The sequence below is a fragment of the Aquarana catesbeiana genome, linkage group LG08, assembly GCF_042186555.1.
Source record: "Aquarana catesbeiana isolate 2022-GZ linkage group LG08, ASM4218655v1, whole genome shotgun sequence".
In the NCBI taxonomy this organism is placed as follows: domain Eukaryota; kingdom Metazoa; phylum Chordata; class Amphibia; order Anura; family Ranidae; genus Aquarana; species Aquarana catesbeiana.
In genome coordinates, this window is record NC_133331.1 from 532,249 (window position 1) to 668,347 (window position 136,099).

General features: G+C 48.4%; 2 protein-coding genes and 1 pseudogene across 2 annotated transcripts in view; 2 read left to right on the forward strand and 1 right to left on the reverse strand.

The window, feature by feature from the left end:
• The window catches only part of SCNN1A (sodium channel epithelial 1 subunit alpha), a gene marked incomplete in the record, with an annotated part of 208,237 nt that extends 191,613 nt beyond the window's left edge, over positions 1 to 16,624 (forward strand). The window contains 1 exon segment of the mRNA XM_073595368.1: positions 8,801 to 16,624. Within this exon segment, the coding sequence (XP_073451469.1) occupies positions 8,801 to 9,193 (393 nt within the window).
• A 24,163-nt stretch (positions 16,625 to 40,787) lies between these two features.
• On the reverse strand, positions 40,788 to 40,918 carry LOC141107017 (5S ribosomal RNA; annotated as a pseudogene).
• Positions 40,919 to 58,731: 17,813 nt separating this feature from the next.
• Positions 58,732 to 107,342, forward strand: TNFRSF1A (TNF receptor superfamily member 1A). The gene is given in 11 exon segments (XM_073595369.1): positions 58,732 to 59,045; positions 79,360 to 79,527; positions 79,529 to 79,562; positions 81,790 to 81,918; positions 82,354 to 82,500; positions 83,557 to 83,641; positions 84,818 to 84,879; positions 94,807 to 94,932; positions 97,187 to 97,212; positions 98,399 to 98,534; positions 102,588 to 107,342. Coding segments are annotated over 11 exon segments (1,194 nt in total). The 5' UTR covers positions 58,732 to 59,024; the 3' UTR covers positions 102,848 to 107,342.
• The last annotated feature ends 28,757 nt before the right edge of the window (positions 107,343 to 136,099 follow it).

Genomic DNA, 136,099 nt, shown 5'->3' on the forward strand with positions numbered 1-136,099 from the left:
GGGGGGTGCACCTAAGGTGGGTACAGTGGGTCGGGGGGGTAGACCTAAGGTGGGTACAATGGGTCAGGGGGGTGCACATAAGGTGGGTACAGTGGGTCGGGGGGTAGACCTAAGGTGGGTACAATGGGTCAGGGGGGTGCACCTAAGGTGGGTACAGTGGTTCGGGGGGGGTAGACCTGAGGTGGGTACAATGGGTGGGGGGGTGCACCTAAGGTGGGTACAATGGGTCAGGGGGGTGCACCTAAGGTGGGTACAGTGGGTCGGGGGGTAGACCTAAGGTGGGTACAATGGGTCAGGGGGGTGCACCTAAGGTGGGTACAATGGGTGGGGTGCACCTAAGGTGGGTACAATGGGTCAGGGGGGTGCACCTAAGGTGGGTACAATGGGTGGGGTGCACCTAAGGTGGGTACAATGGGTCAGGGGGGTGCACCTAAGGTGGGTACAATGGGTGGGGTGCACCTAAGGTGGGTACAATGGGTGGGGGGGTGCACCTAAGGTGGGTACAATGGGTCAGGGGGGTGCACCTAAGGTGGGTACAATGGGTGGGGTGCACCTAAGGTGGGTACAATGGGTCAGGGGGTGCACCTAAGGTGGGTACAATGGGTCAGGGGGGTGCACCTAAGGTGGGTACAATGGGTGGGGTGCACCTAAGGTGGGTACAATGGGTGGGGTGCACCTAAGGTGGGTACAGTGGGTCGGGGGGTGCACCTAAGGTGGGTACAATGGGTGGGGTGCACCTAAGATGGGTACAATGGGTCAGGGGGGTGCACCTAAGGTGGGTACAATGGGTCAGGGGGGTGCACCTAAGGTGGGTACAATGGGTGGGGTGCACCTAAGGTGGGTACAATGGGTGGGGGGGTGCACCTAAGGTGGGTACAATGGGTCAGGGGGGTGCACCTAAGGTGGGTACAATGGGTGGGGTGCACCTAAGGTGGGTACAATGGGTCAGGGGGTGCACCTAAGGTGGGTACAATGGGTCAGGGGGGTGCACCTAAGGTGGGTACAATGGGTGGGGTGCACCTAAGGTGGGTACAATGGGTGGGGTGCACCTAAGGTGGGTACAGTGGGTCGGGGGGGTGCACCTAAGGTGGGTACAATGGGTGGGGGGGTGCACCTAAGGTGGGTACAATGGGTCAGGGGGGTGCACGTAAGGTGGGTACAATGGGTCGGGGGGGGTGCCCTTTGCAGAGAAGGGTGAGGTGGCAGTTTCTCATTGGAGGAGGTGTACAATCATATCAGCCCCGGTGAGGTGGAAGGTGTAGAGAGATCTTTATAATCAGTTTGTGGTCTCCTCTCTCTGAAGAACCTTCATGTGACCACAGGACACATCGCAGGCGCATCGAATATCTGATAATCTCTGCAGCTGGCGGCTGATTTGCACACTTTTCCCCCCACGGCGGTTTTCTGAAGCTCTGTGGGCGCGAGTGATAAGAGTTTCCGTTCGTCATTTATAGAACGATGAGCAGCTTCATAATAACATTGTGTGTGCTGAAAACTCCATGGAACCCTCAGCAACAGAATCGCTTAAAGGGGGTTTCCAACTGCAGGTGGCATTGATGTCACAACCGAGCGATCGATAGGATTGTATCCACAATTGTAATCCTCTGATTGGTCAGTCTCAGGTCAGGTTTACACGAGTGCCAAAATCGGGCAATTTATCTGCGTTGATAAAGTCTCACGAATGCATGTCAGCGATCCGTGTCAGTTATGTGCGTTGCAGTGAGCGGTGTTTGCTGCGCTTCGCTTTGCCTCATGTAAAAATGCATCTCCCATGTAGCTGCTTACTTTACCGCTCCCCAAACGCCGTCATTTATGTCACCGTAATCGTACTGGAAACGCACCATAAAGGCCTCACAAGCGCCCCCCCTATGGCGTTTCCGGTGCGTTTGAGATTTACTAGCCGAGGTGATAGAAGAATCCATACAATAAAAGACATGGAAGAGATACGATGGGGGGAGGTGACAAGACATGGAAGAGATATGATGGGGGGAGGTGACAAGACATGGAAGACATACGATGGGGGGAGGTGACAAGACATGGAAGAGATACGATGGGGGGAGGTGACAAGACATGGAAGAGATACGATGGGGGAGGTGACAAGACATGGAAGAGATATGATGGGGGGAGGTGACAAGACATGGAAGAGATACAATGGGGGGAGGTGACAAGACATGGAAGAGATACGATGGGGGGAGGTGACAAGACATGGAAGAGATATGATGGGGGAGGTGACAAGACATGGAAGAGATACGATGGGGGGAGGTGACAAGACATGGAAGAGATACGATGGGGGGAGGTGACAAGACATGGAAGAGATACGATGGGGGAGGTGACAAGACATGGAAGAGATATGATGGGGGGAGGTGACAAGACATGGAAGAGATACGATGGGGGGAGGTGACAAGACATGGAAGAGATACAATGGGGGGAGGTGACAAGACATGGAAGAGATACGATGGGGGGAGGTGACAAGACATGGAAGAGATACGATGGGGGAGGTGACAAGACATGGAAGAGATATGATGGGGGGAGGTGACAAGACATGGAAGAGACACGATGGGGGGAGGTGACAAGACATGGAAGAGATACAATGGGGGGAGGTGACAAGACATGGAAGAGATACGATGGGGGGAGGTGACAAGACATGGAAGAGATATGATGGGGGGAGGTGACAAGACATGGAAGAGATACGATGGGGGGAGGTGACAAGACATGGAAGAGATACGATGGGGGAGGTGACAAGACATGGAAGAGATATGATGGGGGGAGGTGACAAGACATGGAAGAGATACGATGGGGGAGGTGACAAGACATGGAAGAGATATGATGGGGGAGGTGACAAGACATGGAAGAGATATGATGGGGGGAGGTGACAAGACATGGAAGAGATACGATGGGGGAGGTGACAAGACATGGAAGAGATACGATGGGGGAGGTGACAAGACATGGAAGAGATACGATGGGGGAGGTGACAAGACATGGAAGAGATATCATGGGGGGAGGTGACAAGACATGGAAGAGATATCATGGGGGGAGGTGACAAGACATGGAAGAGATACGATGGGGGAGGTGATAAGACATGGAAGAGATACGATGGAGGGAGGTGACAAGACATGGAAGAGATGCGATGGGGGAGGTGACAAGACATGGAAGAGATACGATGGAGGGAGGTGACAAGACATGGAAGAGATATGATGGGGGGAGGTGACAAGACATGGAAGAGATATGATGGGGGGAGGTGACAAGACATGGAAGAGATATGATGGGGGGAGGTGACAAGACATGGAAGAGATATGATGGGGGAGGTGACAAGACATGGAAGAGATATCATGGGGGAGGTGACAAGACATGGAAGACATACGATGGGGGGAGGTGACAAGACATGGAAGAGATGCGATGGGGGAGGTGACAAGACATGGAAGAGATACGATGGAGGGAGGTGACAAGACATGGAAGAGATATGATGGGGGGAGGTGACAAGACATGGAAGAGATATGATGGGGGGAGGTGACAAGACATGGAAGAGATATGATGGGGGGAGGTGACAAGACATGGAAGAGATATGATGGGGGAGGTGACAAGACATGGAAGAGATATCATGGGGGAGGTGACAAGACATGGAAGACATACGATGGGGGGAGGTGACAAGACATGGAAGAGATATCATGGGGGGAGGTGACAAGACATGGAAGAGATATCATGGGGGGAGGTGACAAGACATGGAAGAGATACGATGGAGGGAGGTGACAAGACATGGAAGAGATATGATGGGGGGAGGTGACAAGACATGGAAGAGATGCGATGGGGGAGGTGACAAGACATGGAAGAGATACGATGGGGGGAGGTGACAAGACATGGAAGAGATACGATGGGGGGAGGTGACAAGACATGGAAGAGATGCGATGGGGGGAGGTGACAAGACATGGAAGAGATATGATGGGGGGAGGTGACAAGACATGGAAGAGATACGATGGGGGGAGGTGACAAGACATGGAAGAGATACGATGGGGGGAGGTGACAAGACATGGAAGAGATATGATGGGGGAGGTGACAAGACATGGAAGAGATACGATGGGGGAGGTGACAAGACATGGAAGAGATACGATGGGGGGAGGTGACAAGACATGGAAGAGATACGATGGGGGGAGGTGACAAGACATGGAAGAGATACAATGGGGGGGAGGTGACAAGACATGGAAGAGATACGATGGGGGGAGGTGACAAGACATGGAAGAGATACAATGGGGGGGAGGTGACAAGACATGGAAGAGATATGATGGGGGGGAGGTGACAAGACATGGAAGAGATATGATGGGAGGAGGTGACAAGACATGGAAGAGATACGATGGGGGGAGGTGACAAGACATGGAAGAGATATGATGGGAGGAGGTGACAAGACATGGAAGAGATACGATGGGGGGAGGTGACAAGACATGGAAGAGATATGATGGGAGGAGGTGACAAGACATGGAAGAGATATGATGGGGGGAGGTGACAAGACATGGAAGAGATACAATGGGGGGAGGTGACAAGACATTGAAGAGATACGATGGGGGGAGGTGACAAGACATGGAAGAGATACGATGGGGGGAGGTGACAAGACATGGAAGAGATACAATGGGGGGGGGTGACAAGACATGGAAGAGATACAATGGGGGGAGGTGACAAGACATGGAAGAGATATGATGGGGGAGGTGACAAGACATGGAAGAGATACAATGGGGGGAGGTGACAAGACATGGAAGAGATATGATGGGGGAGGTGACAAGACATGGAAGAGATATGATGGGGGAGGTGACAAGACATGGAAGAGATACAATGGGGGGAGGTGACAAGACATGGAAGAGATACGATGGGGGAGGTGACAAGACATGGAAGAGATACGATGGGGGGAGGTGACAAGACATGGAAGAGATACGATGGGGGGAGGTGACAACACATGGAAGAGATATCATGGGGGGAGGTGACAAGACATGGAAGAGATATGATGGGGGAGGTGACAAGACATGGAAGAGATACGATGGGGGAGGTGACAAGACATGGAAGAGATACGATGGGGGAGGTGACAAGACATGGAAGAGATATCATGGGGGGAGGTGACAAGACATGGAAGAGATACGATGGGGGAGGTGACAAGACATGGAAGAGATATGATGGGGGAGGTGACAAGACATGGAAGAGATATCATGGGGGGAGGTGACAAGACATGGAAGAGATACGATGGGGGGAGGTGACAAGACATGGAAGAGATACGATGGGGGGAGGTGACAAGACATGGAAGAGATACGATGGGGGGAGGTGACAAGACATGGAAGAGATACGATGGGGGGAGGTGACAAGACATGGAAGAGATACGATGGGGGGAGGTGACAAGACATGGAAGAGATATGATGGGGGGAGGTGACAAGACATGGAAGAGATATGATGGGGGGAGGTGACAAGACATGGAAGAGATATGATGGGGGGAGGTGACAAGACATGGAAGAGATATGATGGGGGAGGTGACAAGACATGGAAGAGATACGATGGGGGGAGGTGACAAGACATGGAAGAGATCGGCCTTCATATGATATATGGCTGTTTAATGTGTGTGTTCTACAACCTCACCTGTGTGCCTCGGGGGCCTCTCTCTTCTAACATAAGCCCCCCTCCCCCACCCATTGCTTCTGAACCTCCAACTTCCCCCCATACATCATAGAACACGCCGAGCTCAGATAACGCGAACATTCCATTTATATTTCCATGGAAGAAACTGAAAACGTTTATTAACTCCAAATTGGATTGCAGCTTATCAATACTTAGATGTTATATAGTTACATTGTTATGTTATATAGTTATATAGTCGGTAAGGTTGAATAAAGACACCAGGTCCATCCTGTGGGGTGTTCATGTGACGGCTGCATTAGTTTCCCTTCCTTAGTTTATCTTTCCTTTATTTTCACCTGATGATCCTGCCAGTAAGTCTGTTTTTCAGCAGAACAAGCTCTTTTCCAAATGCATCAGTTTACAGGGATTGGACAAACCCCTTACCGCTGACAGGGGTGCTTTTATTTATTCATATAAAACCTGTTTGCTGTGACATCTTATAGAGTGTTGGGTGGAGTTTGGCTTTAATTTGTTAGTGTATTTAAATCTGCTAGTCCATCTAACACTCCTCCCCCAGACTGACAATGCTGTTCTCCAAAGGTGCTCCCTGTGCTCCTTCCTCCAGAGTGGGGGGCGCTCTAATAAAGGAGGGGTGTTATTGGCCAGATCACCAGGTGAGAACAAGGGGGAAAAAGCCTAAAAAAAAGAGAAAACGAATGCAGCCGCCACATCTAATGATTGTTAAGTTGCAATATGGGCCATTTCTGGGTTTGGTGGAAGATTTTACAGCATTGGGTTCACCTCCCGGTGGAGTCTTCTCAGCGTTTGAAGGATAATACTGCAGTTATTTCCATGCCACCTCCTGAATGGCTGATTTTTTTTTTTTCTTATTTTTTTGGCAAATGATGGCTTGGGACTAATGTGCCAAAACCAAGAGCCAATCATTCGCCTTGTAATTGCGACGTGGTCTTGTTCCTCCAATGGGCGAGCGTGATAGGTCAACTGTCAAACATGACTAGCCAAGTTAAATTTCCTGCAAAGCATCGCAGCCGCGTGTGTACAATGCCCCCAGGCTTTCAGTGGGCGGTCTGGGGGCAGAAAAAATGTGTCCAAACCACCTATTTTTATTGCCTCAATAAACGAGGTCATGTGCTTATTTCTTTAAAAGGGATTGATAAATGGCGATGAGAAAGTGAAAAGATTGGCCATTGAGAAGGAAGCTTCCACCAAAGATTCCACCGTGCTGTGAGCAGTTCTACCTTCCCGTAGTAGAAAGGCAAAGGGAAGAGCGATCGAATGTGAAGTGGGGGGGATGATTGAGCACCAAAGAGTGTGAGCGCTGCATAGTTATTAAACTCTGTCTATATAACCGGCCGTTCCTACAGATCCCGAGCTTCTCCACCCACAATTTGTCTTTGGTCCCGTATACATTCCAGAAGCCAAAACGAGGTCGCTCCGTCTCTCCATCTTACCAAGGATGAGGTCATTGTGTGGACCGGCAACCACCCAGAGAGTCATCAAATAATGACCAGGCAGGGAAATCACTTCCTCTCCATAACTCATGAACCAGGTCTACTGAATGTGCTCAATATTTGTATATAGGGATTTTATCCATTTAGAAGATCCTCTGCCAATTTCAGATTATACTGCATATATGGGAATTTGTCTCAAAGTGTAAAACAGTTCCTAGTCAACAACAAAGACACTTGAGGTATGACCCTTGGGGTATCTTGGGTATATCTGTTATGGCCCCCCTTCCTCCTGGATGATGGGGGTTCACTGCTGAATCTAAGAGGCAGTTGGTCTTCACCATAGCTTCTGATGGTAGAGTTGGGCCAGGAAACTTAGTAGTCCAGGTTTACTTGGCTGCAAAATGATACCAGGTTGTGGCCCTCAGAATCACCCCACCAAGGGGCTGGCTTTATTCAGGAGGCTTTGATGCAGTGACTGTACAGAGGGCTGCAGACAAAAGAGTAGTCAGGTCCAGGCAGGGGTCAAGGTAGGTGGCAGGCAAGAGCGTCCAAGGTCCAAGCAGAGGTCTAAGAAGGCAGCATGGAGTACAGGTCAATCCATGTTGGCAACAAACAAGCAACTGGCCGGAACGTATTATAGCTCTTTAGCTCTCAGTGAGGCTCCTTTCACACGACCGTTCTGATCAGGTCCACCTGTCAGATTTTCAGGCAGACCTGATCAGACGGGCCATTCCACCATATGGACTTATCTTTATTTACATCCGCCTACCTCCAATCCGACTCGGTCCATTAAAAACAAACGGAAGGGAATTTATTCTCCTCCGTGTTGGCAGATCAGACTGGAGGGTAGTCAGATGTAAACGGACAGCCAATAGGGCAGAGCAGGCTCAGTCTGTGTCTACTTTACATAAACTCAGCGGACATGGACCTGTCATCCGCCCCGCTCTGATCAGCAGGGGATTAGTGGACAGATCCCTTGTTGATTCAAAACAGAAGGCGCCCGTGTGAAAGGGGCCTTAGGTGGTTATAAGGAGCAGCCTCAGCTCTTCTTGTCAGGGAACACACCCAGCATCATTACTTGGAACTCAAGAAGTTCTGGCAGGGATTAAATAAGTACCATTGAAAGTCCTGGCAGGAATTCTGAGAGTAGTAGTTCTGCAAGTTCTGGCAGGGATACTGAGCGTACCATTGGAAGTCCTGCCAGGAATTCTGAGTCTACCATCGGAAGTCCTGGGAGGGAATCTTAGAGTGGTAGTCCTGGAAGTCCTGCAGCGATTCTGGGAATACCATCGGAAGTCCTGGGAGGGATTCTATGAGTACCATTGGAAGTCCTGGGAGGGATTCTACGAGTACCATTGGAAGTCCTGGGAGGGATTCTTAGAGTAGTAGTTCTGGAAGTCCTGCAGGGACACTGAGAGTACCATTGGAAGTCCTGGCAGGGATTCTGGGCGGCATGCCATTGGAAGACCTGGGAGGGAATCTCAGAGTAGTAGTCCTGGAAGTCCTGCAGGGATACTGAGAGTAGTAGTCCTGCAGGGATTCTGGGCATACCATTGGAGGTTCTTACAGGGATTCCATGAGTACCATTGGAAGTCCTGGGAGGGATTCTGAGAGTAGTAGTCATGGAAGTCCTGCAGGGATACTGAAAGGACCATTGGAAGTCCTGTAAATGATTCTGAGAGTACCAAAACAATATTCTCCAGTTGTCTTTAATAGTAATAAAGTGTTTTTTGTCTTTTCAGATGGTGACGCTGTTGTCATTGTTGGGCAGCCAATGGAGCCTTTGGTTTGGTTCTTCTGTCCTTTCAGTGGTGGAAATGGGTGAGTTGGTTTTTGATGTGGCTGCCATCTCATTGATTGTTCTTCTTCATCGATACCGCAACCGTAAGACACCATCTGTAGAAGAAACCGGGAGAGATCCGACCCCTGTCTCCTTTGCAGCAACTGAACGAAGAAGCAGCCACAATCCACACAACATCCCAGCCCAGAACCAAGTGAGTGTGGTGGCCGATATCACCCCCCCGCCGGCCTACGAGACCCTCGATCTCCGCTCTCTGGGAGGTGAGTCCTCTCGCTCATCCAGCATTCGCAGCCACATCTCTCAACGTAGAAATTCCAACTGGAGAGGCGAATGAGGAGAGGGGTGAACACCAAGGAGGAGTATGAAATGAGCTCACAATGGGTGGTGTAAACTGAGAGAATCTGAAGGGAAAATATAACGAACGCACACAAGAAAGGAAAATACATTGACCTAGTTTCTGTGTTTTTAACCTAATGACCAAGTTATTGTTTTCCACTACAAAGTACATTGTTCTACTTATTAATCAACACTGTCCTGTCTTCATATTTTCTATAACACTTCCATTGGGTCATCATGTAGAGCTTGGGTTCATACATTACAGCAATAATTACTGCACAATGCAACAGACGACTCCAAACCAAAAATGCCAATTTAGATCCATTCTTTGAATTGTACATATTCAATGATATGCAGCAAATTGGGAATGTTGGTCAACAATTCATAGAACCAACCATAATGCTCCGTACACACAAGCGGATTTTCCGTCAGAAAAAACTTGGATGTTTTTTCCGACGGAATTCCACTCAAGCTTGGCTTGCATACACACGGTCACACAAAAGTTCTCTGAACTTTCTACCGTCAAGAACGCGGTGACGTACAACACTACGACGAGCCGAGAAAATGACGTTCAATTCCAAGCATGCGTCAAATTGTTTCCGAGCATGCAAAGGAATTTTGTGCGTCGGAATTGCTACAGACGATCGGAACTTTTTCCGACTGAAAAATAGAGATCCTGCTTTCAATCTTTTGCTGGCGGAAATTCCGCCAGCAAAAGTCTGATGGAGCATACACACGGTCGGAATTTCCGACCAAAAGCTCTCATCGGACTTTTGCTGGGGGAATTTCCGATCGTGTGTATGCAGCATAACAATCTCTAATTCTGATAAAATGAGATTAGCACGATCATTAAAAATCCATCGGGAGAGGAGGAACCAATATCCAGAACGATACGGAGCAACCACCAAATTTAGATGAGTTTCAATGGGTGGCATTGGGTTACCAGCATAGACCCCCAACTGCCCCTCATTTGGGGACCTAGAACCCGGGACAGTCTTGTCAGTTGTGGAAGGAACTAACATGGCGGGTGGGGTCAGAGTTTTACTATAATCTGTAGAGAATTACATTACAATGAAATAAAGATACAGAAACCAAATATCACATAATAGAAAGCAACAGAAAATAATAAACAACAAAATACTAAATAGAGAATAATGGGTCAAATATCGGACTTTCTTCCATGTCTTTCTATAGTTTATGATTGAGAAGACATCAAACATTGATTTCTATCATACATTCTGTAGAATTATTGATTACTCAACTTCTTTTTATATTTAGCTTAAAGAGTAGATGATTTTTATCTGTATAATGTTACAATGGTGCTTCTGATTTTCTTGCACAGCTGCAACCAAAAACAGGGGCCCCAGGGGCTCCTTTACACTAGTAGTGTAGGCGGCATTGGGGATTATACCCCCTGTCACATCCAGCAGGTGCTACCCCCCCACCGAACATTACCCATTCAATCCTGTTCTGGTGGCAACTCAAACGTTTGCATTTATCCCTGGTTCACATTGGTGCAATTTGGCATGTCATTTTACATGTCAAATCTGCGGCAATTGCTGGCAATGGCTCCGTCCTAATCGGTTCAACGCCACACCTATTTCCAAAAGTCGTTTCTGTACTGCTTTTGGCGATTTTCGGGGTGCGATTTCCATTGACATCCATGCAGAAACACACAGAGGTCTCTGAAATGGTCCTGGAAATCGGGAGTGAGATCGTGTGAGTTCAGCTGAACCCCCCACCATTTCATTTCCGCACTCAGTGTGAACCTGGGCTTACCCTCATTTACATTCCCCGGGGTGAGGGCAATCACAGCGAACGAATCCCCCTAACGGGAACACAGAGAGCAGAAATCACCGGACATCGCTTCTAATTCTTCACCATTATATTCAAAAAGTTTTGCCTTCATTTATACTTTAAAGCCAAATTCAACTCCCTAATAAAAAGAAGAAAAGAATCTCTCTCCTGTTGGCTTCTCAGCTGAAGAGAAATCTGCAGATGAAGTTTTTTCAGAAACCGACATTTCTGGGAATTTTAATTTCCTGATCCCCCCGCTATGTTCAATGGTTCCTCCCGCCAACCCCCATATCATTACAACGGCCTGAAGAGACATGGGGGTGAGTGGGAGGAACCACCTGAGCCAGGGATTTCTCCCTTGGAGTTCAACAAGACGGCCAACAGGGGAGGAAAGTATTTCATCTTTCCTGCAACAGTTTTTTGGCAGTTACTCCCACCGCCACTGAGCCCCATCGGGGTAATGGTTGGTGGAAGTCTAAAGCCACCACCTCATCCTTAAAGCTGAGCTCCACCCACTTTTGAAAGGTGGTCTTAAACTAAAGATCACCCCTCCACCCCTCGTTTTTTGATATTAAATTTTTTTTGTGTCCTCTTGTCCTCTTCTGTGGCGAGCCCCCCCCCGCAGTCTTCTGAGACAAGCTGGCCATTCACAAAGCGACGTGCGACTCGGGCATACCCAGTAGGAAACCGGCTATGAAGCCACAAGGCTCCACTGCCAGTTTCCTTTAGTTAGAATGGCGGCGCCTGCCCCCGATCCGATGGATCCGTCGTCGCGGGCTCCCTGGACAGGTAAATGTCCTTATTAAAAGTCAGCAGCTACGGTGTTTGTACAGTCTTTGTACGTTGTTTGTACGGTGTGTTTGTACAGTTTGTACGGTATGTTTGTATGGTTTTTGTACGGTGTTTTTGTACAGTGTGTTTGTACGGTGTGTGTGTACAGTGTTTTTGTCTGTGTGTTTGTACGGTGTTTGTATGGTGTGTTTGTATGGTGTGTTTGTACGGTGTTTGTATGGTGTTTGTACAGTGTGTTTGTACGGTATCTTTGTACATTGTATGGTGTACGGTGTGTTTGTACGGTATTTGTACGGTGTGTGTATGGTGTTTGTACTGTTTTACGGTGTTTGTACGGTGTGTTTATACAGTGTATGGTGTGTTTGTACGGTGTGTTTGTACGGTGTTTTTGTACGGTGTTTGTAGTGTTTGTACATTGTACAGTGTGTTTGTATGGTGTTTGTACGGTGTTTGTATGGTGTTTGTACGGTGTTTGTACGGTGTTTGTACAGTGTGTTTGTACAGTGTATGGTGTTTGTACGGTGTGTTTGTATGGTGTACGGTGTTTGTAGTGTTTGTACAGTGTGTTTGTACGGTGTGTTTGTAGTGTTTGTACGGTGTGTTTGTAGTGTTTGTACGGTGTTTGTACGGTGTTTGTACAGTGTGTTTGTACGGTGTTTGTATGGTGTTTGTACAGTGTTTGTATGGTGTGTTTGTACGGTGTTTTTGTATGGCGTTTGTAGTGTTTGTACGGTGTTTGTACGGTGTTTGTATGGTGTTTGTACGGTGTTTGTACAGTGTTTGTACGGTGTTTGTACAGTGTGTTTGTACGGTGTATGGTGTTTGTACAGTGTTTGTACAGTGTTTTTGTATGGCGTTTGTACGGTGTTTGTACAGTGTTTGTACGGTGTATGGTGTTTGTACAGTGTTTGTACAGTGTTTGTACGGTGTTTTTGTATGGTGTTTGTACAGTGTTTGTACGGTGTTTTTGTATGGTGTTTGTACAGTGTTTGTACGGTGTTTTTGTATGGTGTTTGTACGGTGTGTTTGTACGGTGTTTTTGTATGGTGTTTGTACGGTGTTTGTACGGTGTGTTTGTAGCTGCTGACTTAAAAAAAAATGTGTGGTTGGAACTCGGCTTTATTCAATCACAGCCAGCACAGGGACCCCCCCGGGGGCTTCAGGCAAATCAAAAGCTTTTCCCATGCAGTGGGGCTGGGCATGCGCTGAACGGGTCATCTGCTTGTTTTTTGTTTAGTCCGGGGTCTCTCAAAGTGGGTTCAATGGGGCCCTAGGATTTCTCCAGAGGTTGTAGGGGTTCCTTGAACAATTTGTGCCTCTGAGATAAGTTCCCACTGACACCGTTTATCTGTTTAGCTATCTGTAATTCTTCTCACTGACCATCTCACTAATGTATCATGAGATGTAGATAGAGGAATTATTAGCAGAGGGTTCCCTGAGACTGGAAAGTTATTTCAGGGTTTCCTCGGTATTGAGAGAGGCTGATCTAGGGGATTGGAGAACGGAGATTTACTTACCGAATTCTCACATCCACCCTGCACAAGACCAGTCCCCACTGGGACCAGTCCACCAGTCTAGTGGTCTTGTGTGGTGGACTGTTCCTGATGTCATCACACCTATAGACTTGCTCTGGACATGAAGACGTCAGGAACAGTCCACCACTGGATCGCGGGGGAGTGCCGTTTGCAGGTGGAGTGGAGGATCGGGTGAGTATAAGCTTTCCCCAATCCCCTAAACAAAAACAAGCAGTTCCTCCATGCAGTTCAGGAACAGCAGCACCGCATGGGCAAACCTTCTTTTTGCCCAGAGTTAGGCTTCAAGAGAACGACTGTCAGAGATCCGTATTGTAGATAAAGTTGGATAACATAAAAAGGTAACTGCTGTGCTGTCTAGGTCCTAAAAGACGCTCTCTTAAGCGCTGATGAAGGGGCCAAAGTTGGCCCAAAAATGCGTTGGCTATTAAGTTTAGACATTTTGGTGAGGTACTCCAATCTTCTGGTGCAACTATTGTCAGCTCCTCTGTGTACGGAAGCAGTCGGCATATCACCCAGATGCCCCATTATTACAGTATTAGTATATAACCAATCCTATGTATGAAGTAACCTCCACCTAAGGTTTCAGTGCCACCATATTGACTATCTCTGGAGAAATGGGTAGACGTAGATCAGGGTCCTTTGTCCTGAATGAGGAAAGTGAGAGTACCCCTTTAAATAAAACCCGCAAACATCCAATGGCAGAGGAAGCCATTTTGTTTCATGTACAAAGTATGCACAAAAGCTGAACTCCAATCAAACATCTACATGCACAGGTGAAATGCAAATATGAGAAATGATTTACCTGCCAAAGGATTTTAATTTCTGTCCATCCAATCCAGAGATTTAAAAAGCTCTGCCACACAGCACAGCCAGGGTTACAATTGAGCAGTTCCATGAGAAGTTCCCATCTTAGCCCCCCCCCCAGAAGTGTAGACAGGGTCTGCAGAGACGAAGGACTGGCACAAGGTGCCAACAATGTGGGCTTGGAAACACTGGTATCAGGTGAGCAGAAGTCCAGCTGGCAGTGCACCATGGATGTGCCAAGTTCAGCTAATGGCAGAGTCACATCCCAAGCCTGGCCTAGTGGAAAGACCAAGTCATTGGCAGCATCAGAGTCAGGGACAGGCAGAGGTTGGCAACAAGTGGGCAGCAACAAACCAATTCACTGGGCAGAAGCGAGGTCCAGGCCGAGGTCAGCAGCCCAGGCTGAGGTCATTAGCTCAAGCCGAGGTCATTAGGTCAGGCTGAGGTCAGCAGCCCAGGCTGAGGTCATTCGCTCAGGCCGAGGTCAGTAGATCAGGCTGAGGTCATTAGATAAGGGTGAGGTCAGCAGCCCAGCCTGAGGTCATTAACTCAAGCCGAGGTCATTAGATCAGGCCGAGGTCATTAGATAAGGGTGAGGTCAGCAGCCCAGCCTGAGGTCATTAGCTCAAGCTGAGGTCATTAGATCAGGCCAAGGTCATTAGATAAGGGTGAGGTCAGCAGCCCAGCCTGAGGTCATTAGCTCAAGCCGAGGTCAGTAGATCAGGCCGAGGTCAGTAGATCAGGCCGAGGTCAGCAGCCCAGGCTGAGGTCATTAGCTCAAGCCGAGGTCAGTAGATCAGGCCGAGGTCATTAGATAAGGGTGAGGTCAGTAGCTCAGGCCGAGGTCAGTAGTTCAGGCCGAGGTCAGTAGATCAGGCCGAGGTCAGTAGATCAGGCCGAGGTCAGTAGATCAGGCCGAGGTCAGTAGATCAGGCCGAGGTCATTAGCTCAGGCCGAGGTCAGCAGCCCAGGCTGAGGTAATTAGCTCAAGCCGAGGTCAGTAGATCAGGCCGAGGTCAGTAGATAAGGGTGAGGTCAGTAGATAAGGGTGAGGTCAGTAGATAAAGGTGAGGTCAGTAGCTCAGGCCGAGGTCAGTAGATCAGGCCGAGGTCAGTAGATCAGGCCGAGGTCATTAGCTCAGGCCGAGGTCAGCAGCCCAGGCTGAGGTAATTAGCTCAAGCCGAGGTCAGTAGATCAGGCCGAGGTCAGTAGATAAGGGTGAGGTCAGTAGATAAGGGTGAGGTCAGTAGCTCAGGCCGAGGTCAGTAGATAAGGGTGAGGTCAGTAGATAAGGGTGAGGTCAGTAGCTCAGGCCGAGGTCAGTAGCTCAGGCCGAGGTCAGTAGCTCAGGCCGAGGTCAGTAGCTCAGGGTTTGGTCAGTAGATAAGGGTGAGGTCAGTAGATAAGGGTGACCTCATAACAGGATCACAGGAGCAAGACTAAAGACCATTCAACAACAAGCGTGTGCAGAGTTCAGGTTTTATCAGCCTGCTTGGTGGCAGCAGACATGCGTGTGTATGTTCATATGTGTAAATAATGAAGCATGTTAGACTTCAATGGCTGCAAAATATGTCCAGGCTTATACACACACCTAACAGTGGGGATACCTATGTACACGCACATTGGCATGATGTTCCTTACACCTGCTGAATGGAAAGTGAAGGAGCAGCAGAAGAGTGATAACCCCTACTCTCTGCTCATTTTGCTCTCTCCTCCTATCAGCATGTCCCTTGGCCTGCAGCACACTAGGTTGGCTTCTGCCCCCCCCCTCCCCCTCTCCCTAAATAAACATATTAATGAATGTATAAATCTGCCCTTGGTTGTGTCTTCTTTATCTGCCGCTGTCACTGTGCACATTGGTTGTAGCCTGACACTCCTGTATGAATACTATACGTGTACCATGCGTGTAACATGTTCCTGTATGAATTCTATACGTGTACCATGCGTGTAACATGTTCCTGTATGAATACTATACGTGTACCATGCGTGTAACATGTTCCTGTATGAATACTATACGTGTACCATGCGTGTAACATGTTCCTGTATGAATACTATACGTGTACCATGCGTGTAACATGTTCCTGTATGAATTCTATACGTGTACCATGCGTGTAACATGTTCCTGTATGAATTCTATACGTGTACCATGCGTGTAACATGTTCCTGTATGAATTCTATACGTGTACCATGCGTGTAACATGTTCCTGTATGAATACTATACGTGTACCATGCATGTAACATGTTCCTGTATGAATACTATACGTGTACCATGCGTGTAACATGTTCCTGTATGAATACTATACGTGTACCATGCGTGTAACATGTTCCTGTATAAATTCTATACGTGTACCATGCGTGTAACATGTTCCTGTATGAATACTATACGTGTACCATGCGTGTAACATGTTCCTGTATGCTTTATGTTTCATGTATGTTCCCTGTAGCTGTCTGGATGATCTTTGTATTATTATTATAAAATTAAACTTTTAATGGTACAATATCTCTCTCTCTCTCTGTGAACTTGTTTTAATTTTTCAAATGGCGTTTTCACCACGTGCGTCTAACAGGCTTTTCACCTTCAGTTCATGACCTAGAAAGCAGCTGTCCTGCGTTTAGGTCACACCACCAGTTTCCTCTTTAATCAGTAAAAATTTCCTACTAACTGAGCTTTGTATGTGTGCTAATTAGGCGACTCGGCTCTGTGCTCATGTGTGCGTCCTCCCAACCCCCGACATTTCATTTATAGGAGGACGTATGTGAGTGGGTTACACAGCCCTGAGATACAACCAGTCACTACTCATCATTTATTAAATATATACACACGCACACGACATATACAGTATGTGACAAAAGTAAGTACACCCCTCAGTGACATTTGTGTAAATCTTTTCTTCTATCTTTTCATGTGACAACACTGAAGAAATGACACTTGTCTACAATGTAAAGTAGTGAGTGTACAGCTTGTATAACAGTGTAAATTTACTGTCCCCTCAAAATAACTCAACACACAGCCATTAATGTCTAAACCGCTGGCAACAAAAGTCAGTACACCCCTAAGTGAAAATCTCCAAATTGGGCCCAAAGTGTCAATATTTTGTGTGGCCACCATTATTTTCCAGCACTGCCTTAACCCTCTTGGACATGGAGGTCACCAGAGCTTCACAGGTTGTCATTGGAGTCCTCTTCCCCTCCCCCATGATGACATCACGGAGCTGGTGGATGTTAGAGACCTTGCGCTCCTCCACCTTCCGTTTGAGGATGTCCCACAGATGATCAATAGGGTTTAGGTCTGGAGACATGCTTGGCCAGTCCATCACCTTTACCCTCAGCTTCTTTAGCAAGGCAGTGGTGGTCTTGGAGGTGTGTTTGGGGTGGTTATCATGTTGGAATACTGCCCTGCGGTCCAGTCTCTGAAGGGAGGGGATCATGCTCTGCTTCAGTATGTCACAGTACATGTTGGCATTCATGGTTCCCTCAATGATCTGTAGCCCCCCAGTGCCGGCAGCACTCATGCAGCCCCAGACCATGACACTCCCACCACCATGCTTGACTGTAGACAAGACACACTTGTCTTTGTCCTCCTCACCTGGTTGCCCCCACACACGCTTGTCACCATCTGAACCAAATAAGTTTATCTTGGTCTCATCAGACCACAGGACATGGTTCCAGTAATCCATCTCCTTAGTCTGCTTGTCTTCAGCAAACTGTTTGTGGACTTTCTTGTACATCATCTTTAGAAGAGGCTTCCTTCTGAGATGACAGTCATGCAGACCAATTTGATGCAGTGTGCGGCGTATGGTCTGATCACTGACAGGCTGACCCCCCACCCCTACAACCTCTGCAGCAATGCTGGCAGCACTCATACGTCTATTTCCCAAAGACAACCTCTGGATATGACGATGATCACGTGACCCCAACTTCTTTGGTGGACCATGGCGAGGCCTGTTCTGAGTGGAACCTGTCCTGTTATACCGCTGTATGGTCTTGGCCACCGTGCTGCAGCTCAGTTTCAGGGTCTTGGCAATCTTCTTATAGCCTAGGCCATCTTTATGTAGAGCAACAATTCTTTTTTTCAGATCCTCAGAGAGTTCTTTGCCATGAGGTGCCATGTTGTACTTCCAGTGACCAGTATGAGAGAGTGAGAGCGATAACACCAAATTTAACACACCTGCTCCCCATTCACACCTGAGACCTTGTAACACTAACGAGTCACATGACACCGGGGAGGGAAAATGGCTAATTGGGCCCAATTTGGACATTTTCACTTAGGGGTGTTATCACTTTTGTGAGATACTGTATATATCCCCCACGCCAGGGTCCTAGGTGTAATCCTGGACTCTGAACTAACCTTTCGACCCCACATTCTATCACTATCCAAAATTTGTCGCCTCAACCTCCGCAACATCTCCAAGAAACGCCCCTTGCTAACCAATGACACCACAAAGCTCCCAACTCAATCCCTGGTCATCTCTCACCTCGATTACTGCAACTCCCTCCTCATTGGCTTACCTCTAAATAGGCTCCTCCCCACTTCAGTCCATCATGACCGCTGCTGCCAGACTCATCCACCTCACAAACCGCTCAGCATCTGCTACACCCCTCTGCCAATCCCTCCATTGGCTGCCACTCAACCAACAAATTAAATTAAAGATACTAACTAGAACTTACAAAGCCGTCCACAACCGGCCCCAGCTACATCTCTAACCTAGTCACAAAATACCAACCTAATCGTTTTCTTCGCTCCTCCCAAGACCTCCTGCTCTCAAACTCCCTTGTCACCTCATCCCATGCTCGCCTTCAGGACTTCTCCAGAGCCTCCCCCATCCTCTGGAATGCTCTACCCCAATCTGTCCAATTTTCTCCTATTTTACCCACTTTCAGACGATCCCTGAAAACTCATCTCTTCAGAGAAGCCTATCTGGCCCCCACCTAACAACTGTACATTTATCTTCTCAATCAGCACATCACCCACAGTTATTAACTCTTGTATCTCTTGACCTCCCCTCTTAGATTGTAAGCTCTAAGGAGCAGGGCCCTCTGATTCCTCCTTTATTAAAGTGTATTGTATTTGTACTGACAACCCTCAAGTTGTAAAGCGCTACGTAAACTGTTGGCGCTATATAAATCCTGTATAATAATAATATATATACACACACAACATAGATATATATATATATATTGTGTTACCATCCCTGAGTTCAGACAGTTCAGCCTGCATGGGGGGCCTTAAGGATCGTTTTTCTGCACCTGATCTAGACAAGTCACCTCCAGCAGGGTTTCTAACTACTTTCTATGTGTCCTGGTCTCACCACAAAGCTGCCTGGGGGGGGTATTGTATAAAAATGTAGAAATACCACATTTTTCCCCAATGCACAATGCATAGCAATGGATCAAATGTCAAGTGTGTTGTAAGAGCACACGACACACCCCATACACCCCCCTCCTGCCCATACACAAGACACTCGCCTACCTGTCAGATTGCTTTATTATGCAGGGTGGTGTGAGCAAGCTCTTAGCCCTGACGGGGAGAGAATATAAGTGAATAATGGCAAACATAGCCATCCCTGAGACATAAGGCTTCACAATTATGACCCCTTTCATATGGGGTGGTTCCAACTGGTTCTCTAAAGACATAAATGAATGCAGGCAGACTGACGTTTTGTAGAAGGTTGGTGGAGTTAGATTAGTGGAGTTGGATTGGTGGAGTTAGGTGGTGGAGTTAGGTGGTGGCATTGGGCTGGTGGAGTTGGGCTGGTGGAGTTGGGCTGGTGAAGTTGGGTTGGTGAAGTTGGGCTGGTAGAGTTGGGTTGGTGAAGTTGGGCTGGTAGAGTTGGGTTGGTGAAGTTGGGCTGGTAGAGTTGGGTTGGTGAAGTTGGGCTGGTAGAGTTGGATTGGTGAAGTTGGGCTGGTGGAGTTAGGCTGGTGAAGTTGGGCTGGTGAAGTTGGGCTAGTGGAGTGGGATTGATGGTGTTAGGCTGGTGGAGTTGGATTGATGGTGTTAGGCTGGTGGAGTTGGATTGATGGTGTTAGGCTGGTGGAGTTGGATTGATGGTGTTAGGCTGGTGGAGTTGGATTGATGGTGTTAGGCTGGTGGAGTTGGGTTGGGTTGGTGGAGTTAGATTAGTGGAGTTGGGTTGGTGGAGTTGGGCTGGTGGAGTTAGGCTGGTAGAGTTGGGCTGGTGGAGTTAGATTGGTGGAGTTGGGCTGGCGGAGTTGGGTTGGTGGAGTTGGGTTGGGTTGGTGGAGTTAGATTGGTGGAGTTGGGTTGGTGGAGTTGGGTTGGTGGAGTTGGGTTGGTGGAGTTGGGTTGGTGGAGTTGGGCTGGTGGAGTTGGGCTGGTGGAGTTGGGCTGGTGGAGTTGGGCTGGTGGAGTTGGGCTGGTGGAGTTGGGCTGGTGGAGTTAGATTAGTGGAGTTGGGTTGGTGGAGTTGGGCTGGCGGAGTTGGGTTGGTGGAGTTAGATTAGTGGAGTTGGGTTGGTGGAGTTGGGCTGGTGGAGTTGGGTTGGTGGAGTTGGGTTGGTGGAGTTGGGCTGGTGGAGTTGGGCTGGCGGAGTTGGGTTGGCGGAGTTGGGTTGGCGGAGTTGGGCTGGCGGAGTTGGGCTGGTGGAGTTGGGCTGGCGGAGTTGGGCTGGCGGAGTTGGGCTGGCGGAGTTGGGCTGGCGGAGTTGGGCTGGCGGAGTTGGGTTGGCGGAGTTGGGCTGCTGGAGTTGGATTGATGGTGTTAGGCTGGTGGAGTTGGATTGATGGTGTTAGGCTGGTGGAGTTGGATTGATGGTGTTAGGCTGGTGGAGTTGGATTGATGGTGTTAGGCTGGCGGAGTTGGGTTGGTGGAGTTAGATTAGTGGAGTTGGGTTGGGTTGGTGGAGTTGGACATTTGAGTACAAATCTCACAGAGTCACTGACATATGATATAAGAGGCGGAGGCTGCTTTGACATAAATGTAAATATCAGTGTGGCCCAGTTATATGTATAATTTGTGTTCTATTTTTAGAAAGTGTCAACTATTGCATCGTGTAGGCCGGGGGAAATGAGCCGTGTAATTGGGACTCATGTGGGAGTAAAAAACATATACAGTGACACATACGTGGTCTGGGCTGGCACTAAGTCTTACCGCCATGCAGAAAACAACACACTGACAACTGTTCCTGGTTTTATAGTGTGCAAGGATATGGGATGTCTAGAAGCAACGACGGTGGACAAAGTCAACACAGCCGGTGTACCAGAACTACCACCCCACTACAAACACTCCCTCCATATGATGGATAGAATAGATATACACAGTGTGGGAAAATACCGATCGTCTCACCTGCAGATTGTGAGTTTACATAGAAATGAAGGGTCTATAATTTTTATCATAGGTGTATTTTATATGATAGAGACAGAATATCAACTAAAAAAGTCAGGAAAAACACACAATACAAATGGAGTAAAATAAGTATTTGATCCCCTACCAACTAACAATAATTCTGCCCCCCCACAGACTGGCTACAGTAGGTGCTCATGTGGTATATATATGGAGTATATAGAGAGTGTATATAGTATATATGGGGGGTATATATGGAGTATATAGAGAGTGTATATAGTATATATGGGGGTATATATGGAGTATATATAGAGTGTATATAGTATATATGGGGGGTATATATGGAGTATATAGAGAGTGTATATAGTATATATGGAGTATATAGAGAGTGTATATAGTATATATGGAGTATATAGAGAGTGTATATAGTATATATGGAGTCTATAGAGAGTGTATATAGTATATATGGAGTATATAGAGAGTGTATATAGTATATATGGAGTATATAGAGAGTGTATATAGTATATATGGGGGGTATATATGGAGTATATAGAGAGTGTATTTAGTATATATGGGGGGTATATATGGAGTATATAGAGAGTGTATATAGTATATATGGAGTATATAGGGAGTGTATATAGTATATATGGAGTATATAGAGAGTGTATATAGTATATATGGGGGGTATATATGGAGTATAGAGAGTGTATATAGTATATATGGGGGTATATATGGAGTATATAGAGAGTGTATATAGTATATATGGAGTATATAGAGAGTGTATATAGTATATATGGAGTATATAGAGAGTGTATATAGTATATATGGAGTATATAGAGAGTGTATATAGTATATATGGAGTATATAGAGAGTGTATATAGTATATATGGAGTATATAGAGAGTGTATATAGTATATATGGGGGGTATATATGGAGTATATAGAGAGTGTATATAGTATATATGGGGGGTATATATGGAGTATATAGAGAGTGTATATAGTATATATGGAGTATATAGAGAGTGTATATAGTATATATGGGGGGTATATATGGAGTATACACAGACACTACAGTAGATGCTCATGTGGTACACAGATTAGTCCTGTCAATGTAAGAAGGTTCTCCTAACGACAACTCGTTATGTGTATAAAAGACACCTGTCCACAGAATCTCTTTCTTCCATCCAATCCTCACCATCATGGGGAAGACCAAAGATCTGTCAGAGGACATCGGGGAGAAGATTGTAGACCTGCACAAGGCTGGAATGGGCTACAAGACCATCAGCAAGAAGCTTGGTAGAAGGAGACAACTGTTGGAGCGATTATTTGCAAATGGAAGAAATACAAAATAACCATCAATCGTCCTCAGTCTGGAGCTCCATGGAAGATTTCTCCTCATGGGGTGAGGATGGTCATGAGAAAAATGAGGGATCCGCCCAGAACTACACGGGAGGAGCTTGTGAAGGATCTCAAGGCAGTTGGGACCACAGTCACCAAACAAACCATTGGTAACACAATACACCACCATGGATTGAAATCCTGCAGCCCCCGCAAGGTCCTCCTCCTCAGGAAGACACATGTAGAGGAACATCTGAAGTTTGAACATGACTCAGAGAAGGATTGGGGGAGAAAGTTCTGTGGTCAGATGAGACCAAAATTCAGCTCTTTGGCATTAACTCGACTTGCCGTGTTTGGAGGAAGAAAAATGGTGACTATGACCCTAAGAACATCATCCCTACAGTCAAATCATCCCTACAGTAACACACCATCCCTACAGTCACACCCCATCCCTACAGTCACACATCATCCCTACAGTCACACATCATCCCTACAGTCACACACCATCCCTACAGTCACACCCCATCCCTACAGTCACACATCATCCCTACAGTCACACACCATCCCTACAGTCACACCCCATTCCTACAGTCACACCCCATCCCTACAGTCACACCCCATCCCTACAGTCACACCCCATCCCTACAGTCACACATCATCCCTACAGTCGCACCCCATCCCTACAGTCGCACACCATCCCTACAGTCGCACACCATCCCTACAGTCGCACACCATCCCTACAGTCACACCATCCCTACAGTCACACATCATCCCTACAGTCACACACCATCCCTACAGTCACACACCATCCCTACAGTCACATCATTCCTACAGTCACACACCATCCCTACAGTCACACCATCCCTACAGTCACACACCATCCCTACAGTCGCACATCATCCCTACAGTCGCACACCATCCCTACAGTCGCACACCATCCCTACAGTCACACATCATCCCTACAGTCACACATCATCCCTTCAGTCACACACCATCCCTACAGTCACACATCATCCCTACAGTCACACCCCATCCCTACAGTCACATCATCCCTACAGTCACACATCATCCCTACAGTCACACACGGAGGTGGAAACATGATGATTTGGGCTGTTTCTCTGATAAAGGTACAGACCGACTTTGCCGCATTGAGGGGCCAATGGACGGGACCATGTATTGTAAGATCTTGGAGGAGAACCTTCTTCCCTCATCCAGAACACTGAAGATGGGTCATGGATGGGTCTTCCAGCATGACAATGACCCAAAACATACCGGCAAGGCAACAAAGGAGGGGCTCAAGAAGAAGCACATTAAGGTCATGGAGTGGCCTAGTCAGTCTCCAGACCTTAATCCTATAGAAAATTTAAGGAGGAGCTGAAACTTCGAGTTGCCAAGAGACCTTCAGGATTTAGAGAAGATCTGTAAAGAAGACAGAATCCCTCCTGAGATGTGTGGAAACTGATCACCACCTACAAGAAACGTCTGACCTCTGTGATCACCAACAAGGGTTTCTCCACCAACTACTAAGGGGAGCAAATACTTATTTTACTCACTGAACTGCAACTCCATTTATAACATTTGTATTGTGTGATTTTTCTGGATTTTTGGTTGATATTCTGTCTCTATCATATAAAATACACCTATGATAAAAATTATAGACCCTTCATTTCTATGTAAGTGGGCAAAACTTACACAATCTGCAGGGGAGACGATCAGTCAGTATTTTCCCCACGATAGATAGATAGATAGATTTACTAATAAGAATACTGTGCAAGGATGAAGGTTCCACTCGTTGTCTATAAGGAGTAGTGATGAACAAAGCCACCAATGGTCACTGTATTAGAACAATTTTTGAGGCTCCTCTTTCAACTACTGCCCAAGTTCAAAACTCTTCTTCAATGTGAATATACTGATAGATACATTGATAGACAGACTGATTGCTTGACAGATGGATTCTGTTGATAGTTTTATTAGTGTTGACAGTAAAAATACTGTCCATGGATTTAGGTTCCACTGGTTGTCTAGAAGGAACAGCCTGGATCTGACTACACTTTAACCTGCTGCCTGCCTTGACCCCTGCCTGGACCTGACTACTCCCTCATCTGTTGTCTGCTTTGAACCCACCCGGACATGACTACTCTCTCACCTGTCTGCCTTGCCCCCTCGCCTTAGGGGTCTCCACCCTGTAGACTTTCTGTTCTAGTTACTCCCCTGGTGGGGTGATCCTCAGCTCTATGACAGTCGGGCACTGTGCTCTGTTTATCAGGACTACGCAGAGCTATCATTTCGAACCCAAGATAATTTTATTAGTGTTGACAGTAAAAATAGTGTGTGAAGATTTAGGTTCCACTGGTTGTCCAGAAGGAAGAGTGGTGGACAAAGTCTAATAGAGGGGGAGGGGTCCCAGCACCCACAAGTCCACATCTACCATGAATGATGCCCCATTCCAAAAGGGCCCTTGTGTCGATGCACAGCCTGTCTGCCCCTGAACAGGGTTATAGGAGAAGGTGAGAACCTCCGCCATGCCAACCCTAGAGGAAGCAGAATTCTTGGGAATGGTTTTGGGCCCCAGAGTACAATATACATTATAATGGGCTTCGTATTGCTCAGGGGGGAGGGGCATACAAAGATGAAAGACCCACATCAAAGTGTTTGAAACAAAACATATCTCTATTACCTCAGCCGCCACTCATATTCTAGCCTGCCTTGACAAACATGATGGTTACAGAATGAAACAATCTGTATGGTTACTATGGGGTAACACAGACAGTTCCTATTACAGAAATGTTGCAGGAAACCTATACAGAGAGAAATATGCAGTCAGCAAATGTAGACCTTCTTCTTAAAATGTTGGTTGCCTGGCAGCCTCTGACTTCAGTGCTTCCAGAGTTCCAGCCGGAGAAGTCCGAATGAAATGCGTATTTGATCTGTCAGTGACGGAAATATGGCAGCCAGGCGATACACGTGAAACCACTAATTAGGCGCAGTGAGGTCAGCACACCGGAGCGGTAACTCAAGAGTTAAAGTTGGAAAACCAAATCCAATAATCCATAAACATGATAATCTGTGGAAGTCCAATAATCCATAAACATGATAATCTGTGGAAGTCCAATAATCCATAAACATGATAATCTGTGGAAGTCCAATAATCCATAAACATGATAGTCTGTGGAAGTCCAATAATCCATAACATGATAATCTGTGGAAGTCCAATAATCCATAAACATGATAGTCTGTGGAAGTCCAATAATCCATAAACATGATAATCTGTGGAAGTCCAATAATCCATAAACATGATAATCTGTGGAAGTCCAATAATCCATAACATGATAATCTGTGGAAGTCCAATAATCCATAAACATGATAATCTGTGGAAGTCCAATAATCCATAAACATGATAATCTGTGGAAGTCCAATAATCCATAACATGATAATCTGTGGAAGTCCAATAATCCATAAACATGATAATCTGTGGAAGTCCAATAATCCATAACATGATAATCTGTGGAAGTCCAATAATCCATAAACATGATAATCTGTGGAAGTCCAATAATCCATAACATGATAATCTGTGGAAGTCCAATAATCCATAACATGATAATCTGTGGAAGTAAAGTCCTACAGTCGTATGTCAGGAACTCCTGACAATTTCCATGATTGTCATTTATAAATATTTGGGTGTTTTGGATCGGCATTTTCATTTTGAACTATCAAATAACTGAAGGACACAGTAATATTTCGGTAGTGAAATGAGGTTTATTGGATTAACAGAAAATGCATAATATGCATCAAAACGAAATTAGACAGGTGCATAAATTTGGGCACCCTTGTCATTTTGTTGATTTGAATACCTGTAACTACTTAGCACTGATTAATTGGAACACACGATTGGTTTGGTGAGCTCATTAAGCCTTGAACTTCATAGACCGGTCCATCCAATCATGAGAAAAGGTATTTATGGTGGCCAATTGTAAGTTGTTCTCTTTGACTCTCCTCTGAAGAGTGGCAACATGGGGGGCCTCAAAACAACCCTCAGATGACCTGAAAACAAAGATTGTTCTACATTATGGTTTAGGGGAAGACTACAAAAAGTTATCTCAGAGATATCAGTTGTCAGTGTCCACTGTGAGGAAATGGAAGACCTCAGGCAGAGTTCTTGTTAAGGCCAGAAGTGGCAGGCCACATAAAATATTGGAGAGGCAAAGGATGGTGAGAACGGTCAAAACCAGCCCACCTCCAAAGACCTACAACATCAACTTGCTGCAGATGGTGTCACTGTGGATCCTTCAACAATTCAGAGCACTTTGAACAGGGAGAAGCTGTAGGGGAGAGTGATGGGAAAGAAGCCTTTTCTGCACACACGCCACAAACCGAGTCGCTTGAGGTCTGCAAACGCAGATTTGGACAAGCCAGCTTCATTTTGGAATAAGGTGCTGTGGACGGATGAAACAAAAATTGAGTTATTTGGTCATAACAAGGGGCGTTATGCATGGCAGCAAAAGAACACAGCATTCCAAGAAGAACACTCGCTACCCCCAGTAAAATTTGGTGGAGGTTCCATCATGCTGTGTGGCCAGTGCCGGTACTGGGAGAGGTTCCATCATGCTGTGGGGCTGTGTGGTCAGTGCCGGTACTGGGAGAGGTCCCATCATGCTGTGGGGCTGTGTGGTCAGTGCCGGTACTGGGAGAGGTCCCATCATGCCGTGGGGCTGTGTGGTCAGTGCCGGTACTGGGAGAGGTCCCATCATGCTGTGGGGCTGTGTGGTCAGTGCCGGTACTGGGAGAGGTCCCATCATGCCGTGGGGCTGTGTGGTCAGTGCCGGTACTGGGAGAGGTCCCATCATGCTGTGGGGCTGTGTGGTCAGTGCCGGTACTGGGAGAGGTTCCATCATGCTGTGTGGTCAGTGCCGGTACTGGGAGAGGTTCCATCATGCAGTGTGGTCAGTGCCGGTACTGGGAGAGGTTCCATCATGCAGTGTGGTCAGTGCCGGTACTGGGAGAGGTTCCATCATGCAGTGTGGTCAGTGCCGGTACTGGGAGAGGTTCCATCATGCAGTGTGGTCAGTGCCGGTACTGGGAGAGGTCCCATCATGCTGTGGGGCTGTGTGGTCAGTGCCGGTACTGGGAGAGGTCCCATCATGCCGTGGGGCTGTGTGGTCAGTGCCGGTACTGGGAGAGGTCCCATCATGCTGTGGGGCTGTGTGGTCAGTGCCGGTACTGGGAGAGGTTCCATCATGCTGTGTGGTCAGTGCCGGTACTGGGAGAGGTTCCATCATGCAGTGTGGTCAGTGCCGGTACTGGGAGAGGTTCCATCATGCAGTGTGGTCAGTGCCGGTACTGGGAGAGGTTCCATCATGCAGTGTGGTCAGTGCCGGTACTGGGAGAGGTTCCATCATGCAGTGTGGTCAGTGCCGGTACTGGGAGAGGTCCCATCATGCTGTGGGGCTGTGTGGTCAGTGCCGGTACTCGGAATCTGGTTAAAGTTGAGGGTCACATGGATTCCACTCAATATCAGCAGATTCTTGAGAAGAATGTTGAGGAATCACAAAGTTGAAGTTACGCCGGGGCTGGATATTTCAACAAGACAACAACCCAAAACACGGCTCGAGATCTACTTGGGGCATTTATGGAGAGGAACAAGTCCAATGTTCTGGAATGGCCATCCCAGTCCTCAGACCTGAATATCATTGAACATCGGTGGGGGGATGTGAAGTGGGCTGTCAATGATCGGCAACCATCAAACCCAACTGAACTGGAGATGTTTTGTGAGGAGGAATGGTCCAAAATACATTCATCCAGAATCCCGACACTCATTACAGGATATAGGAAGCGTCTAGAGGCCGCTATTTCTGCTCTACTAAATATTGATGGGATTTTTCTGTTGGGGTGCCCAAATTTATGCACCTGTCTAATTTCGTTTTGATGCATATTGCACATGTTCTGTTCATCCAATAAACCTCATTTCACTACTGAAATATTACTGTGTCCTTCAGTTATTTGATAGATCAAAATGAAATTGCTGATCCAAAACACCCAAATATTTATAAATGACAATCATGGAAATTGTCAGGGGTACCTATACTTTTGCATACGACTGTATAATCCATAACATGATAATCTGGGGAATAATCGGTGGAAGGTCCTAGAAAGCCAACACTTCAGGCAAGCTGATCCCTTGGAGGAAGAAGCCGACTCTTTTGGTTAAGAAGGGGGAAGCGCCTCTAAGTGTAGAATTAAAGTGGTTGTATTCCTAACAAAAAAAAAAAAAAGATTGTGTTCCTTTAAAGCAGGATAGACAGCATAGTGCTTGTAGTGTCATTTGTTCCTTTCTATGCTGCAAAAAACCTGGTTGATCCTGCCTGCTCCTGTGTCCCCCTGTGTGTGCTGACCACAGTAATCATGGCTGCTGATCCATCATACCGTGGTCAGGTTACGTGCCTCCATCATCCTGCTGCCCCCCCCCCCTCTGCCTGGGTTCGGTCTTATCTAGGCAGTTTGCCTTTGATACGTTTCTGCAGTGCTTTTTGCTGTGCGTTTTTGCAAATACGATTTTATAGCGATTTTGTCGCAATTATTGTTTTGCACTTTTTATGGGTGTTTTTGGACAATTTGATGTTCGGCAGATTGAAAAATGCAAATCGTGGCAAAAACACACAACATTCTTTTCTGCAGCTTCTTCGTTCGTTTTGCATTTTAAAAAGTCCAAAAAAAACGCAGCAGCTGAAAAAAGCACAGATGTGAACGTGTCCCATAGAAAACCATGAGAAATGGACTGTAGTGCGTTTCTGCAAAAAGCACCAAAAAGCACAGAGGTGTGACCTGAGCCTAATTCCAAGGAGCGGGCGGTCACGTGACCGCACAGCGGCGCTCTGAAATCAGGTATTGAGCTGCATAAATGTTATAAAACAAAGACGCTGCAATTATATCTTCCTATAAGAGGGCTCTAGGAAATAGGCGCAGTGACTTTCCAACCACTTTAAGGAACCGGTTTATTAAAAATCACAATTGGCCAATCTTGACGAAGGCGCGCGCATGCTGATAACAGCTATGGACATGCTCAGAAACATGTTGCTGTCCCGGTGACGTCATCACGCCTGCGCTGCGGTCCAAGTGCATTCCGGCTCTCTCCCCGGATGGTCCGGCTGGTGTCCTCTCCATCGATTGCTGGATACACCGATCGTCTCACTAGAGATGAGCGTCTGAGTCCCGGATCTTACCTATGATGAGCCTTCTATTCAGTTTTATAATTTGAGGGTCCAATTGGGATATTTTAATAAATGCGGTTACTTAAAGCGGAGTTCCACCCAAAAGTGGATGCTCCGCCTATCTGCCTCCTCCCCCCTCCACTGCCACATTTGGCACCTTTCGGGGGGGGACGTCACCACTTCCGGGAGACTGCGCCGCGGCAATCCCGGCCCCCTCCTCCGCCGCCATGCCAGTTAGGAAGTGCGTTGCGCTTTGCGCATGCGCAGTAGGGAGCTGGCTGTGAGGCCTAAAGGCTTCCCTTACCACGAATGGTGGTGGCAGCACCCAAGAGCCGAATGGAACATTGTCTGGGGTGCCAAGAACACGGAATCCCTGGACAGGTGAGAATATTACAAGTCAGCAGCCTCAGGAATTGTAGCCGCTGACTTTACATTTTTTGGTTGGGGGCGGAGCTCCTCTTTTTTTAGGCAATTATCGTGACAGCCAATCAATGAACATTTTCCCAAAGGAGGTAAGTTATGGCGTCTCCCGTGAAGCTTGAATTGTAATAATAGGGGTAGTAGTTGTGTCTCCCCAATGGAGAGTATAAATCTGAGGTTCCAACCCTTCCCTTCATTGTAAAAACAAACACAAAGAAAAATGACTCAGATATATCTTACAGCCGAGATCCAATCAAAGAGAAACTGAAGAGCCCCTTGAAAAAAAATAAAATAAAAAGCAGTTCTTCTTTTCCACCACTAGATGTCTTCAGTCTTCCAGGTTGAATGACAGCAGACTGAATGGCTGTCATGGACCCACCCACCAGTCACTCTGCTTTCTCCTGCTATCAGCAGGTTCCTGATTGGCAACTTATGCTGCTCTTCCATCTCACAGTCTGAGCTCTGCTGTACTGCAGGAGGCGGATACCAAGTCAGATTCAGGTACTGACACCGCTTGAATTTAAAAAAATATATTTAATCATGTATTAAAGTGATACACACTCTGTGTAATGTACATTCTCCTAACTCTGTATGGGGGTGACGGCTCTGTAAGTATTATTATTAAAAAAATAGGATTTTTATAACAGCTGACCTGTAAAATCCTTTTCTTGGAGTACATCACGGGACACAGAGCCACAGTAATCACTATGTGGGTTATAGGCCACCTTCAGGTGATGGACACTGGTACACCCTAAACAGGAAGTCCCCTCCCACCTCCCTATATAACTCCTCCCACCTCCCTATATAACCCCTCCCACTACTGGGAGTACCTCAGTTTTGTAGCAAAGTAATACACATGTATACCAGAAAGAGGGGCGGGACCTCTGTGTCCAGTGATGTACTTCAAAGAAAAGGATTTTACAGGTAAGCTGTTATAATAATCCTATTTTCTTATTGTACATCACGGGACACAGAGCCATAGTAATTACTGTGTGGGATGTCCCAGAGCAATGCTACCTGAGGGGAGGGGACACAACAAAAGTAGGGCACCAAGAGACCAGAGGACTTATACTGCACCCAAAGGAGATCTCCTCATGACCTTTTACCTCCACCTGATAGAATCTGGTAAATGTATGGACTGAAGACCAAGTTGAGGCTTTGCAGATCTGAGCCATGGAGGCCTGGTGATGCACCGCCCAGGAAGTGGAGTGCGCTTTTGATTTGAGAGGGTGGAATCCTCCTCTTTAAACCATAAGCCTGAACAGTTACTTGCGGAATCCATTTAGAAATAGTAGATTTTGATGCTGCCTGTCCTTTTTCTAGGACCTTCAGGCCAACAAAACATCAGTTTTTCGAATCTGAGCAGTCGCCTCCAAGTAGACCTTGAGTGCTCTCCCCACATCAAGAGAATGTAGTGATTTCCCTTCCGTAGAACAGGGTTCTGGGAAAAATGAAGGTAGAACAATATCCTGCTTTGGATAAAAACTAGACCTTCGGTAGAAAGATAGGATGAGGACGCAATACTACCTTATCCTTGTGAATAATTAAATATGGCTCCTTACAAGAAAGAGCAACCAACTCTGATACCCTTCTTGCAGAAGAAATGGCTACCAGAAAATTAGTTTCCTTGTCAAAAGGACCAAGGGAAAATATCATATCGGCTCAAAAAGGCTGTTTCAGTAATGCTGACAGAACTAAATTCAAGTCCCAAGGGTTCAGGGGTGACTTAACCGGAGGATTAAGCTGCGTTACTCCCTGAATAAGCTACAAACCAAAGAATGCGAAACAAGTGGTTGCTGTTTGTTTGCTGTTTGTTTTCTGTTTGCTGTTTGTTTGCTGGGTTGCATTTTTGGGGCTTTTCCTTTTAGTTTTTAATTTGCCTTTTGCTGTCACTTTTTAAATAGCTTTTTTTTTTTTTTTTTCTCTGGTTTCATCAGTCTATCAATTAAGGGGTGTGGTTATTTGCTCACAGGTGCCTATTTAACTGGTTGTAGGACTCAGTCTGAGCGTGCTCAGTCTGAGGCTGTGGAACTCGGTGTAAGTGGAGCTGGAATAAGTGGGAGTTAAAAAACCAGAGTTTAAAACAGGAGGTTATAACAGGGGTCATAGTACCTGTGTAGTGTGAGTATCTGAGTGTTGTCTGAGTAGTGTGTGTGGATCGTTAGTACTTGTGTATTGTGTACCTGTGTATTGTCTTGTTGAGTACCTGTGTATTGTCTTGAGTATTAGTGCCAGGAAGCTAGTTGTTAGGTAATTTGGACAGGGTAAAATCCCCAAATCCTCACTATATTTAATAGGTACGATGCCCGGCGGGTGTGGAGAGGCGACTCTTTGTACATCTTGCCGCATGTATGCGTTCCTTGATCATCCGATCGAGGGCGAATACTGCTGTGCAAAATGTAAGCACATTGTTTCCCTGGAAGCCCAGGTTCTGAATCTGGGGAAGCAACTGTCAGCACTGAGAAGTCCCTCCATACTAAAGGAGAGCCAGGAACGTACACGGCAGGTGCCGGCAGGGGCCAGCACAGAGGGGGTGGAGACAAAGAGGTGCCGGCACTAGCAAAGAGTAGATGGGTGACAGTCAGGAGGGGTAGAGGGGGAAGTGCCAGAGAGGCCGATCCAGGACTGGAGCATCCCAATAAGTACGCTCCATTGAGTGACATTGGTGTAACCAGTCAGGGACCAGCACTGCTGGAGATGAGGGACTCTCCTAGCTGCCAGGGGAAGAACTCCTCCAGTGAGAGTGGGGGGGCAGCAAAGGGAAAGGAAAGACAGATTCTGGTGGTAGGGGACTCAATTCTTAGAAGGACAGAGAGGGCAATCTGTAACCAAGACCTGAAGCGCCGAACGGTATGTTGTCTACCGGGCGCTCGGGTTCGGCACATCACGGATCTTGTGGACAGATTACTGGGAGGGGCTGGGGAAGACCCGGCTGTCATGGTGCACGTTGGCACCAATGACAAAGTCAGAGGCAGATGGAGTGTCCTAAAGAACGATTTTAGGGACTTAGGTGCTAAATTGAGGAAAAGGACCTCCAAGGTAGTGTTCTCAGGAATACTACCGGTACATCGAGCCACACCAGAGAGGCAGAGGGAGATTAGGGAAGTAAACAAGTGGCTGAAGAGCTGGTGTAGTAAGGAGGGGTTTGGGTTCCTGGAGGACTGGGCCGACTTCTCAGTCGGTATCCGGTACTATAGAAGGGACGGACTGCACCTAAATGAGGAGGGTGCAGATTTGCTGGGAATGAAGATGGCCAAAAAGTTAGAGGGGTTTTTAAACTAGGCGATGGGGGGGGAGGGTCCAAAGACAGTGATAGCCAGCGCGGAAGATATTCCAGAGGGTAGTATTGGGGGCATTAGTGGTAGTTTAACCAAAGCACAAAAACACAAGGTGAGTATAGTAGCAAGTCCTAGTTGCAATCTTGAAACACCCAATACGAGGACAATATGCGACCGGTCTAAACTATGTGGCATGTTCACCAATGCCAGGAGCATGGCAGACAAGATGGGTGAACTAGAGATACTGTTGTACAAGGAGGATTTGGATTTTGTGGGAATTTCAGAGACCTGGTTCAACAGCTCTCATGATTGGCTGGCAAACATTCAAGGGTATACCCTATACCGCAAGGATAGAGAGGGTAAAAAAGGGGGAGGGGTATGCCTATATATCAAGAATAATGTACAAGTGAATGTGAGAGATGACATCACTGAGGGAGCTAGAGAGGAGGTGGAATCTTTATGGGTAGAGCTCCAAAGGGATGAAGCTAAGGGGAAAATAATACTGGGAGTATGCTATAGGCCCCCTAAGCTGAGGGAGGAGGGGGAGGGGGATCTCCTATCACAGATTGGATTAGCAGCAAGGATGGGAAGTGTTATCATAATGGGGGATTTTAATTATCCAGACATAGACTGGGCGGAGGGAACCGCGCATTTATTTAAGGCTCGCCAGTTCCTTAATGTCTTGCAGGACAATTTTATGGGTCAGATGGTAGATGCACCAACTAGAAATAAAACATTACTAGATCTACTGATTACCAACAATACAGACCTGATCACGGATGTGGAAATACGGGGCAATTTAGGTAACAGCGATCACAGGTCAATTAGTTTCAGTATAAATCACACAAATAGGAAACATGAAGGGAACACAAAGACACTGAATTTCAAAAGAGCCAACTTCCCTAAACTACAAACCTTGCTAAAAGGCATAAATTGGGATAAAATATTAGGAACAAAGAATACGGAGGAGAGATGGGTTTGCTTTAAGAGCATATTAAATAAGGGCATTAGCAATGTATCCCATTGGGTAATAAATTTAAAAGAGCGAACAAACATCCTGGATGGCTTAACTCCAATGTAAAAATGCATATAAAAGCAAAGGAGAAGGCCTTCAAAAAATACAAGGTTGAGGGATCATCCTCAGCATTCAGACTTTATAAAGAATGCAATAAGAAATGTAAGGGTGCAATTAGGACGGCTAAGATAGAACATGAAAGACACATAGTGGAGGAGAGCAAAAAAAATCCCAAGAAATTCTTTAAGTATGTAAACAGTAAAAAAGGGAGGACAGACCATATTGGCCCCATAAAGAATGAGGAAGGACATCTGGTTACAAAGGATGGGGAGATGGCAAAGGTATTGAATTTATTCTTCTCCTCAGTCTTCACGAGTGAATCAGGGGGCTTCAGTAACCAAAACTGCAGTGTTTATCCTCATGACACAACACAGGAAGCACCTCCATGGTTAACAGAGGACGGAATTAAAATTAGACTTGAGAAACTTAACATTAATAAATCACCGGGACCAGATGGCTTGCATCCGAGGGTACTTAGGGAACTCAGTCAAGTGATTGCCAGACCGTTGTTCCTAATTTTTACAGACAGTCTACTGACTGGAATGGTACCAGCTGATTGGAGAAAAGCCAATGGAGCACCAATATTTAAAAAGGGCCCAAAATACATCCCTGGGAATTACAGACCAGTTAGCCTAACATCAATAGTATGTAAACTCTTGGAGGGAATGATAAGGGACTATATACAAGATTTTAGTAATAAGAATGATATCATTAGCAGTAATCAGCATGGATTCATGAAGAATCGTTCTTGCCAAACCAATCTATTAACCTTCTATGAGGAGGTGAGTTGCCATCTAGATAAAGGAAGGCCCGTAGACGTGGTGTATCTATATAAAGGAAGGCCCGTAGACGTGGTGTATCTGGATTTTACAAAAGCATTTGACACAGTTTCCCATAAACGTTTACTGTACAAAATAAGGTGCGTTGGCATGGACCATAGGGTGAGTACATGGATTGAAAACTGGCTACAAGGGCGAGTTCAGAGGGTGGTGATAAATGGGGAGTACTCAGAATGGTCAGGGGTGGGTAGTGGGGTTCCCCAGGGTTCTGTGCTGGGACCAATCCTATTTAATTTGTTTATAAACGATCTTGAGGATGGGATAAACAGTTCAATCTCTGTATTTGTGGACAATACTAAGCTAAGCAGGGCAATAACTTCTCCGCAGGATGTGGAAATCTTGCAAAAAGATCTGAACAAATTAATGGGGGAGGGGCGACTACATGGCAAATGAGGTTCAATGTAGAAAAATGTAAAATAATGCATTTGGTGGTAAAAATCTGAAGTCAATCTATAGACTGGGGGGAGAACCTCTGGGGGGATCTAGGATGGAAAAGGACCTGGGGGTCCTAGTAGATGATAGGCTCAGCAATGACATGCAATGCCAAGCTGCTGCTAACAAAGCAAACAGAATATTGGCATTAAAAAGGGGTCAACTCCAGAGATAAAACGATAATTCTCCTGCTCTACAAGACTCTGGTCCGGCTGCACCTGGAGTATGCTGTCCAGTTCTGGGCACCAGTCCTCAGGAAGGATGTACTGGAAATGGAGCGACTACAAAGAAGGGCAACAAAGCTAATAAAGGGTCTGGAGGATCTTAGTTATGAGGAAAGGTTGTGAGCTCTGAACTTATTCTCTCTTGAGAGGGGATATGATTTCATTGTATAAATACTGGACTGGTGACCCCACAATAGGGATAAAACTTTTTCGCAGAAGAGAGTTTAATAAGACTCGTGGCCACTCATTACAATTAGAAGAAAAGAGGTTTAACCTTAAACTACGTAGAGGGTTCTTTACTGTAAGAGCGGCAAGGATGTGGAATTCCCTTCCACAGGCGGTGGTCTCAGCGGGGAGCATTGATAACTTCAAGAAACTATTAGATAATCACCTGAATGACCGCAATATACAGGGATATGTAATGTAATACTGACACATAATCACACACACATAGGTTGGACTTGATGGACTTGTGTCTTTTTTCAACCTCACCTACTATGTAACTATGTAACTATGTAAGTGGTTGTTGAAATAATACCAATAAGGCCAAAACCTGTCCTTTGATAGTACTAAAGGCCAGCTTTATTTCTAACCCCATTCTAATCCCCAAGTCAAGAATTCTACCTATGACATACGTCCTGGGGTGCCAACCCCTGGATTCACACCAGGAGACATATGCCTTCCAGACTCTATAATCTAGGATTCTGGAGGCCGGCTTCCTTGCATAAATCAAGGTAAATCCACTGGACCTGACTGCCCATGCTTCTTCAGAATGTGGGTCTCAAGAGCCAAACCGTTACATTTAGCGTTTGTAAGGTAGGATGGAATACCGGACCTTGCGAGAAAAGGTCTGGCCGTGGTTGTAGGGTCCCCTACCACCATCTTTATGATCTCTGCATACCAAGATCTTCTGGGCCACAAGAATCACAGATTTCCCTTCCGGCTTGATCCTGGGAAGCAGTGGTGGAAGCAGCAGAATAGGAGGAAATGCATAAATCAGTGAGAACTGATTCCCCCGGAAATACTAAGGCATCTGTTCCGCATGCTAGCGGATCCCCTGTTCTTGACACAAAGTTGTCTATTCTCTTGTTGAACCTGGACACAAACAGATCTACGTCTGGGATCCTCCATCTTCGGCGCATTGCCAGGAGGATATCGGGGTGGAGGGGAGATTCTCCCGGGAACAACTGCTGGCGACTCAAGTAGTCCGCCTGCCAACTTTCTTATCCCAGAATGAAGACTTCCAATAGGCAAGGTACATTGTTTTCTGCCCAAGTTAAGATATGATTCACCTCTCTCTGAGCCGCACGACTTCTCGTGCCCCCCTTGGTGATTGATATAGGCCACTGCTGTGGCATTGTCAGATTGGATCCTGACAGGATAATTCTGTAACCCGAACGTCCAGGCCCTCAGGGCCAAGCACGCTGCCCGGATCTCTAGAATGTTGATGGGCAAGGTCATTGTTACCATCTTCCCGGTAACTAATAGGAAAGATTTCCCCTTCTGCAGATTCTTGGTTATCCCGGCGAACCCTGGAGACAGATACATTGGGAAATCCAGGGGCGGATCCAGAGTCTAGTCTCAGAAGGGGCACTGCCAGAAAATAAGTTTTTTGGGGGAATTTATCAGGCAAATGGCTGGTGTTGGCGCTTCAATCATCACAGCACCATGGTTGTTATGGTGTCAGGATGATTGAAGCGCATTATTTCTACTATTACATTGTTGTATAAAATAAAATAGTTCAACTCACCATAATGCAGAATCAGTGGGAGCCCCGAGCGTGTCACTTGCCACATCGCCTGCCACCAGATGCAGATTGTCACTTGCCACGTCACCTGCCACACATTGCGGATTGTCACTTTCCACGTCACCTGCCCCCAGATGCAGATTGTCACTTGCCTGCTACAATTGTCACTTGCCATGTCACCTGCCACCAGATGCGGATTGTCACTTGCCACGTCACCTTGCTACCAGATGCGGATTGTCACGTCGCCTGCCACACATTGCGGATTGCCACTTGCCACGTCACCTGCCACCAGATGCAGATTGTCACTTGCCATGTCGCCTGCCACCAGATGCGGATTGTCACGTCACATGCCACACATTGCGGGTTGTCACTTGCCACGTCGCCTGCCACCAGATGCGGATTGTCACTTGCCACGTCACCTGCCACCAGATGCGGATTGTCACTTGCCACGTCACCTTGCCACCAGATGCGGATTGTCATGTCACATGCCACACATTGCGGATTGTCACTTGCCACGTCACCTGCCACCAGATGCAGATTGTCACTTGCCACGTCGCCTGCCACCAGATGCAGATTGTCACTTGCCACGTCGCCTGCTACCAGATGCAGATTGTCACTTGCCACGTCACCTGCCACACATTGCGGATTGTCACTTTCCACGTCACCTGCCCCCAGATGCAGATTGTCACTTGCCTGCTACAATTGTCACTTGCCATGTCACCTGCCACCAGATGCGGATTGTCACTTGCCACGTCACCTTGCTACCAGATGCGGATTGTCACGTCGCCTGCCACACATTGCGGATTGCCACTTGCCACGTCACCTGCCACCAGATGCAGATTGTCACTTGCCATGTCGCCTGCCACCAGATGCGGATTGTCACGTCACATGCCACACATTGCGGGTTGTCACTTGCCACATCGCCTGCCACCAGATGCAGATTGTCACTTGCCACGTCACCTGCCACACATTGCGGATTGTCACTTTCCACGTCACCTGCCCCCAGATGCAGATTGTCACTTGCCTGCTACAATTGTCACTTGCCATGTCACCTGCCACCAGATGCGGATTGTCACTTGCCACGTCACCTTGCTACCAGATGCGGATTGTCACGTCGCCTGCCACACATTGCGGATTGCCACTTGCCACGTCACCTGCCACCAGATGCAGATTGTCACTTGCCATGTCGCCTGCCACCAGATGCGGATTGTCACGTCACATGCCACACATTGCGGGTTGTCACTTGCCACGTCGCCTGCCACCAGATGCGGATTGTCACTTGCCACGTCACCTGCCACCAGATGCGGATTGTCACTTGCCACGTCACCTTGCCACCAGATGCGGATTGTCATGTCACATGCCACACATTGCGGATTGTCACTTGCCACGTCACCTGCCACCAGATGCAGATTGTCACTTGCCACGTCGCCTGCCACCAGATGCAGATTGTCACTTGCCACGTCGCCTGCTACCAGATGCAGATTGTCACTTGCCACATTATCTGCCACACGTTGCGGATTGTCACTTGCCTGCTACAATTGTCACTTTCTGTTTCCCAGAGGGTGAGGCAGCAGATTACCAGTCAGGCAGCAGAGAGATGATGTAATCTCTCTGTTGCCCGTGGCTGCCTGCACAGTGAGGGTGGAACTGCAGGGATGCAGGGCGGGTGGTGAGAGATGATGTCATTTCTCTGCTCCCTCGCCCGCCGGCTCCCTGATTGGCCAGCAGCCCGGCCGCTCTCTGACTCTCACCCGCCCACTCTCTCAGACTGTCACCAGCCCGGCCGTCCACTCTCTCTCCCGCGGAGCCAGCTGCCTGCCCTCTCACCAGCATTCTCGGAGGGGGCAATTGCCCCGTTGCCCCCCCCCCCTGGATCCACCCCTGGGGAAATCTAGAGCTTGGATCTTCTTGTTCCAAGCCGATAAGATACTATTTTTTGCAGCAGCCTCAAATGAGACTGAGCATAAGGAACGGCTTCGATCAGCCACTATCTTTCCCAACAACCTCATGCAAAGTCAAATAGAAGGATTCTTCTTTGCCTTGACCACCTGATTCAGTTCCTTTATGGCCCTGATCTTCGCCTGGGGCAAGAATACCCTTTTCTGGGCTGTATCAATAATCAGACCCAGGTATTCTAATCTCCTTGGTAGTTTTTTTTAAGGAGGATTTCTCTAGGTTGAGAATCCAACCTAGGTATTCCAGACAGTTGACTGTGGATCATAATTTGGTCTAAGCGGGCTACCGACTGGTCTATCAAGAGCATATTGTCTAGGTAAGCTATAATCGTTATACCTTGGGCCCTTAATCCGGCTACAGGAAGGGCCAGGACCTTTGTAAATACTCGAGGTGCCGTAGCTAGACCGAAAGGTAGAGCTACAAACTGAAAACAAAGATTTTCTACCTTGAAACGTAGATATTTCTGGCGAGTGGGAAATATAGGTACATGGAGGCATGCATCCCTGATGTCTATTGATGCCAGAAGTTCTCCACCTTGTAGAACAAGGACCACTGATCAGATTGACTTCATGCAAAAAGAGCGGATATTCAGAAACCGGTTTAGATCTTTGAGATCTAGATTGGGTCCGACATACCCATTTGGTTTTGGTACTGTGAAAAGGTTTAAATAAAACCCCAATCCCTGCTCTTGCATGGGAACCACTAAGATCAATTCTTTGAGACAAAAGATGGTCCAATGCTTGAAAGAGAGACTTCTTTTCCTCTGGAATCTGAGAAAACGAGGAGACAGGGACTTTCGGAACTCAAGTTTGTACCCTAGAGTTTTTGAGGAAGTCGCCCATCTGCAGCCTACAGCACCTGGTATTCCCAGGTGGTCCCCCCATCCAGGTACTGACCAGGCCCGACCCTGCTTAGCCTCTGCCTAGCCTCTGAGATCAGACGAGATCGGGCACTTTCAGGGTGATGTGGCCGTAGGCTACCAGACCCGTGAGAACTGCAGAAGTCTTCCTCCCACTTCGAGCGAGCGGGGGCGCCCCCTCATAAGGGGGTTCTGGTTCCCCTCTTGAACTTGACAGCGGAGGCCGTCGTGACTACCTGGGAGGCAGATGCTCCTGGCACTGAAGAAGGAGCTTGTTTAAATGAAATAAGATTACTCCTCTTCCTAACTAGCAAAAGGGTACCTTTTCCACTAGAATTTTTTTGGATGTATTTATCCAAATCATCCCCAAACAGCTGTTCACCGAAGAGGAAAACTAGCCAGGAGCTTTGCATGATGCTTCGACTGACCAATCTTCCAACCACAAGATTCTATGCCTTTTTTTTATAATAGGAATTCCAACTTCTTATTGGTTGGATCCCTAAGCATACGAGCGTTGTCTACCGGACAAGTCAAACTTTCATTCGCAGAGGACAATTGCTGGTATCTCACACTTCTTAGTGAATTTTTCCTCCACAGGATAAAGTGTTATAGGAGGAATAGAATTCTTATCTGGGTGATCCCACTCAGGATATATAAACCTTTCCAGTAATTAATGGACAGGCAGCGCAGCTTGGGGAGGCTTTTAGTGAACCCAAACAAGAAGTGGGCATATCAACTGACTCAATGAAGAGTAGAAAAAATGCACCATCAATCTTCCAGATTGTGAAGCTGATCCCCAAGGTTTTTACCCCTCAGTAGAGGAGTCATGAGCCTCTCCATGGTCCCCTGAAAGAAATTCATCTTCTCCCGCCCCCAGATCCTCAGTTTGAGGGTCCCGGGTAATGGAAAGGGACCTGCCGCATTTTATCCCATTCTGGGATGTGATTAAAGCCGCTAGCCAATCCTATTATGGCTTGAGGAAAAACCCTCTCCAGTAATATAGACAGGGGCTGCAGTGTTGGAAACAATTGTAATATTAGATAGCCCTGATGGCTCACCGGCCACCCCTCTCAGGGGAGGAAGACATTGTAGAGAGGAGTTTAGGCTGCGTAGGGCTTGAAGAAGTCCCTTTTGAGCCCTTTTTGGGGTGTTTTTACTCCCCTTCTGACCATAGCCTGATGCACAAATGCAGAGGTACTACCAGAGAAAATCACATTCACTGCTATAATAATCCAGCAACTGCCGCTGCTATTAACACTCAGCCTGATGCTTCAGTAGATGGAATGTCTGTCACCTCTTACATGACCCTTTTTAGCTTTTGTGTCTCTCCGACAGCTGCAGTCAACAAAAAATAGAGCCTTTTAAAAGTACCCCTTTTCTAGACGTTGCTGCACGCCAACGCCGCGCTAAGCCACGCCCACTCGGTGTTCCCACCATGCCCCCCCTCCTCTTTTCAAAAAAGAGCGTTTTCCCACGCGAGCGCGGGCCTCCGATCCAACGATTGAGGCGATTTAGTTCGCATTTGCAGCGCTTTACAAATCATTCATTCATTCATTCAACGGGATCGGCGTGTGTGTGGGGGGAGGGCAGCGAAGTGGAGGGCTGTGACAAATCGCCGTACAGAGGCGGTGGAGAACGAAGCGGCATTTGCCGATCGTTCTTGCTTCTCCCTCTACTCAGAGAGAGGGGGAGAGCTTTTGTCCGGATGGGGGGTGTTTTTTAGAAAATAATTCCTCCCCAACATCTTACCGGAGTCCTGTGACTGCCAGCCGGAGGAAGCTGCAACTTCTGCTGACACAGCATGAGAAAGCATGAGAAGGTAGGTGCTCTATACAGCCCCCAGTGGTGACTTTTAGGCATGACAACATTTACTTTTAAAGGAGACAATTCATAAGAAACGTTAAAATTCCTTAGAAATTTCTTTACCTTTCCCGCCACAGGGATTTCTGTGGTAAAAAAAAACCAATCTTCACCCCTCACGGTGGTCTCTGTTTAAAAAGCCTTTAGGAACTGGAGTCCCTTTTTAAATAGGGGGTTCCACACTCCTGGACCCGTATAGCACCCCGCTAGGAAAAACTTATGGCTGAAAAAACCAAAAGCACCAGATCCCGGGCAACCCCAGCAAAGACCCGGCTCTCTTCATATACAACTGTCACATGACCCAACTCTCTCCATATACAACTGTCACATGACCCGACTCTCTCCATATACAGCTGTCACATGACCCGACTCTCTCCATATCCAGCCGTCACATGACCCGACTCTCTCCATATACAACTGTCACATGACCCGACTCTGTCCATATACAACGGTCACATGACCCGACTCTCTCCATATACAACTGTCACATGACCCGACTCTCTCCATATACAACTGTCACATGACCCAACTCTCTCCATATACAACTGTCACATGACCCGACTCTCTCCATATACAACTGTCACATGACCCGACTCTCTCCATATACAACTGTCACATGACCCGACTCTCTCCATATACAGCCGTCACATGACCCGACTCTCTCCATATACAGCCGTCACATGACCCGACTCTCTCCATATACAGCCGTCACATGACCCAACTCTCTCCTTTATACAGCCATCACATGACCCGACTCTCTCCATATACAACTGTCACATGACCCGACTCTCTGCATATACAGCTGTCACATGACCCGACTCTCTCCATATACAACGGTCACATGACCCGACTCTCTCCATATACAGCCGTCACATGACCCGACTCTCTCCATATACAGCCGTCACATGACCCGACTCTCTCCATATACAGCCGTCACATGACCCGACTCTCTCCATATACAGCCGTCACATGACCCGACTCTCTCCATATACAGCCGTCACATGACCCGACTCTCTCCATATACAGCTGTCACATGACCCGACTCTCTCCATATACAGCCGTCACATGACCCGACTCTCTCCATATACAGCCGTCACATGACCCGACTCTCTCCATATACAGCCGTCACATGACCCGACTCTCTCCATATACAGCCGTCACATGACCCGACTCTCTCCATATACAGCCGTCACATGACCCGACTCTCTCCATATACAGCTGTCACATGACCCGACTCTCTCCATATACAGCTGTCACATGACCCGACTCTCTCCATATACAGCCGTCACATGACCCGACTCTCTCCATATACAGCCGTCACATGACCCGACTCTCTCCATATACAGCCGTCACATGACCCGACTCTCTCCATATACAGCTGTCACATGACCCGACTCTCTCCATATACAGCCGTCACATGACCCGACTCTCTCCATATACAGCCGTCACATGACCCGACTCTCTCCATATACAACTGTCACATGACCCGACTCTCTCCATATACAGCCGTCACATGACCCGACTCTCTCCATATACAACTGTCACATGACCCGACTCTCTCCATATACAGCCGTCACATGACCCGACTCTCTCCATATACAGCCGTCACATGACCCGACTCTCTCCATATACAGCTGTCACATGACCCGACTCTCTCCATATACAGCTGTCACATGACCCGACTCTCTCCATATACAGCTGTCACATGACCCGACTCTCTCCATATACAGCTGTCACATGACCCGACTCTCTCCATATACAGCTGTCACATGACCTGACTCTCTCCATATACAACTGTCACATGACCCGACTCTCTCCATATACAACTGTCACATGACCCGACTCTCTCCATATACAGCCGTCACATGACCCGACTCTCTCCATATACAGCCGTCACATGACCCGACTCTCTCCATATACAGCCGTCACATGACCCGGCTCTCTCCATATACAGCTGTCACATGACCCGACTCTCTCCATATACAGCTGTCACATGACCCGACTCTCTCCATATACAGCTGTCACATGACCTGACTCTCTCCATATACAGCTGTCACATAGTTACATAGTTACATAGTAGGTGAGGTTGAAAAAAGACACAAGTCCATCAAGTCCAACCTATGTGTGTGATTATGTGTCAGTATTACATTACATATCCCTGTATGTTGTGGTCATTCAGGTGATTATCTAATAGTTTCTTGAAGCTATCAATGCTCCCCGCTGAGACCACCGCCTGTGGAAGGGAATTCCACATCCTTGCCGCTCTTACAGTAAAGAACCCTCTACGTAGTTTAAGGTTAAACCTCTTTTCTTCTAATTGTAATGAGTGGCCACGAGTCTTATTAAACTCTCTTCTGCGAAAAAGTTTTATCCCTATTGTGGGGTCACCAGTACAGTATTTGTAAATTGAAATCATATCCCCTCTCAAGCGTCTCTTCTCCAGAGAGAATAAGTTCAGAGCTCACAACCTTTCCTCATAACTAAGATCCTCCAGACCCTTTATTAGCTTTGTTGCCCTTCTTTGTACTCGCTCCATTTCCAGTACGTCCCTCCTGAGGACTGGTGCCCAGAACTGGACAGCATACTCCAGGTGCGGCCGGACCAGAGTCTTGTAGAGCGGGAGAATTATCGTTTTATCTCTGGAGTTGATCCCCTTTTTAATGCATGCCAATATTCTGTTTGCTTTATTAGCAGCAGCTTGGCATTGCATGTCATTGCTGAGCCTATCATCCACTAGGACCCCCAAGTCCTTTTCCATCCTAGATTCCCCCAGAGGTTCTCCCCCAGTGTATAGATTGCATTCATATTTTTGCCACCCAAATGCATTATTTTACATTTTTCTACATTGAACCTCATTTGCCATGTAGTCGCCCCTCCCCCATTAATTTGTTCAGGTCTTTTTGCAAGGTTTCCACGTCCTGCGGAGAAGTTATTGCCCTGCTTAGCTTAGTATCGTCTGCAAATACAGAGATTGAACTGTTTATCCCATCCTCCAGATCATTTATGAACAAATTAAATAGGATTGGTCCCAGCACAGAACCCTGGGGAACCCCACTACCCACCCCTGACCATTCTGAGTACTCCCCATTTATCACCACCCTCTGAACACGCCCTTGTAGCCAGTTTTCAATCCATGTACTCACCCTATGGTCCATGCCAACGCACCTTATTTTGTACAGTAAACGTTTATGGGGAACTGTGTCAAATGCTTTTGCAAAATCCAGATACACCACGTCTACGGGCCTTCCTTTATCTAGATGGCAACTCACCTCCTCATAGAAGGTTAATAGATTGGTTTGGCAAGAACGATTCTTCATGAATCCATGCGGATTACTGCTAATGATATCATTCTTATTACTAAAATCTTGTATATAGTCCCTTATCATCCCCTCCAAGAGTTTACATACTATTGATGTTAGGCTAACTGGTCTGTAATTCCCAGGGATGTTTTTTGGGCCCTTTTTAAATATTGGTGCTACATTGGCTTTTCTCCAATCAGCTGGTACCATTCCAGTCAATAGACTGTCTGTAAAAATTAGGAACAACGGTCTGGCAATCACCTGACTGAGTTCCCTAAGTACCCTCGGATGCAAGCCATCTGGTCCCGGTGATTTATTAATGTTAAGTTTCTCAAGTCTAATTTTAATTCCGTCCTCTGTTAACCATGTAGGTGCTTCCTGTGTTGTGTCATGAGGATAAACACTGCAGTTTTGGTTACTGAAGCCCCCCGATTCACTCGTGAAGACTGAGGAGAAGAATAAATTCAATACCTTTGCCATCTCCCCATCCTTTGTAACCAGATGTCCTTCCTCATTCTTTATGGGGCCAATATGGTCTGTCCTCCCTTTTTTACTGTTTACATACTTAAAGAATTTCTTGGGATTTTTTTTTGCTCTCCTCCGCTATGTGTCTTTCATGTTCTATCTTAGCCGTCCTAATTGCCCCCTTACATTTATTATTGCATTCTTTATAAATTCTGAATGCTGTGGATGATCCCTCAACCTTGTATTTTTTGAAGGCCTTCTCCTTTGCTTTTATATGCATTTTTACATTGGAGTTAAGCCATCCAGGATGTTTGTTCGCTCTTTTAAATTTATTACCCAATGGGATACATTGGCTAATGCCCTTATTTAATATGCTCTTAAGGCAAACCCATCTCTCCTCCGTATTCTTTGTTCCTAATATTTTATCCCAATTTATGCCTTTTAGCAAGGTTTGTAGTTTAGGGAAGTTGGCTCTTTTGAAATTCAGTGTCTTTGTGTTCCCTTCATGTCTCCTATTTGTGTGATTTATACTGAAACTAATTGACCTGTGATCGCTGTTACCTAAATTGCCCCGTATTTCCACATCTGTGATCAGGTCTGTATTGTTGGTAATCAGTAGATCTAGTAATGTTTTATTTCTAGTTGGTGCGTCTACCATCTGACCCATAAAATTGTCCTGCAAGACATTAAGGAACTGGCGAGCCTTAAATGAATGCGCGGTTCCCTCCGCCCAGTCTATGTCTGGATAATTAAAATCCCCCATTATGATAACACTTCCCATCCTTGCTTCTAATCCAATTTGTGATAGGAGATCCGTCTCCACTTCCTCCCTCAGGTTAGGGGGCCTATAGCATACTCCCAGTATTATTTTCCCCTTAGCTTCATCCCTTTGGAGCTCTACCCATAAAGATTCCACCTCCTCCCCAGCCCCCTCAGTGATATCATCTCTCACATTCACTTGTACATTATTCTTGATATATAGGCATACCCCTCCCCCTTTTTTACCCTCTCTATCCTTGCGGTATAGGGTATACCCTTGAATGTTTGCCAGCCAATCATGAGAGCTGTTGAACCAGGTCTCTGAAATTCCCACAAAATCCAAATCCTCCTTGTACAACAGTATCTCTAGTTCATCCATCTTGTCCGCCAGGCTCCTGGCATTGGTGAACATGCCACATAGTTTAGACCGGTCGCATATTGTCCTCGTATTGGGTGTTTCAAGATTGCAACTTGGACTTGCTACTATACTCACCTTGTGTTTTTGTGCTTTGGTTATCCTACCACTAATGCCAACAATACTACCCTCTGGAATATCTTCCGCGCTGGCTATCACTGTCTCTGGACCCTCCCCCCCATCGCCTAGTTTAAAAACCCCCTCTAACTTTTTGGCCATCTTCATTCCCAGCAGATCTGCACCCTCCTCATTTAGGTGCAGTCCGTCCCTTCTATAGTACCGGTTACCGACTGAGAAGTCGGCCCAGTCCTCCAGGAACCCAAACCCCTCCTTACTACACCAGCTCTTCAGCCACTTGTTTACTTCCCTAATCTCCCTCTGCCTCTCTGGTGTGGCTCGATGTACCGGTAGTATTCCTAAGAACACTACCTTGGAGGTCCTTTTCCTCAATTTAGCTCCTAAGTCCCTAAAATCGTTCTTTAGGACACTCCATCTGCCTCTGACTTTGTCATTGGTGCCAACGTGCACAGGTCTTCCCCAGCCCCTCCCAGTAATCTGTCCACAAGATCCGTGATGTGCCGAACCCGAGCGCCCGGTAGACAACATACTGTTCGGCGCTTCAGGTCTTGGTTACAGATTGCCCTCTCTGTCCTTCTAAGAACTGAGTCCCCTACCACCAGAATCTGTCTTTCCTTTCCCTTTGCTGCCCCCCCACTCTCACTGGAGGAGTTCTTCCCCTGGCAGCTAGGAGAGTCCCTCATCTCCAGCAGTGCTGGTCCCTGACTGGTTACACCAATGACACTCAATGGAGCGTACTTATTGGGATGCTCCAGTCCTGGATCGGCCTCCCTGGCACTTCCCCCTCTACCCCTCCTGACTGTCACCCATCTACTCTTTGCTAGTGCCGGCACCTCTTTGTCTCCACCCGCCTCTGTGCTGGCCCCTGCCGTGTACGTTCCTGGCTCACCTTTAGTATGGAGGGACTTCTCAGTGCTGACAGTTGCTTCCCCAGATTCAGAACCTGGGCTTCCAGGGAAACAATGTGCTTACATTTTGCACAGCAGTATTCGCCCTCGATCGGATGATCAAGGAACGCATACTTGCGGCAAGATGTACAAAGAGTCGCCTCTCCACACCCGCCGGGCATCGTACCTATTAAATTTAGTGAGGATTTGGGGATTTTACCCTGTCCAAATTACCTAACAGCTAGCTTCCTGGCACTAATACTCAAGACAATACACAGGTACACGACAAGACAATACACAGGTACACAATACACAAGTACTAACGATCCACACACACTACTCAGACAACACTCAGATACTCACACTACACAGGTACTATGACCCCTGTTATAACCTCCTGTTTTAAACTCTTGTTTTTAACTCCCACTTAATCCAGCTCCACTTACACCAAAGCTCCACCGCTTCAAACTGAGCACGCTCAGACTGAGTCCTACAACAAGTTAAATAGGCACCTGTGAGCAATTAACCACACCCCTTAATTGATAGACTGATGAAACAGAAAAAAAAAAAAAAAAAAAGCTATTTAAAAAGTGACAGCAAAAGGCAAATTAAAAACTAAAAGGAAAAGTCCCCAAAATGCAACCCAGCAAACACCAACAGACAGCAAACACACACTAACAGACAGCAGCAATACACACACCAACAGACAGCAGCAATACACACACCAACAGACAGCAGCAATACACACACCAACAGACAGCAGCAATACACACACCAACAGACAGCAGCAATACACACACCAACAGACAGCAAGACTTGTATACTCTAACACTTGTTTTTAACTCCCACTTAATCCAGCTCCACTTACACCAAGCTCCACCGCTTCAAACTGAGCCGACACTCTCCATATACAGCCGTCACATGACCCGACTCTCTCCCAGCCTGTCTGCAGGGAAACGTGAGAAGCTTCTAGTCCTCTGCTGCTGGTCACATGACCAACATAAAAAAAACAGCCTTTAAAATACAGAGTAAAAATAAATAATATCAGTCAAGGGTTATAAATCATCACACAAATATATATTTTAAATCAAATCTTTATTATTTTTTTGGCAAAAACATGGTGTGCGCGGATTTCTGCCAGTCACAGGCTGTGTCACGTCCCCCCAACCCTGTCTTAGAATAAGAGGGAGGTGAAGCCTCCATTAATCGACTTATAATATAATATAATATCCCGCCCCTATTGTGTTTAACCATTTAGTAAGCACTGAGGAGGCGGGAGAGAGTGGCCTGTAATTGTGTATACGCCCACATGTGTGACTCTATAGTCACATGGGCTGCTCAGATGTGATAGGGAGAAAATGCTCAGCATAGAAACTCACTGAGAACTGAGCATGTGCAGAGCTGCCACCACTGCCCTGCAAAATCCCTAGCTGCACTGGGGACATGGACAGAAGGGGGAGATAGAGAGCAGCGGTATCAACCAGGATCATTGCAGAATACAGAAGCGGAATGTCATAGTGATAAGTGAGGATGAACAGCTATGGAATACACCATTTATTGGGAGATATATGATGGGGGTTTAGTGATTAGTGAGCTGCGTTCATTCGTATCTTTCTCATCTGATTGGAGAACGGCTTCAAAGATTTGAATGAAACAACATTTTAAGTTGAATTTTCAGGAAGACTTTGTGAGATTCGGAATGACTGACAGGTAATATGAGTCAGATGAGGACATGGACTATACAATGGGGGATGGGTTCCTCATAAAGCACTAAGAAAGGACATTATGTTCCGGTAATGGAGAGAACGCAGAGATATTAGGTTGAGTGACTCCCGATGACTCAGCGAGGGGTGGAGATCACGAGCCTTCAATGAACAGGTAGGACAGGTAGGACATGGAATATACAAGGACATGTTCTGTGCTGTAATCATAGAACTGTAATGTAACCCAATAAATTCAGTGGTGTATTTAGGTTTTGTGCTGCCTGACTAAACTTGTGCACCCCCTAATTGAAATATGACCCACCCCTTCCTGTCAAGGCCACACCCCTTGTTGTTTAAGACCCGCCCTGAAATTTTCGAGTGGGGACACTAGTTCTGGGGGCCTGGGGGGGGGGGGGGGGGTGGATTCCCTTAATTTGCATAGATTTCCTCTCACTTCCTGTTTGGCTATGGGGCAGGAAGTGAAGGGAAATCTCTGCAATGGGACAGGGATGGTAAAAAATAAACTGACAGGGGTTATAACCCTCCCTTACTCTATCCAAAATGAAAAAAAAAAAAGTGTTGCCTATAGTTCTACTTTAAGAACAAATTTCTGATAATTTTATGGAGAGGACTATGAAGATCTAACCATGACAATGGTGCAGCAGAAAACACATAGCACAGTGAGGAAGGTTTGTGGTCCAGGATGAGAGGACAGTCAAAATGAGAAGCACCCCCCCCCCCCCCCCCCACAGTTGTGGAATGCCCGCCGCCCGCATACAGGAAGCAGTGAGGCCGTTTTATGGGGGCACTAGACTCATTTTCCTTTCAGCCCAGTCTGCCCCATAAGACTGGCGCTACAATAACAGTGTAGCGAAAGTGGGCGGGGACTCTTTCCGTGCTGCCCCCCTGCAAAGTGCTGCCCTAGGCCTGGGCCTTGTCGGCCTAGGCTAGGATACAGCATTGAATAAATTATCAGCTATAATGTATCAATAAAACCAATGTCATATACAGCAGGAGTGGGTGGATCTAATTTATTGCACCCATGGAAAAGGAACATATTGGGAGTGGATGGGGACATTTCTGTGGATGTCTGTCTGGCCTCTAACAGTCAGCCACATGTGGAAGAATACTAACAACTAGGACCTGTGTGGGACTCCTCCTACTCTGCATGTCGTAGCTGAATAAGTGTGAACAAGGGGAGAAAGCTGCGCTCTACTGGTGCAATAGAAGTATTTCATGATGTGCACCGGTTATAGGATCCCTGAGGACTCCTAGGACCTCCACCACCTCCAGAGTTCCCGGTAATGAGACTGGGTGTGTCCTCTGACCAGAAGGGTATTCTGTCTCCAGTGTTTGGAGTGGCTGGTGATGCGACTTTCTGCCAGCTACCTGAGAGCTAAAAGGGCAATGATACTTACCTGCCAGTTACCTGTTGTTCAGAGTTTGACTCAGAATGACCTGACTACTCTCCTGCCAGTTACCTGCCTCAGCACCTGCCTCAACCTGACTGCCATCTCATTTGCTGCCTGCCTCGACCCCTGCCTGCACCTGACTGCCATCTCATCTGCTGCCTGCCTCAACCCATGCCTGAACCTGACTGCCATCTCATCTGCTGCCTGCCTCAACCCCTGCCTGGACCTGACTGCTCTCTGATCTGCTGCCTGCCTTGACCCCTGCCTGCTCTCTCGTCTGCTGCCTGCCTCGACCCCTGCCTAGACCTGACTGCCATCTCATCTGCTGCCTGCCTCAACCCCTGCCTGGCCCTGCCTGCCATCTCATCTGCTGCCTACCTCGACCCCTGCCTGGACCTGACTGCTCTCTCATCTGCTGCCTGCCTCGACCCCTGCCTGGACCTGACTGCTCTTTTGTCTGCTGCCTGCCTCGAGCCCTGACTTGACCTGAATAATCTATTGCCTGCTGCTAGCCTCCACCTCAACTGGCCCTAACTTCTCTCTCATCTGCTGCCTGCCTCGACCTCTGCCTGGATCTGACTGCTCTCTCATCTGCTGCCTGCCTCAACTCCTGCCTGGACCTGACTGCTCTCTCATTTGCTGCCTGCCTCAGCCTGACTGCTCTCTCACCTGCTGCCTGCCTCAACCCCTGCCTGGACCTGACTACCATCTCATCTGCTGCCTGCCTCAACCCTTGCCTGGACCTGACTGCCATCTCATCTGCTGCCTGCCTCAAACCCTGCCTGGACCTGACTGTCATCTCATCTGCTGCCTGCCTTGACCCCTGCCTGGACCTGACTACCATCTCATCTGTTGCTTGCCTCAAACCCTGCCTGGACCTGACTGCCATTTCATCTGCTGCCTGCCGCAAACCCTGCCTGGACCTGACTGCCATCTCGTCTGCTGCCTGCCTCAACCCCTGCCTGGACCTGACTGCCATCTCATCTGCTGCCTGCTTCAACCCCTATGGACCTGACTGTTCTCTCATCTGCTGCCTGCCTCAACACCTGCCTGGACCTGACTGCCATCTCATCTGCTGCCTGCCTCAACCCCTGCCTGCCATCTTATCTGCTGCCTACCTCGACCCCTGCCTGGACCTGACTGCTCTCTCATCTGCTGCCTGCCTCGACCCCTACCTGGACCTGACTGCCATCTCATCTGCTGCCTGCCTCCACCCCTGCCTGGACCTGACTGCTTTCTCATTTGCTGCCTGCCTCGACTCCTGCTTGGACCTGACTGCTTTCTCATCTGCTGCCTGCCTCAACCCCTGCCTGGCCCTGACTGCCATCTCATCTGCTGCCTGCCTCAACCCCTGCCTGGACCTGACTGCTCTCTAGTCTGCTGCCTGCCTCAACCCCTGCCTGGACCTGACTGCTCTCTCATCTGCTGCCCGCCTGGACCTGACTGCTCTCTCATCTGCTGCCTGCCTCAACCCTTGCCTGGCCCTGACTGCCATCTCATCTGCTCCCTACCTCGACCCCTGCCTGGACCTGACTGCTCTCTCGTCTACTGCCAGCCTCCACCTGCCTGGACCTGACTGCTCGCTCGTCTACTGCCTGCCTCAACCCCTGCCTGGACCTAACTGCCATCTCATCTGCTGCCTGCCTCGACCTCTGCCTGGACCTGACTGCTCTCTCATCTGCTGCCTGCCTTGACCCCTGCCTGGACCTGACTGCTCTCTCATCTGCTGCCTGCCTCGACCTCTAGCTGGACCTGACTGCTCTCTTGTCTGCTGCCTGCCTCGACCCCTGCCTGGACCTAACTAATCTATTGCATGCCACTAGCCTCAAACCTGACTTACCCTGACTTCTCTCTTACCTGCTGCCTGCCTTAAACTTTGGAACTGACTACACTTTAACTCTTGCCTGCCTTGACCCCTGCCTGGACCTGACCTCTCTCTCATCTTCTGCCTGCCTTAACCTCTGCTTGCACCTGACTACTCTTTTTCCTGCCTCAACCTGGCTCGGAACTCTTTAACCTGCTGCCTGCCTCGACCCTTGTCTGGACCTGACTACTCTCTCACCTGTTTGCCTTGTTCCCTCCACCCCCGCAAAATCTCTACCCCGTAGACCTTCTGTTCACTCCCCTGGTGGGGCAACCTTGAGCTCTGACGCGGCTGGGCACTGTGCTCTGTATATTCCCACCATCCCTGTGCTGAGTTCTCGGGTCTGTACACCCGCAGTGCCCATTATGAGGGGTTAATTTTGTTTATTGAAAAATCTTACAAACAACAACTTATACACAATAAAACCATAATAAATAAATAAAACATATTTACAAAATAATTGAATATGATAATACAAAACAAGAACATTATAAATGGTACAAACCAAATTGCGCACAACACAATCCCTAGGGGAGAGCCAGACTAAGGAACATCACCGTCACCATGCATGTAGCCTTTTATCAAAAATATATTTCATCTTGAAAATCTAGGAGTGAAACTCCTCTCCTCATTACCTCTTATTTAGTGGCCACCAGTGTATAGGATGTATCCCTTTCAGTTCTCCCACATAGAGGAGTTCGGCTCCCATGGTTGAGACAAAGGATCTTCCATTCTATTACTAGTGTAGGACCCACTAATTTGGGGTACTTTGTCGCAGTAAGTGGGCTTAGCACTATATGACCATATAGTGTGACGAAACCCCCGTATTTTATGAATATGTTCAGGTGTTTTTAAATAGCCCTGCAGGAAATGTCATTCTTGTATGTGTGCGCTGTAAAATATTTTGTACTGTTTGTAGGTCTTATAGCAGCACCATCTTGAAATTAAACGCATTGTATGGTATTCCACCCAAATATGTTCTTGTATAGAAGGATTGGACACATTCTTGGTAACTGAAACCTTACCTACAGACTGGGAAGACACTGATACATTGGGTATTGGCACAGACTGGGGCACCACGGACTGGGAAGACACAGACACATTGGGTATTGGCACAGACTGGGGCACCACAGACTGGGGAGACACAGACACATTGGGTATTGGCACAGATTGGGGCACCACAGACTGGGGAGACACAGACACATTGGGTATTTGACACAGACTGGGGCACCACAGACTGGGGAGACACAGACACATTGGGTATTGGCACAGACTGGGGCACCACAGATTGGGGAGACACATTAGGTATTGGCACAGACTCAGATGGACTCACAGGCACTCCAGCTGCTGAGCTCTGAGCATCCTCCATGTCCATGCGGAAGAACTCTCATGAGCTCAGGATTGTTGTGCATTGCCTCAGGACACTGACTGTAAGGATGTCCCACCGCATTGCACAGATTGCACCTGATAATATTACAATCCTTTGCCAAATGTCCTATACCCTGACACAGAGAGCACTTCATCACCGGACAGGAGGATGCAAGATGTCCTTTATCACCACACTTATTGCAGAGCTTTGGCTGGCCTGGATAGAAGATGGTCAGCCTGTCCCTCCCCAGGAAAGCCGAGGATGGCAGATGCTGGACAACATTGTCAACGACCTTTAATTTTAGCTGCACAGACCATCCCCCCGTCCATATTCCCCGATCGTCCAAAATCTTTTTTAGGGGGCTCAGGACGTCTCCATACCTCATCAACCATACAGATAAATCCCCTTGTGGTATGGACTCATTACGGACAAGAATTGTCACCATTTTAATGAGGGGCTGGCGTGATACAAGCTTTGGGATGAGCCCTTTCCAGTCCGGCAGGCCCCTACACACGTGTTCTTACTTCTCCTAAAATTTGTCCAAAGACTCCGGACGGATAAAGGACAAATCATATTCATAGGAACCTGCCGGACTGATCAGGGCGAAGATATCTGTGGGTGTAAACCCCATCTGTAGAATCTTATCCACCACTGTCCTCCTATGTGGGGGGATTCCACCGCCCTCCCATTTTAATTAAACAACATTCCTCTTTTTAAACATGGAGGAAGATAAAACATTTCCATATTCCTTCCCTGCTTGCTCCCCCTTCCCAGATTCGGTAGCAGCAACACCAGCATAAGTTTTCCTTACACCACCAGCATTTGCAGTCTTGTCCTTATACACAAACCTGCTGGCAGAGAGTCTGAATCAGCTGGGATAGCAGTCTTCTGATTAGCAGAGGCAGGACCCGCCCTCTCCCCCTGCTCTGAACACTCAGCTTCTCTCCTGGGATCAATCACAGTCTTAATTACTGCAGACTCCTGGAGAGTTGTAGCACTACTGCACCCAGCATCTCCTCCACCATTCACAGGAACAGCCACTGTGTCTGGTCCAGGCAAATTCTCTGTATTGTCCATGGAGCTCCTCACTGCAGACTCTTCCCCCAGAAGCTGACCAGTTCCCAGTTCACCAGTTCAATCTGAAGCTTTGTTTTCACAAGGTAATTCAGACTGGATTTCATGCTGCACATTGTCTATGGGTCTGGGCTGACTGCCCGTAGCACTACAACCCTCAGCAAGCTCATTGTCATTAATAAAGTCCACATCACAATCCTGCACACACACACTGGACCTGCTGTGTTGTTACCTTTGCGATGTCATGGCTGACAGTGGGATCAGACTTCCCCCCAGCTGCTGTAGACTTCATGGTGGATCTTGCTCTCGCTACAGGTCTCCGTTTCACAGGGCGAGGAACGGTGTCCATCTTCTCATCATCTGGGGAATCCGCACCCGGAGGGGATTCCAGCTTACAGATGAATTCCAGCATGCCAGTACCTTCAACCTCCTGTTTAGATGTTCCATATTGCTGCTGCGGAAGGAGGGGTACAGAGGCCTCCACCATTGAGGGCTCAGCAGATGTCTGAGGTGTTGAAGAGCTGGGCTCATCCTCCGGGCCCACTTTCTCACTCTCTGCTGACTCTGTCTGTACCTGCATCTCCTCACTGGTTGGGTCAATTTCCATGCAGGAAGCGGCTCCTCTCCTCATTCAGTTGAATCGTTCCTCATTTTTATATTTTTCTTTAAATATACCACTATTCTCCTTCAGAGAACTCACCAGTTCCTTCTGCTTCCTCACAGCTTGTTCCAAGTCCTTCAACTCAGGCCTCAGAGCCGGTCTTTTCTTGCTGTATAGTTTGGCACAAATCTGTTTTTTCTTCATAAATTCAGCCATCAAAATCAACAATTTCTCCTCTTCCTTCTCAATCCGCTTCAGCTTACCGACAATCCTCCGTCTAAATGCAGACAGGAACTCATCACTCCTTGGGCCAGGCCCAGTATCTTCCACAGGCCTAGCCAGGGAGCCCCCGCCAGGGTCCTCCCCAGGATCCAGCATTCCTCCTGGGGCAGAGGAGCAACTCTAGTTGCCTGTGCTGAGTTCCCGGGTCTGTACACCCGCTGTGCCCATTATGAGGGGTTCTCACCATCCCTGTGCTGAGTCCCCGGGTCTGTACACCCGATGTGCCCATTATGAGGGGTTCTCACCATCCCTGTGCTGAGTTCCCGGGTCTGTACACCCGCTGTGCCCATTATGAGGGGTTCTCACCATCCCTGTGCTGAGTTCCCGGGTCTGTACACCCGCTGTGCCCATTATGAGGGGTTCTCACCATCCCTGTGCTGAGTTCCCGGGTCTGTACACCCGCTGTGCCCATTATGAGGGGTTCTCACCATCCCTGTGCTGAGTTCCCGGGTCTGTACACCCGCTGTGCCCATTATGAGGGGTTCTCACCATCCCTGTGCTGAGTTCCTGGGTCTGTACACCCGCTGTGCCCATTATGAGGGGTTCCCACCATCCCTGTGCTGAGTTCCCGGGTCTGTACACCCGCTGTGCCCATTATGAGGGGTTCTCACCATCCCTGTGCTGAGTTCCCGGGTCTGTACACCCGCTGTGCCCATTATGAGGGGTTCCCACCATCCCTGTGCTGAGTTCCCGGGTCTGTACACCCGCTGTGCCCATTATGAGGGGTTCCCACCATCCCTGTGCTGAGTTCCCGGGTCTGTACACCCGCTGTGCCCATTATGAGGGGTTCTCACCATCCCTGTGCTGAGTTCCCGGGTCTGTACACCCGCTGTGCCCATTATGAGGGGTTCCCACCATCCCTGTGCTGAGTTCCCGGGTCTGACCTGTGACCCTGACCGGTACACCCGGTACACCTCCGTACCCCCGGTACACTCGGGCTGAACATCAGCTGATTTATGGGGGTTCCAGAGATACCGGCTGACATTCGGTGTCCCAGGTGTACAGGTCTCGATCTCACGATCGGCTTCCGTTGAGCGAGTGTGCTGGAAAAGCAGCAACCTTTTGCCATCCAATCAGCGCTTGCAGCCAATGGCAACGACCGGTGTGTTCTGGGGGGGAGGTCAGCATGGAGATCGCTGTACGAACATCGCATAGTTAGTACAGCGAGCTCCTCGTGAGGCCTCTGGGTTGAATGAAAAGAAACTGAACGTGTGTACCCGCCGTTACCCCGACACCGATCACTGCAGATAGATTGTATCTTTATTTTATTCTGTTTCCTCCTCTAGTATACAATGTATCATTTTCTCACATGAGTGGGCTGCCCAATAACTGATCACTGCGTCATCCAATCACAGTCTAGCACAGCAATCAGGTGGTCGGGAACTGCTCCTCCTGGTTAGTACAGTAGCTGTCTGTGATTGGTCGATCTCTATGCGCTGTGATTCCAGCACACAGTAGGGTATATATGTGGCCCTACGCACGGCAAGAAGGGGTTAAAGTTTTTTGTGTTCGGAGTTCAGCTTTAAAGTGGTGATAACTCCAAAAGCAAACATTAATTATATCGCAGCGTACCAATTCTTAGATGTGATAGCTGCATTAGTTTTCTTTTTTAGGCTTTCTTTCCTTTATTTTCACCTGGAGAACCAGCCAGTGACGTTTCTGGTTTTGGGTTTCGTTTCCATGCGACTTTCAGTGATTACAATAAATCCCAATGTCGCTGACAATTCCCTTCCGTCTATTTTTACATGATATTTACATTGTAACAAAGTTGTGCCTTTGATGTCCTCGGCTCCGCCCACCCTCGCCCTTCGCTGTCATTTCCTGATCTCATACTTGGCTGGGTTCTCACTTCTGGGATCCTGACTGTATCAGGGAGGGGCCACAGCCAGAGAGAGAGGTGGGGGGGACAGGCAGGAAGGAGCAGAGGGAACAGGCAGACTCACATCGCTTGGATCTCAACCCTTTACTGACGATAAAGTCCTCTCGACTCATGGAGAACGCTCACTAAGGATCCCTCTAAGGAGTGCTAGAAGTTTTGGTGGCTCGCTGTTGGATAAACCGGGCTGAACAAGTTTTTGGAAAAATGTGCCAAAGCGTCTTTCCGAGTGTTCGGTGGAAATAATAAGAACAGGCGGTGGGGGAGGGAAACCTCGAAAATGAGAGCCTTCTTCTTTCTGGTGAGTGGAGATTTCGTTCTGATGGTCACAATGGGTTCCTGTTGCAGGTGTTTAGTTTCAGGTACAACCTCCATATACAGAACCCGATACCCATGGTGGATCCCCAGGAAGGGAAGTAAAAAAGAACTTGGATTATGCTTTATTAAAGGGGTGGTTGCCTTTCTCTGGATCCACCATAGATATGGGGTTCCGTATTTGGAGGTTGTGCCTGAAACCTTTCTTTCTGCCTAAAGTTCTGTATATTAAGGCTTTTTATTGATTTTTTCTGCTGTCTTCATGGTGGTGGATCTCTGTACGCCGCCATGGAGAGGCACCAAGAAAGGAAAATTACATTATGTATTTGATACAATTTTCAATTTTTCTGTTGGTTGAACTAGGTGGGCTTGTGTCTTTTTTTCAACCTTACAATGTAATTAGCTTTGGTGGGGCCACACAGCATAACCATGATGTGGCCCCTCTGCCTCTCGAATCTTCATCTCGAAGGAAGGTTCTCCAGTGACTTCAATTTTTAATGTCAACTCTGTATCTCAACCTTTTCAACCCAGAGGAACCCTTCAAATACCTTTCTGGTCTCAGGGAACCCTCTGCTAAAACTGATTATATCTACAACTCATGATTGCATGGTTACATTGGTGGTCAGTGAGAAGAATGTTCCTTACATTGGTGGTCAGTGAGAAGAATGTTCCTTACAGTGGTGGTCAGTGAGAAGAATGTTCCTTACATTGGTGGTCAGTGAGAAGAATGTTCCTTACATTGGTGATCATTGAGAAAAATGTTCCTTACATTGGTGATCAGTGGGAAGAATGTTCCATACATTGGTGATCAGTGAGAAGAATGTTCCTTACATTGGTGATCAGTGAGAAGAATGTTCCTTACATTGGTGATCAGTGAGAAGAATGTCCCTTACATTGGTGATCAGTGAGAAGAATGTCCCTTACATTGGTGATCAGTGAGAAGAATGTTCCTTATATTGGTGATCAGTGAGAAGAATGTTCCTTACATTGGTGATCAGTGAGAAGAATGTTCCTTATATTGGTGATCAGTGAGAAGAATGTTCCATACATTGGTGATCAGTGAGAAGAATGTTCCTTACATTGGTGATCAGTGAGAAGAATGTCCCTTACATTGGTGATCAGTGGGAAGAATGTTCCTTACATTGGTGATCAGTGAGAAGAATGTTCCTTACATTGGTGATCAGTGAGAAGAATGTCCCTTACATTGGTGATCAGTGGGAAGAATGTTCCTTACATTGGTGATCAGTGAGAAGAATGTTCCTTACATTGGTGATCAGTGAGAAGAATGCTCCTTACATTGGTGATCAGTGAGAAGAATGTTCCTTACATTGGTGATCAGTGAGAAGAATGCTCCTTACATTGGTGATCAGTGAGAAGAATGTTCCTTACATTGGTGATCAGTGAGAAGAATGTTCCTTACATTGGTGATCAGTGAGAAGAATGTCCCTTACATTGGTGATCAGTGAGAAGAATGTTCCTTACATTGGTGATCAGTGAGAAGAATGTTCCTTACATTGGTGATCAGTGGGAAGAATGTTCCTTACATTGGTGATCAGTGAGAAGAATGTTCCTTACATTGGTGATCAGTGAGAAGAATGCTCCTTACATTGGTGATCAGTGAGAAGAATGTTCCTTACATTGGTGATCGGTGAGAAGAATGTTCCTTACATTGGTGATCAGTGAGAAGAATGTTCCTTACATTGGTGATCAGTGAGAAGAATGTCCCTTACATTGGTGATCAGTGAGAAGAATGTTCCTTACATTGGTGATCAGTGAGAAGAATGATCCTTACATTGGTGATCAGTGAGAAGGATGTTCCTTACATTGGTGATCAGTGAGAAGAATGTCCCTTACATTGGTGATCAGTGAGAAGAATGTTCCTTACATTGGTGATCAGTGAGAAGAATGTCCCTTACATTGGTGATCAGTGAGAAGAATGTTCCTTACATTGGTGATCAGTGAGAAGAATGTGCCTTACATTGGTGGTCAGTGGTGAGAATGTTCCTTACATTGGTGGTCAGTGGGGAGAATTCCTTGTGGTCCTCACAGCAAATGTTCAGAGGATTCCAAAATATATATAACATACTTTTATTGCTATGCATTTTCTAATTCTATTGCTACCTTCATAGGTCACTGTGTAGCCAGGTATTGATGGGCCCCTGGGCATGTGCCCCATGGGAGTAGTAGTGTCTGCGACACCCTTTAGGCCCCATATTGGGTCTCATAGCTGTAGCGTAGCCTATGGCATCCTTGGGGTCCCATATTGACACTGTTGTCCCAGAGCTTTAGGCAGGACCCTCCCCACAACAGAGCCGGATGGGTTAGCTGAGACTTGTAGTTATTCAGTAGCTACAAGTTGAACGCACCAGACTGTGTAGTTCTGCTAATTGTACTTATTGTATATAAAACATCCAAAAAAAAAAAAAAAACGTTACTGCACAAAAAAAAAAAAAAAAAATCATAAAATGGCCATATTTAATAAAAAATCTTTCTCAGAGTTATATTTTTATTCCATCAATAACCAGCAATCCTATTTTATGAGGAGTTTTAACCAGAATTCGATCAATAGTAAAAATAAAATAACAAAAATATAAAATAAAATAAAGCAGCAGATAGGAGGAATGATTTGTCAGTCGGTGTTTTCTCTCTGGACTGGATGATTCTGGTTTTCGCTCGGCAGGTTTGCTCTGCCACTTGTTGTAGAAAGAGTCTCTGTTTCCTGAATTAGGAAATCTCTTTTACGGGAAGCCCTGTGATGACATTGGGTGTTGTGGCCCGGCCCGGCACAGAGTACAGAGTGTGTCAGGGCCACCCCCCCACCCCCCCATCATCGCTCGCCCCCAGCATCGCTCGCTCTACTTTACTGGCTCATACATCAAAGGTCGACATTTTTGTCATTTTTTTAGTTCAGGGCGAATTAATAATTTATCAAAACTCCCAAATGAGGAAGGAAAAATTTGTATTAGAAAAGAGAAACAGAAAAGTGCCGGGAGAAGAAAGGCCGAGTTCTCCATCGAGTCTGTTTTTCTGTTTTTTGTTTTTGTTGTTTTTTTTTTTTGTTTGTTAATTTGTCTGAGTAGAGATCTATGTTTGTGCCAAACATGTTTGAATCCACTTACTGCTGATTGTCTCACTACCTCTGATGGAAATTTATTCCCACCACAACTACTAACAACTGGTGACCCCTCTAGTGATATAAAGATCTATATAGAGGAATCAGGACCTCCTTCCTCCTGCTGGTGACCCCTCTAGTGATATAAAGATCTATATAGAGGAATCAGGACCTCCTTCCTCCTGCTGGTGACCCCTCTAGTGATATAAAGATCTATATAGAGGAATCAGGACCTCCTTCCTCCTGCTGGTGATCCCTCTAGTGATATAAAGATCTATATAGAGGAATCAGGACCTCCTTCCTCCTGCTGGTGATCCCTCTAGTGATATAAAGATCTATATAGAGGAATCAGGACCTCCTTCCTCCTGCTGGTGATCCCTCTAGTGATATAAAGATCTATATAGAGGAATCAGGACCTCCTTCCTCCTGCTGGTGACCCCTCTAGTGATATAAAGATCTATATAGAGGAATCAGGACCTCCTTCCTCCTGCTGGTGACCCCTCTAGTGATATAAAGATCTATATAGAGGAATCAGGACCTCCTTCCTCCTGCTGGTAGTCCCTCTAGTGATATAAAGATCTATATAGAGGAATCAGGACCTCCTTCCTCCTGCTGGTGACCCCTCTAGTGATAGGAAGATCTATATAGAGGAATCAGGACCCCCTTCCTCCCGCTGGTGACCCCTCTAGTGATCTATATAGAGGAATCAGGACCTCCTTCCTCCAGCTGGTGATCCCTCTAGTGATATAAAGATCTATATAGAGGAATCAGGACCTCCTTCCTCCTGCTGGTGACCCCTCTAGTGATATAAAGATCTATATAGAGGAATCGGGACCTCCTTCCTCCTGCTGGTGACCCCTCTAGTGATATAAAGATCTATATAGAGGAATCAGGATCTCCTTCCTCCAGCTGGTGATCCCTCTAGTGATACAAAGATCTATATAGAGGAATCGGGACCTCCTTCCTCCTGCTGGTGACCCCTCTAGTGATATAAAGATCTATATAGAGGAACACGGACCTCCTTCCTCCTGCTGGTGATCCCTCTAGAGATATAAAGATCTATATAGAGGAACACGGACCTCCTTCCTCCTGCTGGTGATCCCTCTAGTGATATAAAGATCTATATAGAGGAATCAGGACCTCCTTCCTCCTGCTGGTGACCCCTCTAGTGATATAAAGATCTATATAGAGGAATCAGGACCTCCTTCCTCCAGCTGGTGATCCCTCTAGTGATATAAAGATCTATATAGAGGAATCAGGACCTCCTTCCTGCTGGTGACCCCTCTAGTGATATAAAGATCTATATAGAGGAATCAGGACCTCCTTCCTCCTGCTGGTGATCCCTCTAGTGATATAAAGATCTATATAGAGGAATCAGGACCTCCTTCCTCCTGCTGGTGACCCCTCTAGTGATATAAAGATCTATATAGAGGAATCAGGACCTCCTTCCTCCTGCTGGTGATCCCTCTAGTGATATAAAGATCTATATAGAGGAATCAGGACCTCCTTCCTCCTGCTGGTGACCCCTCTAGTGATATAAAGATCTATATAGAGGAATCAGGACCTCCTTCCTCCTCCTGGTGAACCTTCTAGTGATATAAAGGTCTATATAGAGGAATCAGGACCTCCTTCCTGCTGGTGACCCCTCTAGTGATATAAAGATCTATATAGAGGAATCAGGACCTCCTTCCTGCTGGTGACCCCTCTAGTGATATAAAGATCTATATAGAGGAATCAGGACCTCCTTCCTGCTGGTGATCCCTCTAGTGATATAAAGATCTATATAGAGGAATCAGGACCTCCTTCCTCCTGCTGGTGATCCCTCTAGTGATATAAAGATCTATATAGAGGAATCAGGACCTCCTTCCTCCTGCTGGTGACCATCTGACAATGTTTGTGTAATGAGTGGGAGCCGGGGATGTTAATGGCGGGATCACCAGGGATTGTTTTTCACCCTCTTCAGCCTCGGAAAGATTTACCCCCCTTAATGACCAGGCCATTTTTTTGTGATACGGCACTGCGTCGCTTTACCTGACAATTGTGCGGTCGTGCGATGCTGTACACAAATAAAACTAAAAATAATGTCCTTTTCCCCACAAATAGAGATTTTTTTGGGTGGGATTTGATCATCTCTGAGATTTTTATTTTTTTTCTAAATAAACAAAAACAAAAAAATCGACAATTGTTTTACTTTCTATAATACAAATCCAAATTTATTCGTCTTTTTAGGGCAATTTCTATTCTTCTACATATTTTTGGTTAAAAAAAAAATACCCAATAAGTGTTTATTGATTGGTTTGCAGAAAAACTATACAAACTTTGGGATCGACTTAGGGGACTTTTATTTATTGTTTTTTCTGATAATGGCGGCGTTCTGCGATTTTTAGTGGGACTGCGACATGCGGTGGACAAATCTGACCACAAATGACACTTTTTGGGGACCAGTGACATTATTACATTGATCAATGTATAAATGACACTGGCAGGGAAGGGGTTAACACTGGGGGGGATCAAGGGGTTAAATGTGTTCCCTGGGCGTGTTCTAACTGTAGGGGGGAGGGGCTTCCAGGAACATGACAGAGATCGCTGGGTACAGAAGATCTGCCATCAGAATGGGGAATCGCCTTGTTTATTATTATTATTCAGAATTTTTATGGCGCCAACAGTTTGCGCAGCGCTGTACAACATGAGGGCAGACAGTACAATACGGGAGGATCGGAGAGTCCTGATCCTCAGAGCTTACAATCTAGAAGCTTACAAAAGGTAGTTCCCCGTTCTGCCTCTGTACACCATGATGGCGGGTCACCGGGGCACATCCAGTCCTCAGGTACACCCCCGTGGCGGCACACTCGCTATCCTCCTCCCACATACAGGACCGCCGGTTCTCGCAGGAAATGTACCTGAGCTGGTCGGGGGAGGGGTTAATGAAAGATTTGGGAATTGAATGGTAAAGATCGTGTTTGGTGATTGGCGGACATCTATTGTCACGACACCGGCCGGCGCCCTCTGCTGACCGATCGCTTCAAGGGACCCAATCATGGGAGATTATGCAGGCCGCCATAATAAGGGAGAATACCGGCTCCGTGGCAGTCAGGGGAGAGAATGCCCGCTCCGTGGCTGTCATGGGAGAGAATGCCCGCTCCGTGGCTGTCATGGGAGAGAATGCCGGCTCCATGGCTGTCATGGGAGAGAATGCCCGCTCCGTGGCTGTCAGGGGAGAGAATGCCCGCTCCGTGGCTGTCAGGGGAGAGAATGCCCGCTCCGTGGCTGTCAGGGGAGAGAATGCCCGCTCCGTGGCTGTCAGGGGAGAGAATGCCCGCTCCGTGGCTGTCATGGGAGAGAATGCCCGCTCCGTGGCTGTCATGGGAGAGAATGCCCGCTCCGTGGCTGTCATGGGAGAGAATGCCCGCTCCGTGGCTGTCATGGGAGAGAATGCCCGCTCCGTGGCTGTCATGGGAGAGAATGCCCGCTCCGTGGCTGTCATGGGAGAGAATGCCGGCTCCATGGCTGTCAGGGGAGAGAATGCCCGCTCCGTGGCTGTCAGGGGAGAGAATTCCCGCTCTGTGGCTGTCATGGGAGAGAATGCCCGCTCCGTGGCTGTCATGGGAGAGAATGCCCGCTCCGTGGCTGTCATGGGAGAGAATGCCCGCTCCGTGGCTGTCAGGGGAGAGAATGCCGGCTTCTTTCTCTTTGGTTCCTTCACCATCTCACCCGGAATATCATTTTATTTTCTTTCCTCCTCTTTCATATTTGGTGGTTTCTGAGTATCAGTTCTTCTCTTCATCTGATCCGATGTATGGACTCTTCACACTTCTCATCAATATTATTATACAATATATATTACTGATCTCCATCCACACAGGTATTGGCTGTCACCGATATCTGCACATTGATCTTGGTGAATCCTCAGTGCTCCCAGCTTGGTACACCTCAACGAAACGCGTCGGGCTTACATAAATGCATGACGTCCATACAGATAATTTTATGTCTCTTCTATTGTTTTGATCTAGATTTTCCAACACCGTTCAGCCCTTCCAGTGGTCCATGTTGCGCAGGACTTGTCTTTACCCCATGATATGCCAAGTACCATGGCGTCAGAATTTAGATGCCCTGCGTTTATGCGATTCTGTGTATGCTTTTTGTTTTTTGTGTTATTCAGTATTTGATCTCACAAGGTCTAATAAAATGTTCTTTTGCTAAGACGGCTCTTTGGTATAAATCTCTCATTCAAAGTCCCCAAATAACTCTCCAGCTCCTCCCCATTTACTTGAATAGACCAACCGCCTGCCAAACGCATCAGAAGTTAGTCTTTGCTGCGGGCGTGCGACTCAACCATCCTAAAGGGGTGCTAAAAATGCACAGACACCGATCCAACCGGGCCTAACACCCCACACACCGATCGCAACACTGAAATTGTGCGATTTCACAGTAGTGTGACTTAGAAGACTTCTGTGCGACTTCCTGCAGATGTCAGACGCACTGCACCCCACAAATGTCTACACAAGTCACCCCTGAACTCACAAAATCCAGGGCGGGAACTATTTTCAAAATGGAGTCAGAGTCACACCTATTTGATCACTTCCATTGTGGACAATAGGGGGCAACGTGTCATGCAATTTGAAACTATCAAATCCCACATTGCGCACGTTTACAAATTGTGGTAAAACGCATTCATTGATGTCCCCCCCGAACACGGCAAGCTGACATGCGATTTTCAACGCACAAAAAAGGGGAACAAAGGCAGTAAAATGCGCAGCAATAATTTGAGGTATTCTGATGCGTTTGTCGCATTGTACATCGGGCGGTTCTCTTCGTATCGGTGAAAGTGAATTCTCCCGCGACGTGTCATCGTACGCCAGAAACTATCAGCGATTAATCGCTTTCCTTCTACTCTATAGACGTCAATCAGAATAGAAAATCAATCGCTCTCTTGGGTGCGTTCCTGTGCGTAACGCATGTCATTCTGTGTGCTGCGATTCGAACCTCAAATCTACATAAAAAGGGTGAAGACACTTGTTTTTTGCAGAATTGGAGTCGCATTCAGACAAACGCACCGCAATCTGCGATCTGCTTTTTGGTTGTTATCTTTTAATTGACATCCACAGAAAATCGAATGAACACGGTGTGATTGCTATGCACTGCGATTCCTGAAGTTTAGTGGAAGGCTCCATATCACAGGGGCAATATCATGCAAATTGAGCCTGCTTAGCACCGCCCACTGCTCCAGAATGTCACCAGCCAATCAGAGGCTTCATTTAAAGGGACCCTGTCATATAAAATGACAGGGTCCAATGGGAGCCCCATGCAGTATAAGAATTATTTTACTCATCTTTTTGGGGGGACCCGTGTCCCCACCCCTACCCTTCCCCCACCATCCCTGTTCCGGTGTTGCACCTTACATCCGGTTCTTCAGTATTCATCACTTCCGGGGTATCAGAGCCCCTCCCCCCATGAAGGAAGACAAGCAGTGACATTGGGGGGATGGAGCATGAACCCCAAATGCCATCGCATCTATTGCATCGCATCACATCTCAATCATCGCATCGCATTTATCACATCTCAATCATTGCATCGCATCGCATTTATCACATCTCAATCATCGCATCTATTGCATCGCATCACATCTCAATTATTGCATCGCATTTATCACATCTCAATCATCGCATCGCATCGCATTTATCACATCTTTGGGCCGCTGGAGAAGTAAAAACAACAACTTCCTTCTCGGACAGAAGCGTTTTCTATACAGAGGAATTCCCCGAATATTTATTATTGTTCTCTATTGTATTGGGAGGCCACGCCTCCAGGAGGATTTATGTGAAGATCTTCAGAGGACGGAACGATCCGCCATTCTGACAGTCCGGAGATCGATCGTCTCCCGCCAGGACTGGCTCCTGATTCCAGAGAAGGAAGGGGGAAGGTTTGGGACTTGAGCTGCACAAATAATCGTTAGATTAATCACAATTGTTTTCTCTTCCTGATCTTCAAAACAGCATTTCACGATTCTTTCTAACAAGTGCAGAGAGTTCTCACAGCTGGGAATGAGCCAAGTTTTATCACAACAGGGGAAGAAGTAGAAACAAAGTATCTTTTCATTCTTTTATCAAAGGGAAGAACTCCGGAGTGTAAATGAGGGAACTTTAACCATTTAAAGACCTTTCCTGACATTTGTTGATTACAAGTAAAAATCATTATTTTCTGCTAGGAAATTACTTGGAACCCCCAAACATGATATTTTCTTTTTAGCAGAGACCTGTGGCAGTAGGACCCTGTGCTACCTGGAAGATTGCTGGTTTACGCCAGATTTTGGAGGGAGAGGCACGCTGATTGCACATCTGTGTGTTGGGCTATTTAATTGTGACCTGACTATGGCTCGGGGTTCCACCCAACAGACAGGAAGTCTGTACATGGGGGTCAGGCGGACTCCCATTCTCCTGAGAGGGGTCAGGCGGACTCCCATTCCTCTGAGAGGGGTCAGGCGGACTCCCATTCTCCTGAGAGGGGTCAGGCGGACTCCCATTCTCCTGAGAGGAGTCAGGCGGACTCCCATTCTCCTGAGAGGGGTCAGGCGGACTCCCATTCTCCTGAGAGGGGTCAGGCGGACTCCCATTCTCCTGAGAGGGGTCAGGCGGACTCCCATTCTCCTGAGAGGGGTCAGGCGGACTCCCATTCTCCTGAGAGGGGTCAGGCGGACTCCCATTCTCCTGAGAGGGGTCAGGCGGACTCCCATTCTCCTGAGAGGGGTCAGGCGGACTCCCATTCTCCTGAGAGGGGTCAGGCGGGATCCCCATTCCTCTGAGAGGGGTCAGGCGGACTCCCATTCTCCTGAGAGGGGTCAGGCGGACTCCCATTCTCCTGAGAGGGGTCAGGCGGACTCCCATTCTCCTGAGAGGGGTCAGGCGGACTCCCATTCTCCTGAGAGGGGTCAGGCGGACTCCCATTCTCCTGAGAGGGGTCAGGCGGACTCCCATTCTCCTGAGAGGGGTCAGGCGGACTCCCATTCTCCTGAGAGGGGTCAGGCGGACTCCCATTCTCCTGAGAGGGGTCAGGCGGACTCCCATTCTCCTGAGAGGGGTCAGGCGGACTCCCATTCTCCTGAGAGGAGTCAGGCGGACTCCCATTCTCCTGAGAGGAGTCAGGCGGACTCCCATTCTCCTGAGAGGGGTCAGGCGGACTCCCATTCTCCTGAGAGGGGTCAGGCGGACTCCCATTCTCCTGAGAGGAGTCAGGCGGACTCCCATTCTCCTGAGAGGGGTCAGGCGGACTCCCATTCTCCTGAGAGGGGTCAGGCGGACTCCCATTCCTCTGAGAGGGGTCAGGCGGACTCCCATTCTCCTGAGAGGGGTCAGGCGGACTCCCATTCTCCTGAGAGGGGTCAGGCGGACTCCCATTCTCCTGAGAGGGGTCAGGCGGACTCCCATTCTCCTGAGAGGGGTCAGGCGGACTCCCATTCTCCTGAGAGGGGTCAGAGGTTGCAGGAGGCAGACATACTTGGTGACAGAGCAGCAAGTAGTAAGCTAGGAGAGAGCTTCACTCTAGGAAACTCTTTTGGGTCTGAGGAGCAGACCTAAGGCCTTGGCTAAAGGCCGGAATCAGCCATATGGCAAGAATATACACCAGGAGGCTAAAGTATTGAGTGTGGAAGATACAGTAATGGTGGAACCCCCTGCGAGGGCTACTGATGTCTTTGTGAACTTTTCTGTGTTTTTAAATAAAAGTGGGCTACCAGGCCCTTAAAAATACAGTTTTGTATTGGAGTACTCACTGACAACGCACCTACCGTTTGAGTCTGATACCCCAATCTTACAGACCCTAGAGAATAAAATGGTGGTTGTTGCAATATTTTATGTCGCACCGTATTTGCGCAGCGGTCTTTCAAACGCATTTTGTTTTTGTTTTAATTACACTTTAATGAATTTAAAAAAAAAAAACTACACGGTAAAGTTAGCCCACCGTGAGAATCGCGATCTTTATTCTAAGCAAAAAAATCGTGATTCTCATTTTAGCCAGTAATCGTGCAGCTCTAACATGTATGTATGAGGTGTACACGTATGTATACATGTATGATGATATGAGCTCCATCCCGGATTCCCAGGAATAATAGGAAGGGAGTTGGGATTTTGTATGAGGGGTACATACAGTGGGGAGGGAAAGTATTCAGACCCCCCTTAAATTTTTCACTCTTTTAAGAGGCTCAGTTGGCCGTATTTTGAACTTGTTCTTTAATTTCTGCTTTATTTATTGATTGTATTAACAGCTTCTGATTCAATGTATACCCGATAACTGTGACTTTATGTATATCTGAAAAATTTTAATAAACATTTATTGAAAAAAAAAAAAAACATTTCACTCTTTGTTATATTGCAGCCATTTGCTAAAATCATTTAAGTTGATTTTTTTCCTCATTAATGTACACACAGCCCCCCATATTGTACACACAGCACCCCATATTGTACACACAGCACCCCATATTGTACACACAGCACCCCATATTATACACACAGCACCCCATATTGTACACACAGCACCCCATATTGTACACACAGCACCCCATATTGTACACACAGCACCCCATATTGTACACACAGCACCCCATATTGTACACACAGCACCCCATATTATACACACAGCACCCCACATTGTACACACAGCACCCCATATTGTACACACAGCCCCCCATATTGTACACACAGCACCCCATATTGTACACACAGCCCCCCATATTGTACACACAGCACCCCATATTGTACACACAGCACCTCATATTGTACACACAGCACCTCATATTGTACACACAGCACCCCATATTGTACACACAGCACCTCATATTATACACACAGCCCCCCATATTGTACACACAGCACCCCATATTGTACACACAGCACCCCATATTGTACACACAGCACCTCATATTGTACACACAACCCCCATATTGTACACACAGCACCCCATATTGTACACACAGCACCCCATATTGTACACACAGCCCCCCCCATATTGTACACACAGCCCCCATATTGTACACACAGCACCCCATATTGTACACACAGCACCCCATATTGTACACACAACACCCCATATTGTACACACAGCCCCCCCCATATTGTACACACAACACCCCATATTGTACACACAGCCCCCCATATTGTACACAGCACCCCATATTGTACACACAGCACCCCATATTGTACACACAGCCCCCCCCATATTGTACACACAGCCCCCATATTGTACACACAACACCCCATATTGTACACACAGCCCCCCCCATATTGTACACACAACACCCCATATTGTACACACAGCCCCCCATATTGTACACAGCACCCCATATTGTACACACATCACCCCATATTGTACACACAGCACCCCATATTGTACACACATCACCCCATATTGTACACACAGCACTCCATATTGTACACACAACACCCCATATTGTACACACATCACCCCATATTGTACACACATCACCCCATATTGTACACACAGCACCTCATATTATACACACAGCCCCCCATATTGTACACACAGCACCCCATATTGTACACACAGCACCCCATATTGTACACACAGCACCTCATATTGTACACACAACCCCCATATTGTACACACAGCACCCCATATTGTACACACAGCACCCCATATTGTACACACAGCCCCCCCCATATTGTACACACAGCCCCCATATTGTACACACAGCACCCCATATTGTACACACAGCACCCCATATTGTACACACAACACCCCATATTGTACACACAGCCCCCCCCATATTGTACACACAACACCCCATATTGTACACACAGCCCCCCATATTGTACACAGCACCCCATATTGTACACACATCACCCCATATTGTACACACAGCACCCCATATTGTACACACATCACCCCATATTGTACACACAGCACTCCATATTGTACACACAGCACCCCATATTGTACACACATCACCCCATATTGTACACACAGCCCCCCATATTGTACACACAGCACCCCATATTGTACACACAACACCCCATATTGTACACACAGCCCCCCATATTGTACACACAACACCCCATATTGTACACAGCACCCCATATTGTACACAGCACCCCATATTGTACACACAGCACCCCATATTGTACACACAGCACCCCATATTGTACACACAGCACCCCATATTGTACACACAGCACTCCATATTGTACACACAGCACCCCATATTGTACACACATCACCCCCATATTGTACACACAGCACCCCATATTGTACACACAGCACCCCATATTGTACACACAGCACCCCATATTATACACACAGCACCCCATATTGTACACACAGCCCCCCATATTGTACACACAGCACCCCATATTGTACACACAGCCCCCATATTGTACACACAGCACCCCATATTGTACACACAGCCCCCCATATTGTACACACAGCACCCCATATTGTACACACAGCACCCCATATTGTACACACAGCACCCCATATTGTACACACAGCACTCCATATTGTACACACAGCACCTCATATTGTACACACATCACCCCCATATTGTACACACAGCACTCCATATTGTACACACAGCACCCCATATTGTACACACAGCACCTCATATTGTACACACAGCACCCCATATTGTACACACAGCACCTCATATTGTACACACAGCACCCCATATTGTACACACAGCACCCCATATTGTACACACAGCACCCCATATTGTACACACCGCACCCCATATTGTACACACATCACCCCTATATTGTACACACAGCACTCCATATTGTACACAGAGCACCCCCATATTGTACACACAGCACCCCATATTGTACACACAGCACCCCATATTGTACACACAGCACCCCATATTGTACACACAGCCCCCCATAGTGTACACACGGCACCCCATATTGTACACACGGCACCTCATATTGTACACACTGCACCCCATATTGTACACAGCCCCCCATATTGTACACACTGCACCCCATATTGTACACAGCCCCCCATATTGTACACACAGCACCCCATATTGTACACACAGCACCCCATATTGTACACACAGCACCCCATATTGTACACAGCCCCCCATATTGTACACACAGCCCCCCATATTGTACACACAACACCCCATATTGTACACACAGCCCCCCATATTGTACACACAGCTCCCCATATTGTACACACAGCTCCCCATATTGTACACACAGCACCCCATATTGTACACACAGCCCCCCATATTGTACACAGCCCCCCATATTGTACACAGTCCCCCATATTGTACACACAGCACCCCATATTGTACACACAGCACCCCATATTGTACACACAGCCCCCCATATTGTACACACAGCTCCCCATATTGTACACACAGCACCTCATTTTATACACACAGCCCCCCATATTGTACACACAGCTCCCCATATTGTACACACAGCCCCCCATATTGTACACACAGCTCCCCATATTGTACACACAGCACCTCATTTTATACACACAGCCCCCCATATTGTACACACAGCTCCCCATATTGTACACACAGCCCCCCATATTGTACACACAGCCCCCCATATTGTACACAGCCCCCCATATTGTACACACAACACCCCATATTGTACACACAGCCCCCCATATTGTACACACAGCTCCCCATATTGTACACACAGCTCCCCATATTGTACACACAGCCCCCCATATTGTACACACAGCACCCCATATTGTACACACAGCACCCCATATTGTACACACCGCACCCCATATTGTACACACATCACCCCTATATTGTACACACAGCACTCCATATTGTACACAGAGCACCCCCATATTGTACACACAGCACCCCATATTGTACACACAGCACCCCATATTGTACACACAGCACCCCATATTGTACACACAGCCCCCCATAGTGTACACACGGCACCCCATATTGTACACACGGCACCTCATATTGTACACACTGCACCCCATATTGTACACAGCCCCCCATATTGTACACACTGCACCCCATATTGTACACAGCCCCCCATATTGTACACACAGCCCCCCATATTGTACACACAGCACCCCATATTGTACACACAGCACCCCATATTGTACACAGCCCCCCATATTGTACACACAGCCCCCCATATTGTACACACAACACCCCATATTGTACACACAGCTCCCCATATTGTACACACAGCACCCCATATTGTACACACAGCCCCCCATATTGTACACAGCCCCCCATATTGTACACAGTCCCCCATATTGTACACACAGCCCCCCATATTGTACACACAGCACCCCATATTGTACACACAGCACCCCATATTATACACACAGCCCCCCATATTGTACACACAGCTCCCCATATTGTACACACAGCACCTCATTTTATACACACAGCCCCCCATATTGTACACACAGCTCCCCATATTGTACACACAGCCCCCCATATTGTACACACAGCTCCCCATATTGTACACACAGCACCTCATTTTATACACACAGCCCCCCATATTGTACACACAGCTCCCCATATTGTACACACAGCCCCCCATATTGTACACACAGCCCCCCATATTGTACACAGCCCCCCATATTGTACACACAACACCCCATATTGTACACACAGCCCCCCATATTGTACACACAGCTCCCCATATTGTACACACAGCCCCCCATATTGTACACACAGCACCCCATATTGTACACACAGCCCCCCCCATATTGTACACACAGCCCCCCATATTGTACACACAGCACCCCATATTGTACACACAACACCCCATATTGTACACACAACACCCCATATTGTACACACAGCCCCCCCCATATTGTACACACAGCACCCCATATTGTACACACAACACCCCATATTGTACACACAACACTCCATATTGTACACACAGCCCCCCATATTGTACACAGCACCCCATATTGTACACACAGCCCCCCATATTGTACACACAGCACCCCATATTGTACACACAACACCCCATATTGTACACACAGCCCCCCATATTGTACACACAACACCCCATATTGTACACAGCACCCCATATTGTACACAGCACCCCATATTGTACACACAGCACCCCATATTGTACACACAGCCCCCCATATTGTACACACAACACCCCATATTGTACACAGCACCCCATATTGTACACACAGCACCCCATATTGTACACACAGCACCCCATATTGTACACACAGCACTCCATATTGTACACACAGCACCCCATATTGTACACACATCACCCCCATATTGTACACACAGCACCCCATATTGTACACACAGCACCCCATATTATACACACAGCACCCCATATTGTACACACAGCACCTCATATTGTACACACAGCCCCCCATATTGTACACACAGCACCCCATATTGTACACACAGCCCCCCATATTGTACACACAGCACCCCATATTGTACACACAGCACCCCATATTATACACACAGCACCTCATATTGTACACACAGCACCCCATATTGTACACACAGCACCCCGTATTGTACACACAGCACCCCGTATTGTACACACAGCACCTCATATTGTACACACAGCCCCCCATATTGTACACACATCACCCCCATATTGTACACACAGCACCCCATATTGTACACACAGCACCCCATATTGTACACACAGCACCCCATATTATACACACAGCACCCCATATTGTACACACAGCACCTCATATTGTACACACAGCCCCCCATATTGTACACACAGCACCCCATATTGTACACACAGCCCCCCATATTGTACACACAGCACCCCATATTGTACACACAGCACCCCATATTATACACACAGCACCTCATATTGTACACACAGCACCCCATATTGTACACACAGCACCCCATATTGTACACACAGCACCCCATATTGTACACACAGCACCTCATATTGTACACACAGCACTCCATATTGTACACAGAGCACCCCCATATTGTACACACAGCACCCCATATTGTACACACAGCACCCCATATTGTACACACAGCACCCCATATTGTACACACAGCCCCCCATAGTGTACACACGGCACCCCATATTGTACACACGGCACCTCATATTGTACACACGGCACCCCATATTGTACACACTGCACCCCATATTGTACACACAGCCCCCCATATTGTACACAGCCCCCCATATTGTACACACAACACCCCATATTGTACACACATCACCCCATATTGTACACACAGCACCCCATATTGTACACACAGCCCCCCATATTGTACACACAGCTCCCCATATTGTACACACAGCTCCCCATATTGTACACACAGCCCCCCATATTGTACACACAGCACCTCATATTGTACACACAGCACTCCATATTGTACACACAGCCCCCTATATTGTACACACAGCCCCCCATATTGTACACACAGCACCCCATATTGTACACACAGCCCCCCATATTGTACACACAGAACCCCATATTGTACACACAGCACCTCATATTGTACACACAGCACCTCATATTGTACACACAGCACTCCATATTGTACACACAGCCCCCTATATTGTACACACAGCCCCCCATATTGTACACACAGCACCCCATATTGTACACACAGCCCCCCATATTGTACACACAGAACCCCATATTGTACACACAGCACCTCATATTGTACACACAGCACCTCATATTGTACACACAGCACCTCATATTGTACACAGCACTCCATATTGTACACACAGCACCCCATATTGTACACACAACCCCCATATTGTACACACAGCCCCCCATATTGTACACACAGCACCCCATATTGTACACACAGCACCCCATATTGTACACACAGCACCCCATATTGTACACACAGAACCCCATATTGTACACACAGCACCCCATATTGTACACACAGCACCCCATATGAGGTCATTCCTATAGACGGGGATGGAATCGCACTCAGCTGCGATCACAGAATGTAAATGTTGGAAGAAGTTCTCAGACACGAAAATGACATATAAATATATTCCGATCGTTCCGATCATTTGTGTATTGACAACCTTAAAAACAAAATGGCGGCACGTTCCAGATGTATGGGGTGTAAGAGAATAGGGAATAATAATGAGGTGATAATTATAAAGATGAATAATTAAAATGAGATGACATCCTATCTACGCGTTTCGTGTAAAGACTTCATCAGGACTGGACTATATTACCTTTTCTACCACAAATCCACATTCTGTATATAAATAAATCCTGCCAGAAATGCCGCATCCCTTCCTGTCAGTGATCGATGTTTTCACACAAGATTCACCCATCCGGCACACATTCATCATTTCTAGGGAAAGGTGATCCCGGGAATATCCTCTCAGGAGATCAGGAAGGAAATTGGAGAATGCTTTGCTGGAGGGGGGAGGGGCCTTTCTCTGGATATACTGTGGGGAGGAGAGGCGAGTGAGGGGGAGGGACCTTCCTCTGGATATACTGTGGGGGAGTGGAGGGGGAGGGGCCTTCCTCTGGATATACTGTGGGGGAGGGGTGAGGGTGAGGGACCTTCCTCTGGATATACTGTGGGGGAGGGGCCTTCCTCTGGATATACTGTGGGGGAGGGGCTTTCCTCTGGATATACTGTGGGGGAGGGGCCTTCCTCTGTATATACTGTGGGGGAGGGGGGAGGGACCTTTCTCTGGATATACTGTGGGGGAGGGGAGGGGGGAGGGGCCTTCCTCTGGATATACTGTGGGGGAGGGGGCTTCCTCTGGATATACTGTGGGGGAGGGGGAGGGGAGGGGCCTTCCTCTGGATATACTGTGGGGGAGGGGCCTTCCTCTGGATATACTGTGGGGGAAGGGCCTTCCTCTGGATATACTGGAGGGGGGAGGGGCCTTCCTCTGGATATACTGTGGGGGAGGGGCCTTCCTCTGGATATACTGTGGGGGAGGGGCCTTCCTCTGGATATACTGTGGGGGAGGGGGAGGGGAGGGGCCTTCCTCTGGATATACTGTGGGGGAGGGGCCTTCCTCTGGATATACTGTGGGGGAAGGGCCTTCCTCTGGATATACTGGAGGGGGGGAGGGGCCTTCCTCTGGATATACTGTGGGGGAGGGGCCTTCCTCTGGATATACTGTGGGGGAGAGGAGGGGGGGAGGGGCCTTCCTCTGGATATACTGTGGGGGAGGGGCCTTCCTCTGGATATACTGTGGGGGAGAGGAGGGGGGGAGGGGCCTTCCTCTGGATATACTGTGGGGGAGGGGCCTTCCTCTGGATATACTGTGGGGGAGAGGAGGGGGGGAGGGGCCTTCCTCTGGATATACTGTGGGGGAGGGGCCTTCCTCTGGATATACTGGAGGGGGGAGGGGCCTTCCTCTGGATATACTGTGGGGGAGGGGCCTTCCTCTGGATATACTGTGGGGGAGAGGAGGGGGGGAGGGGCCTTCCTCTGGATATACTGTGGGGGAGGGGCCTTCCTCTGGATATACTGGAGGGGGGAGGGGCCTTCCTCTGGATATACTGTGGGGGAGGGGCCTTCCTCTGGATATACTGTGGGGGAGAGGAGGGGGGGAGGGGCCTTCCTCTGGATATACTGTGGGGGAGAGGAGGGGGGGAGGGGCCTTCCTCTGGATATACTGTGGGGGAGAGGAGGGGGGGAGGGGCCTTCCTCTGGATATACTGTGGGGGAGGGGCCTTCCTCTGTAGATTTGTATCTTTGGGATCGTATTGTATTTGTTTTATGGTTGAATTGGATAGATTCGAGTAACTCTGATTGGTTTGTGAATCTCGGGTGAAGTTTGTGTTCCACATCTTGTCTTTCCTCATTTATACCTTTTTTTTTTTTTGCTAATTTGCTCAACACCAAGAGAACAATTTATAAAAAGAATAATCGATTGCTGTACGGAAGTGACAGACATTGGAACGGCCACAACACAAATCTGATTATATCTCCTCTGATCCTCGGCACCATCTAGTGGTTATAATGCGGAACTTTCCTGATTGCGGTATTTCGGAATTCTGGCCACTAGATGGCGCTGACAATCATAATAAATAATCGCAGTACAAAGTGATTTCTGATGGCGGCTGTGCGAATGTTTGTGATGATTTGGCAGAAAATGTTTTTTTTAAATCTTCATATTGTGCAATTTATACCCAATAATGAAAATGACTGAAAGAACACAAAACCCTCATTTGTTCTATAATATTATTTTCACCATTTGTCTTTTCTCAGGTGTCCTTCCTGGGGGTCTTCCCCGATGTATATCAGACCCTCGCGATCCCTCTTCCCAACGCTCTGCTGATCCACGGCGAGCCAATCGGCTTCAACACGTCTTTCCATAGAGAGAAGAGATCAGAGAATGTCTCCGCCCCCTGCAGCAACGACGAATACAAACCCAGGAAAAAAAAACTACTGCTGCCACAAGTGCCTCGCGGGTGCGTCCCAATTCCTATCTCATCTACTACCTAAACCCCGCCCCTTCCTTGTCTCCGCCCCCTACCCACCTCCCAGTACCGCCCCTTCCTTGTCTCCGCCCCCTACCCACCTCTCAGTACCGCCCCTTCCTTGTCTCTGCCCCCTACCCACCTCTCAGTACCGCCCCTTCCTTGTCTCCGCCCCCTACCCACCTCTCAGTACCGCTAATAACTAATAGCAAAACCCAATCAATTCTGAGAGGGTGCCTGGAGATCAATACCACCCCACTTCTATAGTTCTGATGGGTGCAATTATATCTGTACTGATATTATACGATCAATAACTAATATATCAGGGCTGATCAACTTCATTTTCAGACAAGTCAGGGGGCCCAGAGATCAATAACCCCCCTTCTGTAATACTAATAGGTGCAGTTATATCTGTAATGTGCTATTAGTATATCCGATCAATTATTAATATCAGTATCTTTTTATCTGATCGATAAATAATATAATATATCAGGGCCTGATCAACTAAATTCTGAGGAGATCCAGAGATCAATAACCCCCCTCCCCCCTTTTGTAGTCCTGATTGGTGCATTTATATCTGATATAAGATCAATAACTAATATATCAGAACCTGATTGATTCAGAGTAATATGGGAGAGCCCATCCCCCCATTCACCTCTATAATCCTGACACCCGATTGGTGTATTTATATCTGTAATGTAAATGATCAATAAATCAGATCCGTCCAATCAGACTCTCAGATTAAACGCGCTAAACAGCCGGAATCAGGCGGTTTGTCTTCCGATATCCAGGAAAACGCAGCGAAACGCATTATTATGTGTTGTCACAACTTTTCAATATGTGTCCAATGTGAACAGGAGTGTATGTCCATCATGATTCACCTACCCGTGTCCCCACCCCCATGTCATCTATCCGTGTCCCCTCCCCCATGTCCCCTCCCCCATGTCATCTACCCCGTGTCCCCTCCCCATGTCCCCTCCCCCGTGTCATCTACCCCGTGTCCCCTCCCCCATGTCCCCTCCCCCGTGTCATCTACCCCGTGTCCCCTCCCCCATGTCCCCTCCCCCGTGTCATCTACCCATGTCCCCTCCCCCGTGTCCCCACCCCCATGTCATCTACCCCGTGTCCCCTCCCCCATGTCCCCTCCCCCGTGTCATCTACCCATGTCATCTACCCATGTCCCCTCCCCCGTGTCATCTACCCCGTGTCCCCTCCCCCATGTCCCCTCCCCGTGTCATCTACCCGTGTCATCTACCCATGTCCCCTCCCCCGTGTCCCCTCCCCCATGTCCCCTCCCCATGTCCCCTCCCCCGTGTCCCCTCCCCCATGTCATCTATCCCGTGTCCCCTCCCCCGTGTCCCCTCCCCCGTGTCCCCTCCCCCATGTCCCCTCCCCCGTGTCCCCTCCCCCGTGTCATCTACCCCGTGTCCCCTCCCCCATATCATCTACCCCGTGTCCCCTCCCCCGTGTCCCCACCCCCATGTCATCTATCCGTGTCATCTACCCCGTGCCCCCTCCCTCATGTCCCCTCCCCTGTGTCATCTACCCATGTCCCCTCCCCCGTGTCCCCACCCCCATGTCATCTACCCGTGTCATCTACCCCGTGTCCCCTCCCCCATATCCCCTCCCCCATGTCATCTACCCCATATCCCCTACCCGTGTCATCTACCCCGTGTCCCCTCCCCCATGTCATCTACCCCGTGTCACCTACCCGTGTCCCCTCCCCCATGTCATCTACCCCATATCCCCTACCCGTGTCATCTACCCCGTGTCCCCTCCCCCATGTCATCTACCCCGTGTCATCTACCCCGTGCCATCTACCCCGTGTCTCCTCCCCCATGTCATCTACCCCGTGCCATCTACCCCGTGTCCCCTACCCTGTGTCATGTTGCACTTTGTCCTTACGGGAGCATAGAGATGCATTCCGTTGATTTTAAATAAAAAAAAGCAAAAACCCATCGGTGAGATTCCAGCAGGAGGCGCATTCAAGGGGTGTCATTTTCTCTATAAAGCAGCCACAGCCGGAGTAGAAAAGCCATCCCCTGCCAGCTGATGCAGAAGAGGTTTCTTGCCCTCTATGTAGAAGTAGCAGGCTCTCTGCAGAGGTCTAATTTGCAGGCCCCTCCCGAGATTGGAGAGCTTTAGCTCTGGTTTAGAACTCTGCAGAGAGACCACTGCTTCCACACAGAGGTAAATCATGTCTGTCTATGTCTTCCAGGTTACAGGGTGGTCAGTGACTGCAGCAGAGCGGGAGAAAGAACGCAGTGCGACCTTTGTGAGAGTGGAACATACTCAGATATTCCCAACAATTCCAAGCGATGCATGGAGTGCACCACCTGCCTGACACGTGAGTACAACCAGGTCGTCTCCTCTGTAGTGGGGGAGGGGGGCAGTGATACAGACAAATCCTGACAGACTCGTATTTATAATATCAATGATCATGGATTATTCAAGTGGATGTAGTGCCAGATATGATTGCATGTTTTAGTGGGGGGAGGGGGGGAACCAGACCATAAGGCCTAACTAAGACCAGGGGTTAGAGATGGGGGAGGAGTTATGGTGAGGGGAGGAGTTATGGTGATGGGGAGGAGTTATGGTGACGGGGAGGAGTTATGGTGACGGGGAGGAGTTCTGGAGAGGAGGATGTCTGGTTCATTGGCTGTAGGTCCTGCCCTCTTTGTACCCCCCTTCTGCTGAAGACCCCAGGTGGCCACCTCTTCTCCAGTATTTCATTTCCTTTGGTATCTGTAATATGTCCAATAATTTGAGATTTTGTTTCCAGAATACGGTCAGATCACGGTGTCGGAGTGCAAGCGGGAGAAGGACACGGAATGCGGGTGCCCTGAGGGGCATTTCAAGCAATACAGCGGCCAAGACTTCACATGCCAGGAGTGCACCATATGCCGGAACGGGACCCAGGCCTTCAAGTGTAAGCTATCTTCCTGCAAATGGCCAATGAAACGCGTCGCCCAACTGCAAAGAGGAATGATAGAGATTTCCATGCATGCTAGAAGCAAAAAAATAAAAAATTTGCCCAATAAAAGATAAAACAAAAAGTATATATTTTTCTGAAATATTCGCCTTCATTCTGGCACAATATACCCTCCCCCACCTCCAGTACTTCTTATCTGTCACTGGATGTTTTATAAGGAATGGGCTCCCGATGTGCCACAATGGATAATAAAATATATGTGGCACAACGCAGAGTGTAAGCGCAGTGGGGTACCATTTATAATGAAGACACCGCAACCCGCCGCACACAGGGGAGGAGCATTGTAACGTCATTTTGTAACGTTTCTGTGCGGTGTACTTTGTAACGTTTCTGTGCGGTGTACTTTGTGACGTTTCTGTGCGGTGTACTTTGTGACGTTTCTGTGCGGTGTACTTTGTGACGTTTCTGTGCGGTGTACTTTGTGACGTTTCTGTGCGGTGTACTTTGTGACGTTTCTGTGCGGTGTACTTTGTGACGTTTCTGTGCGGTGTACTTTGTAACATTTCTGTGCGGTGTATTCTCTGTGCAGTGTACTTTGTAACGTTTCTGTGCGGTGTACTTTGTAACGTTTCTGTGCGGTGTATTCTCTGTGCAGTGTATTTTGTAACGTTTCTGTGCGGTGTACTTTGTAACGTTTCTGTGCAGTGTACTTTGTAACGTTTCTGTGCAGTGTACTTTGTAATGTTTCTGTGCAGTGTATTCTCTGTGCGGTGTACTTTGTAACGTTTCTGTGTGTTGTATTTTGTGACGTTTCTGTGTGGTGTATTTTGTGACGTTTCTGTGCGGTGTACTTTGTAATGTTTCTGTGCAGTGTATTCTCTGTGCGGTGTACTTTGTAACGTTTCTGTGCGGTGTACTTTGTAACGTTTCTGTGTGTTGTATTTTGTGACGTTTCTGTGTGGTGTATTTTGTGACGTTTCTGTGCGGTGTACTTTGTAACGTTTCTGTGTGTTGTATTTTGTGACGTGATCTTCATGAATGTCTCCATTGCAGGCCACGATGACAAGGACACCATCTGCCAATGTTTCCATAATTTCTTCTTCCATGTCTCGGACAAGATGTGTCGTCCGTGTTCAGAGTAAGTAGAAGAATTATCGCAGCCTGTAATTCCACGCCAACCACAAACTTTACTCCAGAACACGGGTTCCACCCAGGGCCTGGCACATGTGGCCAAACCTTCCATGCCCCAAAAAGTTTACTAACACAATATAAGTATGGGAATGCAATCTATGTATTAAAATACAGGATGGGGCTGGGGGGCACTGTGGGGGGGGGGGGGTGTCACTGTAGCAAGCTTTATAGTCCTGTAGGAGATGGGGGGGCTGTGGGGAATGGAGTCCTTGAATGGGGCTGGGGTGGGTCTAGTTAAGAGAATGGGGACTTTAGTAGACTGGAGGGTGCTGCAGGGGTGTTAGTTGGTTGGGGGTAGAGTGGCACACTGTTGGGGGCACTATGGGGGGCGATGGGGGAGGTTCCTACATTATATGTGGTGGCTGCATTCAATATTTTTTAGGGTTTGTATCCTTTATCTTCCCTTGCAGATCTGGCCATGTCTTAGGTTGGCTCCACTCTATGGATATAGTAAGACTTGTGTTCTTCTAGGCCAGGGGGCTCCAAACTTTATTAACAAAGGGCCAGTTTACCAGCCTTTAGGCCTTCAGGGGGCCGGACTGTGGCCAGTGAGAGTAGAAAATACCCCATCATTTGTATCAGTGGGAGGAATAGTGCCCCATCATTGATGTCAGTGGGAGGAATAGTGCCCCATCATTGATGTCAGTGGGAGGAATAGTGCCCCATCATTGGTGTCAGTGGGAGGAATAGTGCCCCATCATTGGTGTCAGTGGGAGGAATAGTGCCCCATCATTGGTATCAGTGGGAGGAATAGTGCCCCATCATTGGTATCAGTGGGAGGAATAGTGTCCCATCATTGGTATCAGTGGGAGGAATAGTGCCCCATCATTGGTGTCAGTGGGAGGAATAGTGCTCCATCATTGGTGTCAGTGGGAGGAATAGTGTCCCATCATTGGTGTCAGTGGGAGGAATAGTGCCCCATCATTGGTGTCAGTGGGAGGAATAGTGCTCCATCATTGGTGTCAGTGGGAGGAATAGTGCTCCAAGGGCCAGATAAGGACATACAAAGGGCCAAATCAGGCCCCTGGGCCGCAGTTTGGAGACCCCTGTACTAGACCTATGCATACTGCGTTTGTATGTAAAGATGTTTAACTAATAATGAAATGATAATTTCTACCCCTAGGTGTAAAGGAGCGGAGTGTAAGGATCATTGTCCCGATCCCGAGGCAGTCATTAGGCCGGAAGGTGAGAAAAGTTTCCGGAATACTGATATATAATTCCCCCATCCATGTTACATATCACATACAATATCTAAAAAAGTAAGTACACCCCTCAGTGACATTTGTGTAAATCTTTTCTTCTATCTTTTCATGTGACAACACTGAAGAAATGACACTTGTCTACAATGTAAAGTAGTGAGTGTACAGCTTGTATAACAGTGTAAATTTACTGTCCCCTCAAAATAACTCAACACACAGCCATTAATGTCTAAACCGCTGGCAACAAAAGTCAGTACACCCCTAAGTGAAAATCCCCAAATTGAGCCCAATTAGCCATTTTCCCTCCCCGATGTCATGTGACTCGTTAGTGTTACAAGGTCTCAGGTGTGAATGGGGAGCAGGTGTGTTAAATTTGGTGTTATCGCTCTCACTCTCTCATACTGGTCACTGGAAGTACAACATGGCACCTCATGGCAAAGAACTCTCTGAGGATCTGAAAAAAAGAATTGTTGCTCTACATAAAGATGGCCTAGGCTATAAGAAGATTGCCAAGACCCTGAAACTGAGCTGCAGCACGGTGGCCAAGACCATACAGCGGTATAACCACATGCCGACCAGCCGCTGTAGTTGTACTGCGGTATAATGGCACGGCTGGGTGAAATAATGTTATGCAACGATGTTTCGCCCTGTGGCCACTAGGGGCGGGCGCATCCCCCGCTCACCCCCCTGAGCCGATGCCAGTGCCCGGCGGTCACAATCACTGCCGGGCTCCCGCGATCGCTGCTGACACACGGAGAACCGGGATCTCTGTGTGTAAACGCACAGTTCCTGGTTCTCTGAGGGGAGAAGTGACAGATCGTCTGTTCAGAACAGCGATCGGTCATCTCCCCTGCACAGTCCCCTCCCTCCTTTCGTTAGAACACACACTAGGGAACACAATTAACCCTTTTATCGCCCCCTAGTGTTAACCCCTTCCCTGCCAGTGACATTTTTACAGTAATCAATTCATTTTTATAGCTCTGATCGCTGTATTAATGACAATGGTCCCAAAAATGTGTTAAAATTGTCCGATGTGTACGCCATAATGTTGCAGTCCCGATAAAAATTGCAGATCGCCGCCATTACTAATAAAAAAAATGAATATAAAAATGCCATAAAACTATCCCCTATTTTGACTTTTTTTTTGCCAAAGATATGTAGAAGAATACATAATCGGCCTAAACTGAGGAAAAAAATAATTTTTTTTATATATTTTTGGAGGATATTATAGCAAAAAGTAAAAAATGTGTTTTTTTCAAAATTGTCACTCTTTTTTTGTTTATAGCGCAAAAAATAAAAAAAAACGCAGAGGTGATCAAATCCCACCAAAAGACAGCTCTATTTGTGTGGAAAAAAGGACGTTAATTTTGTTTGGGTGCAACATCGCACGACCGCGCAATTGTCAGTTAAAGCGACGCAGTGCTGAATCACAAAAAGTGCTCTGGTCAGGAAGGGGGTAAAATCTTCCAGGGCTGAAGCGGTATAACAGGACAGGTTCCACTCAGAACAGGCCTCGCCATGGTCCACCAAAGAAGTTGAGGTCACGTGCTCAGCGTCATATCCAGAGGTTGTCTTTGGGAAATAGACGTATGAGTGCTGCCAGCATTGCTGCAGAGGTTGTAGGGGTGGGGGGGTCAGCCTGTCAGTGCTCAGACCATACGCCACACACTGCATCAAATTGGTCTGCATGGCTGTCATCCCAGAAGGAAGCCTCTTCTAACCAGGTGAGGAGGACAAAGACAAGTGTGTCTTGTCTACAGTCAAGCATGGTGGTGGGAGTGTCATGGTCTGGGGGTACATGAGTGCTGCCGGCACTGGGGAGCTACAGATCATTGAGGGAACCATGAATGCCAACATGTACTGTGACCTACTGAAGCAGAGCATGATCCCCTCCCTTCAGAGACTGGACCGCAGGGCAGTATTCCAACATGATAACCACCCCAAACACACCTCCAAGACCACCACTGCCTTGCTAAAGAAGCTGAGGGTAAAGGTGATGGACTGGCCAAGCATGTCTCCAGACCTAAACCCTATTGATCATCTGTGGGACATCCTCAAACGGAAGGTGGAGGAGCGCAAGGTCTCTAACATCCACCAGCTCTGTGATGTCATCATGGAGGAGGGGAAGAGGACTCCAGTGACAACCTGTGAAGCTCTGGTGACCTCCATGCCCAAGAGGGTTAAGGCAGTGCTGGAAAAATAGGATTCTTATAACAGCTTACCTGTAAAATCCTATTTTCTTTATCGTACATCACGGGACGCAGAGACTCATAGTAATTACTAAGTGGGATGTCCTAAAGCAATGCCTACTGAGGGGAGGAGACACAAATAAATGCAGACCGCCATCCGACGGGAGGACCTATACTGCTGCCTGCAGTACACTGCGCCCAAAGCGGCATCCTCTTGCTGTCTTACATTCACCTGATAGAAATTAGTGAACGTTTGAATAGACGACCAAGTGGTGGCCTTGTAAATCTGAGTCATAAAGACGTGGTAACGCACCGCCCATGAAGCGCTTACTGCCCTGGTAAAGTGCACTCCAAGGAGAAAACCTTTTCTTCAAACCGCAAGCCTGAATAATAACGTGACGAATCTGCATTAAAAGAGTTCATTTAGACACCATCTGCCCTATCCTGGGACCTCCAGGTAGCTCCACAAACATCAGTTTTTCCGTATCTGAGCAGTCACTTCAGATAGGCCTTGACTGCTCTCACTACAACGAGAGAGGGCAACCATTTTAGATAGCTGATTTGAACGCTGCCTGCCCATTCTTAGGGTCCTCTGGCAGCACAACAAACGTCAGATTCCCATATCTGAAACATTCAGATATACCTTTAACCGCTCTCACTATATTGAGGAATTAATAACTTTCCTTCCGCAGAACAAGAAGGAAGGTAAGAAACAATTCAAATGACAGCTAGATTGTTTTAGGAAAAATGAAAAAGTCTGGGTGAGGATTTAACATCACCCTATCCCTAAGAATAATTCAGTATGGCACTATGCAAAAGAAAGCTGCCAACACTGAAACTCTCTTGTGGAGGCTACCGCAACGGAGAACACCAATTCCCCCATTAGGAGGATCAAAGGAATATGATGCATCGGCCCAAGGAGCTGTCCTTGTACACCGACAAAACTAGACTCAACCCCATGGGCACAAGTGCGACCCAACTGGCGGATTTATACGCGTTGTCCACAAAGCAATCTGCAAAGCCAAAAAAGAACATTTCTCAAACACCATCTCAACTGCCTTTAATCGGCCGTGGGAACTTTTCAAAATAGTCGCCCAGTCAATGAACCCGACCTGCTTAGAGCCACCAGCAAATAACACTCAAGAATTCTGCAATGAGTTATCAAATTCGACAACATTCGGAAATCAATTCAACAGAAAAAAAAACAACCAACCTTAGCCAACCAAAGCAAAAAGAGGATATCGACACGAACATCACACAACCACCGGATTTCACGTTGACCCCAATCACCATTGACACGACTAAAAACATTATGAGAAGCCTGAGACAGCACATCAAACGACATCATCCCCACTAAACTCCTGAAAGAATGCTCCGACATCTTGGCTCCCACTATAACACATCTCATAAATCAGTCGTTCAAAGACCCTAACTACTGCAGACCGATAACAAGCCTCAACACCATCTCCAAGATTATGGAGAAAGTGGTAGTACAACAGCTACAACGCCACCTGGACACACACCAACTCCTGGACCCTCTGCAATCAGGCTTCCGCCCAGGCCATGGCACAGAAACAGCACTTCTCAAAATATGGGATGATGCCCTTGAAGCAGCAGATGACAGAGAATCGTGTCTCCTGGTACTGTTAGACCTCAGTGCAGCATTTGATACAGTGGACCACAATACTCTACTTGTCCGCCTCACAGAAGTAGCAGGAGCTACAGATTCTGCTCTAAAATGGTTTACATCCTTCTTAGAGAATCGCTCTCAGATAGTGAAACTTGGAGCATTCACCTCTGAAACCCGAACAATCTCCTGTGGAGTCCCTCAGGGTTCACCCTTATCACCAGTCCTATTCAACATCTACATCCGCCCACTCCTCAAAATCAAAAAAAAAAAAAAATCGGACCTCTGCTTCCACTCATAAGCTGATGACACCCAAAGCTACTTTCGAATCACCGTACAAAAAGACCTTCATCAGCAATTACAGAAATGCCTCACTTTGATAGATGACTGGATGACCATTAGCTCCCTCAAACTCAACGGGTCCAAAACAGAACTTCTTCTCCTACACGCTAACCAAAATCCCAAAACCAAGACTCCATGGACACCTCCAACCATCTTTGGACAGACCATCCCTCCAAGCACCAAAGCCAAGAGTCTCAGGGTTATCTTTGACTCAGAAATGACAATGGATGCACAAATAGGATCAGTAGTCAGCGGATCTCACCATCTGCTACGTAGACTCATCCCCTTCATCCCAGAAGATGACAAAGCAGCAGTAGTTGGAACAATCATCAATTCCCGACTACGCAAACTCGCTCTACATAGGATTACCCCAATATCAGCTTGCACGCCTACAGGCCATCCAAAACGTGGCGGCAAGACTGATAACAGGAAAAAAACCCTGGGAGTCCATCCCTGAGGAGCCTACGTTGGCTAATGGTAAAGAATCGGATCACATTCAAGACCCTCTGACTCACCCACAAATGCATACAAGGTAACGCTCAATACCTTTGAGAGAAAATAAAACACAATCTGCGATCATCTAACCAAAACCTCCTCCTTATTCCCAAAGACCGCTACAAAGCAAAGGGAGAACGAAGATTTGCAGTCCAAGGACCTCGGCCATGGAACATTCTTCCGACTCACATCCACATGGAAGAAAACCATCAGGCCTTCAGGAAAAAACTCAAGACCTACCTCTTCTAAGAAGCTGACAACGCAAAACGCATTAACGCCTTGAGGCGAAAGCAAGTCTGGACTAGATGGAAGAGTCCATGGTTTCCCTACTGCCAACCTTACGATCTCTGCATACCAGGATCTTCTGGGCCATGCCAGGCTAGTAGTATTACTGGCTTCCCTTCCACTTTGATCCTGCGTAGAAGCTGCGGAAGCAGCTGAATTATGAGGAACGTATAAAGCAGTGAAAAACTGATCCCACGGGGTCACTAATGCCTCGTTTCCACTGAGCGGATCGGTTCGGTACGCTATTTTGAGTGTTTCCAATATGAAAGTGGCCAATACAACCGAACCACACCATTCTGGGTCCTGCTTCAGATGTGGGGCCATAGAAAATGGTACGGTTCGGATAGGGCGGAGCTACGATACATTCCACTGATTGGTGGACGTGTGACGCCACGCTAGGCATTTTTTCTAAACCCACGTATGGCCCCTGTCAGTCCGACTTGCAGTGGAAACGCTCACCTGAATAGGCCGGACCATTCTAGGCCTTCCAAACTGTACTGACCCGAACCGATCCGCTCAGTGGAAACGAGGTATAATGCATCTGTCCCATATGCAAGTGGATCCCTAGCCCTTGACACAAAGCTGTCCAACTTCTTGTTGAACCTGGACGCCCAAAATTCTTATCTGGTCAGAAAAAAGTCGAGGTGCAGAGGCCATTCTCCCGGGAACAATTGTTGACGGCTCCAGAGAGCCGCCTGTCAATTCTCCATTTCATGATATGAAGATTGTCGATAGGCAAGGTACAAGCTCCTCTGCCCAAACCAGAACATGGCCCACTTCCCTCTGGCTGTGTGACTTCTAGTGCCTCCTTGGTAAATGAAGTAAATCACTGATGTGGCATTGTCAGATTGTACCTTGACAAAACAATCCTGTAATGTAAACGCCCAAGCCATTAAGCCAGACGTGCCATCGGAAGATCTAGAATGTCGACAGTCAAGGCTCTCTGAGCTTCACCACTTCCCTTGGGCAGTGGTCTCCTTCAGGACTGGTCTCTATCCCTAGAGGCCAGCCTTCGTAACCACCACCTCCCAGGTAATCGGCGTGAAGAATCTTCCTTTCTGCCATCTTGCTGAGGTTCCGGCGTATTCCCGGGACCAGACCCTTTAGATAATGCCTAGGTTAAGATCTACTTGTTCCAGGCAGACAGAATAATGTTTATAGCGGCCTTGAATGAAACTGACCATAGGGAACCACTTTGAATGAAGCCATCTTCCCTAGCACCTTAGCAAAGGTAAATGTAAGGAACTCTTCCTTGCCTTGACCCCTTTTTGGGCTGAGTCCCAAACACTCCAAGCTCCTTACCGACCATAAGAAAGTACCTTTAGACTGGGATCCCAACCCAGGAGTTCCAGATACTTGACCACCTAGGTCCAGCCATGCTACTGACTAATCTTATCAGCAGCAGATTGCCTCGGTATGCCATTACTGCTATACCCTGGGCCTTTACCCCCGGGCACTTTGGCTAACCCGAAGGGCCAGACCACCAACCGGAAGAGGTGCTGTTCCCCTGCGAAGCGCAGACAACCTCTGTAGCTCATGCAAACAGCTCCCCATATGTGTAGGAGGCAAGTTTTAACGCCATATGCCCTTTATGGAAGCATAAATTCATACAAATATGTTTTAGGCAAAACAAGAAAAGTGTGCGCTGTATACACGCATACATAGAACACGTGTGCTATGGAACAGGCATCCTACAAGCAAGCATGCGTTTTATGAACGTGTTATGCAACATTACACAACGTGTATCCATGCAGACACATATTCCTAACCCTGAACATAAAGAATCCTGTATATTTAAGGAAAATTTAAATTAACATGCCTCGTTATGCAACCATGCCAATCTAGGCAATCATGCAACTTTAGGCGATCATGCATCCTTATGCGATTCTGCATTTTTATATGATCAAACATTTTATACATTATAAGCACTACTGTGCGGACAAGTACCCTTGTGACCAAGGACTCTTGTGCGATCAAGCATCTTTATGCAATCCAGCATTTTTATGCAATTTTAGGCATTTCTGTGCAAACAAGCACTTTAATGTGACCCAGCGTCCTCATGCGACTATGTAAAACACATGTAAATCCATACCAACAGAAAACATGTATCTTTATGTGGTCAACAAGAACATGTTCTGTTACTTGTTTTACCCACATGATGTACATTCCAAACTCATGTATTTTATGCAAACATGTGGACTAGTAAAGAGGACGTTATCCTCCGCCAACATGCGTTTCCGCAATCATGCGATTTAACTGTTTGTGCATTAGCAACAATGCGTACCAGCAACTGTGCATCCCTGCAGTTGTGCATTTGGTTAGCTTGTAAGCACCTGCATGAGGATCCTGTGGAGGTTTTCTAGCCTGATGGTCAAGCATCTTAATGCGATCAAACCTTTCTGCATGACCATGCGACTAGGAGAAAAGAAAAAAAAACGATGCATATCTATAAAAACATAAACATGCATCTTTATGTGAGCGTGTCACCTTATGCGATCACGCGTTCTTATGTGATCAAAAAAAATAAGCATGTTTTGTGTGTTATTTAACACAAACATGTCCAAACATGCATTTTGTACACACATGACCATGTATCTTTATGCAACCCGTTTGTTTAAGCAGCAACTGTGCGAGCTTAGCAACTGTACAATTCAGCATCTGTGTATGTTAGCAACTGTGCGATTTTAGCAAGCACCTGCTCATCTGCAGTTGGCCCTCTACTTCTCCCTGTAGGATAACAAGCACATATGCACTATTGACAAACCTTTCAAACATGTAATATAACAACAAGCATTTCAGATCTACAAGCACGTATCTTATGCTGTTCCTGCCCACAAGCAGAAAATGACACTTAAAGTGAACTGCTAATCACCCCGGGGTGTATCTACTACTTCCAGCTCTACATGCCCCATGGATAGGCAGAAATATGCAGCATGTAATCATGACTTGTCTGTACTGGTTCCCAAGCCGGCACTCACACACTCCGCTGCTCTGTCTGCAAAGCCGATCGATCTGTCAGCACATGGTAATGGCTGCCCTTCCTCTTCCTGTCTACAATAACAATAGGCTAGGAGTAAATCTGCACCCTCTAGTGGCTGGGGAAAAACCAGCAGCCTGCCTGAGCCCGAGTACAAGCATGATAGAACAGCACACGGCTCCCAGGGGCCCCCGGGGAACAGACATTGAGATCGTTCTCTTCATAGAGCACTGCAAACCAATGCAGACTCACCATTCCTCAGTGCAGGGTACTGCTGGAATATCACAGAGACCCGATCTTCACCCATCACGGCGGTGTCATGCCAGACCTTCAAGGACGGGGTCCCCTCTGTACGGTCCACTACCTTGGGCCTTATATAGCGCCCCGCCAGAGCAAACCTGTGATATAGCAATGTGACCGAGGTGCTGGATCCCAGGGGCCAGCTCTCCTAAGAGAAGCATTACAGACAAAACCTCGTTCTTCGGTATCCAGGCCTCGGGGACCATCCACTTTAGCCTTTGTTTGGCTCTTTGAATGGATCCGATAGAGAAGCTCCCTGACCCTGTTCAGGACATCCAGGAGCAGAACATCAACCGTGACCAACACCTCAGACACTGGCGAAAAAACTGAGGTACTCCCTGTAGGGGAGGGGTTATATAGGGAGGGGACTTCCTGTATGGGAGGGGTTATATAGGGAGGGGACTTCCTGTATGGGAGGGGTTATATAGGGAGGGGACTTCCTGTAGGGGAGGGGTTATATAGGGAGGGGACTTCCTGTAGGGGAGGGGTTATATAGGGAGGTGGGAGGGGTTATATAGGGAGTGGACTTCCTGTGGAGGCGGGGTTATATAGGGAGGGGACTTCCTGTGGAGGCGGGGTTATATAGGGAGGGGACTTCCTGTAGGGGAGGGGTTATAGAGAGAGTGGACTTTCTTGTAGGGGAGGGGTTATATAGGGAGTGGACTTCCTGTGGAGGCGGGGTTATATAGGGAGGGGACTTCCTGTGGAGGCAGGGTTATATAGGGAGGGGACTTCCTGTAGGGGAGGGGTTATATAGGGAGGGGACTTCCTGTAGGGGAGGGGTTATAGAGGGAGTGGACTTCCTGTAGGGGAGGGGGTTATAGAGGGAGGGGACTTCCTGTAGGGGAGGGGTTATAGAGGGAGTGGACTTCCTGTAAGGGAGGGGTTATAGAGGGAGTGGACTTCCTGTAGGGGAGGGGGTTATAGAGGGAGGGGACTTCCTGTAGGGGAGGGGTTATAGAGGGAGTGGACTTCCTGTAAGGGAGGGGTTATAGAGGGAGTGGACTTCCTGTAGGGGAGGGGTTATAGAGGGAGTGGACTTCCTGTAGGGGAGGGGTTATATAGGGAGGGACTTCCTGTAGGGGAGGGGTTATAGAGGGAGTGGACTTCCTGTAAGGGAGGGGTTATATAGGGAGTGGACTTCCTGTAGGGGAGGGGTTATATAGGGAGGAGACTTCCTGTAGGGGAAGGGTTATATAGGGAGGGGACTTCCTGTAGGGGAGGGGTTATATAAGGAGTGGACTTCCTGTCTGATTACACCAGTGTCCAGTACTTGAAGGTGAGATATAACCCATTTAGTAATTACTATGAGCCTCTGTGTCCCGTGATGTACTATAAAGAAATAATGGTGGCCACACAAAATATTGACACTTTGGGCCCAATTTGGAGATTTTCACTTAGGGGTGTACTGACTTTTGTTGCCAGCGGTTTAGACATTAATGGCTGTGTGTTGAGTTATTTTGAGGGGACAGTAAATTTACACTGTTATACAAGCTGTACACTCACTACTTTACATTGTAGACAAGTGTCATTTCTTCAGTGTTGTCACATGAAAAGATACAAGAAAAGATTTACACAAATGTCACTGAGGGGTGTACTTACTTTTGTCACATACTGTAGAAGTGTGTGGTGAATACATGATAAGCGATGTATATGAGGTTTTTTCACCCCTTAAAGCATTTCATTTTTTTTTTTTAGAAAGTAAAGGTCTTCTATGGATCGGTCTTGCTGCAGCCACCATAGTGGCCTTGGTGGTAGTGGTCGCCTTTGGGGTATATATAAACTATACCAGAAAACACCCCTCCCCCCCCCACAATTCTACAGGTAAGCTGAAGACATTTAAAATTACACAATCTCTAATGTATCATGTCTGCAGTCTCTGATCATCTCCTGTACTATGTCTGCAGTCTCTGATCATCTCCTGTATTATGTCTGCAGTCTCTGATCATCTCCTGTACTATGTCTGCAGTCTCTGATCATCTCCTGTATTATGTCTGCAGTCTCTGATCATCTCCTGTACTATGTCTGCAGTCTCTGATCATCTCCTGTACTATGTCTGCAGTCTCTGATCATCTCCTGTACTATGTCTGCAGTCTCTGATCATCTCCTGTACTATGTCTGCAGTCTCTGATCATCTCCTGTACTATGTCTGCAGTCTCTGATCGTCTCCTGTATTATGTCCGCAGTCTCTGATCATCTCCTGTACTATGTCTGCAGTCTCTGATCATCTCCTGTACTATGTCTGCAGTCTCTGATCATCTCCTGTACTATGTCTGCAGTCTCTGATCATCTCCTGTATTATGTCTGCAGTCTCTGATCATCTCCTGTATTATGTCTGCAGTCTCTGATCATCTCCTGTACTATGTCTGCAGTCTCTGATCATCTCCTGTACTATGTCTGCAGTCTCTGATCATCTCCTGTACTATGTCTGCAGTCTCTGATCATCTCCTGTATTATGTCTGCAGTCTCTGATCATCTCCTGTACTATGTCTGCAGTCTCTGATCATCTCCTGTATTATGTCTGCAGTCTCTGATCATCTCCTGTACTATGTCTGCAGTCTCTGATCATCTCCTGTATTATGTCTGCAGTCTCTGATCATCTCCTGTATTATGTCTGCAGTCTCTGATCATCTCCTGTACTATGTCTGCAGTCTCTGATCATCTCCTGTACTATGTCTGCAGTCTCTGATCATCTCCTGTATTATGTCTGCAGTCTCTGATCATCTCATGTATTATGTCCGCAGTCTCTGATCATCTCCTGTATTATGTCCGCAGTCTCTGATCATCTCCTGTATTATGTCCGCAGTCTCTGATCATCTCCTGTATTATGTCTGCAGTCTCTGATCATCTCCTGTACTATGTCTGCAGTCTCTGATCATCTCATGTATTATGTCTGCAGTCTCTGATCATCTCCTGTATTATGTCTGCAGTCTCTGATCATCTCCTCTATTATGTCCGCAGTCTCTGATCATCTCCTGTATTATGTCTGCAGTCTCTGATCATCTCCTGTACTATGTCTGTAGTCTCTGATCATCTCCTGTATTATGTCTGCAGTCTCTGATCATCTCCTGTATTATGTCTGCAGTCTCTGATCATCTCCTGTACTATGTCTGTAGTCTCTGATCATCTCCTGTATTATGTCTGCAGTCTCTGATCATCTCCTGTATTATGTCTGCAGTCTCTGATCATCTCCTGTACTATGTCTGCAGTCTCTGATCATCTCCTGTACTATGTCTGCAGTCTCTGATCATTTCCTGTACTATGTCTGCAGTCTCTGATCATCTCCTGTATTATGTCTGCAGTCTCTGATCATCTCCTGTATTATGTCTGCAGTCTCTGATCATCTCCTGTACTATGTCTGCAGTCTCTGATCATCTCCTGTACTATGTCTGCAGTCTCTGATCATCTCCTGTACTATGTCTGCAGTCTCTGATCATCTCCTGTACTATGTCTGCAGTCTCTGATCATCTCCTGTATTATGTCTGCAGTCTCTGATCATCTCATGTATTATGTCCGCAGTCTCTGATCATCTCCTGTATTATGTCCGCAGTCTCTGATCATCTCCTGTATTATGTCTGCAGTCTCTGATCATCTCCTGTATTATGTCTGCAGTCTCTGATCATCTCCTGTATTATGTCTGCAGTCTCTGATCATCTCATGTATTATGTCTGCAGTCTCTGATCATCTCCTGTATTATGTCTGCAGTCTCTGATCATCTCCTGTACTATGTCTGCAGTCTCTGATCATCTCCTGTACTATGTCTGCAGTCTCTGATCATCTCCTGTATTATGTCTGCAGTCTCTGATCATCTCCTGTATCATGTCTGCAGTCTCTGATCATCTCCTGTATTATGTCTGCAGTCTCTGATCATCTCCTGTACTATGTCTGCAGTCTCTGATCATCTCCTGTACTATGTCTGCAGTCTCTGATCATTCAGTGAATGTTATAGGAGAGGTTGTGGGGTGCGCTCTGCACACGTGGCGGGGGAGTAGCGGGGATTTTGGGGTCACATGGGCGGCCATATTGGTAGATTGCGCTTCCTTCGCTGTTCTAACGCTCTTTTTCCGTTCCTTCGCAGACAGTACCGGACAGACTTTCCTCTCGGTAAGTATTACATTCGTATTGCCGCTGTCGGAATCGCACTGATGGATTATAAAGAATGATGTGAATAAATAATAAATGGCGCGATCGATCATAGAAATATCTCTCTACATAAATATGAATTGTATGAAAAACAAAAAACAGAACGATCAAATGTGTATGACAGTCAATTGTGCAAAAATGATACAACTAATCGTCCAATTAGATCTGAGTATACCATCGATGTCCAGAAATGATCTGTGCTGGTGAATCCCGTAGAAACGTTCGACTGCTCCGCCCACAAAGTGACATCCGCTGTCGCTGAAAATTGTGTAGGAAATTCTTCTATAATGTATCCGTGAACCGGAACCACCAAGAGGAGAAATATCCGCCCTCCTCAGGGAGTGACCGATCGATCAAACTACGCTTTTACAGCAGAGATCCCTTCCATCCCAATAGAATCCCTCCCCTAGATCCACACTTCACACCACCGATCGCTCTGGGGGTCTTCATCTCTCTGGGGGGGTCTTTATCTCTCTGGGGGGTCTTTATCTCTCTGGGGGGGTCTTTATATCTCTGGGGGGGGTCTTTATATCTCGGGGGGGTCTTTATCTCTCTGGGGGGGTCTTTATCTCTCTGGGGGGGTCTTTATCTCTCTGGGGGGGGTATTTATCTCTCTCGGGGGGTATTTATCTCTCTGGGGGGGTCTTTATATCTCGGGGGGGTCTTTATCTCTCTGGGGGGGTATTTATCTCTCTGGGGGGGGTATTTATCTCTCTGGGGGGGGTATTTATCTCTCGGGGGGGTATTTATCTCTCTGGGGGGGTATTTATCTCTCTGGGGGGGGTATTTATCTCTCTGGGGGGGGTATTTATCTCTCTGGGGGGGTATTTATCTCTCTGGGGGGGGTATTTATCTCTCTGGGGGGGTATTTATCTCTCTGGGGGGGGTCTTTATCTCTCTGGGGGGGTCTTTATCTCTCTGGGGGGGGATTTATCTCTCTGGGGGGGTCTTTATCTCTCTGGGGGGGTATTTATCTCTCTGGGGGGGTCTTTTTCTCTCTGGGGGGGTCTTTTTCTCTGGGGGGTCTTTATCTCTCGTTTCATCACTCAGAATATAAACAGATATTTCTAGGAACGATCGCTCCATTCTTTATATAATTACTATCACAGCGCAGATCAGCGTTTCTCATTCTTCAATATTATTTCAGAATAACAATAAAGATCCAGGAGATGATAATTTTGGAAACGTTTACACTGTGCAACATTTCACCCAACCGCTGTTACAGAACGGATCCCTTCCACTGCCGGACATCACCAACGTTCCATCACCGCCATGTCTGAACAGTAAGGATACATTCCACAGGATTGTTGGGGGGGCATTAGGAACCCCATGAATGTTGGGGGGGCGTTAGGAACCCCATGAATGTTGGGGGGGTGTTAGGAACCCTATGAATGTTGGGGGGGCATTAGGAACCCCATGAATGTTGGGGGGGCGTTAGGAACCCCCATGAATGTTGGGGGGGCGTTAGGAACCCCCATGAATGTTGGGGGGGCGTTAGGAACCCCCATGAATGTTGGGGGGGCATTAGGAACCCCATGAATGTTGAGGGGGCGTTAGGAACCCCAATGAATGTTGGGGGGGCGTTAGGAACCCCATGAATGTTGGGGGGGTGTTAGGAACCCCATGAATGTTGGGGGGGCGTTAGGAACCCCCATGAATGTTGGGGGGGTGTTAGGAACCCCATGAATGTTGGGGGGCGTTAGGAACCCCATGAATGTTGGGGGGGTGTTAGGAACCCCATGAATGTTGGGGGGGCGTTAGGAACCCCATGAATGTTGGGGGGGCGTTAGGAACCCCCATGAATGTTGGGGGGGGCGTTAGGAACCCCCATGAATGTTGGGGGGGCATTAGGAACCCCATGAATGTTGGGGGGGCATTAGGAACCCCCATGAATGTTGGGGGGCGTTAGGAACCCCCATGAATGTTGGGGGGGCGTTAGGAACCCCATGAATGTTGGGGGGCGTTAGGAACCCCCATGAATGTTGGGGGGGTGTTAGGAACCCCATGAATGTTGGGGGGGCGTTAGGAACCCCCATGAATGTTGGGGGGGCGTTAGGAACCCCCATGAATGTTGGGGGGGCATTAGGAACCCCATGAATGTTGGGGGGGCATTAGGAACCCCATGAATGTTGGGGATTAGGAACCCCATGAATGTTGAGGGGGCGTTAGGAACCCCCATGAATGTTGAGGGGGCGTTAGGAACCCCCATGAATGTTGGGGGGGCGTTAGGAACCCCATGAATGTTGGGGGGGCATTAGGAACCCCCATGAATGTTGGGGGGGCATTAGGAACCCCATGAATGTTGGGGGGGCGTTAGGAACCCCCATGAATGTTGGGGGGGGTGTTAGGAACCCCCATGAATGTTGGGGGGGCATTAGGAACCCCATGAATGTTGGGGGGGCGTTAGGAACCCCCATGAATGTTGGGGGGGCGTTAGGAACCCCCATGAATGTTGAGGGGGCGTTAGGAACCCCCATGAATGTTGGGGGGCATTAGGAACCCCATGAATGTTGGGGGGGCGTTAGGAACCCCCATGAATGTTGGGGGGGGTGTTAGGAACCCCCATGAATGTTGGGGGGGCATTAGGAACCCCATGAATGTTGGGGGGGCATTAGGAACCCCATGAATGTTGGGGGGGTGTTAGGAACCCCCATGAATGTTGGGGGGGCATTAGGAACCCCATAAATGTTGGGGGGGGCGTTAGACTCACATGCTGAGATCTTTCTTGTCCCTCCATTGGGGAGATATTCCAGCTAAAATTCCCAGCTGTAGACGGTAACCATGGTAACGCCAGTATAGCTGTCAGAAAGTGACTCCTCCTCCAAACCCCTGTGGGAGGGGCCGGGACACAAATGCTCTGGACCTTGAAGGATAAGAGGAGTGATGAATGAACAGATACAATGTTACATTTCTCAGTTCTCTTATGGAAACAATTGCACAGATCACATATTGGAGACTTCATGAGCCTGCGCAATGATTCCTTAAAGTGATTGTAAAGGCAGAATGTACATTAAGATAAAAAATCTTTTGTATGCCCCCCCCTCAATACTTACATGAGCCCCCTCTCTGTCCAGCGATGTCCATGAGTGTCTCAGCCATGCGAGATTCTCCTTCCTGATTGGCTGAGACACACCAGTGGTGGCATTGGCTCCCGCTGCTGTCAATCAAAGCCAATGAGGGGAGAAAGTGGGCGGGGTCGCAGCTCTGTGTCTGATTGGACACACGGAGGTGTGGCTTGGCTCGGGTGCCCCCATAGTAAGCTGCTTCCTGTGGGGGGCGCTCAGGAGGGAGGGGCCAGGATCATCAAAGAGGGACACGAGAAGAGGAGGATTCGAGCCGCTCGGTGTAAATCCATTAAGACTCTTTTCACACTGGAGACGTTTGCGCCTGAAAAACGTCTCCCCTGCAGCCCCAGTGTGAGAGTCCGAGGGCTTCCACAGGGGGGCGCTGTGCTGGCGGGATGTTAGAAAAGGTCCTACAAGCAGCATCTTTGGGGTGGTGGAGGAGGCTGTAATCCCTCCATATCCCCAGAGAAGTGACACCAATCCTTCTACATAAGTTGTACCTGTTTATCTGCAGTCTTCTCTACATCCATTCAAAGTACAGAATATACACAGGATCTCTGAATATCAAGTGGTGGAGAGCTCTGAGAGCTGATTGGAGGGAAGGCACACACCCCCTTCACACAGGAACAGAGCTGAGGCTGTCAGTCACAGGCTGTGTGCTGGAGCTCTCTCTTCTGTCACCTTTTATCTCTTGGTGTCAGGAAAACTTGTCATAAGTGACTCGTGCAGATAGCAGAGGAGGGAGGGGGAGGAGTCTCATGCAGATAGAGGAAGGAGGGGGAGGAGTCTTATGCAGATAGAGGAAGGAGGGGGAGGAGTCTTATGCAGATAGCAGAGGCAGGAGGGGGAGGAGTCTCATGCAGATAGCAGAGGAAGGAGGGGGAAGGGGGAGGAGTCTCATGCAGAGGGAGGAGGGGGAGGAGTCTCATGCAGATAGCAGAGGAAGGAGGGGGAGGAGTCTCATTCAGATAGCAGAGGAAGGAGGGGGAGGAGTCTCATGCAGAGGCAGGAGGGGGAGGAGTTTTATGCAGATAGCAGAGGAAGGAGGGGGAGGAGTCTCATGCAGATAGCAGAGGAAGGAGGGGGAGGAGTCTTATGCAGATAGCAGAGGAAGGAGGGGGAGGAGTCTCATGCAGATAGCAGAGGAAGGAGGGGGGAGGGGTCTCATGCAGATAGCAGAGGAAGGAGGGGGAGGAGTCTCATGCAGATAGCAGAGGAAGGAGGGGGGAGGAGTCTCATGCAGATAGCAGAGGCAGGAGGGGGAGGAGTCTTATGCAGATAGCAGAGGAAGGAGGGTGAGGAGTCTGATAGCAGAGGAAGGAGGGGGGAGGAGTCTCATGCAGATAGCAGAGGAAGGAGGGGGGAGGAGTCTCATGCAGATAGAGGAAGGAGGGGGAGGAGTCTCATGCAGATAGCAGAGGAAGGAGGGGGAGGAGTCTCATGCAGATAGCAGAGGAAGGAGGGGGGAGGAGTCTCATGCAGATAGCAGAGGAAGGAGGGGGGAGGAGTCTCATGCAGATAGCAGAGGAAGGAGGGGGAGGAGTCTCATGCAGATAGCAGAGGAAGGAGGGGGGAGGAGTCTCATGCAGATAGCAGAGGAAGGAGGGGGGAGGAGTCTCATGCAGACAGCAGAGGCAGGAGGGGGAGGAGTCTCATGCAGATAGCAGAGGCAGGAGGGGGAGGAGTCTCATGCAGATAGAGGAAGGAGGGGGAGGAGTCTCATGCAGATAGCAGAGGAAGGAGGGGGAGGAGTCTCATGCAGATAGCAGAGGAAGGAGGGGGAGGAGTCTCATGCAGATAGCAGAGGAAGGAGGGGGAGGAGTCTCATGCAGATAGCAGAGGAAGGAGGCAGCAGACAGAAATGATTTGCCTGCATAGAGGAGGTCAGAGACCCAGTGATGATGTCACGGGATTAGAATAGGATATGTCATGAGAACAGGTTTTATTAGCATGCTGATATGAGGGGGGAGGGGGAACCAGAGAGGGAAGAATATAAGCAGAATAACCTTCAGCTTTAATATGATTGGCTTTGAGAAAGGGGGATTTGTGCATAACCAACGAAACGCGTTGGGGTCAAATCTTGATACACTTTTTTTGTGTGAGGAATTCATATCTGGACTGACCCCCCGCGGCTCGGCGCTCCCATCCTTTCACTCCACACAAGAACATTCAATGACACGGGCGCAGGACGAGGCACAATGTATTCTTATTGGTGAATCGCTACACTTATCTCTCAGGATTGTAACATTTCAATGTTATTTCTTCCCTCAGCCCCGAAAGTGATGTACGCCATTATTGACAACATTCCGTTACGCCGCTGGGGCGAGTTTGTCCGACGCTTGGGCCTGAGCGACCACATCATCGAAACCTCAGAGAAAGACCACAGACATTACAGCGAAGCTCAGTACGCAATGCTGCAGGTCTGGCTAACGCGGGACGGCTGCCCCACCACCAAGCGGGACCAGCTCTTCAATGTCCTGCGAGAGATTAACCTGGGGGGATGTATAGATAAAATCGAGGAATATTTGTGAAGCGGACATTCTGTATTGAAGGACATCGAGTAACATGGAATCATTTAATACTAATATAGTTCTGTTCAATCTTCATTCGTACCTTCATCCATCGAACGTATGAAGTCATCTGCAAAGTTCTCTTGGAATCCAAGCCATACTGATCAATAATCTGTAACTTGTATCTCTGAGTAGAGGTGACCAATTCTTCCCGCCAACGTGGATGTTTGTCACCTAGAATGATTTGGATGTTTGGATTCTTCTGCACATGATTCACTAAAAGCCACCTCTTTCCAGCAAAGTCAGATTTTAGGTTCTTTGACCCAAGCCTATGGTGGCATCAGACTTGGGGTGAGTTTGTCCGGCACGGGGGGGCCTGAGAAACCACATCACCGAAACCTCTGAGAACGACTAGAGACATTACAGTGGCGCTCAACACACAATATTGCAAGTCTGGTTAACACAAGCGGGCTGCCCCACCATCAAACGGAACCAGTTGCTCTATGTCCTGCGAGAAATAAACTTGGGGGGGGGGGGGCGGGGTGTATAGATAAAATCAAGGCGCGTTTGTGACCGTCTTATGCCAAGTTTATGGTGACAGGTGGCATCGGACTTGGGTTAGCATGAATAGAAAAATATTAGCACCAAGGTCAGCCCAACCAGAACTGAAACTTCAGTTCTTGGTAGATGATGGAGAAAATAGATCACATTTCTTGAAGCACCTACACTTGGGTTTTCAGACCTGCACACCAGCTGTGGCTATAATGAGGGGCCTCAAGATCTGAAAAAAAAATAAAAAGGAACAGCTTCTGCTTGAGTAATTTCTTTTTCTCCTTTACTGCCCCTTATAGACACTCTACTTTGTGGCCCAAGGTCAATGCTCTTCAAGGCTGAATGGGGCCAAGTGTCATTAACCCCACTGTGATCAGGGGCCCATGTCATCAACCCCACTGTGGTCCAGGGCCAGTGCTCTTCAGGGTTGAATGGCGGCCAGAGTCATCAACTCCAATTTGGTCCAGGCTAATGCTCTTCAAAGTTGAAAGGCACCCAATGTCATCAACCCCACTGTGAGCCCATCACTTTGGCCTGGGCTTACTGTGCAGTGCAGCAGATGATGGAGTTGAGTTCATAAGGAGGACTGTCCACCTGCTGAAGCAGAAGAAGGACCTCATTTATCACATGACTGGCAAGAAGACAGCTGAATTTTTGGATATTTTGGAAAATATATGAATTAGGTTAAAGAAGTTGAGTTCTATTTATTTTATTATATGGAGGTTGCAATAAGAACAGTAGGAACACCCAACACTCTTATCGTGGGCAGACAGGAACATTGCAATGAGGAGATAAGGAACACCCAAAACTCTAATATGGACAGGGACATAGCAAGGAACCATAGCAGGATAATCCCACTGTTGACAAGCCAGGAGGTGACTCAGCTTACCAAACTAAAAAAAAAGTTTTTTTGGGTGGACTGACCCTTTAAATCTTTGCTGCTAGTGCCTTGTCTTTGCATGAACCTGCTTGGCTAGGAGGGAGGAAGGTATAGCATAAACTAGATGGATCAGGTGGGGAGTAGTACCTTTATCTATGAGGTGCAGCCCACAATGCAACAAGTGTAAATAGATTCGAATGGTGCTCACCAGGTTTCAGTGGTTCCTCCACAGTGACCAATCTCTATGAAAAGAACAAGATTCCATTGGGCATCTTTAGTTTAAGCCAGGGGTCTCCAAACTTTTCAAAAGGCCAGTTTTCTGTCCTTCAGACATTAGGGGCCAAATTGTGGACAGTGGGGGTAAGAAATGTCCTGGGCCCAGCATCAGTGAGGATAAACATGGCCTCAGGGTTGGTTTTAAGTAGGAGGAGAAGTAGTGTCCCATCAGTGGTATCAGTGAGGGATATAGTGTCCCATAATTGGTGTCAGTGGGAGGAATAATGTCCCATCAGTGGGAGGAATAGTGTCCCATCCTTGGTGTTAATGGGAGGAATAGTGCCCCATCATTGGTGTCAGTGGGAGGAATAGTGCCCCATTGTTGGTGTCAGTGGGAGGAATAGTGCCCCATTGTTGGTGTCAGTGGGAGGAATAGTGCCCCATTGTTGGTGTCAGTGGGAGGAATAGTGCCCCATCATTGGTGTCAGTGGAAGGAATAGTGCCCCATTGTTGGTGTCAGTGGGAGGAATAGTGTCCCATTGTTGGTGTCAGTGGGAGGAATAGTGTCCCATTGTTGGTGTCAGTGGGAGGAATAGTGCCCCATTGTTGGTGTCAAAGGGAGGAATAGTGCCCCATCATTGGTGTCAAAGGGAGGAATAATGCCTCATGTCATTTGAAAGAATAGTGTCCCAAGGGCCAGATAAAGGCTAGCAAAGTGCCACAGTTTGGAGACCCGTGTTTAGGGTTAATATGTCTCACCTATAAAAGGTGGTTGGACGTCCAGTGAGATGTTTTTTGGGCAGAAAGCACCCTCTATATAAAATGTACCAAACGATGGCCATTTTGAAATGTAGATGATCAAAAATAAATATTTTATTCCGTACTTTGTAGTTGAGCACAAATAAGGCCATACGTGCCACAATTTTAAGCTAATAGGAATTATATGCAACGTTAAATAGCTAGGCAGCATGGTGGCCAAGTGTTTAGCACTCTTGGCCGGCTACACAGGAGTTCTGGGATCACACCCCGTAGACACATGATATGGAATCTGTTTGGGTTCCCTTTGGGATCTCCAGTTTCCATCCTGAATCACACTAGTACAGCCTTTCTCAACGGTTTTACCCCAGAGGAACCCTTGAAATCATATTTGGGCCTCAGGGAACCTCTGGTAAGATTAGTCCATTGGTGGTGATTTGGAAAATGCCCTGGTGGTGGTAAGTGGGAAGAATGCCTCCTCACAGGTTGGCCAGAATGATACCCTTGCAGTCATGCTGCTGGCTCTGCCAAGTGGTGCTGGAACTAAAACCATGGAGGCCCCATCAGATGGGATGTCAGTTAGCCAGAACTCAAGTCACCCCTAAGCCACCACTGGAGGAAGCCTAGGGATCCACAGAACCCTGGTTGAGAATGGCTGAACTAGTAGGTTACCAGGTGGTCTATAGTTTAAATTTGCAGAAAGAGCCCATTTCTACATCAGTGACTTTCCAAGAAGACCCTATGGACTGTCACAATCAGACACCTCTCTAGAAGGTTACACTTAGTCAATGGTGCAGGAGAAGACATTCTGCTGCTAAAGCCACGTATCTAAGCTAGACTCGGCCAATAAATAGAATTCCATGGACTTCACTTTTCTTAAGCTTAGAAAATATTTAGTACATTTTATTTTTCTCTCACTCAGAATGAATGGCAGCACATCGTGCCGACACACTGAAAGTGCCTTGTTGTTGTGGCAGCACACCGCACGTCAATGGATTGCCACTCATTGCATGGCATGCACATCCATCGGAAAGTACATTGGGGTGCCATTGAAATGAGGGCGCACATTACCGCATTAACATGGTAACACACACATCATTTGAATGGCACCCCAACACACCGTGCCGGCGGACGGGCATTGCAATGCAGCGCAACGTGAGGTACCCACACTAACGTGCCTTGTGGTGCACTGCCCAAAAATAGTGCATGTAGATTAGTGCATTGCCACACGTTGGGGGGCACTGCCACATAACACCCCCTGAAAGGTGATCACTGTGGTGTCGCTCTGGTGGAGAAGTCCGAATAGAGCGCTGTGAGTGCCGGCAGGGAGCTGGTCCTGGCTCCAAGCTGCAGAAAGGTCCAAGGATGGGGTGAGATGAACGGCGGCCCCTCAGAGCTTAATTATGGGGATCCAAGATTAAGCTCCAAGGGGTGGAGCAAAACGCAATGGAGGTGTGGCCTGGCTGCAGTCTGGGCTGAGGCTGCCATTCATCTCATCCCAGGAACCTGGGACTACTTCATGATGTGCGGCTTATGGATCTTTTCCTTTGATACCCCCGAAAGGTACGCTGGTACCACCTCGTCCACCGGGTGATTTCACTGCGGAATGAACAGCGTTGTCACCCTGCTAAATGAAGTGGGAAATGAGCGGATGATAAAAGTCCTGTAAGAATTTATTACCCCGCACTTTGCTCACTCCACACAAAACACTTTAGAGGGGGGGTGGGGGGAACCGACGTCAGTTTGGAGAGATTCACCCCAACTTCCTGTCCCAGTGCCGGCAAATCTCACCAATACAAGAGTACAGGAGAATCTCCCAACCAGGACAACTCCATAGATGAGACATTCTCCTTGTTTTGGGGAGATTTTCTGTGACTTCCTGTCTTTAAGGGAAAAAAAGGAATAATTTTAGGATGAGAGTAAATTTTATTTTCTACAAAAACATTGGAATGTGTATTTTTCTATTGGAGGACGGCGATCTTCTGCAATGGTGGGGAAACTCTTTTATTGGTTACTTAAAGTATGGAATTTCGTGTAGAGAATTCATTGGATGTCTTGTGTCTATTTTGTAAATAATTGTGTTCAATAAAGTTCTGCATTTAGTTTTCCATATTTAATGACTTTATCCTTTATTGAGAAGTCCTTACCCAGTGCCTTCACTCTCCTATGTGAAGATGACGGTAAATTGTATCAATTGTTTACCATAATTTTCCTTTCCTGGCACCAGTCCATGGCACCATACTGAGCTCTGTCACAGGTGTGCCTCCATGATGGCACCATACTGAGCTCTGTCACAGGTGTGCCGCCATGTTGGCACCATACCGAGCTCTGTCACAGGTGTGCCCCCATGATGGCACCATACTGAGCTCTGTCACAGGTGTGCCTCCATGTTGGCACCATACTGAGCTCTGTCACAGGTGTGCCTCCATGTTGGCACCATACTGAGCTCTGTCACAGGTGTGCCTCCATGTTGGCACCATACTGAGCTCTGTCACAGGTGTGCCGCCATGTTGGCACCATACCGAGCTCTGTCAAAGGTGTGCCGCCATGTTGGCACCATACCGAGCTCTGTCACAGGTGTGCCTCCATGTTGGCACCATACCGAGCTCTGTCACAGGTGTGCCCCCATGATGGCACCATACTGAGCTCTGTCACAGGTGTGCCTTCATGTTGGCACCATACTGAGCTCTGTCACAGGTGTGCCCCCATGATGGCACCATACTGAGCTCTGTCACAGGTGTGCCGCCATGTTGGCACCATACTGAGCTCTGTCAAACGTGTGCCGCCATGTTGGCACCTTACCGAGCTCTGTCACAGGTGTGCCGCCATGTTGGCACCATACCGAGCTCTGTCACAGGTGTGCCGCCATGTTGGCACCATACTGAGCTCTGTCAAAGGTGTGCCGCCATGTTGGCACCATACCGAGCTCTGTCACAGGTGTGCCGCCATGTTGGCACCATACCGAGCTCTGTCACAGGTGTGCCCCCATGATGGCACCATACTGAGCTCTGTCACAGGTGTGCCGCCATGTTGGCACCATACTGAGCTCTGTCACAGGTGTGCCGCCATGTTGGCACCATACTGAGCTCTGTCACAGGTGTGCTGCCATGTTGGCACCATACTGAGCTCTGTCACAGGTGTGCCGCCATGTTGGCACCATACCGAGCTCTGTCACAGGTGTGCCTCCATGTTGGCACCATACTGAGCTCTGTCACAGGTGTGCCTCCATGTTGGCGCCATACTGAGCTCTGTCACAGGTGTGCCCCCATGTTGGTGCCATACTGAGCTCTGTCACAGGTGTGCCGCCATGTTGGCGCCATACTGAGCTCTGTCACAGGTGTGTTGCCATGTTGGTGCCATACTGAGCTCTGTCACAGGTGTGCCCCCATGTTGGTGCCATACTGAGCTCTGTCACAGGTGTGCCGCCATGTTGGCGCCATACTGAGCTCTGTCACAGGTGTGCCGCCATGTTGGTGCCAATACTGAGCTCTGTCACAGGTGTGCCGCCATGTTGGCGCCATACTGAGCTCTGTCACAGGTGTGCCGCCATGTTGGCGCCATACTGAGCTCTGTCACAGGTGTGTTGCCATGTTGGCGCCAAGAAAAAGTAAATCCCAACATTATTAGACACTATGACGGTATGGAGAAAACATTGTTGCTTTTTACATTTAAAGGAGCTTGGCTCGGGTTCAAACCTTGGGCTGGGTTCACACTTGTGCCAATAAGGAATCACAAACAGGCAAAATGCTTGGCTCTTTAGTAGATGCGCAGGGGTGCCATGATTTCTTAATGCATCGAACAATGCAGCATGGCTGTGTTTTTTAACCACTTGGCGCCGGCCGCACCTCTGAGCAGGTGGGCCTTGGCGCCAAGCAGCCGCATATTTGCGTAAATTGGTGCAAATACAGCTGTGCCGAGAGCGTGCCACGGCACAGTTACCAGCAGCCAACCTAAAGTTCCCAATCACTACTTGCTTTCCAATCATGTGACTGCCAATCACGGTCACATGATCATAAACCCCACCTCCCTAAACCTCTTAAAGGGACGGGAGGCACCAGCGCCAAGAGGTTAGAAAACAATGTCGGGGAACTCTTTCCCCGCTTTTCCTGAAGGGTACAGCAGCCCATTCAAATGAATTTGTGCTGCACAACCCACACATGTGAACCATCCTCCATGACTAAGCCCTGTGGGTAGGACGAAACGTGTTGGAGGGGAGTGGCCTGGATGGAGCTGCGCTGAGCCTGCTGTTAGTCTGTGACTGTTGGGTTTTGCCAGTGTGCGGCATTCGGAGGTCTTCTCTTTTTCCTATGCTGCACCCATAACGTCGGGACAGGCTGTTCCCAAACCAGCCCCCAGTGTGAGTCACCTGATGTGGATACTGGAACCTGAAGCGGCACCCTTCCTAAATGTGATGAAACTGCTTGGCACCCTGATTAGGTGCTTCCGCCAAACCATGCCTACCGCCCACCAAACCGTTCCAGCAGACCAAGAGCTAATACTACCCCTCCCCCCAATCATTGCACAGAGAGAAGATGTGGGGGGAGAACCAAAGGAAGGACTCTCTATTGAATAGAAATACAGGTTTTTATACACTTCAAAAGTCGGTCAGTCACCACATTACCCAAAACATCCCACAATGATTGGATAACGAGGTATCTATGATGGGATTAGCCATGTGTCAGCTCGACAAATGGCTAAGCCCATCATAGATTCCTCCAAGAGTTAGCCAACAGACAGAAACAATAGGTGAATCAATTAACACAATTAACAATGGGAATTCACACCTAGGAGGCACACAATGGGAGAGACACACTTAATAAAGACATAACACCTTAATAGACTATATCAGGAGACTCCAGTATCAGGAGACCCCAGTATCAGGGGACCCCAGTATCAGGAGACCCCAGTATCAGGGGACCCCAGTATCAGGAGACCCCAGTATCAGGGGACCCCAGTATCAGGAGACCCCAGTATCAGGGGACCCCAGTATCAGGGGACCCCAGTATCAGGAGACCCCAGTATCAGGGGACCCCAGTATCAGGTTGCTTGAGATGATTATATTAACATCTGCTCTGAGTCTCACAGTCTGAAGCAGTCATTGCTGGTTTGGACCAAGAGACCCCAAATATCTATCGGGGTCCCACAGTTCTCAGAGTCTGTGTGTTACTCCAATGGTCCCCCAGGCACACACCTCCCAAAGAATAGAGCCCCCAAACGCCAGGGCCCACAGTCAGTAGGCAAGAGGCCACCCTGCAGTCCCCTCCAAAAGCCGCTGTCACATTGGGTTCCCTGCCTTCTCTGGTCACAGCATTGTACCAACAATACAAACAATAATTATATATGACAATCCATTATAAGCTTACGTGAAAAATCTCCTTTCATGCTGTGAGTGCTGTCTGTCTGCTGGCTGCCTATTTCTACAACTTCCTAGATTCCCAGTATGCTTTGCAGCTTCTCCATTTCTAAGGACTATATGTCCCACAGTACCTTGCTGCCTGCAAGCAGTGATCTCTGTACAGCCCCCGCCTCCTGAAACTCCTCCTCTCAGAAGGTGGGCTCTATGAAATGTGTGACACAGCAGTGCCTCCTCACAGAGCGTGGTGACTCCGTGTCCCAGAATTCTAGGAAGGAAATGTGCGGGGTCATCACAAACTTCACAATTAATAGGAGGAGGTGAGAAATCATTGAAATATAATGTGGAAATGAAGATCTGATTTTGCCCATTGGTACATTTAAACCAATTCACAAAAATGTAACCTGTTGCAGCTTCCAATCCCGGGGGCCCAATCACACTTAAAGAAGAACTCCGAGAATAGATTACTTTGGGCCTGCTTGGCTGAAACCAGTTATGCAGATGCTGCCTTCATGTGGCTGATGGTGGATCTGCAATTGACTATTGTAGCCCTCGGCTACATACAGGAAGCAGCGCCCTCTTCTGGCGGGCGCTCCAGGGACTTCTCTTTTTTTCAATGAAGACAATCCTTCCTCTTCGAAGGACTGGTGAAGGTTTGGTGAAGGACTGCTGAAGGAGCGGTGAAGGTTCAGTGAAGGACTGGTGAAGGAACGGTGAAGGTTCGGTAAAGGACCAATAAAGGGTCGCTGAATGTCCGGTGAAGGTTTGGTTAAGGAACGGTGAGGGAACGGTGAATGTTCGGTGAGGGACCAATGAAGGTTCGGTGAAGGACCGGTGAAGGATCCTTGAAGGACTGGTGAAGGTTCGGTGAAGGTTTGGTGAAGGATTGGTGAAGGTTCAGTGAAGGTTCAGTGAAGGTTCGGTGAAGGTTCAGTGAAGGTTCGGTGAAGGACTGGTGAATGTTCAGTGAAGGACTGGTGAAGATTCGGTGAAGGATCGGTGAAGGATCGGTGAAGGATCGGTGAAGGTTCGGTGAAGAATCGCTGAAGGTTCGGTGAAGAATCGCTGAAGGTTCGGTGAAGGACCGGTGAAGGATCGATGAAGGACTGGTGATGGTTCGGTGAAGGTTTGGTGAAGGTTCAGTGAAGGACCGGTGAATGTTCAGTGAAGGATCGGTGAAGGTTCGGTGAAGGATCGGTGAAGGTTCAGTGAAGGACCGGTGAAGGTTCGGTGAAGGATCGGTGAAGGTTCGGTGAAGGATCTGTGAAGGATCGGTGAAGGTTCAGTGAAGGTTCAGTGAAGGACCGGTGAATGTTGAGTGAAGGACCGGTGAATGTTCAGTGAAGGACCGGTGAAGGTTTGGTGAAGGATCGGTGAAGGATCTGTGAAGGACCGGTGAATGTTCAGTGAAGGTTCGGTGAAGGAACAGTGAAGAATCGCTGAAGGTTCGGTGAAGGACTGGTGATGGTTCAGTGAAGGTTCGGTGAATGTTCAGTGAAGGTTCGGTGAAGGACTGGTGATGGTTCAGTGAAGGTTCGGTGAAGGTTTGGTGAATGTTCAGTGAAGGTTCGGTGAAGGACTGGTGATGGTTCAGTGAAGGTTCGGTGAAGGTTTGGTGAATGTTCAGTGAAGGTTCAGTGAAGGACTGGTGATGGTTCAGTGAAGGTTCGGTGAAGGTTTGGTGAATGTTCAGTGAAGGTTCGGTGAAGGTTCAGTGAAGGTTCGGTGAAGGACCGGTGAATGTTCAGTGAAGGACCGGTGAATGTTCAGTGAAGGTTCGGTGAAGGAACGGTGAAGAATCGCTGAAGGTTCGGTGAAGGACTGGTGATGGTTCTGTGAAGGTTTGGTGAAGGTTCAGTGAAGGATCGGTGAAGGATCTGTGAAGGATCAGTGAAGGTTCAGTGAAGGTTCGGTGAAGGACCGGTGAATGTTCAGTGAAGGACTGGTGAAGGTTCGTGAAGGACTGGTGATGGCTCAGTGAAGGTTCGGTGAAGGACTGGTGATGGTTCGGTGAAGGTTCGGTGAAGGACCGGTGAATGTTCAGTGAAGGACCGGTGAAGGTTTGGTGAAGGATCTATGGTGAGCTGCAATCAATGACATTTTTTCTGTAGGGTTTAGTTGACCTTTAACCTGTTGTGTAACACGTATGTGTGGCGGCAAAAGAGCTCCCTTTAACCCCCCACATGTCAGACATGTTCCTGTGGTGTAAATGCGCGCTCCCAGTCCAGACTAACGATCGGTAGTTACGATCATATGACAGCTAAGCACAGCGCTCACATAATCGAGGATCCTGCCCTGCAAGCCCCCCCCCCCCCCCCCGATGAAACTTTTTTAAAGGGGTGCCAGGACAGGTTGGAAGGGGTTAAAGAGAACATACATGACATATAAATACATTGAAGCAATGTAAGTGAATGTGACCCTGTATCAGCTTCTTGCGATCCATTGTACAGCAGAGCACAGACTGTAAGATGAAGAAGCAGCACAATGGGCCAATTAGTTTTGCTGGTGTGCAAAGAGGAAATGGATAGAAGATGAGAGCAGAAAGATGAGCTCATCAGTTTGCTGCTTCCCTTTTCATTGTCCAGTCACAGGCTGAGGGGGAGGGGTAAAGACCTGTAGGTGTTACTGATCTGCAGCAGAGAACATTCCGGTCAGGACTGTGCTGTATAGCAGAGCTGGGAACATGGAAGAGCTGGAGGGACAGAAACACAAGACCAATAGCAGGTAAAACATCTGCTATATATGTGCAGGACGTCCAAAGGGAAGCTGTGTGGGCGGGGCGGAGCGCGTTGGTGGGTGTGGCCTGGTCAGAGTCGCTTTGATTGGTCTAGGCTGTTTGGATTATTTTTTGCCTCTTAGTGTCGAGTCCCCGGAGGTGATTGGAATGGGGACCTGCGGCGGCACCCCAAGTTTTCTTCATTGATGCCCCACCAACCGCCCGCAGTACTTTCCCATGATGAAGGTCATGCAGCCCGCTCCGGGGGAGGGGCGCGAACTGATCACAAGGTCAACGAAGCTGGTATAAATGAATTGTGATTGGCCCACAGATATCACATGGTAGCTGTAGCCAATCACAGATCACTGGTAATCACAGCTGTAATGAATGTAACCCATTTATGACAATACAAAACATCGCGCCCAACCGTTCGCCCGCGGTGCCCTTTGATGTGACCCACCATCCCCGATCATCAGTGTGAAGAATGGAGCCAGCGCTAGAGGAAGCAGAGCCAACGATTCCGGAGATCTCCGTCTCCTGGTACAAGAAGAGCGATACCAAATGTACCCATCCACTCCGCTCTCTACTGCAGACGCATGCTTCCTCCAGGGTTACCCAGTGCCAGCAGTACCCGCCAGTAAAAACAGTACCCACCAGCAGTGCCTGCAGCAGTGCCAGCCAGACACCACCAGCAGTGCCAGCCCTTGAGGACAGCCAGCATCTGCTGCCAGCCATACCCGCCTGTGGTAGAGCAGCTGCCAGCCATACCCGCCTGTGGTACAGCAGCTGCCAGTCATACCCGCCTGTAGTACAGCAGCTGCCAGCCATACCCGCCTGTAGTACAGCAGCTGCCAGTCATACCTGCCTGTGGTAGAGCAGCTGCCAGCCATACCCGCCTGTGGTACAGCAGCTGCCAGCCATACCCGCCTGTGGTACAGCAGCTGCCAGCCATACCCGCCTGTGGTACAGCAGCTGCCAGTCATACCCGCCTGTAGTACAGCAGCTGCCAGCCATACCCGCCTGTAGTACAGCAGCTGCCAGCCATACCCGCCTGTGGTAGAGCAGCTGCCAGCCATACCCGCCTGTGGTAGAGCAGCTGCCAGCCATACCCGCCTGTAGTACAGCAGCTGCCAGCCATACCCGCCTGTGGTACAGCAGCTGCCAGCCATACCCGCCTGTGGTAGAGCAGCTGCCAGCCATACCCGCCTGTAGTACAGCAGCTGCCAGCCATACCCGCCTGTGGTAGAGCAGCTGCCAGCCATACCCGCCTGTGGTAGAGCAGCTGCCAGCCATACCCGCCTGTGGTACAGCAGCTGCCAGCCATACCCGCTGGAATCCTGAGGAAGAAGTGAGGATTGAGGTCCGTTGAGATGCAGGTAAATCGCAGAGCAGCCTCAGGCCCCCTTCACACGATCGATCTGATCGGGTCCTCCTGTCCGTTTTTCGGGGGATACAATCAGACCCTCCATTCACCTCTATAGAATGACAGATGTAGACGGATTTGTGGTTTTTTTACACCCGCCTGTCTCCAATCCACCTAAAAAAACCAGAAGGGGATCCGCCCCCCTCAATCTGGGCGAATCGGATCGCAGGGCCCATAGAGTAGAGCTGTGTCTGTGTCTGCTCTGCATATACTGAGAGGACACAGACCTGCCATCTGCTGATTGTACAATGGTCATCACTGGAACAGCAAAGTGTATTGTTACAATGGTGACACCGAACGACTCTGATTATTATACCGCAGTGGTCATTAATCCCGTCCTCAGGACCCACCAACAGGCCAGGTTTTCTGTATTACCTGGGGGGAGACTAGAATCCGGCGATCACTGAGGAGCGAATGATCTCACCTGTCATGGATTGCAGTTATCCTGCAGACCTGGCCTGTTAGTGGCTTCTGAGGACGGGGTTAATGATCACTGCTATACAGGATTTATATGGGGGCTTTACAACATGAGGGCAGACAGTACAATTCAATACGGGAGGAATCAGAGGGCCCTGATCCCAAGAGCTTACAATCTAGAAATGAAAGTATAGAAAAAAAATAAAAGTTTAAAAAATGAAATAAGACTTTTTCCCGATCACACAATTATAAAATGACGCTGAACTGGTGACAGGATGTAAAAAAAAAAAAAAAAAATTAATTTCTTCATTTTCAAAAAAAGTGACAAAATAAAATAACTTCAGAAAACTCGCCTCATACTAAATACCCCAAACCGTCTACTCTACAGAGAGGGGTGATTTGGGGGGTATTTGTACTGTCCTGGCTTTTTGGGCCCCAAAAATGATATATGGGCCATCAGTATATCAGGATTGGTGGATTTTCAGACATACAGTATGTGACAAAAGTAAGTACACCCCTCAGTGACATTTGTGTAAATCTTTTCTTCTATCTTTTCATGTGACAACACTGAAGAAATGACACTTGTCTACAATGTAAAGTAGTGAGTGTACAACTTGTATAACAGTGTAAATTTACTGTCCCCTCAAAATAACTCAACACACAGCCATTAATGTCTAAACCGCTGGCAACAAAAGTCAGTACACCCCTAAGTGAAAATCTCCATATTGGGCCCAATTAGCCATTTTCCCTCCCCGGTGTCATGTGACTCGTTAGTGTTACAAGGTCTCAGGTGTGAATGGGGAGCAGGTGTGTTAAATTTGGTGTTATCGCTCTCACTCTCTCATACTGGTCACTGGAAGTACAACATGGCACCTCATGGCAAAGAACTCTCTGAGGATCTGAAAAAAAAAGAATTGTTGTTCTACATAAAGATGGCCTAGGCTATAAGAAGATTGCCAAGACCCTGAAACTGATCTGCAGCACGGTGGCCAAGACCATACAGCGGTATAACAGGACAGGTTCCCCTCAGAACAGGCCTCGCCATGGTCCACCAAAGAAGTTGAGGTCACGTGCTCAGCGTCATATCCAGAGGTTGTCTTTGGGAAATAGACGTATGAGTGCTGCCAGCATTGCCCAAGACTTTCTAAGTCAAGCCCTTGGTACGCCCCCAGTCTCAACTTACTTAAGAATAAAAGACGAATATTGGAAAGAAAGTGGCTTAAATCAAAACTTCCCCGGGACGAAATGGCGTATCGGGTCTATTGTCGAGGCTACACAAAGGCTGTAAAACACCATAAAAGATCCTATTATAACGATCAAATCATGCAAGCCTCGGGAATTATTCACATTGGTTAGGGACATATTTGAACCGAAAAAATTTTATTCAAAGATTGTCCCATCTATTGAATTGTGCTCTGCGCTTCAGTCTTCCTTTGGGGAAAAAATTTAAAAAATCCATAACCAGGACAAAATCTTGATGACTTTGACACTCCGGCACTAATAAGAGCTCCTCCAGCTTTTAGCTCATTTGCATCCACTTCAGTGGCAGAGATATCCAATATTATGTCCAAGTTTAAACCATCAAGCTCTCCGAATGACATCTGTCCCGCATAGTTTATGAAGATGAATGCAGATACATTGGTTACATGGATGGTGAACCTATCATTGAAAATAGGGGTCGTTCCAACATGACTGAAGCATGCCATTGTCTCCCCCTTGTTGAAGAAGAGAACACTCGACCCTTCTCTGCTCACTAATTTCAGACCTATATCTCATCTTCCCTTTCTGGCGAAGATCCTGGAGCAGGTTCTCTTTCAACAAATGCAAAGTTTCTTCGAGGGTAACGACCTTTTCCATGACTCCCAGTCGGGATTTAGGCCGGGACGTTGCACTGAACTGTCCGCACTCGATATACGCGAACGCCTGTTAAAGGTAAAGGATGCGGGGGGTTGGCAGCCTTGGTGCTACTTGACCTCTCCGCAGTCTTTGACACTATGGACCATCAAATCCTGGGAGATCGCATGGAATACCTTTTTGGATGTAGTGGCACTGTCCTCCGTTGGATCAACTCCTTTCTCATGGACAGGACCCATCAAGTGCGGATGAACGCTCGCAGCTCACCAATGGAACCACTTCTCTATGGAGTCCCGCAGGGCTCGGCATTGTCACCCCTGCTATTCAAATGCTATATGCGCCCACTCGCTGACTAGAATGCCAGATCTACGCAGAAGACACGCAGATCCTGGCTAACGCTGACGATGGGCCAAATATGCACCTACAACTGAAAAATGGACCCCTTCACATACAAAAATGGATGGCCGACAACAAGCTAGGTCTTAATGAAGAAAAGACCGAGGGGATGCTGGTGGGTCCTCAATCAACCACCAATTTTCTCTTGGCCTGGCCCACTTCATTCTGCCCCATTCCAACGCCGGCAAAGCAGGTCAGGAACCTAGGTATCATCTTTGGTCTCTGCCTGTCATTTATACCTCACGCAAAACTCTGTATCAAAAACTCTAACTTTTATATACAGAGACTCCGGAAAATGAAAGAACTATTTTTGTATGAAAACCGTCTGACTCTTGTACAAAGCCTTGTGCATTCCCGGTTGGATTGCTCTAACATCTTCTTTCTTGGACTTCCATTGAAGTGGCAAAAAAAATTGCAAGTAATTCAGAATCAAGCTGCTCGCCTGGTCTCCGGATGTGCCAGAACAGACCACATCTCTCCCGTGCTGGAAAAACTGCACTGGCTCCCTATCACCAAGTGAGTACTATTCAAGGCAATGTGCTATATGTATGGGGCACACCGGAAACTGGGCCCAATTTATCTGTCCGAATGGGCCCCTCATCACGTACCGTCAAGACCACTCCGAACGGCCAACTTACTTCTCACACAACCGACAACCAGCAGACTAAAACTTACTGGTAACAGACGCCTGGTTACAAAGGGCAATGAGCTGTGGAACTCCCTTCCAGTGTCTCTAAAGTCCTCACCCTCCCTCCTGAGTTTCAGGAACCTTCCTCTTTATCCAGGCCTACAGATAATCTGATGAAGAATAGGAATCATACAAAAACATGGATTTTGTATGCTCTTGTTCCTCCCCCATCTGGAGGGTTAGTCCCTCCCCCCGGCTTTCCTCTGTTTTTACGCTACGTCTTTCATATTGGGCAACCTAGTCTCCCTTTTTAACGTTCTTTTGGAAATCTCTCTTGATTTAACGGAGCACATTCGGCGCAGTACAAATCCCATATCAAATCAAATTTTCTGCAGAGGTTGTAGGGGTGGGGGGTCAGCCTGTCAGTGCTCAGACCATACGCCGCACACTGCATCACATTGGTCTGCATGGCTGTCATCCCAGAAGGAAGCCTCTTCTAAAGATGATACACAAGAAAGACCACAAACAGTTTTCTGAAGACAAGCAGACTAAGGACATGGATTACTGGAACCATGTCCTGTGGTCTGATGAGACCAAGATAAACGTATTTGGATCAGATGGTGACAAGCGTGTGTGGGGGCAACCAGGTGAGGAGGACAAAGACAAGTGTGTCTTGTCTACAGTCAAGCATGGTGGTGGGAGTGTCATGGTCTGGGGCTGAGTGCTGCCGGCACTGGGGGGCTACAGATCATTGAGGGAACCATGAATGCCAACATGTACTGTGATATACTGAAGCAGAGCATGATCCCCTCCCTTCAGAGACTGGGCCGCAGGGCAGTATTCCAACATGATAACCACCCCAAACACACCTCCAAGACCACCACTGCCTTGCTAAAGAAGCTGAGGGTAAAGGTGATGGACTGGCCAAGCATGTCTCCAGACCTAAACCCTATTGATCATCTGTGGGACATCCTCAAACGGAAGGTGGAGGAGCGCAAGGTCTCTAACATCCACCAGCTCTGTGATGTCATCATGGAGGAGGGGAAGAGGACTCCAGTGACAACCTGTGAAGCTCTGGTGATCTCCATGCCCAAGAGGGTTAAGGCAGTGCTGGAAAATAATGGTGGCCACACAAAATATTGACACTTTGGGCCCAATTTGGAGATTTTCACTTAGGGGTGTACTGACTTTTGTCAGATACTGTATATAAAACTTTCCTACAAACCAAGCAATATACACTTATTGGGATTTTTTTTTAACCAAAGACATGGAGCAGAATACATTTTGCCCAAAATCTATGAAGAAATGTCATTTTATTGGAAATGTTTTATAGCTTAAAGTAGAATTTTTTTTATTCTCAAAATTCTGTCTATGAGATTAAAAATGAGAAAAAAAGCCCCCAGTGGTGGTGAAATCCCACCAAAAGAAAGTTCTATTTGTGTGAAAAAGTAAAATACATTTTGTGTGTGTCCAGTGTTGCATGACCGCACAATTACCAGGTATAGTAGGACAGTGCTGGTGGGATAGGGCCACGGCTCCTCTATAAGGATCTTGCCTTCTGTGTTGCTGCTGAGGAGATCCACCAACCCCATTGGTCTGTTATCAGGGGGGCGGAGAGGAATGGGAAATCCAATCGTTTAGCGTTGTCACTGGAATGGAGACAGAGGATCACCCAACATTCTGAGATGGGAACGAGGGACACCTAGGCATAGGACACGCCCCACTTAAAGGAGAATTCACAAAAAATGGCTGGTCATACCCACAATTGTTTTTTTCACTATTCCTTTATATTGGCTTTTGGAATGTAGAAATGCAGCCATTTAGAAATGGGATGAAAGGTTTATCACTGGGAGATACAGAATACATTTTATATACAACTCTATAGATCAGAGCAACATGAGGGACCAATGAGGAGGAGGACAGAGGGACCTTCTTCTAAATCTGGGACAGTCCCTCCCTATGGATATCAGTCTGAGGGGGAAATTCCTGATGTGTCTTCAGAAGAGGAAGTCAATGGTAATGGTGGCACCTCCAGGTACATTTATGGGTTTTCAAAACTCTCCCGTCGCGGCCGAATACCGAACTTCAGCGTTTCCGGAAAGTGCTGGGCTCGTCCATCCCTTCTTACCACCTACAGATTTCTATAGGGTAGGGAGGCTTCCATGGTAGTGAAGGACCAGGTTATGGGGGTGGGGCTTCAGGACAGGATTGGAAGTGTGGCACCTTTGCCTGTGAATCCCACTTATTGGAGGAAGGTAGAAGAGGCCACTGTGGGGTCACCACTTCACATCCCGCCCATGTACATATGACGTCTGCAGGAGGGATCTCCCATCCTGGGCGGGCGTCAGATGACGTCCTGGGCTTCCCGGCCGCGTTACTTGGGAGCCAATGCAAGTGCCTGGCGGCCGCGATGTCCACAGGGCACCCGTGATTGCCCACTAACCGAGCAGGACTGTGGATGTGTGTGTGTAAACACAGAGATCCACATCCTGTCAGGTGAGAGGAGACCTTGTGAGTCCCCTCCCCCTACAGTTAGAATCACTCCCCTAGGTAACACAATTAACCCCTTCGCTGCCAGTGACATTTATACAGTAATCAATGCATTTGCTGTATAAATGCGAATGGTCCCAAAATGGTGTCAAAATTGTCCAATGTGTCCGCCATAATGTTACAGTCACGATAAAAAAAAAAAAAAAAAAAAATCGCCGCCATTACTAATAAAAAAAAAAAAATGCCATAAAACTATCCCCTATATTGTAGGCACTATAACATTTGTGCGAACCAATCAAACGCTTATTGCGATTTTTTTTTTTTACCAAAAATATATAGAAGAACATCGGCCTAAACTGAGGAAAAAAAATTGGGATATTTATTATGGCAAAAAGTAAAAAATAATGTGTTTTTTTTTTCAAATTTGTCGCTCTTTTTTTTGTTTATAGAGAACAAGATAAAAACCGCCGAGGTGATCAAATACCATCAACAGAAATCTCTATTTGTGGGGAAAAAATGATAAAAATGTAGTTTGTGTACAGTGTTGTATGACCGCGTAATTGTCATTCAAAGTGGGACAGCGCTGAAAGCTGAACATTGTCCTGGGCAGGAAGGGGGGGGGGAAGTGCCGGTATTGAAGGGGTTAAAGTATTATGGTCCATATAAGAAGAGGTGAGAACAAATCATGGAAGATTGATGAAGAAAGTGAAAACAGGAGAAATAGGAAACATTTTATTGGGTGTTGGGGGAAGGAGGATGCGGTTAGCGGTGTTTTCCGTAGCGGTTGAACCTCTTATACAAATAGCGGATCCTCTTCTCTAGATTTCTTCTGTCCTCATAAAACATTCGGCTTCCAACCATCATCTTCTTCCTTATACATCTCTGGAGCTCGTTCCCCTTCCAGCCCCGCAGCCACGAGGGGCCAATGATCAGCTGGTAGGGGTGGGCTTTAAAGTCACCTGAAATTAAAAAAAAAAAGACAAGACTCCAATCAATTTTATTCTTGCGTGTATATTATATATACACATATATACAAATATATACACACACACACAGAGGGGAAAAATAACGATTGTGTATGTTTTGCCCCCTTACATAGAAATGAAGGGTCTATAATTTTTATCATAGGTGTATTTTATATGATAGAGACAGAATATCAACTAAAAATCCAGAAAAATCACACAATACAAATGTTATAAATGGAGTAAAATAAGTATTTGATCCCCAACCAACCAACAATAATTCTGCCCCCTCACAGACTGAGTACAGGAGGTGCTCATGTGGTATATATATGGAGTATATAGAGAGTGTATATAGTATATATGGGGGGTATATATGGAGTATATAGAGAGTGTATATAGTATATATGGGGGGTATATATGGAGTATATAGAGAGTGTATATAGTATATATGGAGTATATAGAGAGTGTATATAGTATATATGGAGTATATAGAGAGTGTATATAGTATATATGGGGGGTATATATGGAGTATATAGAGAGTGTATATAGTATATATGGGGGGTATATATGGAGTATATAGAGAGTGTATATAGTATATATGGAGTATATAGAGAGTGTATATAGTATATATGGGGGTATATATGGAGTATATAGAGAGTGTATATAGTATATATGGGGGGTATATATGGAGTATATAGAGAGTGTATATAGTATATATGGGGGGTATATATGGAGTATATAGAGAGTGTATATAGTATATATGGGGGTATATATATGGAGTATATAGAGAGTGTATATAGTATATATGGAGTATATAGAGAGTGTATATAGTATATATGGAGTATATAGAGAGTGTATATAGTATATATGGAGTATATAGAGAGTGTATATAGTATATATGGAGTATATAGAGAGTGTATATAGTATATATGGAGTATATAGAGAGTGTATATAGTATATATGGAGTATATAGAGAGTGTATATAGTATATATGGGGGGTATATATGGGGTATATAGAGAGTGTATATAGTATATATGGGGGGTATATATGGAGTATATAGAGAGTGTATATAGTATATATGGAGTATATAGAGAGTGTATATATGGGGTATATAGTATATATGGGGGGTATATATGGAGTATATAGAGAGTGTATATAGTATATATGGGGGGTATATATGGAGTATATAGAGAGTGTATATAGTATATATGGGGGGTATATATGGAGTATATAGAGAGTGTATATATGGAGTATATAGAGAGTGTATATAGTATATATGGGGGGTATATATGGAGTATATAGAGAGTATATATAGTATATATGGGGTGTATATAGAGAGTGTATATAGTATATATGGGGGGTATATATGGAGTATATAGAGAGTGTATATAGTATATATGGGGGGTATATATGGAGTATATAGAGAGTGTATATAGTATATATGGAGTATATAGAGAGTGTATATAGTATATATGGAGTATATAGAGAGTGTATATAGTATATATGGAGTATATAGAGAGTGTATATAGTATATATGGAGTATATAGAGAGTGTATATAGTATATATGGAGTATATAGAGAGTGTATATAGTATATATGGAGTATATAGAGAGTGTATATAGTATATATGGGGGGTATATATGGAGTATATAGAGAGTATATAGAGAGTGTATATAGTATATATGGGGGGTATATATGGAGTATATAGAGAGTGTATATAGTATATATGGAGTATATAGAGAGTGTATATAGTATATATGGAGTATATAGAGAGTGTATATAGTATATATGGAGTATATAGAGAGTGTATATAGTATATATGGGGGTATATATGGAGTATATAGAGAGTGTATATAGTATATATGGGGGGTATATAGGGGGGTATATATAGAGAGTGTATATAGTATATATGGAGTATATAGAGAGTGTATATAGTATATATGGGGGTATATATGGAGTATATAGAGAGTGTATATAGTATATATGGGGGGTATATATGGAGTATATAGAGAGTGTATATAGTATATATGGAGTATATAGAGAGTGTATATAGTATATATGGAGTATATAGAGGTGTATATAGAGAGTGTATATAGTATATATGGGGGGTATATATGGAGTATATAGAGAGTGTATATATGGAGTATATAGAGAGTGTATATAGTATATATGGGGGGTATATATGGAGTATATAGAGAGTATATATAGTATATATGGGGGTGTATATAGAGAGTGTATATAGTATATATGGGGGGTATATATGGAGTATATAGAGAGTGTATATAGTATATACGGGGGGTATATATGGAGTATATAGAGTGTATATAGTATATATGGGGGGTATATATGGAGTATATAGAGAGTGTATATAGTATATATGGAGTATATAGAGAGTGTATATAGTATATATGGAGTATATAGAGAGTGTATATAGTATATATGGGGGGTATATATGGAGTATATATAGAGTGTATATAGTATATATGGGGGGTATATATGGAGTATATAGAGAGTGTATAGTATATATGGGGGGTATATATGGAGTATATAGAGAGTGTATATAGTATATATGGAGTATATAGAGAGTGTATATAGTATATATGGGGGGTATATATGGAGTATATAGAGAGTGTATATAGTATATATGGGGGGTATATATGGAGTATATAGAGAGTGTATATAGTATATATGGAGTATATAGAGAGTGTATATAGTATATATGGAGTATATAGTGTATATAGTATATATGGGGGGTATATATGGAGTATATAGAGAGTGTATATAGTATATATGGGGGGCATATATGGAGTATATAGAGAGTGTATATAGTATATATGGGGGGTATATATGGAGTACACACAGACACTACAGTAGGTCCTCATGTGGTACACAGATTAGTCCTGTCAATGTAAGAAGGTTCTCCTAACGACACTCGTTATGTGTATAAAAGACACCTGTCCACAGAATCTCTTTCTTCCATCCAATCCTCACCATCATGGGGAAGACCAAGGATCTGTCAGAGGACGTCAGGGAGAAGATTGTAGACCTGCACAAGGCTGGAATGGGCTACAAGACCATCAGCAAGAAGCTTGGTGAGAAGGAGACAACTGTTGGAGCGATTATTTGCAAATGGAAGAAATACAAAATAACCATCGATCGTCCTCAGTCTGGAGCTCCATGGAAGATTTCTCCTCATGGGGTGAGGATGGTCATGAGAACAGTGAGGGATCAGCCCAGAACTACACGGGAGGAGCTTGTGAAGGATCTCAAGGCAGTTGGGACCTCAGTCACCAAACAAACCATTGGTAACACAATACACCACCACTGGATTGAAATCCTGCAGCCCCCCGCAAGGTCCCCCCTCCTCAGGAAGACACATGTAGAGGAACGTCTGAAGTCTACCAATCAACATCTAAATGATTCAGAGAAGGATTGGGGGAGAAAGTTCTGTGGTCAGAGGAGACCAAATTTCATCCCTACAGTCACACACGGAGGTGGAAACATGATGATTTGGGGTGTTTCTCTGATAAAGGTTCAGGACGACTTTGCTGCATTGAGGGTCCAATGGACGGGGCCATGTATTGTAAGATCTTGGAGGAGAACCTTCTTCCCTCATCCAGAACACTGAAGATGGGTCATGGATGGGTCTTCCAGCATGACAATGACCCAAAACATACCGCCAAGGCAACCAAGGAGTGGCTCAAGAAGAAGCACATGAAGGTCATGGAGTGGCCCATCCAGTCTCCTCCAGACCTTAATCCTATAGAAAATGTATGGAGGAGATGAAACTTTGAGTTGCCAAGAGACCTTCAGGATTTAGAGAAGATCTGTAAAGAAGACAAAATCCCTCCTGAGATGTGTGGAAACTGATCACCACCTACAAGAAACGTCTGACCTCTGTGATCACCAACAAGGGTTTCTCCACCAACTACTAAGGGGAGCAAATACTTATTTTACTCCATTTATAACATTTGTATTGTGTGATTTTTCTGGATTTTTGGTTGATATTCTGCCTCTATCATATAAAATACGTGTATTTGGTACGTGAGCATTAAGGTCCTTCTTTGCTGCCACACATATATGTTATATGGACAGTACGAGGTCAAACACACTCCATTACAAAATGTACGATCTGCGCTGCCGCCCCAAAAAAATCAAACCCATTCCTTCTCCTTCGAAGGGTCACTACGGGAGATCTGACCCCACTAACAAGGAGAAGATCGAATGAACATTCTGCTGGTGTGTGGAAGGAAACCCTCCAATCATTTTCAGACAAGAAAGCCGCCATCTTGGCCTCTGCTTAACTACTCGCCGATCGCCCTCGGGCAGTTTTACTGCTATAGAGAGGCTGCACTGCGTTCGATCGCATATCTATGATCCTTCACTTCTGCAGGTGCACCACCGACTGATCATCCCGTGGACTCAATGTGTGCTGGCACCCGCTGATCGTTCGATCTACAGGCAGAACAGCGATCTGTCAGTAAGGAAAGCATGGATCCTGTGCTAAGAGATCGAGACGTTCGGTGTGAGCCATGGTAGTGCTAATCATAAATACTTAAAGCGATTGTAAAGATTTGTTTGTTTTTTTAATAACAAACATGTTATACTTACCTCCTCTGTGAAGTTGGTTTTGCACAGAGTGGCCCCGATCCTCCCTCTTCTGGGGTCCCTCAGTGGTGCTCCTGGCTCTTCCTCTTCATCGGGTGCCCCCACAGAGAGCTGCCTTTTCCATGGGGACACCCGTGCGGGCACCCTCCTGTGTCCATTGACACAGACAGCAGGACTCGGCCCCACCCCCACATCACTGGATTAGATTGACAGCAGCGGGAGGCAATCTATCCAATGAGGACCCAAGAGAGCGGGAGCCAATCTATCCAATGAGGACCCAAGGAGAGCGGGAGCCAATCTATCCAATGAGGACCCAAGAGAGCGGGAGCCAATCTATCCAATGAGGACCCAAGAGAGCGGGAGCCAATCTATCCAATGAGGACCCAAGAGAGCGGGAGCCAATCTATCCAATGAGTCCCAAGAGAGCGGGAGCCAATCTATCCAATGAGGACCCAAGAGAGCGGGAGCCAATCTATCCAATGAGGACCCAAGAGAGCGGGAGCCAATCTATCCAATGAGGACCCAAGAGAGCGGGAGCCAATCTATCCAATGAGGACCCAAGAGAGCGGGAGCCAATCTATCCAATGAGGACCCAAGAGAGCGGGAGCCAATCTATCCAATGAGGACCCAAGAGAGCGGGAGCCAATCTATCCAATGAGTCCCCAAGAGAGCGGGAGCCAATCTATCCAATGAGGACCCAAGAGAGCGGGAGCCAATCTATCCAATGAGGACCCAAGAGAGCGGGAGCCAATCTATCCAATGAGGACCCAAGAGAGCGGAGCCAATCTATCCAATGAGGACCCAAGAGAGCGGGAGCCAATCTATCCAATGAGGACCCAAGAGAGCGGGAGCCAATCTATCCAATGAGTCCCCAAGAGAGCGGGAGCCAATCTATCCAATGAGGACCAAGAGAGCGGGAGCCAATCTATCCAATGAGGACCCAAGAGAGCGGGAGCCAATCTATCCAATGAGGACCCAAGAGAGCGGGAGCCAATCTATCCAATGAGGACCCAAGAGAGCGGAGCCAATCTATCCAATGAGGACCCCAAGAGAGCGGGAGCCAATCTATCCAATGAGGACCCAAGACATGGGGAGCCAATCTATCCAATGAGGACCCAAGACATGGGGAGCCAATCTATCCAATGAGGACCCCAAGACATGGGGAGCCAATCTATCCAATGAGGACCCAAGACATGGGAGCCAATCTATCCAATGAGGACCCAAGACATGGGGAGCCAATCTATCCAATGAGGACCCAAGACATGGGGAGCCAATCTATCCAATGAGGACCCAAGACATGGGGAGCCAATCTATCCAATGAGGACCCAAGACATGGGGAGCCAATCTATCCAATGAGGACTAGGGGCGGACTGACAACTCATGGGGCCCCGGCAATAGGGGCTCATGGGGCCCCCTTTGTCCCCACCCACCCACACACAAGCCACACCCTCACAAAGCCCCACGTATATATTGCACTGCTACATTACATGCATTGGTCACAGAATTTCTCTACTTCATGTTCAAAATAAATGTTAAAGATTTAAGAAAATAAAGAAAAATAAACTCACTTTAACCAGGTACATTTACTGCAGGGCTGCGTCTCCTGTGAGCAGAATCACGTACAGGAACTTGATTCTGCACTTGCGGGTCTGCATGCTGTTTGACCTGCTGCCGCTGTGATTGGACACACCGAGAGCTAAACAGCGGGTCCAGAGGACCCGATGTCCGCCAGGCCCAGACGATCGTTTCTAACAGAGGCAGAACTGTGGTCTGCCTATGTAAACAAGTCCCCAGAGAGCCTCCCCCACTTACATCAGGGTCCCCAGGGAGCCTCCCCTACTTACATCAGGTTCCCCAGAGAGCCCCCCTTACATCAGGGTCCCCAGAGAGCCTCCCCCACTTACATCAGGGTACCCAGAGAGCCTCCCCCACTTACATCAGGGTACCCAGAGAGCCTCCCCCACTTACATCAGGGTACCCAGAGAGCCTCCCCCACTTACATCAGGGTACCCAGAGAGCCTCCCCCACTTACATCAGGGTCCTCAGAGAGCCTCCTCCTTACATCAGGGTATCCAGAGAGCCCCCCCCCCTTACATCAGGGTCCCCAGAGAGCCCCCCCCTTACATCAGGGTCCCCAGAGAGCCCCCCCCTTACATCAGGGTCCCCAGAGAGCCCCCCCCTTACATCAGGGTCCCCAGAGAGCCCCCCCCTTACATCAGGGTCCCCAGAGAGCCCCCCTTACATCAGGGTATCCAGACAGCCCCCCCTTACATCAGGGTTCCCCAGAGAGCCTCCCCCTTAAACCAGGGTCCCCAGAGAGCCTCCCCCCCATACATCAGGGTCCCCAGAGAGCCTCCCCCCCATACATCAGGGTCCCCAGAGAGCCTCCCCCCCATACATCAGGGTCCCCAGAGAGCCTCCCCCCCATACATCAGGGTCCCCAGAGAGCCTCCCCCCCATACATCAGGGTCCCCAGAGAGCCCCCCCGTAGATCTGGGGTCCCCAGAGAGCCCCCCCGTAGATCTGGTCCCCAGAGAGCCCCCCCGTAGATCTGGGTCCCCAGAGAGCCCCCCCGTAGATCTGGGTCCCCCAGAGAGCCCCCCCGTAGATCTGGGTCCCCAGAGAGCCCCCCCGTAGATCTGGGTCCCCAGAGAGCCCCCCCCGTAGATCTGGGTCCCCAGAGAGCCCCCCCTTACATCTGGGTCCCAGAGAGCCCCCCATACATCTGGGTCCCCAGAGAGAGCCCCCCATACATCTGGGTCCCCAGAGAGCCCCCCTTACATCTGGGTCCCCAGAGAGCCCCCTCCTTACATCAGGTTCCCCAGAGAGCCCCCCTTACATCAGGGTCCCCAGAGAGCCCCCCCCATACATCAGGTTCCCCAGAGAGCCCCCCCCATACATCAGGTTCCCCAGAGAGCCCCCCCTTACATCAGGGTCCCCAGAGAGCCCCCCTTACATCAAGGTCCCCAGAGCCCCCCCCATACATTAGGGTCCCCAGAGCCCCCCCATACATTAGGGTCCCCAGAGAGCCCCCCCCATACATCAGGGTTCCCAGAGAGCCTCCCCCCCATACATCAGGGTCCCCAGAGAGCCTCCCCCCCATACATCAGGGTCCCCAGAGAGCCTCCCCCCCATACATCAGGGTCCCCAGAGAGCCTCCCCCCCCATACATCAGGGTCCCCAGAGAGCCGCCCCCCTTACATCTGGGTCCCCAGAGAGCCCCCCCTTACATCTGGGTCCCCAGAGAGCCCCCCCCTTACATCTGGGTCCCCAGAGAGCCCCCCCTTACATCTGGGTCCCCAGAGAGCCCCCCCTTACATCTGGGTCCCCAGAGAGCCCCCCCTTACATCTGGGTCCCCAGAGAGCCCCCCCTTACATCTGGGTCCCCAGAGAGCCCCCCCTTACATCTGGGTCCCCAGAGAGCCCCCCCTTACATCTGGGTCCCCAGAGAGCCCCCCCTTACATCTGGGTCCCCAGAGAGCCCCCCCTTACATCTGGGTCCCCAGAGAGCCCCCCGTAGATCTGGGTCCCCAGAGAGCCCCCCCGTAGATCTGGGTCCCCAGAGAGCCCCCCCGTAGATCTGGGTCCCCAGAGAGCCCCCCCGTAGATCTGGGTCCCCAGAGAGCCCCCCCTTACATCTGGGTCCCAGAGAGCCCCTCCTTACATCAGGTTCCCCAGAGAGCCCCCCCCATACATCAGGTTCCCCAGAGAGCCCCCCCTTACATCAGGGTCCCCAGAGAGCCCCCCCCATACATCAGGTTCCCCAGAGAGCCCCCCCCATACATCAGGTTCCCCAGAGAGCCCCCCTTACATCAGGTTCCCAGAGAGCCCCCCCCCATACATCAGGTTCCCCAGAGAGCCCCCCCTTACATCAGGGTCCCCAGAGAGCCCCCCCCCATACATCAGGTCCCAGAGAGCCCCCCCCATACATCAGGGTCCCCAGAGAGCCCCCCCCATACATCAGGGTCCCCAGAGAGCCCCCCCCATACATCAGGTTCCCCAGAGAGCCCCCCCCCATACATCAGGTTCCCCAGAGAGCCCCCCCCATACATCAGGTTCCCCAGAGAGCCCCCCTTACATCAGGGTCCCCAGAGAGCCCCCCTTACATCAGGGTCCCAGAGAGCCCCCCCCTTACATTAGGGTTCCCAGAGAGCCCCCCCCTTACATCTGGGTCCCCAGAGAGCCCCCCCTTACATCTGGGTCCCCAGAGAGCCCCCCCTTACATCTGGGTCCCCAGAGAGCCCCCCCTTACATCTGGGTCCCCAGAGAGCCCCCCCCTTACATCTGGGTCCCCAGAGAGCCCCCCCTTACATCTGGGTCCCCAGAGAGCCCCCCCGTAGATCTGGTCCCCAGAGAGCCCCCCCCCCGTAGATCTGGGTCCCCAGAGAGCCCCCCCTTACATCAGGGTCCCCAGAGAGCCCCCCATACATCTGGGTCCCCAGAGAGCCCCCCATACATCTGGGTCCCCAGAGAGCCCCCCATACATCTGGGTCCCCAGAGAGCCCCCCATACATCTGGGTCCCCAGAGAGCCCCCCATACATCTGGGTCCCCCAGAGAGCCCCCCATACATCTGGGTCCCCAGAGAGCCCCCCTTACATCTGGGTCCCCAGAGAGCCCCCTCCTTACATCAGGTTCCCCAGAGAGCCCCCCCCTTACATCAGGTTCCCCAGAGAGCCCCCCCCATACATCAGGTTCCCCCAGAGAGCCCCCCCATACATCAGGGTCCCCAGAGAGCCCCCCTTACATCAGGGTCCCCAGAGAGCCCCCCTTACATCAGGGTCCCCAGACGTAACCCCCCCCCCCCCCAGAGGTTCCCCTGTACCTGGCTGTGCACCTCCAACCCCCAGCACAGGGGAGGTTGGAGGTGGTGATCGTCAGTTCTCTGGTGCCTGTGGATCTCACTGGGGCTTGTAGTTCTCCATCTGATTCTGTACAGTGGATAGGGGAGGGGCCTCTGACCCGGGAAGCAGTCGGCAACAGTGTACAAGCAGAGAGTAAAACTTGTAGCTGCCCGGGTCAGAGGCCCCTCCCCTTTCCACTCTGGAGGAGAAATACAAGTCCCAGGGAGATGCTGCGAGCACCATAGAGCTGCTGATCGCCGCCTCCCACTCTCCCCACTGCATCCCAAACTGAAAGCCACAGGTGCAGGGGGAGATGCCGGGTCTTGCCCCGCCCCCGCACAGCGGCAGTCAGCAGAACGGCTTCGCCGCAGCATGCCTAGCAGCATACCCCTAGATCCGACGAGCATGTCTCACGGGCCCCTACTGGCCGCGGGCCCTCGGTCGGCGTCCGAATGACCGAATCGTCAGTCCGCCCTGCTGAGGACCAAGAGAGCGGGAGCCAATCTATCCAATGAGGACCCAAGAGAGCGGGAGCCAATCTATCCAATGAGGACCCAAGAGAGCGGGAGCCAATCTGGAGACATGAGGAGTTTGCGGCCCCACCTCCACCAAGATGGCCGAACCCACACTGAGACATGAGGAGGCTGCGTCCCCCGCCTCCACCAAGATGGCCAAACCCACACTGAGACATGAGGAGGCTGCGTCCCCGCCTCCACCAAGATGGCCGAACCCACACCGAGACATGAGGAGGCTGCGTCCCCGCCTCCACCAAGATGGCCAAACCACACTGAGACATGAGGAGGCTGCGTCCCCGCCTCCACCAAGATGGCCGAACCCCACACCGAGACATGAGGAGGCTGCGTCCCCGCCTCCACCAAGATGGCCGAACCCACACCGAGACATGAGGAGGCTGCATTCCCGCCTCCACCAAGATGGCCAAACCCACACCGAGACATGAGGAGGCTGCGTCCCCGCCTCCAGCAAGATGGCCGAACCCACACCGAGACATGAGGAGGCTGCGTCCCCGCCTCCACCAAGATGGCCGAACCCACACCGAGACATGAGGAGGCTGCGTCCCCGCCTCCACCAAGATGGCCGAACCCACACCGAGACATGAGGAGGCTGCATTCCCGCCTCCACCAAGATGGCCAAACCCACACCGAGACATGAGGAGGCTGCGTCCCCGCCTCCACCAAGATGGCCAAACCCACTCCAAGACATGAGGAGGCTGCGTCCCCGCCTCCACCAAGATGGCCGAACCCACACTGAGACATGAGGAGGCTGCGTCCCCGCCTCCACCAAGATGGCCGAACCCACACCGAGACATGAGGAGGCTGCGTCCCCGCCTCACCAAGATGGCCGAACCCACACCGAGACATGAGGAGGCTGCGTCCCCGCCTCCACCAAGATGGCCAAACCCACACCGAGACATGAGGAGGCTGCGTCCCCGCCTCCACCAAGATGGCCGAACCCACACCGAGACATGAGGAGGCTGCATTCCCCGCCTCCACCAAGATGGCCAAACCCACACCGAGACATGAGGAGGCTGCATTCCCGCCTCCACCAAGATGGCCAAACCCACACCGAGACATGAGGAGGCTGCGTCCCCGCCTCCACCAAGATGGCCAAACCCACACCGAGACATGAGGAGGCTGCGTCCCCGCCTCCACCAAGATGGCCGAACCCACACCGAGACATGAGGAGGCTGCGTCCCCGCCTCCACCAAGATGGCCGAACCCACACCGAGACATGAGGAGGCTGCATTCCCGCCTCCACCAAGATGGCCAAACCCACACCGAGACATGAGGAGGCTGCGTCCCCGCCTCCACCAAGATGGCCCAAACCCACTCCAAGACATGAGGAGGCTGCGTCCCCGCCTCCACCAAGATGGCCGAACCCACACTGAGACATGAGGAGGCTGTGTCCCCGCCTCCACCAAGATGGCCGAACCCACACCGAGACATGAGGAGGCTGCGTCCCCGCCTCCACCAAGATGGCCGAACCCACACCGAGACATGAGGAGGCTGCGTCCCCGCCTCCACCAAGATGGCCAAACCCACACCGAGACATGAGGAGGCTGCGTCCCCGCCTCCACCAAGATGGCCGAACCCACACCGAGACATGAGGAGGCTGCATATCCCGCCTCCACCAAGATGGCCAAACCCACACCGAGACATGAGGAGGCTGCATTCCCGCCTCCACCAAGATGGCCAAACCCACACCGAGACATGAGGAGGCTGCATTCCCGCCTCCACCAAGATGGCCAAACCCACACCGAGACATGAGGAGGCTGCGTCCCCGCCTCCACCAAGATGGCCAAACCCACACCGAGACATGAGGAGGCTGCGTCCCCGCCTCCACCAAGATGGCCCAAACCCACACCGAGACATGAGGAGGCTGCGTCCCCGCCTCCACCAAGATGGCCAAACCCACACCGAGACATGAGGAGGCTGCGTCCCCGCCTCCACCAAGATGGCCAAACCCACACCGACATCAGGGTCCCCAGAGAGCCCCCCTTACATCAGGGTCCCCAGAGAGCCCCCCCCATACATCAGGGTTCCCAGACGTAACCCCCCCCCCCCCCCAGAGGTTCCCCTGTACCTGGCTGTGCACCTCCAACCCCCAGCACAGGGGAGGTTGGAGGTGGTGATCGTCAGTTCTGTGGTGCCTGTGGATCTCACTGGGGCTTGTAGTTCTCCATCTGATTCTGTACAGTGGATAGGGGAGGGGCCTCTGACCCGGGAAGCAGTCGGCAACAGTGTACAAGCAGAGAGTAAAACTTGTAGCTGCCCGGGTCAGAGGCCCCTCCCCTTTCCACTCTGGAGGAGAAATACAAGTCCCAGGGAGATGCTGCGAGCACCATAGAGCTGCTGATCGCCGCCTCCCACTCTCCCCACTGCATCCCAAACTGAAGCCACAGGTGCAGGGGGAGATGCCGGGTCTTGCCCCGCCCCCGCACAGCGGCAGTCAGCAGAACGGCTTCGCCGCAGCATGCCTAGCAGCATACCCCTAGATCCGACGAGCATGTCTCACGGGCCCCCTACTGGCCGCGGGCCCTCGGTCGGCGTCCGAATGACCGAATCGTCAGTCCGCCCCTGCTGAGGACCCAAGAGAGCGGGAGCCAATCTATCCAATGAGGACCCAAGAGAGCGGGAGCCAATCTATCCAATGAGGACCCAAGAGAGCGGGAGCCAATCTATCCAATGAGGACCCAAGAGAGCGGGAGCCAATCTATCCAATGAGGACCCAAGAGAGCGGGAGCCAATCTATCCAATGAGGACCCAAGAGAGCGGGAGCCAATCTATCCAATGAGGACCCAAGAGAGCGGGAGCCAATCTATCCAATGAGGACCCAAGAGAGCGGGAGCCAATCTGGAGACATGAGGAGTTTGCGGCCCCACCTCCACCAAGATGGCCGAACCCACACTGAGACATGAGGAGGCTGCGTCCCCGCCTCCACCAAGATGGCCAAACCCACACTGAGACATGAGGAGGCTGCGTCCCCCGCCTCCACCAAGATGGCCGAACCCACACCGAGACATGAGGAGGCTGCGTCCCCCGCCTCCACCAAGATGGCCGAAACCCACACCGAGACATGAGGAGGCTGCATTCCCCGCCTCCACCAAGATGGCCAAACCCACACCGAGACATGAGGAGGCTGCGTCCCCGCCTCCACCAAGATGGCCAAACCCACTCCAAGACATGAGGAGGCTGCGTCCCCGCCTCCACCAAGATGGCCGAACCCACACTGAGACATGAGGAGGCTGCGTCCCCGCCTCCACCAAGATGGCCGAACCCACACCGAGACATGAGGAGGCTGCGTCCCCGCCTCCACCAAGATGGCCGAACCCACACCGAGACATGAGGAGGCTGCGTCCCCGCCTCCACCAAGATGGCCAAACCCACACCGAGACATGAGGAGGCTGCATTCCCGCCTCCACAAGATGGCCAAACCCACACCGAGACATGAGGAGGCTGCATTCCCGCCTCCGATCGCAAGATGGCCAAACCCACACCGAGACATGAGGAGGCTGCGTCCCCGCCTCCACCAAGATGGCCAACCCACACCGAGACATGAGGAGGCTGCATTCCCGCCTCCACCAAGATGGCCAAACCCACACCGAGACATGAGGAGGCTGCGTCCCCGCCTCCACCAAGATGGCCAAACCCACACCGAGACATGAGGAGGCTGCGTCCCCGCCTCCACCAAGATGGCCAAACCCACACCGAGACATGAGGAGGCTGCGTCCCCGCCTCCACCAAGATGGCCAAACCCACACCGAGACATGAGGAGGCTGCGTCCCCGCCTCCACCAAGATGGGCCAAACCCACACCGAGACATGAGGAGGCTGCATCCCGCCTCCACCAAGATGGCCAAACCACACACCGAGACATGAGGAGGCTGCGTCCCCGCCTCCACCAAGATGGCCGAAACCCACACCGAGACATGAGGAGGCTGCGTTCCCGCCTCCACCTAGATGGCCAAACCCACACCGAGACATGAGGAGGCTGCGTCCCCGCCTCCACCAAGATGGCCGAACCCACACCGAGACATGAGGAGGCTGCGTTCCCGCCTCCACCAAGATGGCCAAACCCACACCGAGACATGAGGAGGCTGCGTCCCCGCCTCCACCAAGATGGCCGAACCCACACCGAGACATGAGGAGGCTGCATTCCCGCCTCCACCAAGATGGCCAAACCCACACCGAGACATGAGGAGGCTGCGTCCCCGCCTCCACCAAGATGGCCGAACCCACACCGAGACATGAGGAGCTGCGTTCCCGCCTCCACCAAGATGGCCAAACCCACACCGAGACATGAGGAGGCTGCGTCCCCCGCCTCCACCAAGATGGCCAACCACACCGAGACATGAGGAGGCTGCGTCCCCGCCTCCACCAAGATGGCCAAACCCACACCGAGACATGAGGAGGCTGCGTCCCCGCCTCCACCAAGATGGCCGAACCCACTCCGAGACACCCGTTGTTATGGCAACGTTACAAACAATCAGTGCTACGGGCCGCCGTTGAATCGCGCATGCGCGAGATCGAGAGGTACATGATGGTTACCCAGCATGCACCTCTCCATACACATCCCAGGAAGTGATTGGGCTTCACATGGAGGAAATAAATGAACAGCAAGGAATTTATATCTCACAATAAGAGATCGTTATATAACTAATA